Genomic DNA, 132,156 nt, shown 5'->3' with positions numbered 1-132,156 from the left:
TTAGATGTGGGAATGCACCTAACCCATAAGGATAATTTTGAATTGTGTAGAGACTTCATTTTAAGATGTTTTGAAATAGCATTAATAACACTTTTATGCACTGCTAAACAAATTCAAATCACATCATTACAAGGTACCTGTTCTTATGGGACTTCTACTATCATTCGGATCTTATTTCATGTGGACACTGTATTATAAATTATTGTTCAATGTTCTTAACGATATGACTCCGTGTGGTCATTTGAATCGTTGAATAATGCGCCCCTGGGGACATAAAGTAGCCCCTCGTACGCATACCACGTGGACTCTAAGTCGAGGACCAATGGGGAGCTAGTGTGGGAAAGCACCACTCCATGGAGAGGACAACCTTGGAAGAAAGGGGAGATGAAGACTACATTTAAACTAGGGTGTTCTAAAGAAACATTGACAATACTTTATTATACATGGCAATATGCAAGCAAACATTAGATCGTACTCTCTAATTCAGGGTTATAATGTAGGGTATTAGTTACATTAGTATTCACAGCATCATGGGTAACTACCATCATTATTTCATTTTCCTGGTTTCCATTGGAACAAGCTTTTGCACACTTCATAGCCGCTGGAACACATCTGATACATATGCCAATTATTAGGATGACCACCAACACTAGGATCAGGAGTTTCCCTATACTTGCAATCAGTCCTTGGACCCACTCTCCTAGACCCGAGAACCATTTCATAGGGTTCAACCAGGAGAACCACTCTTCGACCTGTTCCTCCACTTCAGCGATTGAAGTATTATGGTTCTTCCGAAATTCCCATTTCAACTGCAGAATTTCATCCATTTTCCGGTCTATCACCTCCTTGGGGTCACTAGTGCTATTGGTGCTATAAGTACAACATTTCATACCAAACTGGGTGGCTAGGGTTACGCAATATCCTCCAGTGACAGCAGTTAAAAAATTCAGCACTAAACGATGTTGGACCAGCTCTTTCTTGTACACTTGCAACTCCTTACCAGTGTACCTAAAGGTGTCATCATATAGCTCGGTGATATTATCTATTAGTTTTGCGAGATCTTGAATATACCTAAAATTTAGAGATCCCCGAGCAATCCTGGTGGGATCAAGTGCAACTAAAATCTGGAAGCCAGTCGTCTCACTTATCATTTGAGTGGCTTTATGCACATCACCAGGAATCATGTTTCTCTTATTTCTGTGTTCATAATGCGTATGAAGGTATGGAGAAGGTATGTTCCTATGGACATCAATCATTTCATTATGTGCAAGAGTCATGACTTCAGGGAGTACCTTTCCCAAATAGCATAGTCCACTGGAACTTGGAGAGAGCCATTTATACACTTTTCTACCACAAATATAATATACATCATCTGGGAGGATGAATGGGATGGAATGTTTCATGATACCGGTACACATCTTTTCTATGAATGATCCCATCCCTATCTCCTCCATTTGGCTAATACAAGTATCAGGTTGTATGATCTTCGCACAGTACCCGGGTGGTACTCTTCCAACCATCACTTTAACATTACTCCGCGTATACCTGTACCTATAGAATTTCCCACTTGTAACAATGTTGTATAAAAGTGCTGAGTCTATAGATACATTATCGGCTCTCAGTGAGAAGGTCATTGTCTGATTAATTCCTGTGACTTCCCAATTCCCAGGTTTGTTGGGATTGGTGAAGTTGAAACATAACAGGGATTTATCTACTTGATATTGGTGGAGCTTCAAATTAGGGGAATCGGATATGTTAAATTTTCTGTCCACCGGTTTGCCTCCCTGTAAGTCAATGACTTCAGAGACCTTTAAGGGGAATGGGACTAACCCTACACTATGCTGTCCTTGAGGAACCTGGGAGCATACCCAACATTCGGTTTGGTTCAAAACCTTGCCTACTAGGGAATGGTAGTCCTGTAACGGATGCTCGCCCAAGTATAAATTACTCTGGGTCTGACATCGTAGGATGCATTTATCATTGACTACAGGCCCACAATTTGCGCATATACAATACTCTTCAGACAATAAACCTTCACACTGCCGCCAAGATTCCAAGAGAGCAGATCTTTTAACCATTACAGTGCTAATATTGGTCAGGTACTGGCCTTGTTTTTGCAGCTCTTTCTCTCCCAGCTCCTCTCCACCGACACCACTACCAATCTCTCTCTCCATCCTCCGGCCACCAGCACAGAACCAGGACATCCCGAAACACAACAGTATGATATGAACTCTGGGAGGATACACAAAAGCAATTACAACCTGAAACCCCATCACCATACCAGGTCTTACCAGCCTTGTTCAAGTGCTACTGATACAATTAGTAGCTTTCACGGAACAGGCTTGCAATCGACAGGTCCAGGTTCTCTGTCTCTCCCCTGGTCTGGTTCTCCTCAGGATTTTTGACCTTCCGACAATGGCTGGAATGGACCCAGGTGTCTCTCTCAGCTACTTTCATGGATGTTGTACTTGTCAGTAGCACTTGGTATGGTCCTTCCCAACGGTCAGTCAAACAACCTGAACGTAAAAAGTTTTGGATCATAACATACTCTCCAGGTTCAACATCATGACAGTTCATTTGAGGCATATCAGGTGATAACAGTTTTAGTTTCTGCTGCTGCTGTTGGAGCTGCTTACTCATCCCTATAAGGTACCTCACAGTAACCTCGTTGTTACTTTTCAAATCTTCCTGAGGACTTATAATTAAATGAGGTTGCCTCCCGAACAGTATTTCGAATGGGGAAAGATTAAGAGGGGATCTAGGGGTGGTCCTGATACTATGGAGCACAAGAGGCAGAGCTTCTGGCCATCCCAAACCAGTTTCAGCCATGATTTTACTCAGCTTGTTTTTAATAGTACCATTTACCCTCTCCACCTTGGCACTGGCCTGCGGTCGATATGGGGTGTGAAGCTTACTATTAATACCCATCAACTTACACATACATTGAAAAACATCTTCGGTAAAATGGGTACCCTTATCACTTTCAATTACTCTAGGGATACCATACCTACATACAAACTCCTGAACTATTTTCTTTGCCGTGAATGCAGCAGTGTTGGTAGCAGCTGGGTATGCCTCTACCCAATTAGAGAATACGTCTATGCAAACCAAAACATACTTCAAGTTCCTGCAGGGTGGTAACTGGATGAAGTCAATTTGTATGACCTGGAAAGGGCCGTCTGCTGGAGGGATGTGAGATGGTTCGGTGGGTACAGTTTTTCCTATATTCTTGCTTAAGCAGGTCAAACAGGACATTGCCCTCTTCTCTGCTTGGGAAGAAAAGCCAGGTGCATACCAGTATGCCTTCACTAACTTACACATACCCTGCTTACCCAGATGGGTTAGACCATGTGCTGCTTCTGCTAAGCTTGGGTAGTATGCCTTAGGAGCTACTGGCTTCTCTTGTCCATTTCTCCAGAGCCCAGAGGACTCTTGCTCACATCCCTTGGATCTCCAGCTTGCCTTTTCCTGATGGGTACACACACATTGCATTTCAACCAGTTTCTGCATGTCAACCGTTTCAAATACCAACACTTTATCCATTTGATAAAGTCTTAAACCTGCTGCCCATTTGGCAGCTTCATCAGCCCTGTTGTTACCCAATGATACTGGATCATCTTCGCAGGTGTGGGCTTTACACTTAATGACAGCTACTGTCTTGGGTAGCTGTATTGCCGTCAACAGTCGTTTTATGTGATGTGCATGTGCGATTGGTGTGCCTGCTGCCGTTAGAAAATTTCTTAGATGCCATAGGGCCCCAAAATCATGCACCACCCCAAAAGCGTACCTGGAGTCTGTGTAAATATTGGCCGTTTTTCCTTCGGCCAACTCACATGCTCTCCTTAGTGCCACGAGTTCCGCCACCTGCGCTGAATGGGGTGGACCGAGTGGTTCGGCCACTATAACGTCCTTGTCATCAACCACAGCATAACCTGTACATAACTCACCTGTATCAGTCTGTCTATGGCAACTCCCATCCGTGTAAAACGTTAAGTCTGCATTTTCTAACGGTGTGTCATGAATGTCAGGCCTAGCTGTAAAATTTTGATTTAAATACTCCATACAGTCATGCCTATTAATTCCTGTACCAAACTCACCTTCTACCACTGGTAACGATTCACCTTTACCTTCCACCCTTTGTGCATCATGAGGCACACTTGGTAAATATGTAGCAGGGTTTAAAGTATTACACCTCTTTATAGTAATGTTGGTCGGTGCAATTAACGCTAGTTCCCATTTAGTGAACCTAGCGGAGGAAACGTGTCTGGTCTGGGCCGAATTTAACAGGGCAGAAGCAGCATGTGGTGTATGTACAGTCATGTCATGGCCTAACACTACATCCTCACTCTTTTCCACTAAGAGTGCGGTTGCAGCTACGCTCCTTAAACACGTTGGGAGTGCTCTTGCCACAGCGTCCAACTGGGCACTGTAGTATGCTACTGGTCTATTGGCATCACCATGTTTTTATGTGAGAACTCCAGCCGCACAACCAGCAGCCTCCGTACAAAATAAATCAAAGGGTTTCCCATAGTCTGGAATCCCCAATGCAGGTGCTCTTATCAGACTGTCCTTAAGATTAAGGAAGGCTTGCTCTGACTCTTCAGAGTGCAAGACACGGTCTGGTTTTGTGGAAGATACTAACTCCTGCAGTGGTAAAGCCAGAATGGAAAAACCGGGTATCCATGACCTGCAATACCCACACATTCCCAAGAAGGTACGGATCTGGTGCTGGTTCTGCGGTAGTGTCATGGTCTGTATGGCGTGGATTCTGTCCGCTGTCAGATGTCGGAGGCCTTCGGTAAGACAGTGTCCCAAGTATTTAACCCTGGTCTGTCACGGCTGTAACTTGTCCTTAGCAACCTTATGCCCTGTGTGCGAGAGGTGAAGCAACAAAAGTTTAGTATCATTTAAACATGACATAAACGAATCAGAGCATAACAACAAATCGTCTACATATTGGATTAGTACCGATCCATTGGCAGGTTGAAAAGACTGTAAACAATCATGTAAGGCCTGGGAGAAGATACTGAGGCTGTCAATGAAGCTCTGGGGTAGTCGTGTCCATGTATATTGTACGCCTTTGTATGTGAAGGCAAATAGGTATTGGCAATCAGGTTGAAGAGGGACGGAGAAGAAAGCGGAGCATAAATCTATTACCGTGAAATGGGTTGCGGTTGATGGGATTTGCATAAGGATGACAGCTGGGTTAGGCACTACGGGAAATTGGCTTTCTACCACCTTATTAACCCCTCTAAGGTCCTGTACCAGCCTGTACCCCCTCCCACCACTCTTTTTCACAGGGAAGATGGGACCGTTGGCTACACTGGCTGTATGGACTAAAATTCCCTGTTGTAGTAAACGCTCAATTATGGGGTGAACCCCTAACTCCACTTCTGGCTTTAATGGGTATTGGGGAATTTTAGGAGCGTGTCTACCGTTTTTCAAGTTTACCATGACGGGAGCTACATTTGCCATTAACCCAGTGTCCTGTCCATCCTTAGTCCAAAGGAAACTAGGTATTTGTTCTAACATTTCATCTACCTGAGCTGAACCCTTGTCTGATGTTATGGTGTGCAGCATTAACCTTTGGGGAGTGTCTAGCACATCCCTTACCTCGTGTGCAAACCTTCCTGGGACATCCATAAATATCCCGTCAGGGGCACAATAGATAATACATCCCATTTTGCACAATAAATCTCTTCCCAGGAGATTAGTAGGGGCTGTTGCTGCCAGGAGGAAAGAATGCCTGGCATGCAAAGGCCCAATGGTAACCTCCGTGGGTTTGGTTAAAGGGTAATGCTGTACGCTACCTGTTACACCCATTGCTGGTACTGTCTGGTTTGTTATCTGTAGATTTTCAAGAGATTTTAAAACAGACCTGGTCGCCCCTGTGTCTACTAGGAAGGAACGTTCAGTACCAGCTACATTAACCTTTATTACCGGCTCTTCCCTAGTACCTCCCGTTATCCTGACTGCCTGGAGACTACAGGTATGACCTAACCCCTATAGTTGGCTATCTTCCCCCAGCAAGGCATTTGCAGCAACTATGTGGGCAGGATTTATCTGGTAGTTCTTATGGTTACGAGATGCATCAATACGTTGCTGCATGTGGGGTTCCTGAATTATGACTCTACAGTCCTTCCTAAAGTGTCCTACTTGGTTACAGTTAAAACATTTCTTAGCTGATCTGTTGGGGAAATTTTTTTGAAGTCCGGGAGGAGGGGATTTTGAGTGTGGGTATGATGGTTTTAGGTGTGTGTGAAGAGTGTGTTGTGGTCTGGTGTGGTATGTGTGAGGGAATTGTATGGGTTGGGCCTGCGCAGGATGGTAGGTGTTTAAGACTTGTAACTGTGCAGGTGGATATGTGTCTGTTGGCTGTAAGTGTATATCTTTTAGAGCTCGAATGCTAACAGCCATCAATTTCTCGCTCTGAGCTTCACGTTTCCTGGTGATATTTTTGTCATGGTCTATTGCAGTTTCCCTGAGCGCGTCAACTGTTATCCCTCTCCAACCAGGGTGTGAGGTCTGAACTCTGTCTTTCAAACTGTCTTTTAGACCGTCCATTAGAACAGTGATGACCATTCCCCGGTAGTGCGTGCTATCCTTAATGTTTTCGATCCCAGTGTACTGAGTGATCGTCTGTAGCCCACGATTAAAGTAATCTTCTGCAGGTTCACTTTCCTTTTGTTTAATGGAGAAGATTTTACTCCAATTAACAACTAACGGGAAAAATATGGCTAGTTGGGCAACTATACGGGCAATGCAATCCTGATTACCTTGATCAGTTAAGGGGATATCTGCATCCAGAGTACATGCTGTGATAAACTTTTTCACATCTGTACCTTCTGGGAGACATGCTCTTAACACCACTCGCCAATCCTTGTTGGTTGGCTCATGGGCATTGCCTAGATCCTTTATGAAACGCTGACATTTTGCCAGATGTTTCTTGGGGTCAGGAAATTCAGACATAATGGAATGTAGTTCCGCCCCTGTCCAAGGACAGTGCATCGCTACTTCCCTTGTGGGTACGACACCATTCGCATCTGCGTTCCCATTAGGGACAATAATTGTCCTTACAGGGTGGATGCCTCCCACCTCTATACCTTTAAGCCTATTACTGCAGCGAACGGTATTAGTAACCTCCGCTATTGAAACAGTTGGTTCTAATACTTCCTGCACCCTTATTAAAGGAGCCTCCCCCACCATGGGTTCTACTAGGGCCTCACCCCTATAAGCTAAGGATCCCTCCCCCCCTCTTGATGCCATAGGGGCAGCTACTTGTACTTGCTGGGAAGGGACATTTAATAACTGCACAGCATGGGATACAGCAGACATTGCTACAGGATCACTTTCTGCATCATAGACATTTTCCAAATATTCACTCAGGACCGGGTACAACTTACTTGGTTCAGTTACAACATTTTTATAGTTTTTGTTATGTGGTAATGTATCATCACCGCCCACATAAGGTGGCGGGGGTGCGCAAGCGCGATTCACAATACCTTTGGCAACGCTACCGTGCTGCAAGTTTGCATTTCCCTGTGATGCGTACGCTACGCTGTGTAGCGTTGCGTGCGCATCACCCCTAGGCATGCACGTGGCTCCACGCGGTGCCCCATGCACGCCATCAACCCATGTGCGACTCTCATTCAGCCAGAGTTTCAAAGAATCATCATACTCCACTCTTTTCTTTAGGGATTTCACTCTACATATGTGATCCCTAAGGTTATTTAAAATCTCCATATTAAAGCTTCCAATCTTTGGGAAAGGTTTCTCACTCTTACTCGTCATCTTAACCCACACAGTACAGTGCGTCGTTGCGTATGCACCATATTTAGTGTACATTATATGAAGAGCCAACCCGGTCGGACCTTGCATACACAGCGCATCGTCTACCATCCCTGTTGACTGTTTTGCGCCCATTTTGCGAAAAAAACAACAACAATGATGAGACCGGTGGAAGAATTAACCGATAGGCTGCCTCCACGCACCTATTCTACAGTTAGCTAATATCTAAAAATAGGGAACACAGCAATACCTACTAAGGCAAGCACAGTACCACCTATAATAGGGAACACAGGAGTTATCTAGCTATAGATAAAACCACAGTAACCACCTATTGTCCTTTTGTCCCCGCAACCAGCCTCAGTCAGAGATGCCACACTCGTATGGTCCGGTCGCAACACTCAAAGGCCCTAACTGACCGATGAATATTACAACTACACTGGAAGCTATATTTTATCGTTAACTCTCTTTAACGATAGGAAACCAGGAGGATCCCCTCTGCCAGTATACCTGTTATGTATACCCTATATTTATTACCTAAAATAGGGACCACGAAGGCACAACCTATTTCACAATCTCAATCATACACCTTACACACTTCTATATTGTGGTCAAATAACAAAAATAAAAAAAAAATACCTTTCTTTTGACTAATAGCCTTTTGGAGATTACAGCCCTATCAATATGACGTATTTCAGTCTTGATGATTTATTTGAATTCTAACAGAAATGCTAGTCACATGCATCACTTGCTATTGTGCGCTCGGTTACAAACAATTAGATGTAATCACTACACATGGCAGGAAGTGGCCGTACATCCGGTTGCATGCACTATGCTGCGACTGTTTGCACGTGGTGTAGACTAAAGCCTTTGTGGCGTTATTGTGCGATCGGTTGCACATGCAATGCACGGCCGTTCTACAACAACGTGGGCAAGCACAAATCTCTCTCCACTATCCCAGATTCTAATCAGCCCTCTCTGAATTCGCAAACTGCGAGTCTCCGTCTCTGAACAAAAATAGGAACGCAGGAAAAAAATCTGCGGGTGCCTTTCCAGTCTTTTGTTCCAAGACGAGGGGAGCAGTTCAAAAACACAGTGATGGGTGATATCCATCCCGGACGAGCCCCCATTTATTGATACCGTTTGAACAGCATCGATATTAGAGAGATTTGATTGCACAGACCAGATTGCCCATACCTCCCATTTCAATATAAAATAACTTTGTCACACAGAAACAGTTTGCAGTTCCAACACACACAAAGGTACTATATTGTAAAAAGGGTATAATCAGCCTTAATCTATACAATGCAGCTATATACAGGATAAAGACAAAGATACAATTACCAATATTTCGCCATGCGGTCTGGATCCTAGACTAACAGCTGTCCATCAGGATTGCTGTGTGTTTCTTTAGGGTCAGGCAGGGAAAAAGGAAGCAAAGAAAAGGGGCTGGGATCCAGACTGCATGGCAATTTATAGGTGTACAATTACCTTTGAACATAAGCTGAATACTCAGAGGGGTTCCCTATTGGCCCTTTATACTGAGTCACAATGGTTGTTGCTATTCATTTGTTAGTAAATGGTTGACGTCACTTGAGGTTGAACTGTTAAAAAAATCCCTTTGTACTAACATTTGGCATGCAAATCTACAGGGGAGGTGTACAGTGATTTATACAGTATAGAGTATAATTCTTGGCAGGTCTTCATAACTCGATAGTGATCCCTTCCATATTCATTCTGTTGGTTTCATATTCCTGTTGAGACAGAGGGAAATCGGTAGATACTACTCATGACCCATTTATCTTATTCCTAATCCCAGATATCATATAACTGCTATTTAACATGTAACATTCACTGTATACCTTTAAAACACATAGCATTGTGCGTATCTCAGTCAGTTTAGGGTTAAATGGGATATAAGTTTATTGTAAGGAAAGGCTGCTGTCCGTCGGGGTAAGGTTTCCGACAATAATACTTAAAAGCTGGCTATGCGATTGAAACGCAAAACAGTATTTAAACAGTATTGCTGTACTAACTTTATGTGTTTATGTAATGTAAAAATGGCGCTTAACTGTTGTGAGCACAGAAGCATGGCTCGCCATTCACAATATGATGAGTTGCGGGGGCATGGGATGCGTGTGCATGTATAGCGAGCATGTGTAATTGCGCGTGCGCAAGTGCGTGCGCAAATGCGGCGGGAGCCTGTGTTCGCATAAAATGGCCGTGGACGATCAAATCGTCCAATGGATGTCGTGTTGCGATTCGTGTGCAATTAAGCGATCGCAACCAATTTATACGGTTTCGACACCTGATTTTAAACGGCATTTGCCCATTGATTACTGAGTGTTTCAAACAGACTGTAGTACCCATGGATCCTAAGGGGTACAGTGAGTGATCACGCATACACTCTGAGGTATATTGAAATCCCTATGCTGCCCAATATATGTAATGATAAGCTTTGGAATTAATTCTTATGATAGATACAGACTGTAGAGTCCCACTAGGAATCAGTATGTTTTACCACCGGACGTGAGCCCGACGTTTCAAATCCCGACGCCGGCAGCCCGATGGAGGAGATCCCGACAGCGGAGGTAAGTTTACTATTCCTATCCCTCTCCCCCTTAGTGCCTAACCCTAACCTCCCCCCGTTAGTGCCTAAACCTAACCCCCCTCCCCGTACCCTAACCCTCCCGGGGGAGTGTACCCGCGATATGTCGGTGAAAGTCGTCGTTCACCGACATATCGCACTGGCTGTTGTACAGCCGATGGACAGATATGTCTGCAGACATATCTGTCCATCGACAGGTGTGTACGGATGGTCAGCAAACCGCCCGTATACGCACAGCGGCAGCCGCGAGTAGGGGGGCGGGACATGTGCCCGACCTGGCCGCCAGGACCCGAGGGCACAAGCAGATGATGGCCGTTCCGTGTGTATGAATGGCCATCATATGCAGATATATCTGTCACACACCATCATATTGCAGTTAATGGCACTCGCCTCTCAGGTACAGAGATAACATCTAGATAACACACTACATTCAACTGTGCCAAATAATATATCCAGATCTAAAACCCCAAATAATACTTAGAAGCTGAATAAAGCAATACAATTACAATTATAATAAGTTCACATATCAAAATCCGTTCTACAAACCTGTTACGAAAACTCAATGTATATACTAGGTGTGAGCGGGTTCGGATTTCAGAGCCCCCCCGATCCGAGGCCGATCCAAGTCAGGCTCGACTTTTCCCGCCTGACTCGGATCTGAAATCGAGGCAAAACGTCATCATCCCGCCTTCCGGGTCTCGCGGGTTTTGGATCCTATATAAGGTACCTGCGTCGGCACCATTTTCTCACTCGGCTGTGGACAGTGAAGAGGGAGGGTGGGAGTTAAGGCTGGCTGGGCTGTGTAGTGTAGTGCAGAGTAGTGTTGTGCTGCGCTGTGCTGCTGTTGTCCATAGGGGCTGTGTCCACTCCTTCAAAGTCCATAGGGGCTGGCTGGACTGTGTTGTGCAGTCAGTTGTCCATAGGGGCTGTGTCCACTCCAAAGTCCTGTGCAGTGTCCCAGTCCTAAAGGGGTGCTGTAGTGTTGTCCATGGGGTGCTCTGTCCATCAGGGGTGCTCCCCCCAAGTGCAAAAAAAATATATATCTTTTCTGTGTTTGTGAATTGTGTGCACTGTGTCTGCACGTGTATCAACAAAGGAGCAGCGCCAAGCGTGCGCCTGTGTCCCATTAGTGAAGGGCCGGCTGGCTTGACCGTTAAAGGGTGCTGTAACCCCCAAAGTACACTCCAAACAAAATAAAAAAATATTTTCTGTGTTTGTGAATTGTGTGCGCAGTAGCAGCACGTGCATCAACAAAGTAGTGCCAAGCGTGCGCCTGTGTCCCATAAATAAAGGGCAGGCTGGCTTGTCCGTTAAAGGGTGCTGTAACCCCCAAAGGGCACTCCAAACAAATAAAAAAAAAATTTCTGTGTTTGTGAATTGTGTGCGCAGTAGCCGTACGTGCATCAACAAAGTAGTGCCAAGCGTGCGCCTGTGTCCCATAAATATAGGGCCGGTTGGATTGACCGCTAAAGGGTGCTGTAACCCCCAAAGGGCACTCCAAACAAAATAAAACATTTTTTTCTGTGTTTGTGAATTGTGTGCACTGTGGCTGCACGTGCATCAACAAAGGAGCAGCGCCAAGAGTGCGCCTTGTCCCATAAGTAAAAGGCCGGCTGGCTTGTCCGTTAAAGGGTGCTGTAACCCCCAAAGGGCATTCCAAACAAATAAAAAAATATTTTCTGTGTTTGTGAATTGTGTGGGCTGTAGCTGCACGTGCATCAACAAAGGAGCAGCGCCAAGCGTGCGCCTGTGTCCCACAAGTAAAGGGCCGGCTGGCTCATTTCTTAAAGGGTGGTGTAACCCACAAAGTGCACTAGTCTCCAACAAAAATAAAAAATTATTTTCTGTGTTTGTGTGCGCCTTAGCCGCACGTATATATCAATATAACATAAATGGAGGACCAAACTTTCTCCGATAAAAATAAAATAGGGAAAGATCAAGAACCACTTCCTCCTAGTGCTGAAGCTGCTGCCACTAGTCATGACATAGACGATAACATGCCATCAACGTCGTCTGCCAAGGCCGATGCCCAATGTCATAGTAGAGGGCACATACAATCCCAAATGACAAAGTTCAGGAAAATGACCTTGAAAAAAACATTTAAATCATCTGAAGAGAAATATAAACTTGCCAATATGCCATTTACGACACGGAGTGGCAAGGAACGGCTAAGGTCGATCCCTATGTTCATGACTAGTGGTTCAGCTTCACATGACGATGGAAGCCCTCCTCCCGCTAAAAAAATCAAACTAGTTAAGCTGGCAAAAGCACAGCGAAGAACTGTGCGTTCTAAGAAGATATCACAAATACCCAAGGAGAGTCCAAGTTTGGTGGCGGTTGCGATGCCTGACCTTCCCAGCACTGGACGGGAAGAGGTGGCTCTTTCCACCATTTGCACGCCCCCTGCAAGTGCTGAAAGGAGCACCCACAGTCCACTTGCTGATATGCAAATTGAAGATGTCACTGTTGAAGTACAACAGGATGAGGATACTGGTGTAGCTGGCGCTGAGGAGGAAGTTGGCGAGGAGGATTCTGATGGTGATGTGGTTTGTTTAAATCAGGCTCCGGGGGAGACAGTTGTTGTCCGTGGGATGAAAAAGCCCATCACGGTCATGCCTGGGCAGAAGACCAAACATTCCACCTCTTTGGTCTGGCAATATTTCTATCCAAATCCGGACAACAACTGTCTTGCCATATGTACCATATGTAAAGGTGAAATAAGTAGGGGTAGGGACGTTAACCACCTAGGAACATCCTCCCTTATACGGCACCTGCAACGTGTTCATAAAAAGTTACTGTCAAGTTCAGAAATTTTGGCTAAGACCGTAAGCAGTCCAGGGACACCTAAATCCCGTTGTCCTGTTGTATCCAAGCGCCTGCAAACCACACCGTCAACTCCCTCCTCATCAATTTCCTCCTTAGTCAGGATCGGAAGTAGTCCTGCAGGCCATGTCACTGGCATGACTGACTCTCCTATCCGGGATTCCTCCGGAGGATCCTGCATTGCTACGCCTACTGCTGCCGCTGCTGCTGTTGCTGCTGCTGGGAGTCGTTCATCATCCCAGAGAGGAAGTAGGAACACCACTACTTTTACTAAACAATTGACCCTCCAACAGTCCTTAGCGAGGAGGATGAAGTACGACAGCAGTCATCCTGAAGCAAAACGTATAACTGAGGCCTTGACTGCTATGTTGGTGTTAGACGTGCGTCCGGTATCCGCCATTAGTGCAGTGGGAATTAGACAATTGATGGTGGTAGTGTGTCCCCGGTTCCAAATCCCGTCTAGATTCCACTTTACTAGGCAGGCGATACCGAGACTGTACAGAAATGTCAGAAAAAGTGTCCTCAGTCTCCTGAAAAATGCGGTTGTACCCAATGTCCACTTAACCACGGACATGTGGACAAGTGGAACAGGGCAGACTAAGGACTATATGACTGTGACAGCCCACTGGGTAGATGTATCACCTTACGCAGCAACAGCAGCAGCGTCACCAGTAGCAGCATCTCAGAAACGCCAGCTCGTTCCAAGGCAGGCTACGCTGTGTATCACCGGTTTCAGTAAGAGGCACACCGCCGACAACCTCTTAGAGAAACTGAGGGAAATCATCGCCCAGTGGATTACCCCACTTAGACTCTCCTGGGGATTTGTGATATCTGACAACGCCACCAATATTGTGCGGGCATTACATCTGGGCAAATTCCAGCACGTCCCATGTTTTGCTCACACAATAAACTTGGTGGTGCAGAATTTTCTGAGAAGCAACAGGGGCGTGCAAGAGACGCTTTGGGTGGCCGAAAAAATTTCTGGCCACTTTCGCCATTCAGCGACTGCGTGCCGAAGACTGGAGCGCCGGCAAACACTCTTGAACCTTCCCCGCCATCACCTGAAGCAAGAGGTTGTGACGCGGTGGAACTCAACCCTCTATATGCTTCAGAGGATGGAGGAGCAGCAAAAGGCCATTCAAGCCTATACATCCACCTATGACATAGGCAAAGGAGGGGGTATGCACCTGATTCAAGCGCAGTGGAGAATGATTTCCGTGTTGTGCAAGGTTCTCCAGCCCTTCGAACGTGCCACACGTGAAGTGAGTTCAGACACTGCCAGCTTGAGTCAGCTCATTCCCCTCATCAGGCTTTTGCAGAAGCAGCTGGAGAAAGTGAAGGAGGAGCTAAGACGGAGCGATTCCGCTCGGCATGTGGGACTTGTGGATGAAGCCCTTCATTCGCTTTGCCAGGATTCCAGGGTGGTCAATCTGTTGAAATCAGACCACTACATTTTGGCCACCGTGCTCGATCCTAGGTTTAAAGCCTATGTGGTGTCTCTCTTTCCGGCCGACACAAGCCTGCAGAGGTGCAAAGACCTGCTGGTGAACACACTGTCAGCAGAAGCGGAATGTGACACGTCAGCAGCTCCTTCTTCATTTTCTCCCGCAACTGGGGCTGCCAGGAAAAAACGTAGGTATCCTAAGCAACCCGCTGGCGGTGATGCAGGGCAGGCAGGACCAAGTTTGGACATCTGGTCCGGACTGAAGGACCTGGCAACAATTTCTGACATGTCTACTGTCACTACATATGATACTGTCACCATTGACAGAATGGTGGAGGATTACATCGGTGACAGCATCCAAGTAGGCATGTCAGACAGTCCATACCTGTACTGGCAGGAAAAAGAGGCAATTTGGAGGCCCCTGTACAAACTGGCTCTATTTTACCTGAGTTGCCCCCCCTCCAGTGTGTACTCCGAAAGAGTGTTTAGTGCAGCCGGGAACCTTGTCAGCGAAAGGCGTAGGAGGTTGCTTCCACAAAATGTGGAGAAGATGATGTTCATAAAAATTAATTATCAACTCTTCCAGGGAGACCAGCCTCCAGAACGTACAGAGGGACCTGTGGTGGTGGAGTCCAGCGGGGACGAGTTAATACTCCTGTGAGGATGAGGATGTACACAACACTGAAGAGGGTGAGGAATCGGTGGATGAGGAGGATGAGGACGACATCTTGCCTCCGTAGAGCCAGTTTGTGCAGGGACAGATTAATTGCCAGCTTGTTTTGTGGGGGCCCGAACGAACCAATCATTTCAGCCACAGTTGTGTGGCAGACCCTGGCGCTGAAATTATTGGTTTGTTATAGTGTGCATGTCCTGTTTATACAACATAAGGGTGGGTGGGAGAGCCCAAGGACAATTCCATCTTGCACCTCTTTTTTTTCTTTGCATTATGTACAGTTTGGGGCCTAGTTTTTCAAACTGCCATCCTGTCTGCCACTGCAGTATCACGCCTAGATGGGTCACGTGTTTGTGCCGCCCACTCGTGTCGCTTAGCATAGTCATCCAGCTACCTCTGTGCAACCTTTTGGACATAAAAACACTATTGTGAGATGTGAGGTGTTCAGAATAGACTGGAAATGAGTGGAAATTAAGGTTATTGAGGTTAATAATAGCATAGGAGCAGAAAAACCAACACATTCTGTGATTTTAGCTGTTTTTATGCTTTTTTTAAAAAAATACAGATCCAAAACACAAAACCCAGAACCCAAAACACGGAAAGGTGGTTTTTGCAAAACCAATCCAGATCCAAAACACGAAGAAAGATCCAGATCCAAAACCAAAAGACAAAACACGAAAAGTGGCTGGTGCACCTCCCTAGTATATACCTACTCCAATATAACATTTTTAGCACCTTAAATCATCTACTATTAAAAGGCTGGCAGAACGGTCTGTCCTCTCTTAAATCAAATCTCTAGGTTCCAACTTTCAGCTCCTGGCCCAAAAACCTTAAGCTAAAGCCCTATTCTAGCTGCCCTTTTTTGCATCCCTGGTTATGACAACTTCCATCTGAACTCCAATTGTGCTACACATTCACTTGAGCAGTACAGAGCCAACATGGCTGCTAGTAAACATTTTACATTTGGTATGAGTGTAAGATATGATCTGATCATTAGGGGATGTCTAAATGTTCTAAATTATCATCAGTATAGAGGGTATATTTACTAAAGTGCGGGTTTTTAGAAGTGGAGTGTGGCCCATAGCAACCAATCATATTCTGCTTATTTATCTTGCACCTTTTAGAAAATAATAGCTAGAATCTGATTGGTTGCTATTGGCAACCACTCCACTTCTAAAAAGCCGCACTTTAGTAAATATTCCCTGAGTTGCTCCATGTGAATGTAAGGTGGCTGAGAAAGTCTTCAGACATGAAGAGGTAACTAGGGAACTGCCAGTGTTTAATAAAAGGTTGAGATACCTCTAGTTGGAGAACCATCAGGACAGGGGCATGGTCGGAAATAATGATATCCAGGATGCATGGGCCACTTTAGAAAAGAGGTGTTGGGAAACTAAGAAAGAATCAATGCTTGAGCGCTGTCACGATGCACGGTACTGAAGTCTCCTTTTTACCTCTCCGGTGCCTTTCCAGGTAGCCACGTGCCGCGCATGGTCGGTGTCAGGATATACACTTAGTGCTCCGTGGCCTTCTACTACAGGCAGGCTTCTCCAGGTTGTTGACTTATAGGCCGCACGTCGGGTCTTCCTACAGAACGGAGACATGGGCATGGCTATCTTGGCATCTGTCACATGACGCTAGGTTTCCAGTCCTTTCACTGACTTGCCCCTGTTGCCAGTACAACGTCGCTTCTTACTGAAGTAACAGCTCTAGTGCTAAGCTCCCTCAATTGCTGTTTCTGAACGGCACAGTTCATCCTATGTGATTGTCTTCATCTTCTATCAAGACTCCATCATTTGCTGCAGTCCAGACTTGCCATTGGGAATTTCTCTCATATCATCTGCCGCAGTCTGGATTTGCTATTGGGAATTATCTCTCAGTTATCATCTGCTGGAGTCTGGAAATTATCATTGGGAATTATCTCTCAAATCATCATCGGCTCCTACCAAGTGTAATCATTGGTTCCTACCGATGATCTCTAATATAGTAACACCATCGGTTCCTACCAATCATCTCATTCCTCAAACATCGAATCCTCATCAAATCACTTATTATTCTTCAAACTTCGAATCCTCATGAAGTCAATTATCATTCTTCAAACATCGGATCAACAACAAATCAAATATCAGTCTTCATTTATGGACATTAATTAACTCTTAACAAGTTTGTTCTATTACATTGGACTTTTTTCTATATCAAGTTATTTCCACCATCATTGATCTTCTGCCTACGCAATTCCTAAGTTCTCATATAATAGACTTTATCCTTCCAGTCATCGCCTTCGGGCATCACAGTCCTGACAGCATCCTCATACTCCTATTTGAGGAAGTCCTGGTTAAAGCCACCCACATTTGTGCACACTTCTTCAGCCTCACACGCCTTTTCCAGTCCAAATCAAACCTCAGGCTTGACAAGTGCGTACCATGGGGATGGGAGTAAAAGGAGCAATCCCAGTCCAGGGGAAGTAAGATATGCCATGAAACATTTATTAAACCTAAGTGTGCAGATAAGGAGGAGATGGTGGTATAAGCAACTGAATATTGAGGGGTACTAACCTGTAATCTGTCCATGGTGGATCACTAACAGTGTTGAAATGTTCGCCAAGTATAAGATTGGAAACTCCCCAAGCAACAAGAGTTTGAAGTATATCTTTAAAAAGGAGTGATTAGGGAGATTAGGAGCAAATTAAGCATAGTATAACAAAGAACATTGATAGAAATATCAATAAATATAAATCTGCCTTCAGGATCAATAGGCAAATTCTTAAATAAAATAGCCATACCACGTTTTTATTGATATAAGCTGCAGAGATACAATAAATTTTCTAAGGGTACCCAGCAAAACAACTACATGGCGATTAAGGCCCTCATTCAGAGCCGGACGCTCTGAGCAGAGCGCTCGCTCTGAATGAGGGCCGTCCTCCATAAAAATGGAGCGTCCTCCTGGACGCTCGTATAGCTGTGGGTCACCACCCACAGCTCATACGAGCGTGCAGGATGATGGTCGCGATGGTCTTGACCATCGCGACCATCGCCAGTGCGACCAGAAGCCTGTGGTCGGGGTTTTCGACCACAAGCCCTGGAGTGATTTTGGCTCTATCAGAGCCAATATCACTCCCACTGACATCACTAGTGATGTCAGTGGGGCCGGCTTCTGACGGTAGGCGTTCCCTTGGGAACGCCTCCATTTGGGAGGCACGCCTACCAAAGGGGGCATGCTGTCAATCACCATCGACAGCACGCCTCCTTTGATCAGACACAACGAGCGAAGGAAAGTCCTTCGCTCATCGCGTCTGGCACATGCGCACGACGGAGCTCCCTCCGTCGTGCGCATGCGCAGTGCACACCATCGACCCACTTGCGAGCGGACAGCCGCTTGCGAGTGGGTCTGAATCAGGCCCTAAGTCTCTTGAGATAGGAGTTCGTATTTTTCCTTTTAACAGCCTAACTCAGACCCTCTACATTCCAAGAGATGAGATTTCTAGAGATAAAATAAGTCAGGGGATAAATTAGCAGGGGGTTGAGGGGAAGGTGCCTATGCAATACTTGTTAGAGTGAGATTAAAGGGAATCTGAAAATGTAAATATCAGGACCATTCCTCATCCCTGCAAGCAAAGAAAGAGGAGCCCACATTGAGTTGGAACCAATTGCCTGGGTAATCAACAACATTAAAAACACAGAACTTTACAATATACAGTAAGACAAAATAAATAGAACAGCAGTGAGAGGGGTCCGTATCCATGGAGCCCACCCACCACTAACACCAAAGCCAGCATCTCTCTTGAGAAAAAGATGTACAGTATGTAGAGAGAGTTTTCAGTCAAAGGCAGCATCTGGTTCATTGAAAAATGTGGTTGTACTTGATTTTTTTCTCAATGAGTTGTTTACATACTGGAGTTAACTCCCTATGCTTTCTGGCAACAAGGTTAGAAAAGTCTTGAAAAATTAGTAGACATTCTCCATTATAGTGTAGGCTTGCGGTCCTTCTGTAATGGTCAAGTAGCTTAGCCTTGTCCATATAGTTTAAGATCCTCATTATAACATCTTTATAGAATAACATCTATTTGTCTTTCTGGACCTATTCTCTATGCCCTCATGAGGAACTCCTATGGTGTCCATCTCCAGTTGATGCGGTATACACTTAGAGAGAAGATCTAATAAATCATGCCCTTTAACACTTCAGAATTCCTACCACTTTCAAGTTGTTTTTCCTACTGTGGTTTTCTAAGTCATCTACTTTATCCATCAGGGAAGAAATGGTTTTCGTCTAATCAGTGATGACTTGTTTGGAAGAATGGAGTTCATCTTTCAGATATGGTATACATTTTTCAATCTTATCAATCATCTGTGTTGTTTAATTGAGTAAGGGCCGAGTCCAAAGCCTCCTTGATGCCTGCCAGTTTTTCATCGAGGAGCAGACAAAGGACTGCAGCAATACCTGAGCGTTTCATTGTGGAGGATGTGATTGAGAATTTGAACAGTCTGAGTAAGGTGGGGCAGGACGAGGTGTCATCCAGTAGTATAGTCAGGGTTGATATTATGGACTATACTACTGGACTGCTCGCTGATCAGGTAAGTGGCGCACACCCCCTGCACTGCCTGGCGCATCAGGGCAGACGGCCACGAATCCTATCAGCTAATTTTCTTGACATCTGACTGCAGTTATTGCGAATATATAATTGAGACTATCAAGGGTCACACATGTGTTCTTTATTTATAATTGGGTATATGTTGTATGTTAACAGCCATTATGTCACCAGATATTATGCATGATCTATGTGTTACACTAATTATTTATTGATTCTTTGGCTGGTTGCTTACATACTGATATCTGGGTTATATGAATAACAATATTGGATTGTCTTATTTATATTTTTGTGGCTAATTATCAGAGTGCATGCAGGCATTAGTACTATATTCATGAATATACAGATGAACTATATCATTTTACTAGGGGTGTGCACCGGCCACTTTTCGTGTTTTGTGTTTTGGATTTGGATCTGGATCTTTCTTCGTGTTTTGGATCTGGATTGGTTTTGCCCAAACCACCCTTCCGTGTTTTGGGTTCTGGGTTTTGTGTTTTGGATCTGTATTTTTTTGAAAAAAAGCATAAAAACAGCTAAAATCACAGAATTTGTAGGTTTTTCTGCTCCTATGCTATTATTAACCTCAATAACCTTAATTTCCACTCATTTCCAGTCTATTCTGAACACCTCACACCTCACAATAGTGTTTTTATGTCCAAAAGGTTGCACCGAGGTAGCTGGATGACTATGCTAAGCGACACGAGTGGGCGGCACAAACACGTGACCCATCTAGGCGTGATACTGCAGTGGCAGACAGGATGGCAGTTTGAAAAACTAGGCCCCAAACTGTACATAATGCAAAGAAAAAAAAGAGGTGCAAGATGGAATTGTCCTTGGGCCCTCCCACCCACCCTTATGTTGTATAAACAGGACATGCACACTTTAACAAAGCAATCATTTCAGCGCCAGGGTCTGCCACACAACTGTGGCTGAAATGATTGGTTCGTATGGGCCCCCACAAAACAAGCTGGTAATTAATCTGTCCCTGCACAAACTGGCTCTACGGAGGCAAAGATGTCATCCTCATCCTCCTCATCCACCGATTCCTCACCCTCTTCAGTGTGTACATCCTCATCCTCACAGAGTATTAACTCGTCCCCACTGGAATCCACCACCACAGGTCCCTCTGTACGTTCTGGTGGCTGGTCTCCCTGGAAGAGCTGATAATTCATTTTGATGAACATCATCTTCTCCACATTCTGTGGAAGCAACCTCCTACGCCTTTCGCTGACAAGGTTCCCGGCTGCACTAAACACTCTTTCGGAGTACACACTGGAGGGGGGGGGCAACTCAGGTAAAATAGAGCCAGTTTGTACAGGGGCCTCCAAATTGCCTCTTTTTCCTGCCAGTACAGGTATGGACTGTCTGACATGCTTACTTGGATGCTGTCACCGATGTAATCCTCCACCATTCTGTCAATGGTGACAGTATCATATGCAGTGACAGTAGACATGTCAGAAATTGTTGCCAGGTCCTTCAGTCCGGACCAGATGTCCAAACTTGGTCCTGCCTGCCCTGCATCACTGCCAGCGGGTTGCTTAGGATACCTAATTTTTTCCTCGCAACCCCAGTTGCGGGAGAAAATGAAGAAGGAGCTGTTGACGTGTCACGTTCCGCTTCAGCTGACAGTGTGTTCACCAGCAGGTCTTTGCACCTCTGCAGGCTTGTGTCGGCCAGAAAGAGAGACACCACATAGGCTTTAAACCTAGGATCGAGCACAGTGGCCAAAATGTAGTGGTCTGATTTCAACAGATTGACCACCCTGGAATCCTGGCAAAGCGAATGAAGGGCTTCATCCACAAGTCCCACATGCCAAGCGGAATCGCTCCATCTTAGCTCCTCCTTCACTTTCTCCAGCTGCTTCTGCAAAAGCCTGATGAGGGGAATGACCTGACTCAAGCTGGCTGTGTCTGAACTGACTTCACGTGTGGCAAGTTCGAAGGGCTGGAGAACCTTGCACAACACGGAAATCATTCTCCACTGCGCTTGAGTCAGGTGCATACCCCCTCCTTTGCCTATGTCATAAGTGGATGTATAGGCTTGTATGGCCTTTTGCTGCTCCTCCATCCTCTGAAGCATATAGAGGGTTGAGTTCCACCGCGTCACAACCTCTTGCTTCAGGTGACGGCGGGGAAGGTTCAAGAGTGTTTGCTGGTGCTCCAGTCTTCGGCACGCAGTCGCTGAATGGCGAAAGTGGGCAGAAATTTTTCGGGCCACCCAAAGCGTCTCCTGCACGCCCCTGTCGCTTTTCAGAAAATTCTGCACCACCAAGTTTATTGTGTGAGCAAAACATGCTGGAATTTGCCCAGATGTAATGCCCACACAATATTGGTGGCGTTGTCAGATATCACAAATCCCCAGGAGAGTCTAAGTGGGGTAAGCCACTGGGCGATGATTTCCCTCAGTTTGTGTAAGAGGTTGTCGGCAGTGTGCCTCTTACTGAAACCGGTGATACACAGCGTAGCCTGCCTTGGAACGAGCTGGCGTTTCTGAGATGCTGCGACTGGTGACGCTGCTGCTGTTGCTGCGTAAGGTGATACATCTACCCAGTGGGCTGTCACAGTCATATAGTCCTTAGTCTGCCCAGTTCCACTTGTCCACATGTCCGTGGTTAAGTGGACATTGTGTACAACGGCATTTTTCAGGACACTGAGGACACTTTTTCTGACGTTTCTGTACAGTCTCGGTATCGCCTGCCTAGTGAAGTGGAATCTAGACGGGATTTGGAACCGGGGACACACTACCTCCATCAATTGTCTAAATCCCACTGCACTAATGGCGGATACCGGACGCACGTCTAACACCAACATAGCAGTCAAGGCCTCAGTTATACGTTTTGCTTCAGGATGACTGCTGTCGTACTTCATCCTCCTCGCTAAGGACTGTTGGAGGGTCAATTGTTTAGTAAAAGTAGTGGTGTTCCTACTTCCTCTCTGGGATGATGAACGACTCCCAGCAGCAGCAACAGCAGCAGCGGCAGCAGTAGGCGTAGCAATGCAGGATCCTCCGGAGGAATCCCAGATAGGAGAGTCAGTCATGCCAGTGACATGGCCTGCAGGACTACTTCCGATCCTGACTAAGGAGGAAATTGACGAGGAGGGAGTTGACGGTGTGGTTTGCAGGCGCTTGGATACAACAGGACAACGGGATTTAGGTGTCCCTGGACTGCTTACGGTCAAAGTTTCTGAACTTGACAGTAACTTTTTATGAACGCGCTGCAGGTGCCGTATAAGGGAGGATGTTCCTAGGTGTTTGACGTCCCTACCCCTACTTATTTCACCTTTACATATGGTACATATGGCAAGACAGTTGTTGTCCGGATTTGGATAGAAATATTGCCAGACCAAAGAGGTGGAATGTTTGGTCTTCTGCCCAGGCATGACCGTGATGGGCTTTTTCATCCCACGGACAACAACTGTCTCCCCCGGAGCCTGATTTAAACAAACCACATCACCATCAGAATCCTCCTCGCCAACTTCCTCCTCAGCGCCAGCTACACCAGTATCCTCATCCTGTTGTACTTCAACAGTGACATCTTCAATTTGCATATCAGCAAGTGGACTGTGGGTGCTCCTTTCAGCACTTGCAGGGGGCGTGCAAATGGTGGAAAGAGCCACCTCTTCCCGTCCAGTGCTGGGATGGTCAGGCATCGCAACCGCCACCACATTTGGACTCTCCTTGGGGATTTGTGATATTTTCTTAGAAAGCACAGTTCTTCGCTGTGCTTTTGCCAGCTTAACTCTTTTGATTTTTTTAGTGGGAGGAGGGCTTCCATCGTCATGTGAAGCTGAACCACTAGTCATGAACATACTAGGGATCGACCTTAGCCGTTCCTTGCCACTTCGTGTCGTAAATGGCATATTGGCAAGTTTACGTTTCTCTTCAGATGATTTAAATGTTTTTTTCAAGGTCATTTTCCTGAACTTTGTCATTTGGGATTGTATGTGCCCTCTACTATGACATTGGGCATCGGCCTTGGCAGACGACGTTGATGGCATGTTATCGTCTATGTCATGACTAGTGGCAGCAGCTTCAGCACTAGGAGGAAGTGGTTCTTGATCTTTCTCTATTTTATTTTTATTGGAGAAAGTTTGGTCCTCCATTTATGTTATATCGATTTGATATATACGTGCGGCTAAACACAGAAAATATTTTTTTATTTTTGCTGGAGAGTAGTGCACTTTGTGGGTTACACCACCCTTTAAGAAATGAGCCAGCCGGCTCTTTACTTATGAGACACAGGCGCACGCTTGGCGCTGCTCCTTTGTTGATGCACGTGCGGCTACTGCGCACACAATTCACAAACACAGAAAATATATATTTTTTTGGTTCGGACTGGAGTGTACTTTGGGGGTTACAGCACCCTTTAATGGTCAAGCCAGCCGGCCCTTTACTTATGACACAGGCGTACGCTTGGCACTACTTTGTTGATGCACGTGCGGCTTCTGCGCACACAATTCACAAACACAGAAAATATTTTTTTTTTTGGTTTGGACTGGAGTGTACTTTGGGGGTTACAGCACCCTTTAACGGTCAAGCCAGCCGGCCCTTTACTTATGACACAGGCGCACGCTTGACACTACTTTGTTGATGCACGTGCGGCTACTACGCACACAATTCACAAACACAGAATATATTATTTTTTTTGGTTTGGACTGGAGTGTACTTTGGGGGTTACAGCACCCTTTAACGGTCAAGCCAGCCGGCCCTTTACTTATGACACAGGCGCATGCTTGGCACTACTTTGTTGATGCACGTGCGGCTACTGCGCACACAATTCACAAACACAGAAAAAATATTTTGTTATTTGGTTTGGAGTGTACTTTGGGGGTTACAGCACCCTTTGACGGTCAAGCCAGCCGGCCCTTTACTTATGACACAGGCGCACGCTTGGCACTACTTTGTTGATGCACGTGCGGCTACTGCGCACACAATTCACAAACACAGAAAATATTTTGTTGTTTGGACTGGAGTGTACTTTGGGGGTTACAGCACCCTTTAACGGTCAAGCCAGCCGGCCCTTTACTTATGACACAGGCGCACGCTTGGCACTACTTTGTTGATGCACGTGCGGCTACTGCGCACACAATTCACAAACACAGAAAAAATATTATTTTTTTAGCACTTGGGGGGAGCACCCCTGATGGACAGAGCACCCCCTGGACAACACTACAGCACCACTTTAGGACTGGGACACTGCACAGGACTTTGGAGTGGACACAGCCCCTATGGACAACTGACTGCACAGCACAGTCCAGCCAGCCCCTATGGACTTTGAAGTAGTGGACACAGCCCCTATTAACAACAGCAGCACAGCACAACACAGCCAGCCCCTATGGACTTTGAAGTAGTGGACAACAGCAGCACAGCGCAGCACAGCACAACACTTCTCTGCACTACACTACACTACACTACACAGCCCAGCCAGCCCTAACTCCCACCCTCCCTCTTCACTGTCCACAGCCGAGTGAGAAAATGTCGCCGACGCGGGTACCTTATATAGGATCCAAAACCCGCGAGACCCGGAAGGCGGGATGATGACGTTTTGCCTCGATTTCAGATCCGAGTCAGGCTGGAAAAGTCGAGCCTGACTCGGATCTGCCTCGGATAGGGGGGGCTCGGGGGGGTTCGGATTTCAGAAATCCGAACCCGCTCACCCCTACATTTTACATGCCTGGTCTGTGTTCAACTTGTGTTATATTATATTGCTGGTTCAGCATATTATACATTTCATTGACTATTTCAATTATCTCGCCTGGCTTCTTATCAACATCCAGGAGGAATATATCTTCACAGATTTTTGTACTGAGAGACAACAGTCTCCAGTATATTATATGTTTCATGTTGTATGTATATTAGTTTGTCTATACTGAGAGACAACAGTCTCCAGTTAATTACATGTTTCTTGTCGTATATGTATATCAGTTTGTCTATTTTTTGACAATTGCTCTTTTAAATACATTCATTAAAAGTTAATTTTTAACAGGCTATATTATCCACATCTCGGTACCTATCGTGTGCCCCCACAAAGAGTCCTTTACCTTTTTTCTTACCTACATGTTATATATTGACTCTGGGGAGCACCAGGGACTAACCAACATATAGATCTTTTTGATGGAGGTCTAATGATCATTCGTTGGGAATATTGATATTGATTGTGAAAAAAAAAATATATATATATTGTTCCTTTTATAGGTTATTTTGGAGATTTATCATAGTCATTAATATAATAGCCATCCTTTTCAGTGCGGTTTCCATTTTTCTGCTTTTGTGTCTCCAAATGCTACTAGCCAGAATCCGACAACTTGTTGCTTACTTATAAAATTAATGTAAAACTGTCAAGCAAGCACCTGGCATAATCCATAAAGAACCTTGTGATAATGATGTACTGAAATGATGATGTAATGATATATACTCATTTATTTTTACTTATATGTTATTGAAATGACAAAAGTATAATCATGTAATATGCCTACGTCAATAGGACTATATAATGGATGGAGATCATAAAAGAATTTCCTTATCAAGCACGTCATAGATGGTCATACATTGTCTCGTGGGCGGGTCCATTAGGCAGACAGGCAGTCCCTTACGATGTAACCCAGCAATTAGTGGGTGTTGGGCAGGGCACTCCATGGGGTCTAGAGCAGCAAGCGTGGGACCAGTCCATTGGTGAGAACTGCCTCCAATCTCCCTGGACAGGACTCCAAAAAGAAGCACCGGACACTCTGTAGGCCACTATCTCTGTAGCGTCCCTCTGACAGCTGACCACAGAGCAGAGATGAGCCACCAGACAGGGTCAGCAAAGCTCCAGGATGGTGTGCCCAGCCGTCTTGGCTGCTTTGTCACGCCCCCACTAACATAGCAGCTAAAGCTTTCTCAACAGAAGTTGATTTGAAGATTTATCCAATGACATTAGAGAACTATATTTTCCTGAAATAGTAATGGAATGTTGACCTCCTATGAAGTGTGATGAGAGCTCTTGCTGCATTGCTTAAAAACTAAAATAAAATGTTATATATGGAGATGTTAATTCTTGTTTGAGGAGTAAACAGAACCAGAAATATTCTGGTACCCTAGTATTCCTAATGAGCTTTTAATAACTTAAATTTAATTGTTAGGACTGGTCATTTCCACTAAATATGGATGGCGGCGCTTTCCACCTTGCTACATCTCCAACATAAAGTGGAGATGTTGCCTATAGCAAACAATCAGATTTTAGCTAGCATCTTCTAGAAAGTGCTAGATAAATAAGTAGAATCTGATTGGTTGCTATGGGCTCCACTTCTAAAAACCTGCACTTCAGTAAATATACCCCTCACACTAATACATTGATCAAGTTGTATTTTCAATACAAGAAACACCTGGATGAAAGTTTAAATCTTGAGAGTTTTTGAGTCTGAAAAACATGCAAGTTTGCCTGTCCTGTGACTTTATTACATTGGCTGAGTTTAAAAATGTAAGAGTTTTCTCTCACATTTTCTACACCCTCATCCTATTACATTTGGCTTTGGGTCAGAAAAATATAGAGTGCTGCCATTGCCTTGGGGGTAAATGTAATAGGCTGCAGCTTTGAAACATCGGCGAGTCCCATGCAAGACTGCCCGATGTTTTAAAGTAGCAGTCTTTTAATAGGCAAAACCAGTTTGATTTGGCAGAATGGATAACTTAAACACAGTGCTCTCATCTTGACAGCTCTTCTGTCTGTGTTGTGCACTGCACGACAGGAGAGGGGGAGAGCAGGGGAGGTATTAGGATGAATGGATAACACAGAACGAACACTGCTCTCATCTCCACAACTCTTCTGCCTGTGTTGTGCACTAGGGATGGACATCGGAAGACAATGGATAGCAACCATCAATGTTTCTGATTCGATGGAAGTATTTTTTCCATTGAATAATGGGAATTTGATGGTTGCCAGCCATAGGATGTAGCTTTCCGATGCCCATCAGACGGCTGGCTATGGAGGGGGAGCACACACCGCTGTGCGGCATAGTAAAGCAGTGGGTAAGCAGCAGGAGAATAGATGCTGTGCACATCTGTCCATGCTTGAGATTGTTGATAAATTCTGTGATAAATCCTAAATTTACAATGCAAATTTAAGTGAAATTATCACCCTACAATCCACATTTTAAATGTGGATCGTAGTAAATAGGGGCCAGTCTGTGGGCATGGGGGATTTCTGTTGAAATTGAAGAGAGGGATAACAGGAGATATCATTGGTTCTAGTTTAAAACTGGTGAACTGGCCTATTCTTCATTAATAATAAGTGGTGGTTAGAGATGGGAGCTCCTTCTGTCCCCTTTGAAGCTTGATGAATAGTGGAATTGTCAACACCAGAAAAGGCACTAGATACTACCTCATGAGGCCTAATCTTCCCCATGCTTTCCAGGTTGTGTAGACTGCAAGTTCAAGCATGTTGGACTGGGATATGAAGGGCCCACTGAGGGAATGCAATGTTAGTGGCCAGCTGCAAACTGCTAACCCACCACAGAACATATTTATTGTCCCCTCAAAAAGACCTCTGTCCCCTCAAAAGGACAAGCTGTGGAATGTAGTTAGTGCAGACACAGTATGGAACATAGACCGTACAGGCCGACCCAGCTTTAGGCAGCTGCATAAGGGAGCAGGGACCAGAGGGGACAGTCTGCTGAGGAGAAAAATTAAGAATTATCTTTTTTCTAGACCAGGGATCGGCAACCTATTTCAGGTGGCTCCTGATGACAGCAAGAATGGATCTCTGAGATCATTCTGTTCCGTCATTAACTACCGCAAACACAATAAGACAACAAGAGCACCCACCCCTCTTTCTTCAAATTGGCCAGATGGACATCTGTGGGACACACCGTGACCTGCCATCCTCCCCCGTTACCCGCCAGGGGCTCCTCCTCTTCTGCTTCGGGGACAGACTCTTCCACCAGGACGCCCTGCACGTTAAGTTGACGTGACTGTACAGATAAACTTGTGGCTGCACAGCTTCATACCGTGGTGGTCACCTGGCTCCTCCCACCCTGTAGTTCTCTGAGCAGTGCTGGCTACAGCAGGTGACCCGCGATTTGCAACAAGTCCCTGAGCAGTGCCATATGGACTCAGGTGAGTGTGACAGCATGCACATCCTCCCCGGTAGCTGGAGTCTGGCCTGGGGGGGGCACTGCTGAGGCTGTGCAATGCTGTCACCCCAGATCGCTGTGTGTGTGTGAGTGCCTGGTACAGAGGCCCTCATTCAGAGGTGCTCGCAAGAAGTGAGTGCTCGTTCTGAATGAGGGCGGCCGCTTCTATTTTTAAGTGCGGCCTCCTGGTCGCTAGCTAAGCTGTGGGTTACCACCCACAGCTTAGCGACCGACCAGGGTGATGGTCAAGACCATCGCGACCATCGGGGCTTGCGACGAGACCCTAAAGTTGGGTCTCGGCAGCCGCAAAGCCCCAGGGAGCTTCCTGCTCTGATCGAGCAGGAAGCTCCCCACTGACATCACTGCTGATGTCAGTGCGGCCGCCCACAAAACCGTAGGCGTTCCTTAAACCACCCCCCCGCCCCACCTACAAAACGGGCCGAGCTGTCGATCAACATCGACAGCCAGCCCTTTTGTAGTGAGCTCCGGAGCGAGAGAGTTTCTCTCTCGCTCCGGGGCTTGCGCACGCGCAGTGCGGCCGCTGTGCATGCACAGGGCACAGGGCATAACCATCGACCCGGTTGCGAGCGCTCAGCTGTCACACTGCCCTCACACACAGACCCCCCTTACAGATCACACTGCCTCCACACACAAACCCCCCCTCAGAGATCACACTGCCCCCCATCACAGATCACACTGCCCCCCTCACAGATCACACTGCCCCTCCCTCACAGATCACACAGCCCCCACACACAGGCCCCCTCAGAGATCACACTGCCCCCACACACATACCTCCCCCTCAGAGATCACTCTGCCCCTCCCTCAAAGATCACACTGCCCCCACACACAGGCCCCCTCACAGATCACACTGCCTCCACACACAGGCCCCCCTTTAGAGGTCACTCTGCCCCCCCTCACAGCTCACACTGCCACCTCACATATCACACTGCACCCCCCCTCACAGATCACACTGCCCCCACACACAGGCTCCCTAACAGATCACACTGCCTCCACACACAGGCCCCCCTCAGAGATTACACTGCCTCCACACACAGGCCCCATCACAGATCACACTGCCTCCATACACAGGCCCACCTCAGAGATCATACTGACCCCCCTCAAAGATCACCCAGTCCCCCTTATAGATCACACAGCCCCCTCCCTCACAAATCACACTCCCCCACACAAAGAACACCCTCAGAATTCACATTGCCCCCTTGTCGCAGATCAGACAGGCCCCCTCACAGATCGCACTCCCCTACCTCTCAGCCCCCCTCACAGATTGCACTTACCCACATTCACACCTCTTGCAGTGCACTTAACTGCTTACCTTGGAGAGACCTCATTTCATGCTAACATCCTGCTCTGTCCGCAACTGACACTGCATGCATGCTGGCTAGTGGCTCTACACTCTAGATGAATCTGATGATAGACTGGCTGGGAGGGAAGCCATACATGTTGGACACTGGGCAGCAACCCCCCCCCCCGGTCCCACCTCCCCCAATCGCAGTCTGCGAAGCCCCGCCCCTGACTGCACTCTGCGAAGCTCCCCCCCCATCACGGTCCACGAAGCCACGCATCAATCGTTCATGAAATTGTTCAAATCATTGTAAAAATCGTTCATCAAATCTGACGGTGTGTATGCACCATTACCTGCTGTAGGCAAGATCTGAAGATAATAAACAATAAAAAGGTAGCGCTATATAGAGTATTCTAAAATTCCTCTATTCCTGGATGCTGTAGCTGCTGCAAACAATAGCCAGGTAGTGTCCTGGTGATATATAGAATGTAGATCTCAAAGAAATAAGCAGCGCTTGTAGCATTCAATTAATAGAGAAAAAAATATATATTTATTTATATATAAATCAAAATATTGAATATAAAATATATATAATTTCAAGCAAACTAAAACAGGAGAAATGATTCCCCATATGTAATTAAAAAGTCACAGCCTTTGCATATAATAATTCACTGAAGGGTGAAACAATAAAAGGAGATGAAAAAACACCTGCATATATTCAGTTTCTAATATTCTTATGTTTAGAGTTTATATCGGAACAATTCCAAAGGTAATAATGTCTCTTCTGTTGAAAACAAGGATATTTTACTGAATAAAAAATAGAATTTTTGAGCTCCAAACAATGTCCCGGTAATTGGAGAGCAATGGGGGATAAATAAAGCCACTGTACAGCCCCCTATTAGTCCTTTATATAAGGGTAGGTGTCTCACATCCAGGTGGGGGGACAGTCACCTGGGATAAATACCTGTATTGTCCCTGGTGTAGTTATCAGATGGAGCTGGTAGTTGAGAGGCTCAGATTCCAGTGTAGTCGGCGGTGATTGTTTCTCACAGCATGGACTTATCTCTTATTGAGGGATAAGGGGCGTCCGTGGCAGCGGCAATGAGTTCATGTAACCCAAACGTAGTGACTCGCTGCGTGACCAAGCCGGGCAGGGTGAAATTCGGCAGCTGCAGTCTGCAAACACCCTCCCGGAGGGGAAGTCTGATGATAGCCGGTTAAGTGTGCTGCATCAAAAGACGGGCTCTTCCTATGGTGGTGATTTTCCCAAAGCTCCATATGTGCAATAGCCACTGTTGCCGCTCACTGTTTAAAAATCAACACAATGTCCCGTATAAACAAGAAGCTCCAAAGATGCAGGTGTTTAGCGTATAGCTATGAATCAATCACCCTCAGCAAGAGCCTAACGCGTTTCCCTGTGTATCACAGCTTCGTCAGAGGCAATGTGAGAGAGTGTTGTCTCTAGATATTCCTGATATAAATACCTGCTCTCATAATTGTCAATTGAAAAGTTCTGGAGACACTCTCATGAGTAGCATATTATTGTATTTATTTTTCTAAACTTTATTGTATTCTGCTGGGAGAACACAGTGTCCAAGCAGCCACCGGAGCCAGAGGAGTGACCAGAGCGACGGAGAAAGATGCCGCTGGACCTGTCCAGCTGGAAGCAGGTAAGTCTCACCTGCTATTCGCCACCTCACAGTGGCGTATAGTAACTCCATCAAATTCCGAAAATACATAATTTTCGGAATTTGATGAATGCCATAATTTCTACATCCCCGTACTAATGTACTAATGTATGGGGAGTGTGGAAATTAACACAGGGGGACTTAACCAGGAGATATCAGTGATATCTCCTGTGTTAAGTCTCTTCATGAATACTAAAATAAATGGTAATTAAGGAAAATGTCTTTAAAAACGTTATTTTAATGTTGATGAATAGGTCCCATAGAGTGAACCAGGCAATTTTTTAAACAGATTTAAGATTTGTGTTCATTCCCTTTGCAGTGTATCACAATATATTTATTATCATCTCCGCCAAAACTAAATAAAACAAAAACCAAATAAAAGAAAATGTGTTTCCCTTGATCTCCTATAGAAGTTGAAAGGCTATAAATAAAAAATAATAATAACAACTTGCTACTATTGATCATGCTGTCTTTTGTAATTACTCAGAATGCTGCCCATAGTGGACTATCTGCTGGACGCACTAAGTGTGGAGCCCACACCTTTCAGAATTTATACAGTCTCTGCTCTGCTTCTCTTCTTCGCTGTTCTCACTATTCGTACGTGCCTGAAGGTGTTTCTCTTACTAAGGGCATATGCAATCAATGCCAAAAGACTCGGCTGCTTCCCAGAACCTCCAAAGCGCAACTGGCTTCTAGGACACTTAGGAATGGTAAGCATATACCAGGAGACTTATAACTAGGGGTGTGCACCGGCCACTTTTCGTGTTTTGTGTTTTGGTTTTGGATCTGGATCTTTCTTCGTGTTTTGGATCTGGATTGGTTTTGCCAAAACCACCCTTCCGTGTTTTGGGTTCTGGGTTTTGTGTTTTGGATCTGTATTTTTTTGAAAAAAAGCATAAAAACAGCTAAAATCACAGAATTTGTAGGTTTTTCTGCTCCTATGCTATTATTAACCTCAATAACCTTAATTTCCACTCATTTCCAGTCTATTCTGAACACCTCACACCTCACAATAGTGTTTTTATGTCCAAAAGGTTGCACCGAGGTAGCTGGATGACTATGCTAAGCGACACGAGTGGGCGGCACAAACACGTGACCCATCTAGGAGTGACACTGCAGTGGCAGGCAGGATGGCAGTTAGAAAAACTAGGCCCCAAACTGTACATAATGCAAAGAAAAAAAGAGGTGCAAGATGGAATTGTCCTTGGGCCCTCCCACCCACCCTTATGTTGTATAAACAGGACATGCACACTTTAACAAATCAATCATTTCAGCGCCAGAGTCTGCCACACAACTGTGGCTGAAATGATTGGTTCGTTTGGGCCCCCACAAAACAAGCTGGCAATTAATGTGTCCCTGCACAAACTGGCTCTACGGAGGCAAGATGTCATCCTCATCCTCCTCATCCACCGATTCCTCACCCTCTTCAGTGTGTACATCCTCATCCTCACAAAGTATTAACTCGTCCCCACTTGAATCCACCACCACAGGTCCCTCTGTACCTTCTGGAGGCTGGTCTCCCTGGAAGAGCTGATAATTCATTTTGATGAACATCATCTTCTCCACATTCTGTGGAAGCAACCTCCTACGCCTTTCGCTGACAAGGTTCCCGGCTGCACTAAACACTCTTTCGGAGTACACACTGGAGGGGGGGCAACTCAGGTAAAATAGAGCCAGTTTGTACAGGGGCCTCCAAATTGCCTCTTTTTCCTGCCAGTACAGGTATGGACTGTCTGACATGCCTACTTGGATGCTGTCACCGATGTAATCCTCCACCATTCTGTCAATGGTGACAGTATCATATGCAGTGACAGTAGACATGTCAGAAATTGTTGCCAGGTCCTTCAGTCCGGACCAGATGTCCAAACTTGGTCCTGCCTGCCCTGCATCACCGCCAGCGGGTTGCTTAGGATACCTAAGTTTTTTCCTGGCAGCCCCAGTTGCGGGAGAAAATGAAGAAGGAGCCGTTGACGTGTCACGTTCCGCTTCAGCTGACAGTGTGTTCACCAGCAGGTCTTTGCACCTCTGCAGGCTTGTGTCGGCCGGAAAGAGAGACACCACATAGGCTTTAAACCTAGGATCGAGCACGGTGGCCAAAATGTAGTGGTCTGATTTCAACAGATTGACCACCCTGGAATCCTGGCAAAGCGAATGAAGGGCTTCATCCACAAGTCCCACATGCCGAGCGGAATCGCTCCGTCTTAGCTCCTCCTTCACTTTCTCCAGCTGCTTCTGCAAAAGCCTGATGAGGGGAATGACCTGACTCAAGCTGGCAGTGTCTGAACTGACTTCACGTGTGGCAAGTTCGAAGGGCTGAAGAACCTTGCACAACACGGAAATCATTCTCCACTGCGCTTGAGTCAGGTGCATACCCCCTCCTTTGCCTATGTCATAGGTGGATGTATAGGCTTGTATGGCCTTTTGCTGCTCCTCCATCCTCTGAAGCATATAGAGGGTTGAGTTCCACCGCGTCACAACCTCTTGCTTCAGGTGATGGCGGGGCAGGTTCAAGAGTGTTTGCTGGCGCTCCAGTCTTCGGCACGCAGTCGCTGAATGGCGAAAGTGGCCAGAAATTTTTCGGGCCACCCAAAGCGTCTCCTGCACGCCCCTGTCGCTTTTCAGAAAATTCTGCACCACCAAGTTTATTGTGTGAGCAAAACATGGGACGTGCTGGAATTTGCCCAGATGTAATGCCCGCACAATATTGGTGGCGTTGTCAGATATCACAAATCCCCAGGAGAGTCTAAGTGGGGTAAGCCACTGGGCGATGATTTCCCTCAGTTTCTCTAAGAGGTTGTCGGCGGTGTGCCTCTTACTGAAACCGGTGATACACAGCGTAGCCTGCCTTGTAACGAGCTGGCGTTTCTGAGATGCTGCTACTGGTGACGCTGCTGCTGTTGCTGCGTAAGGTGATACATCTACCCAGTGGGCTGTCACAGTCATATAGTCCTTAGTCTGCCCTGTTCCACTTGTCCACATGTCCGTGGTTAAGTGGACATTGTGTACAACGGCATTTTTCAGGACACTGAGGACACTTTTTCTGACGTTTCTGTACAGTCTCGGTATCGCCTGCCTAGTGAAGTGGAATCTAGACGGGATTTGGAACCGGGGACACACTACCTCCATCAGTTTTCTCTTTTTACCATTCCATACAGAAAAAAAAAAAGTTACAAAAAATTGTTGTTATTATAATGGCAAAAAAAAAAGTTTAAAAATATTCGGGACACCCCAAAAAATGATGTTTAATTTTGGGGGTAAAAAAAAATAATAGGGGAACAAAGTGCCAAACTATCTAAATGAATTCAGGTCGGGTCCCCATTTATGCGGCAGGTGTTTTCTTCAAGCGGCAGGTGCAATTTTGCAGATTTAAAAAAATAACTTTAGGGACTTAAAAAATGCTTACCCCCATTTTCATGTACCCCAAATTTGATAGGAATAGGTATTTTCCCCCCAAAAAAAATCTAAGTACTATTCTTTACCACTTCTTCATAGCTGCAAAATTGCACCATGCGCGGCAATTACAAACCCCGACTTCATAGTGATCCCCCATGTCTGGACATCTTTAGGGGGGTCCCAGGCATATTTCCCAAAAATTCCCGTTTTTTTTTTCGTAATTGGGGTGAAGGGTCATTTTAAAAAAACAGGGACAATTTTTCAATTACCTATAGCAGGTAAAAAAGATTTGGGGTTTAGAGGTGCAGGCTTAAAAAAAAATAGCCTGCACCCTTGGGAATGCTCCCCTTAAAACGAAATGTGTAAAAAAAAAAAAATCGGTACACGCCAAAAAATGTTTCCAAAATTTTGGGGTGAAAAATAATAAATAGGGAAACAAAATGCCAAACTTACAAAATTAATTCTGGTGGGGTCCCCAAGTATGTGCCAGGTGTTTTTTTCATTGCGCAGAGTAGCGGCAGCTGTATTTTTGAAGAATTTTTAAAATGACCTTTAGGGACTTAAAAATATGCTTACCTACATTTTCATTTACCCCAAATTTGATGGGACCACTTTTAAAAATAAAAAAAAACCTAAGTGCTCTTCTGCATCACTTCTTCAATGTGGGGAAAAATAACCACCTGCCACATCTATTTAAAAAGCCGACTTTCTTCTGCAGGCAAAAACGGGGGTACCCATAGTGATCCCCGAGGTCTGGACATCTTTAGGGGGGTCCTACAATTATTTACCGAAAATTCCCATATTTTTTCGCCGATCCAAGTTTCACCTGTTCCTGATTTTGCCTACTTTGGAATTGAATACGGGGAATAGCGGGCACGCGCGATACTTTTCCACCTGGAAAACAGGCGAAGGAGATGAAAAGTGCAGCAGGCGAAAAGTCTGGACTTTTCCCCTCTAATTGAATACAGGCCAAAGTCTTGCTTTTACTTGTGTACGTAAACAAATGAATGAATCTGCTCTGCACTTATTTATCCTTCCAATAAGAACATACCATAACTTTACACCATGTACACGCCGCCATTTTGATAAGCTAAGTCCATGAATTGTATAAAATCTAGTTGATATGTGCTAAAGTAGATGCAAATGTAATTTCTGCACTTTTGTAAATGACATTACTATTAGGAAACGTATTAATACACTTATTTTTGTAATTATGATAAAAGGTGTCGGTGCATAGTGTATACAACACCAGTATATGTAGCACATCTTGCCTTTTTGATGATGGTCAGGGTCGTATCTATAATGGTTACAGCGCCGGACCCCCCCCCCCCCGACGTGGGACTCCGGAGAGGTAAGTAATTCTGTGGGTGCTGGGTGTGCGGTGCGGGGCCCCCCTGGACCCAGGGGCCTGTGTTCCTTGCACCGCACACCCAGCACCCATAGAATTACTTACCTCTCCGGAGTCCCACGTCGGGGCAGGGGTCCGGCGCTGTAAATAACAACTGAAAAATGCGCATGCGCAGTACAGGTAAAATGCCCGCGTTGGCCATTTTCCCGGTGACCGGCGCATCCTCTATAGACTCTGGGCGCACTCTACTGCCCAGAGTCTATAACTCCGGCACTGGCCATGCACAGCTCAGTGCGCTGCCGGCCTGCGGACAGAGAGGAGGGGGCCCGTGTGCAGTCTCCTCTTTAGAAACGCCCCTGATGATGGTCATCAGCATTAATGAATGCTTGTGATTGGCTGATTGTGAATTGTTAGGTGCTTTCTTCATTGCTCAGAGTTATATAATAACATTTTACATGCGTTTTAGCAAAAAAAAAAAAATTTCGGACATAAGACACTTTAAAATTATTAAAAGTGTATGTGACATATGTCTGTCGTAAGATAGGCCTATATGTCTTGAGATATGTATGGCTCAGCATATGGGCTTTTGAGCAAATTGTGTCCATTTTACACTAACTGTGCATCAGCCCCAATATTTATACCTACTGCAGCGGCGGCTCGGGATACAGGATAAGGCTGGGCGTGGGGCTGTTGGGAGATGTGACAAGACTGTCCCTCCAGGCAGGCAGGGTCCAGAGAACATCTCTCTGCGGCGTGAGGTGAGCGCTTGGTGCATGGGAGGTAGCAGCTGCACCCCCTGCACCTACGGTAGCTACGCCTTTGCTACAAAAAAGTTCCCAAACACTTATCATATTTGTACTGTGTTGCGCAAGATGCATGGTCCTACTTGGACACTCCACCAAGGGTAGTGATTCACAGACTTTCGTACTTTGTACTAACTTTAGCATCTTATTTGCATTGCATCTGTGTACAAAATCGCTCATTTTGCCTTATTAGTGATGCGCATATTTTGTGATAATGTCTATGACAAGACTCATGGGGCCTGATTCAGACCCGCTTGCGAGCGCATAGAGCTTGCAAGCAGGTCGATGGTCGGGCAGTGCGCACGCGCGAGCCACGTAGCGAGAGAATTTTCACTGGCTGCGGGACTCAATACAAGTCGATTGTGATTGACAGCTCGCCCCGTTTTGTAGGCGGGGAGGGGGGGTGGCTGGACAAACGGAGGCTTTCCTGAAGGAACGCCTGCCGTTTGTGGGCGGCCCTACTGACATCACCCGTGATGTCAGTAGTGAGCTTCCTGCTCTATTAGAGCAGGAAGCTCACTGGGGCTTGCGGTGGACGAGACCCTACCACAAGGGTCTCGTCGCAAGCCCGATGGTCGCGACCATACCTGGCCGCCCGCTAAAGCTGTGGGTGGTCACCCACAGCTTAGCGAGCGGCCTGGAGGCTGGCCAAAAAAAAAAAAGCCCGCCCTGATTCAGAGCGAGCGCTCACAAAGCGCGTCCGGCTCTGAATCAGGGCCTTGGTGCGGCTTAGTTACAAAGTCCATGGCATGCCAAATGGTTCTGTTTGGAGCGAATGAGGATAGATGTATGTGGAGACATATGGTATCAATCTTACCACACTCCAAAGTACAGACAGAGGGCCTGATTCAGAGCCGCTCGCTATTTGCGGTCGTTCGTTTAATAAAAAGGGGTGGCTATTCAAATGAACAGTTCGCTCTTTGCGGTCTGTTCACGCCTATAAGTCTGAGCGAGCGAGCAAAACTTGCGGTCGAAATTTTGAAAAAACGCCCCCTGGCCACTCGCATCATACGTCATGTCCGCTATTTATTTGATTAATCGAGTACATCGAACAGCGTCTGAACTGCTCGCAGTGCTTGTGGTTGGTTTTTCCTACCACAGTTTTGCGAGCAGTTCTGACTATAAATCAACCAAGTGACGTGGTCAATGACGCTGCTGTTTTAATTATGCACACCCATAAAACGCCCACTTTGACCTTTAAGCACGCCTGCGTTCTGATCTCCACTCCCCGTTTTCAAGCACCTTCCCCTGTTACCACCCACATACGCCTCATTCTGGCACTCAAATTTGCAGGCCCTCGCTATATAGCGAACAAACGATTTTCGGCCGCACTGACTGGTTCGCGCATGCGTACTAAAAACCGTATGTATGCGCAGATGTGCGAACATCGCTCGGAACGAGCGTACTGCCGCTTACGAGCGGCTCTGAATCAGGCCCAGAGACAGTTTTTCATTTGCACTAATAACTACTGTATATTTCAGAAACTTAGAGTAATATACTTTACATGAATATGAAAGTGCTTCCATTTTATTTTTTTATTCATTAATTCATAATAAGAAGTTGGAGAAGAATATTCACATAATATTAAATTGTCTACATTTTAATTGTTGACATTTTGTACTTTTTAATATTTTGATTGTCAACATTTTGTACCTGTTGATCCTTTTTAATTATTGACATTTTGATTGTTGACATTTTGTGCCTGACCACATTCTGACTGTTGACATTATGGTGACAAGGTACAGGTCCCCAGCAGCACCTAAACGTGATGTGAGGCAGCATCAAACTGACCCCTTTATGGTGTTTCTGAACTGCAATAAGAGCATCAACTATGCTAATGCTGTCTTGCCTTCTAGGAATAAAGGCACCTGTATATGGCTCGCTGTATCCTATCTCTTATTTCCTATATTGATGTGAGGTCTTCCATGTCTTTGCCCAAAATGGGACACATACTAGTCATTGTTATAAAGCGGGAACACTACAAATGGAATATATTCTTTTATTGTAACTATATCACAAATCACATTGGTACAAGATATATTCCATTATATGGTCATAAAATATAATGACACATTAATAACCTATATCATATTTGCATACTTTTGAAAAAGCATTTCAGGTAGATTGTTAAAGTAAAGGTGCGTACACACTTGCCAATATTTTGAATGATAACGATATCGTCATCGTTCAGTCGTTCACTATATCGGCCAGTGTGTACGCTAAAAAGATGAACGATAATGACGATCAACCAACGATGTGCTCCTGCAGGTCGTTGGTCATTGTCGTTCATCACCCGAACATGCAGGCCAATCTGACGATATTGTCCGGTTGTTGCATGTTTGGGGATGAGGGAGGTGCCCGTCACTGAATGATATCGTTCATGATATCGTTCAGTGTGTGTGCTCAGTGTCGTCAACGACACTGAGCACACCCCTGCTGGGGACACACTAGACGATATCGCTCATGGAGTGAGTAGTCTAGTGTGTACGCACATTAACACCTATGAGCACACGTTAAAGTGGACATGCTAAATTTGAGAGACGTACCATAAAATTGACTTAAGGTGGGTACACACCTGACAGATATAATCTGCAGATCGAGTGATCTACAGATATATCTGCAGATGATGGTTGTTCATACACACTGAACGGCCATCATCTGCATGTGCCCCGGGGAGCGGGACCCGGCGACCGGTGGGCGTGTCGGGGGTGTGTCTCGCCACCGTCCTCGCGGCTGCCGCTGTGTGTGTATGGGCGGTCTGCCGACCGCCCTTGCACACCTGTCAAGGGACGGATATGTCTGCAGACATATCTGTCCATCGTCTGTGCAGCACAGCCAATGCGATATATCGGTGAATGACGACGTTCACCTACATATCGCGGGTAAACACTGGCCGACAGGAGGCAGACATATTGGCCAATCAATTGATCGGCCAATGTATCTGTCAGTGTGTACCCAGCTTTACATCCAAATGTAAATGAGCCCCAAAGCAGTTAGTAAGATATATTTGTCGATGAAAACATGCTGATATTTCTCAGAAAATGTATGTAGCCATATGGATCATTGTGCCACATATGTATATAATGAATGTATATATCTAGGTGTTTTTTTATAATATATAACAGCTTCATAATGGGTGTAAGATGCAGTCAGGGAGATCACTAGCCTCTTCAGGCAGTCAGGGAGATTGCTGCTATTTCATGGAGTCCCCCTGACAATGAGGGAGAGTTGGCAAGTATGATCTATATTATGTAGGTAGTGTTGCTGCTTTCAAGCTTTCACTGTTCTTAAACCCTAACCCGATCTGCTTCTTGCTGCAGCATAACCTTGCATTGTGCCTGTCATTGCATGTAGATTTTAAATGATGAAGAGGGATTAAAGGAAATCGACAAGCTAGTCACCAAATTCACCCACACTATAAAGTCTTGGATTGGACCTACAATCCCTGTGATATCACTGATTCATCCGGACAGCATGAAACCTGTGGTTACAGCTTCAGGTATAGTATCTGGGAGTTCCAGGGCATTATTATCTAAAGCTGGAACTACATGTATTAAAGGTTGTGTTATTAGTTAGATACATTTATGTGTTACTAGTGAACAGATATTATTATTCTGATTGCTTAAAATAACTGAAAAAGTCTGAGCACAAGTGTCAGAAACATCAAATACCATATTAGGTAAGTTACTTTTCCAAATAATTTATATATTAGGTGTAAAATGAAGCTCCACCCCATCTACTGTCCACACTTTGTACCTCATTCTGTAGCTGTAATAGTTCTATAGTTTCACCTCCTCGGGTAACCCGATGTTAGCTCATTTTCTTATACTCTCAATACATTTTTCTTTGTTGTTGTAAGGATTTGCTTATGTGCTGAGCAGGGAAAGAACATCCTCTCAGCCTCTGTTACCATTATAAAATCACTGAATATATGATATTCCATAGGGAATACTAATAATAAGGCTTCTAATATTTATACTCAAATTCAACTATATAAAGAGTTTTGCAAAAAGTAACCGGGATTGTTTAATAGAAATGTTCCTGCTAGCATACCTGATACATGTCTTTCTTTCAATACTTCTTATATCTTATCATTTTTCTCAAGTTAAAGTTTTGCAATACTCTCTCATTTTAAGGGCAACAAAACTTAAATTATGCGCGCCATACATCTACGGCCCAATTCCCTGCCAATCCGATTTATATACATTTTTGTAAAACGTAATATACAGTTTCAACTTCTAATGGGGCCATTACATCTGTGATTTATTGCCCTAATTCTCCATTCTGCTAAGTGGAATTAAAAAAAAATAAAAAATTACAGGTTAATTAAATATAGAGTTGTACCAGCACTAGATGAATGAAACTAAAATGATCATTGAGTGATTCTATAACTTTATTTAAAATATTCCCCATTAAAAATTGTATTAAATGTATCCCCATGTGATGGTTAAAGTTTACTAGTACCCGTTAATGGATGGTCTTTTTGCCAAGTTCCTCCTAATGTGTATTACTTTATTCAAAGTAATCCCTTATATAATTAAATTTATATCAAGCTGTAGGGTCAGTTGCATTTTCCCAGGTATCCCATAGTAAGGAAATGCTTCACAGTAAAATCTAGGGCAGGGCTGCAACTAAACATGTGCAAGTCCGGGGTGAGATCGGGCCGTGAGGGGTAGGCAAATTGTCATGCCGTTGCCAGCATTTCTATGCAGTTCCAATGGAAATTTGCCTTCTTTGCACCTAATTGGATTGACCCCATAGAATATGTTATACCATAAGTGTAACTAGTCTAAAAATTTTTTTTCAATTCTATCCCTTTATAGAAAAAAGCATATACTCACATAAAACCAATTGAATAGGGCAAGAATTTTGGATGCAGCTAACTACCTAAAATGCTAACTTTAAAGGGGATACTTTCAGGATCCCGACAGCCAGGATTCCGGCGTTCACAATGGTGACGTCGGAATCCCGATACTTATCGGAATAGCGCCGCCGCCATCATCCCAACCGCCAGGATCCCGAAGGTAAGTAACGGGGGTTAGGGGGAGGGTTAGGGGTTAGGGATAGGCAGTTGAGGGGGAGAGTTAGGTTTAGGCACCGGGGAGGTTAGGGTTAGGCACTAGGAGGGGAGGTTAGGATTAGGGACAGGGTTAGGTTACTATACTCGCCTCTCCTCATGAATGCCGGCATCTTGTACTCAACCCCTTTAAAGAACTGTACAGCGAGACCTATGTTTTTGTGTGGACCTTTAAAATTTTAAAGGACTACCAATCCAAAACAATTAAATTGCATATATGAATCGTCAAGTTAAAATACATTGTTCATTGATAAACTAACATTCCAGTACAGCACTGTTAAAAGTTATTTATTACCTCCCCACTCAATTATAGACCACATCTGTAAAAGACAGTGTCCTAATGAGACCTGATACCTGAGACTGCAGACATTTGAGAAGCTGTTCCTGTGTATGTGAAAATAATTTGCGTGTTTAATAAATAGACTCTTGTACACCATTACTAGCGATCACCGCGGACCCCCGTGTTTTGCTTTCTATTTTTTGCAAAACCACCCATAAATGCAGGAGGGATTGGGATGAAAAACCAGCCTGGGAAATTTCTAGAAGCAGCCCTAATGGTGGTGGGTCTGTTGAGTGGGCAGAATATGTGGAGGAGGGCAGGAAACTCTCTCCTCATAGATCCTGGAGGGGCTGTTGCAAGCCGCTGAGGAGAGCAGGGCAGGCAACAGAAATGTTGAGGGACAATACACTTTTTTTAGGACATCCCTCCACACTAGGTACAGGCTTTGGCTTGAAAGTCTTTTTTTACCTTTATGGTGGTCTCTCTACAATGGGGAACTTCTGAAGAATATGAGCCTCACTGGGCAGACAGCATCTTCAGCCGGTATTCACTATAAATGTAGGAGATTGCACTCTCTGGAAGATGCCTGTTTACATAGAAATATAACCAATGTCAACATTATATTTCATATAACTGAGGTTTAACCAGGTAATGGTGCATACACACGATCAGATTTTTCCTTCAGATATGAACGATAACGATTTAAAAATCGTTCAGTCGTTCATATCTGAAGGAAAATCGTTCATATCTGACATGCCTGAACGATGGACGATCAACGATGCGCGTTCCCGTTTGTCAGATAACGATATCTGACATCTGATGGGTTTGCAGTCAGACTTGGACGATTCCATTCATTTTAATGCAGTCAAAAATCGTTCAATCGTTCAAATCGTTCAAATCGTTCAAAACTTTAGTAAAATCGTTCAAATCGTTCAGATCGTTCAGATCGTTTAATCGTTCATCTGACAAATCTGACAAATCTGACAAATCTGACTGTGTGTACGCTCCATTAGACATAGTGACAGAAGTTTTTGTGCAGGGCAAAATGTGAATTTCCCTGTTCAAACAATTTTACAGCATATGTTACAACTATTTGCTAGTTTGATACCATTTGTATAAATAATGTTTCTATTTTGTTGTTGTTTTGAATTGATGTCTAAATGAATATTTCTGTACCCTAGCCTTAACCCTCCTCCTGTGCATTTGCAGCACAATTCCCCACTGTGCCTCTCCAACACTATCAATCTCCCCCTGTGCTTCTGTAGCCATATGCTTCCTGTATCTCTAACTACAGTTCACCTTTGTTTCTCCAGCCCTTTTGTGCCTCTCCAGGTCCAGACCACTTGTGTCTCTCCATCTCTAGGCCTCCCTGCATCGCTCCAGACCCCCTTCATCTCTTCATCTCCAGACCCCTGTGTCTCTCCATTTCCAGGCCTTTTTGTCTCTTCATCTCCATGCCCTGTGTCTCCTCATCTCCAGGCCCCATCGCCTCTCCATCTCCAGGCCCCCCTGTGTTTCTCTCCAGGTAACCCTGCATCTCGATCTCCAGGCCCCCCTGCATCTCTCCATCTCCAGTTCCCCTGTGTCTCTCTAGGCCTCCTGCATCTCCCTCCAGGCCTCCTTACATCTCTCCAGGCCCCGTTGCGTCTTTCCACCCCCAGGCCCACTTGCGTCTCTCCAAGACCCCTGCGTCTCTCTGGTCCCTGTGTCTCCAACTCCAGGCCCTCCAGTATCTCTCAAGGCCCCCTTTGTCTCCTCATCTCCAGGACCACCTGAGTCTCTCCATCTCCAAACCCCCCCTGTGTCTCTAGGCAACCCAGTGTCTCTCTCCATACCCCCCTGTGTTCTCTAGCCTCATTACATCTCTCCACCCCCAGGTCCCCTGCTTCTCTCCATCACAGATGGTTTAATGGTTAGCATTACTGCCACACAGCACTGAGGTCGTGGGTTTGATTCCCACCACGGCCCTACCTGTGTGGAGTTTGTATATTCTCTCTGTGCTTGCATGGGTTTCCTCCGGATATTCCTGTTTCCTCCCACACTCCAAAAATATACTGGTAGGTTAATTGGCTCCAAAAATAAATTAACCCTAGTGTGTGTATGTGAGCATGTGGTAGGGAACATAGATTGTAAGCTGCACTGGGGCAGGTACTGATGTGAATGGCCAAATATTCTCTGTAAAGCGCTGCAGAATATGTGTGCGCTATATAAATAACTGGTAATAAATAAAATAAATCTCTCCAGAGACCCCCTGCAGCTCTCTAGGCCCCCTTTGTTTCCCTCCAGGCCCCCCTGTGTCTCTTCATCTCCAGGCCCCCCGGTGTCTCTCTCCAGCCCCCCTCTTGTCTCTCCATCTCCAGTTGTGTCTCTCTCCAGGACCCCATGTCTTTCTCAAGGCCCCCTGATTCTCTCCATCTACAGCCCCACATGTGTCTCTCTCCAGGCCCTTCTTGTGTCTCTCTCCATGCCCACTTGTGTCTCTCTTCAGGCCCACTTGTGTCTCTCTCCAGGCTCTCTGTGTCTCTCCATGTCCAACCCACTGTCTCTCCATGCCCCACTGTGCCTCTCTCTATGCCCCCGTTCCTCTCCATGCCTTCTGTGTCTCTCTCTCTGCCTCCCTGTCTCTTTATTCATGCCCCTGTGTCTCTCTCCAGGCCCCCCTGGGTCTCCATCGCCAGGCCCTCTTGTGCCCCCCTGTATCTCTTCAATTTAGTGCCTCTCGTGTCTCTCCTGCCACCTTGTGTCACTAGCTCACACTTACCTTGTCTTTCTGCCTCTTCTGTGGCTGATCCACTTCTTCGCAGGGCACGGCTCCAGTTGCGGATAGTTCTCCCTTAGTAGATGTACCCTGACATGCGGCTCCTCTGGGAAATAGGTTGGTAGTGTCTAGATAGCCTTCACGTCATTCCCTACCATCCATGTGGACATAGAGGGGGAATATAAACCTATGGCTATCGAAGCGTGCCACCAAGCCCGAAGGGTGGCGAGCGAAGCGAGCCTGCAAGGGGACAAATTTCTTTGTTTGGTGGCCTTTATGGGCATGGAACCACACCCTCACTCCACGTCACTTCCAGGTCCTAACAATAAAGGGGAAATAAGCTGTACCGAAATAGGATCAACCCACTTCTCATCAACGCAGTGTGATGTCATGACGCTGCGCACCGGCACATGACTCGCTGCAAAGGCCCATGGGAGGAGCTGCAGCAGCCCTTCTGCGGCCATGGGACTGAGCACTGCTCGATTGAAGCTAAGCGGAGGGGAACATGTGACCGGCCCAACAAGAACTTTGCTGGTGGCCCAGAAAAACCAAACCGCACGTCTTTGTGTTTAACATTCTCAACAAGCACCATCAAATATTCACTTTTTTTTCTTTCTGGTCTCCTGGATTAGAGATCTCACACCAGCACATTTTTTCCTGGCTGCAAACTATCTGACTGTAACTTCCCAACTCTCTAGATCAGGAATACAGAAGAGGATTACTGGTTGTGAATGAATTGGTGAAGGATAACGTCTATGCCTGCTCCTGGTGGTTTAGCCTTTATTATCCTATTGTAAGGCTTTTACATCCCAGTAGCATTAAGCCTGTGCTTCAGGCCCCAGGTAGTCTATTCTTTGTAAAGTTTCTGCTTTCACCTTCTTAGTACGCATGTGCATTGTCTTTCTACTGTATGTGAAATAAGCAGTATATTCTCTGAGTTCTACAGTAAAAAAGAGAATAACCATATTGACTAGGAATGACGCACTCCTACATAGTCATATAAACATAAAGTTTTAGACATTTTAGACTTCTTGAGATGCATGATGCCGAGCATCCAATAGTGTTTTGTGTCTGTGACCCAGAATTGTATTTCTATAAAGTATTTGTGACACCTTCTTTCTATCACAGTTGAAATTAATTGACAATTAAGAATGTACTTTCACACTTCTATTTTTTTATAAAACTTTGACAACCTAGTTAACACTTATGTATTATTGAGCCTCATAAGCATAGTTGCTTCTAAATGTAATGTATTCATGTTTTCTTGCTACTCTCCCCGGCCTGGATATATGACACCTGTCCACAATCAATTTGTTATCAGAGTTAATTCAATTAGTAATAAATTGCCTTATTGGTTGCTGCTGAATCACCTGTTGAAATCAAACATCTGTTCTCCCAATCAAACCATGACCATGTAATCTCCATGGTGTACTTGTGGTGCCACATGCACAGTCCACTTTTCTTAATTTTTTGGCTTGGATTTGTATTAGTAAATTCATTCATGCCTAATATTCAATACTGCAAACCTTACTCCTTGTTCAGTTTCATGGCATCTGTAAATGTTGTGTGTCCATCTTAATATATAGTATTTCTATAACCGAGATGAGTCATAAATACTAATGCAACTAACCACTTATCTTGCATTTATGAAAGTCTAAGCTAGATGCAACAATCTTAGTGCCAAACAAGGCTTGATTTTTATGTTGTTGTTTTATTATTTATTATGTTGTAATATTTGATGCATTTCAATTATATCAATAATGTGTTCCCCAACATATTCCATCTGATGCCATCTACATTGCTATTACCTAGACAGTGCCTTGTCACCCTTCTATTTCTTACTCGTATCACACACATTTTCCTTTTTATTGTTCCCACATATCACCTATAGCACCTCCTAAATACCCTGCATTTTAGTCCTTCAACACGTTCTCACTTTTCAGACACTTAACTTACTGCTCCAAAATTCTCATACATTGCATCCATAAGATCACTTATTATCCCTGTGTTATACCCTATGCTATTCCTTCAACATATACTGGGCCTGATTTACTACCGATCACAACTGCAATTATGCACGCAATCGGACGATTGTTGCGTTCTGTGCATGCTTATGCATCGCAGCGCGCGTAGACTCCACTGCGATCGGGATTGCAGTGACTACGCAGATGCATCGCAGAGTGATTGACAGGAAATACCTTTTGGGGGAGGTGGCAGTGGGGGTAGTCCGCAAAACGCAGGCGTGGTTGTGCGTTTGAACGCCATTAAAGGGGCATGCATAAATTAGCCAATGTAGTGCCTTACGCATGAGGTTAGCAATTCCTGAGTAAGGTCAGACCTTGTGCAAGTGTGCGTGAGGCTGCGATTGTACTCGATGTTACCTATGATTTTGTAGTCTTGCTAAGTATTACGGATGTGTTTAATGTAAAGGGGACGTCCTTATGTTAGGCTGCGACGGCATTGCGATTGCAATCATTAACATATTTGCGCAGTGAGACTGCGAGCGTAATCACTATTGCGATCGCAATAGCTATTCTCACTGAATCAGGCCCACTGTACAGTACTTTTCATTGACAAATGTAGGACCTGTAATTGGAGTAGCATTATTCTACTTTATCCTAATTGTTTTACCAGATGAGAGTTGGATCCTAGCACTAGGTAGCGTACTGGATTTCCCAGCACCCAGTCGGATGGCTGGGTGGATAGATAATCCTGTCCTTCTCCACTTCAAGTGGCGAGCGAGTTGGGGTGATAGGGCCCCAGCATTAGGCAAAGGTGATAGGGCCCCAGCATTAGGCAAAGGTGATAGGGCCCCAGCATTAGGCAAAGGTGATAGGGCCCCAGCATTAGGCAAACGTGATAGGGGCCCAGCATTAGGCATAGGTCATAGGGCCCAAGCATTAGGCAAAGGTGATAGGGGCCCAGCATTGGAATGTATTAGTTCAGTTATCACTAACTCTAAACCACATCTGGGACCAGTAGACCAAGACACAAACACACAGACTATTGCCAACACCAGTAGGGTAATAGCTGGGTGTGTGAGGTAGGGCTGGAAAGCATTCCTGAGCTATAGTTTTAGTTAAACATTCTACAGTACATCACTATTATTTGTTAAACTGCTGATATACATATGAATGAGGTGGCATTCCACAGCGCTTTACAGAGATTATTTGGTCATTCACATCAGTCCCTATCCCAGTAGAGCTTACAGTCTATATTCCCTACCACATGTACATACGTACTTACGTACATACATACATACATACTAGGGTTTTTGTCAGGAGCCAAGTAACCTACCAGTATATTCACAGCCTCCACCTAATCAGGTGTTAGATCCCTTAGAGGAGATTATAGAGAGTGCTGGGATCAGTCCTAGTACTGCCTTAAGAAACAATCATACTGTATATAACAGGTTGTGGGTTTCATTCAGTAATAAAGATCTTTGGTAACCTAGCGATAGCATTATTGCTGGTCAGCAGCTTAGTAACAGGTCTTATTATGCTGATCGCATTTTGGAAGAGAAAAAAGAAAAAACTGCTCTATCATTACTGTTCATTATACACACTCACATAATGATATGATTGGAGCTGGATTCCACCTACAGTACACATGATGTTCCCCTATTTTAGTAGAAACCTAGGCTGTCCAATGCTGGTCCATTTATGGATCTGAATGGGGTGAGTCACACGACCCATTTTTTTAAACTAATATTTATTAAATGAATCTAAATTAATACATTTATGAAAGTGTTACATCAATGGCAGTGTGACATGCCATATATATATATATATATATATATATTAGGGGTGAGCGGGTTCGGATTTCTGAATCCGAACCCCCCCGAGCCCCCCCGATCCGAGGCAGATCCGAGACAGGCTCGACTTTTCCCGCCTGACTCGGATCTGAAATCGAGGCAAAACGTCATCATCCCGCCTTCCGAGTCTCGCGGGTTTTGGATCATATATAAGGTACCCGCGTCGGCGCCATTTTCTCACTCGGCTGTGGACAGTGAAGAGGGAGGGTGGGAGTTAGGGCTGTGTAGTGTAGTGTAGTGTAGTGCTGCTGTTGTCCACTACTTCAAAGTCCATAGGGGCTGGCTGTGTTGTGCTGTGCTGCTGTTGTTAATAGGGGCTGTGTCCACTACTTCAAAGTCCATAGGGGCTGGCTGGACTGTGTTGTGCAGTCAGTTCTCCATAGGGGCTGTGTCCACTCCAAAGTCCTGTGCAGTGTCCCAGTCCTAAAGGGGTGCTGTAGTTTTGTCCAGGGGGTGCTCTGTCCATCAGGGGTGCTCCCCCCAAGTGCTAAAAAAATAATATATTTTCTGTGTTTGTGAATTGTGTGCGCAGTAGCCGCACGTGCATCAACAAAGTAGTGCCAAGCGTGCGCCTGTGTCATAAGTAAAGGGCCGGCTGGCTTGACCGTTAAAGGGTGCTGTAACCCCCGAAAGTACACTCCAGTCCAAACCAAAAAAAAATGTATTTTCTGTGTTTGTGAATTGTGTGCGCAGTAGCCGCACGTGCATCAACAAAGTAGTGCCAAGCGTGCGCCTGTGTCATAAGTAAAGGGCCGGCTGGCTTGACCGTTAAGGGTGCTGTAACCCCCGAAAGTACACTCCAGTCCAAACCAAAAAAATAATTATTTTCTGTGTTTGTGAATTGTGTGCGCAGTAGCCGCACGTGCATCAACAAAGTAGTGCCAAGCGTGCGCCTGTGTCATAAGTAAAGGGCCGGCTGGCTTGACCGTTAAGGGTGCTGTAACCCCCGAAAGTACACTCCAGTCCAAACCAAAAAAAAAATTATTTTCTGTGTTTGTGAATTGTGTGCGCAGTAGCCGCACGTGCATCAACAAAGTAGTGCCAAGCGTGCGCCTGTGTCATAAGTAAAGGGCCGGCTGGCTTGACCGTTAAAGGGTGCTGTAACCCCTGAAAGTACACTCCAGTCCAAACCAAAAAAAAAATTATTTTCTGTGTTTGTGAATTGTGTGCGCAGTAGCCGCACGTGCATCAACAAAGTAGTGCCAAGCGTGCGCCTGTGTCATAAGTAAAGGGCCGGCTGGCTTGACCGTTAAGGGTGCTGTAACCCCCGAAAGTACACTCCAGTCCAAACCAAAAAAATATATATTTTCTGTGTTTGTGAATTGTGTGCGCAGTAGCCGCACGTGCATCAACAAAGTAGTGCCAAGCGTGCGCCTGTGTCATAAGTAAAGGGCCGGCTGGCTTGACCGTTAAGGGTGCTGTAACCCCCGAAAGTACACTCCAGTCCAAACCAAAAAAAAAATTATTTTCTGTGTTTAGCCGCACGTATATATCAAATCGATATAACATAAATGGAGGACCAAACTTTCTCCGATAAAAATAAAATAGAGAAAGATCAAGAACCACTTCCTCCTAGTGCTGAAGCTGCTGCCACTAGTCATGACATAGACGATAACATGCCATCAACGTCGTCTGCCAAGGCCGATGCCCAATGTCATAGTAGAGGGCACATACAATCCCAAATGGCAAAGTTCAGGAAAATGACCTTGAAAAAGACATTTAAATCAGCTGAAGAGAAACGTAAACTTGCCAATATGCCATTTACGACACGGAGTGGCAAGGAACGGCTAAGGTCGATCCCTAGTATGTTCATGACTAGTGGTTCAGCTTCACATGACGATGGAAGCCCTCCTCCCACTAAAAAAATCAAAAGAGTTAAGCTGGCAAAAGCACAGCGAAGAACTGTGCTTTCTAAGAAGATATCACAAATCCCCAAGGAGAGTCCAAGTGTGGTGGTGGTTGCGATGCCTGACCTTCCCAGCACTGGACGGGAAGAGGTGGCTCTTTCCACCATTTGCACGCCCCCTGCAAGTGCTGAAAGGAGCACCCACAGTCCTCTTGCTGATATGCAAATTGAAGATGTCACTGTTGAAGTACAACAGGATGAGGATACTGGTGTAGCTGGCGCTGAGGAGGAAGTTGGCGAGGAGGATTCTGATGGTGATGTGGTTTGTTTAAATCAGGCTCCGGGGGAGACAGTTGTTGTCCGTGGGATGAAAAAGCCCATCACGGTCATGTCTGGGCAGAAGACCAAACATTCCACCTCTTTGGTCTGGCAATATTTCTATCCAAATCCGGACAACAACTGTCTTGCCATATGTACCATATGTAAAGGTGAAATAAGTAGGGGTAGGGACGTCAACCACCTAGGAACATCCTCCCTTATACGGCACCTGCAGCGCGTTCATAAAAAGTTACTGTCAAGTTCAGAAACTTTGGCTAAGACCGTAAGCAGTCCAGGGACACCTAAATCCCGTTGTCCTGTTGTATCCAAGCGCCTGCAAACCACACCGTCAACTCCCTCCTCGTCAATTTCCTCCTTAGTCAGGATCGGAAGTAGTCCTGCAGGCCATGTCACTGGCATGACTGACTCTCCTATCCGGGATTCCTCTGGAGGATCCTGCATTGCTACGCCTACTGCTGCCGCTGCTGCTGTTGCTGCTGCTGGGAGTCGTTCATCATCCCAGAGAGGAAGTAGGAACACCACTACTTTTACTAAACAATTGACCCTCCAACAGTCCTTAGCGAGGAGGATGAAGTACGACAGCAGTCATCCTGAAGCAAAACGTATAACTGAGGCCTTGACTGCTATGTTGGTGTTAGACGTGTGTCCGGTATCCGCCATTAGTGCAGTGGGATTTAGACAATTGATGGAGGTAGTGTGTCCCCGGTTCCAAATCCCGTCTAGATTCCACTTCACTAGGCAGGCGATACCGAGACTGTACAGAAACGTCAGAAAAAGTGTCCTCAGTGTCCTGAAAAATGCCGTTGTACACAATGTCCACTTAACCACGGACATGTGGACAAGTGGAACAGGGCAGACTAAGGACTATATGACTGTGACAGCCCACTGGGTAGATGTATCACCTTACGCAGCAACAGCAGCAGCGTCACCAGTAGCAGCATCTCAGAAACGCCAGCTCGTTACAAGGCAGGCTACGCTGTGTATCACCGGTTTCAGTAAGAGGCACACCGCCGACAACCTCTTAGAGAAACTGAGGGAAATCATCGCCCAGTGGCTTACCCCACTTAGACTCTCCTGGGGATTTGTGATATCTGACAACGCCACCAATATTGTGCGGGCATTACATCTGGGCAAATTCCAGCACGTCCCATGTTTTGCTCACACAATAAACTTGGTGGTGCAGAATTTTCTGAAAAGCGACAGGGGCGTGCAGGAGACGCTTTGGGTGGCCTGAAAAATTTCTGGCCACTTTCGCCATTCAGCGACTGCGTGCCGAAGACTGGAGCGTCAGCAAACACTCTTGAACCTGCCCCGCCATCACCTGAAGCAAGAGGTTGTGACGCGGTGGAACTCAACCCTCTATATGCTTCAGAGGATGGAGGAGCAGCAAAAGGCCATACAAGCCTATACATCCACCTATGACATAGGCAAAGGAGGGGGTATGCACCTGACTCAAGCGCAGTGGAGAATGATTTCCGTGTTGTGCAAGGTTCTCCAGCCCTTCGAACTTGCCACACGTGAAGTCAGTTCAGACACAGCCAGCTTGAGTCAGGTCATTCCCCTCATCAGGCTTTTGCAGAAGCAGCTGGAGAAAGTGAAGGAGGAGCTAAGACGGAGCGATTCCGCTCGGCATGTGGGACTTGTGGATGAAGCCCTTCATTCGCTTTGCCAGGATTCCAGGGTGGTCAATCTGTTGAAATCAGACCACTACATTTTGGCCACCGTGCTTGATCCTAGGTTTAAAGCCTATGTGGTGTCTCTCTTTCCGGCCGACACAAGCCTGCAGAGGTGCAAAGACCTGCTGGTGAACACACTGTCAGCTGAAGCGGAACGTGACACGTCAACGGCTCCTTCTTCATTTTCTCCCGCAACTGGGGCTGCCAGGAAAAAACTTAGGTATCCTAAGCAACCCGCTGGCGGTGATGCAGGGCAGGCAGGACCAAGTTTGGACATCTGGTCCGGACTGAAGGACCTGGCAACAATTTCTGACATGTCTACTGTCACTGCATATGATACTGTCACCATTGACAGAATGGTGGAGGATTACATCGGTGACAGCATCCAAGTAGGCATGTCAGACAGTCCATACCTGTACTGGCAGGAAAAAGAGGCAATTTGGAGGCCCCTGTACAAGCTGGCTCTATTTTACCTGAGTTGCCCCCCCTCCAGTGTGTACTCCGAAAGAGTGTTTAGTGCAGCCGGGAACCTTGTCAGCGAAAGGCGTAGGAGGTTGCTTCCACAAAATGTGGAGAAGATGATGTTCATAAAATGAATTATCAACTCTTCCAGGAAGACCAGCCTCCAGAACGTACAGAGGGACCTGTGGTTGTGGATTCCAGCAGGGACGAATTAATACTCTGTGAGGATGAGGATGTACACAACACTGAAGAGGGTGAGGAATCGGTGGATGAGGAGGATGAGGATGACATCTTGCCTCCGTAGAGCCAGTTTGTGCAGGGACACATTAATTGCCAGCTTGTTTTGTGGGGGCCCAAACGAACCAATCATTTCAGCCACAGTTGTGTGGCAGACCCTGGCGCTGAAATGATTGATTTGTTAAAGTGTGCATGTCCTGTTTATACAACATAAGGGTGGGTGGGAGGGCCCAAGGACAATTCCATCTTGCATTTCTTTTTTTTCTTTGCATTATGTACAGTTTGGGGCCTAGTTTTTCTAACTGCCATCCTGTCTGCCACTGCAGTGTCACTCCTAGATGGGTCACGTGTTTGTGCCGCCCACTCGTGTCGCTTAGCATAGTCATCCAGCTACCTCGGTGCAACCTTTTGGACATAAAAACACTATTGTGAGGTGTGAGGTGTTCAGAATAGACTGGAAATTAGTGGAAATTAAGGTTATTGAGGTTAATAATAGCATAGGAGCAGAGAAACCAACAAATTCTGTGATTTTAGCTGTTTTTATGCTTTTTTTAAAAAAAATACAGATCCAAAACACAAAACCCAGAACCCAAAACACGGAAGGGTGGTTTTGGCAAAACCAATCCAGATCCAAAACACGAAGAAAGATCCAGATCCAAAACCAAAACACAAAACACGAAAAGTGGCCGGTGCACACCCCTAATATATATATATATATATATATATATATATATATATACGATACGGAATGGCACTCCAATACAGCGGGCAACAACTGAGGTGCACTGCATAAAAAGAGGTATGTCCAGAAACAAGCGGCACCCAAACGGACTTTTCACACAAAGATACTCAAGAGCTGAATAATGCCTTCACTATTTCGGAGTTTAATCCATCTTCTGTTGTGATATTTTCTTACTGAAGACGCGTAAAAAGTCTGTTTGGGTGGCGCTTGTTTCTGGACATATATATATATATATACCTCTCTCTCTCTCTCTCTCATATCTATCTATCTATCTATCTATCTATCTATCTATCTATCTATCTATCTATCTATCTATCTATCTATCTATCTATCTATCTATCTATCTCATATACGAGTACATCTATCCCATGTCTTTCAATCCACACAGAGTATATTACCATCCATCTGCAAATATTCATTGTGGAATTATTTTCAATATAGTTATGCAATGAACCTTTCCATAATTTTGGCCACTTTTTTCTTCCCCAGCTACCATTGCCGCTAAGGATGATTTATTCTATGGCTTTCTGAAACCCTGGTTAGGTAAGTTATTTTTCATATCCATATCCGCAATTCATGGTTTGTATTGGTCTGTACGAGTTCAAACAGTTAAACAAATGTATCATGCTGGGGAGATATTAAATCAAGGTGCAAGATACTGTAAATTTCCCTGCACCCTCCTAGAATATCATCTTGGGGACATGCTTCAAATACTATAAAATAAACCTGCGTCACCTGACATATATATAACCATCATCACTATTAGCACACATTGCACCAGCCCTATTCTGTGTGCATTGGATCTTTCACAATTCTCAGGATCTTTGCATACACCGGGAAGGCCACAATTCCATATATGAATCCACAGCAAACTTAAGCAAAGTGCCGGCCAGTCACACATACTGTATTTAGCTACAAGCAGAAATCTGGCTTAGTTTCAATAGCCTGCAGATCCACAGTAATATGTAAATGCATCTCAGGTGGCATTGTGAGCATGTGCAGTGCAAAAAATTGCAGAGACGTCCTCCTTCCTAACAATCCTGAATCAGACTCTGAGTATGGTTTAATGACGGGATGTAGTTAGTTTCCCGGCGGTTGGGATCCCGGATGTTGATATACCAATGCCAGAATCCCACCGCCCGCCATAATGCCTACGCCAATATCCTGAAAGACATCAGGATACCGACGTCGGCATCCCAATCATCCACAGCCGGGTAAGTATGTAGTTTGCCCAGGGATGGGGGAAATTAGGGTTAAGCACCCACCTGGGAGGGTTGGGCTACAGGGAGGAGGGGTTAGGCACCCCGGGGGGAGGTTAGAGTTAGGCACCCCCCAGGAGGGTTAGGTTTATGGTGCGGGAAGGGGGGTTTAGGCACCACCAGGGGAAGGTTAGGGTTAGGCACCACCAAAAGGAGGGTTAAGGGGGGGATTTAATCCAGCCCCAGTCAGGATTGTAGATCATCAGGCTTCCAGCGTCGGTATGAGAACCAGCGGCTATTCAGTCGTCGGTATTTCATACTGATTCCTTTAATGACATTGCTGTGAAAGCTTTACCTTTGGCACGGCTTATACCTTAATAACCTGAGGATTACTATTGTGCCTGACCAATAACAGTCAGTTCATCTTTTTCCAGATGAGACCTATGACTATGAGCAGTCATTGCAGTGAGTCCATTACAGTTTCTTAAAACCACTATAGTAATTGTACTTTTTGTACTGTAAAGTAGAATAATATTCCAAATGCTCTGTCATACACACAGCCCTACATTTCTAAAATGATATATACGTTAATATAGTCTTCATATGTTTGGTCAGCTTGGACTGAACACTTCTCCAAATGTTGCATTTTGGGTCACTGATTGACCTTCCTCTTCCCAGCATTGACTTGATAACAGTAAAGATGGTATATTGATATGTTATCTATGAATTTCCTTGGGTATGCATGTTTTATCTTTGTTTTTACTAGGGATGAGCGGGATCGGATTTCTGAAACCCGAACCCCCCCAAGTCCCCCCGATCCGAGTCAGGCTCGACTTTTCCCGCCTGACTCTGATCTGAAATCGAGGCAAAACGTCATCATCCCGCCTTACGGATCTCGCGGGTTTTGGATTCTATAAAAGGTCCCCGCGTTGGCGCCATTTCTCACTCCGGCTGTGGACAGTGAAGAGGGAGGGTGGGAGCTAGGGCTGACTGGGCTGTGTTGTGCTGCTGTTGTCCATAGGGGCTGGCTGGGCTGTGTTGTGCTGCTGTTGTCCATAGGGGCTGGTTGGGCTGTGTTGTGCAGTCAGTTGTCCATAGGGGCTGGCTGGACTGTGTTGTGCAGTGTCCCATAAAGGCTGTAGTCCTAGAGGGGTGCTGTAGTGTTGTCCAGGGGGTGATCTGTGCATCAGGGGTGCCCCCACCAAAGTGCACTCCAAAAAAAATATTTTTTTCTTCTGTGTTTGTGAATTGTGTGCGCAGTAGCCGCACGTTCATCAACAAAGTAACGCCAACCGTGCGCCTGTGTCATAAGTAAAGGGCCGGCTGGCTTGACCGTTAAAGGGTGCTGTAACCCCCAAGTGCACTCCACACAAAATAAAAAATGATTTTCTGTGTTTGTGAATTGTGTACACTGTGGCTGCACGTGCATCAACAAAGGAGCAGTGCCAAGAGTGCGCCTGTGTCCCATAAGTAAAGGGCCGCTTGGCTTGACCGTTAAAGGGTGGTGTAACCCCCAAAGTGCACTCCAAACAAAATAAAAAAATATTTTCTGTGTTTGTGAATTGTGTGCACTATGGCTGCACGTGCATCAACAAAGGAGCAGCACCAAGCGTGCGCCTGTGTCCCATAAGTCTGTTAAAGGGTGGTGTAACCCCCAAGGTGCACTCCACAAAAAATAAACAATTCTTTTTCTTCTGTGTTTGTGTGCGAAATGTATGCGCAGTAGCCGCACGTGCATCAACACAGCAGCAGCGCCAAGCGTGCGCCTGTGTTATAAGTCAAGGGCCGGTTTATACAACTGGTCCGGACTGAAGGACGTACCAACAACGTCAATTTCTGACATGTCTACTGTCACTGCATATGATACTGTCACCACTGACAGAATGGTGGAGGAATTATTTTCTGTGTTTGTGAATTGTGTGCACTGTGGCTGCACATGCATCAACAAAGGAGCAGCGCCAAGCGTGCGCCTGTGTCATAAGTAAAGGACCGGCTGGCTTGTCCGTTAAAGGGTGCTGTAGCCCCCAAAGTGCACTCCAAAAAAAATACAAAATTCTTCTTTTTTTTCTGTCTTTGTGAATTGTGTGGGCTGTAGCCGCACCTGCCCAAGGACAATTCCATTTTGCATCTCTTTTTTATCTTTGCATTATGTACTGTTTGGGTCCTAGTTTTTCAAACTGCCATCCTGTCTGCCACTGCAGTGTCACTCCTAGATGGGCCACGTGTTTGTGCCGCCCACTCGTGTCGCTTAGCATAGTCATCCAGCTACCTCGGTGCAACCTTTTGGACATAAAAACACTATTGTGAGGTGTGAGGTGTTCAGAATAGACTGGAAATGAGTGGAAATTAAGGTTATTGAGGTTAATAGCATAGGAGCAGAAAAACCCACAAATTCTGTGATTTTAGCTGTTTTTATGCTTTTTTTTAAAAAAAAATACAGATCCAAAACACAAAACCCAGAACCCAAAACACGGAAGGGTGGTTTTTGCAAAACCAATCCAGATCCAAAACACGAAGAAAGATCCAGATCCAAAACCAAAACACAAAACACAAAAAGTGGCCGGTGCACACTCCTAGTTTTTACCATTGTAAAATATATTGATACTTCTGGTATCTACACATTAGTATTTGTAATTCATTTTTAATGCACATTAAACCACATACACTGTGTTAAGGGTTCCATACATATAGCCGCTACTGTGGCAATTCCCAATTCTGCTGATGGCGGGGTCCGGGAATTGGGAATATTCAAAATGTTGAAAAATCTTGATTCTACAATCCCGACCCAAAAATGGTCGTTATCTGTGAGTCGTGGATTTTTTACATGTTAAATTTCCTTGATCCACCATGGTAGATTGGGACGGAAAACGGGGAATCGGGACCCTAGATGTATAGGCCCCTTAATTGTTTCATATGCAACTGATATGTGTTTTAAATTATGGAAAAGCTGGGTAGTAGCGAGGGTTATAGACAAGCTGGGCTAGCAGCAAAAGCTATGGAAGAGCTGGGTAGCAGCAGTGGCATAGCCAGTTTTTGATGTGAGAGGAGAAAAGATGGAAAAATAAGCTCTGCAGGCAAATGTGTTTATAAATTCAAATAATAACATGTAAATTAATTATTTGTAGCCAAATTACAGTACATCAATAATTACTCCTAGCATTACAGTATACCCCTACACACAGAATAAGCCACATAGTGCGTCAATATCACAGATTAATGACAATGTCCCCCCATTTCACAGAAAATTGCCATATAGTTCCCCCATGTCTCACAGTGCCCCCATTTATCACAGTGAACCCATTTAGCGCCCAGAATGTTTGATAGCCCTGAATAATGCTTGCCATGCTGGCTGCTGGCTCCTCACTGCATGCTCTCCATGTCTGCGACGTGGCACACTGGAGCAAGGGACAGTCTGCAAACTATTTGCCACTATACAAGTGTATTCAAACATTGTTGATTAAACAGGTATTGTAGCAAGTAGTTTGCAAACTGTCCCTTGCTCTCAGCTTGCCACCTCACAGACAGGGGAAGGAAAAAATGCAGAAAGGAGTCAAAGCAGTATCCCACCCCTGCCAGCGGCTACCCCAGATAGGTGCCAGTTTTTCAACAGGGAGAGTGGTCGCTCCCTTTGCACCCCTCCTGTCTCTGTCAGAGCAGGGTAGCAGCAAGAACTATGGAAGAGCAGGGTAGCAGCTAGAACTAAAATACAGCTGGGGTAGCAGCAAAGGCTGTGGGAAAGTACTGATCCTAAGTTTTATCATGTCTCCAACAGTCAGCACCAAAACATTTGAGGTACTTGAATTAGTAGTGCAGCAGTTTATCCAAACTATCATATTCATGTATTTCAGACACTGGCAATTGCTTGGACTTATTGACAAATAGTTTTTCATAACAACGTTGCTTGTTTTCCAAAAACCTGTTCTCCTAACTTATCCCAGATGTTTTTGCACAAATGCACCTGTTTGTAAAGGGCAGTACACAAATTAGTGAGGCGATATGGTGACCTACTTTATTCAGTTGTGCAAACTTTAGAATTTTCTGATTGGAGGAGTTGGGTGGTTCATGCCAACCCTTGCTGCGATCACAGCTTACCATAAGGATGCCCACTTCCCCTCACTCACATCCGTATACTTGGGCAAAATAGCAAAATAACTGGTAACATCGGACCCAAACGCACATATAAGGCAGGTCAGACCTCACTCAGGAATTGCTAACTTCAGTGTACGCTACGAGGCCTCAGGCTGCATATGGTATTGCAGTGGATAATTTATGCACGCCCCTGCAACGGCGTTGCAACTCACTGGCATTCCTGCGTTCGCCCGACCACCCTCCCGTCACCACCTATAAATGGCACTTCCTGTAAATCAATGTGCTCGGGGTCTGCTTAGTGATGCATGTGCAATGCAAATGAATCGTCTGATTGAGTGCGTCTTTGCTACTTGCTGAATCAGGCCCTCAATCCATACTTACCTATTCTCCCAGAGTGTCGGCGAGACTCCCCCCATTCCGCTCATTAAACAGATCTCCCAACTGTCGCGATTTTGTGGGGACAGTAACGCTTTTCTGGCATTGTCTCACCCACTGGCCGCAGTGTCTCACCCACTGGCCGCAGAGGCCCCCTCTCACCCACTGCTCTGCCCAGCAAAGCATGGGGTGAATAGATGCAGTGCGCATGAGTGAGGCATCTATTCATTGGAGAGAGGTAGTAGGATGCCCAGCAGCTCCCGGAACGCTGGGAATGGCCCCAGCATGATGAAAATGGGAGGTGTGAATTGTGGGTACAACTTTTCCCGTGAGGCCATGTTGGGAGGTGTGCATTACATGTTAAGGCTAACAGTAAAGTGCATTTGTACATAGAGAAATTTATTGCACACCCACATATTTTGTGGTTAGTAAGGAAGAGTGTGAATCATACATAAAATTATAAATACAAAAGGCTTCAAAAGTCTTGGTTTAAAAATTGCTAACATTATTTATTTTGGACGTTGTTTATATATATAAATTTTGTTAATAAAGAAAAGGAAAGTTCAATTTAGCGTCTGTTATACCATAATAAAGGCATAAAGTGCCACAGATTGTGACACTTAATTTCATGCTCACTTTTTAAAATACATCAGCAACTCCGCCATGATCAGCCACAGCTCTGACTCATCTACCAGTTCCTCTACATTACTAACCATTCACTTGTGATTCTCCGAATGCACCATTCCTAATAGTCTGCTGTGATTATCACAACAAAAATAAATGAAAAATAAGAATTCCAGTAATGATGATATCTTATTCCAGAAGTCAATATATGTTTTATATAAAGCTCAGTAATAACACCAAAGATCTTTTTACCAAAACCAGTTTCTAGGATGCTTATATCTTGTTAATCAGCCCTGAAGTCAGTAGGTACATATTTCAGACATATTCCACTGAAGATCCTCATACTAATCACCCAGACATACTGTAGTTCAGTCCTCATATTTGAAGAAAACAGTGGGTAGCTACATGGACAGGTGACCCTGCATATGCAGGTTTCGTAATAAGAAACTGCTCTGAATTTTTAGTACATACTAGTACACACATGCTCCTCTCAGAATGCCTCTTATGTTTGGTATCCTTAACTAACAACCCACAATTGCATTTTACATTTGAAGAATTTACTTGATGATAATATAAATAATTTTCATCCTTTAGGAGACGGACTTTTACTCAGCCGGGGGGAGAAATGGAACAAGCACCGTCGTCTCTTGACACCTGCATTTCATTTCGATATCTTAAAACATTATGTTAAGATCTTCAATCAGAGCACAGATCTAATGCATGTGGGTTCTGACCACTCTTATTATCTACTGTAACACAACTTCCTGTCATAAAACTCCCTGCCTCCTACGCTATGTGTACAAACTTGGACTTTGACATGATATTGGTATTTATGAGAAGTTAATGGCTTCTTCTGCCTTTCTTTCTCCTTTGAATTTTCTTAAGCCCCAGTATTATTAAGCCTCCTCTTACAGTTGCTTCTGTGGCAGATTATGAGATATAGGGAAGTAAAGTGCCTTCTAGAACGGACCCTGCATGAAAACAGAGTCTGTACATTTTGAGATATTTACTTTGTGAGAATATCGTCTAGTTGCCATTTGTGCACCTCTTAGAAGAATTTATCACTACTGTAGTGAAAACTAAACCCGAGTACATACTATCTAATAACATCGGGCGGATCATCTGAAAATTGGCTGATCGGCCTAATAATTGGATATTGTGTATGCAGGAGAATTAGCCGATAAACAACTTCAAACGCTCCTGACCGGGCTGCACACACTATCTCGTTACCGGCCTCCCTATCCCATTAAAGATATCAAAGGAAAGTACACCTTGAGGGCGGGATGTATCAAGCATCACATTTTGAGTGTGATACATTCAGCCACTTACCGCATGCATAGTGGCATTTATTAATGCCAAATGTATTTAGATTTGTGATTAAAAGCACAAATGACAGCTCTTTCAATAAGAGCTGTCCTCCAGGTTTATGACCCAGGAGTTCTTATGCGCAAGCCACAGGGAGACCCTGGGTGGGGATACTATTGGACCCCTCTTGGAGTATTATACCAAAAGAAGCCCATAGGCTTCTATGAGGCAACGCCTTTTATAGATGCGTTACCTATTGGATGCAAGCATCAAAAAAGTTTAGCTATCCGGAGCTGTATATACAGTATATGGGGAATGCGGTCAAACCTCCGAAAACGGTTTTCAGAGGTTTGATTTTTGTGTTAGTACATCCTGTATAGCAAGAAATTGCTCAGTGTGTGTACGGGTGCACACCGATCTGAAAATCATTTAGTCGGATCGAATGGTTTATTGGGTCGACCAGGGGTAGAAGTGGGGCGGAACAAGGTGAAACTGTGTTCCGTCACTTCTATTTGGAGCTGGAACCAGTTCTGCCTCCTCCAGCACACATCAGCTTGGCGTCGCAGGGAGGCTCCATTTGCCAGGTGCCCAGCTCCTTCCCCGCATCGCCAGCGACAGCCAGAGGCTGGACTTCACTCCTGAGCTCCGGCTTCTTCAGTGTGCAGTGAACTATGGGAGTCTTCATGACGTCTCTCCCACAGTTCCGAGGTGCAGCCAGGCGCACCTAACGGCAGTGGTAGCAGGAGCGCGGCTTTAGGTAAGTATTGTATTTTTTTTTCTTGTGTGTGTGTGTGCGGCACTATTACCAGGGGCATTACTTCTACAGGGGGTATTACTGTTGGGGGCATTACTACAGGGAGCATTATTTCTACAGGGGGCATTACTTCTAAGGGGACATTACTTCAGGGGGCATTACCACTGGGAGCACTACAACAGGGAGCATTACTGCAGGGGACATTTCTATTGGGGGCACTACTACAGGGGGCATTACTATTGGGGGCATTACAGCAGGGGACATTACCACTTTGGGCATTACCATTACAGTATACAGTAGTTTGATGTAGGGATGACTGGTGCAATTTATTCTCTCCTCTAACTACTGATTATTTCTACAGGCTAAATGGCGCAGATTGTCTGGAGGAGGCCCAGTTTCAATGGATATGTTTGAACACATCAGTTTAATGACCCTGGACACGCTTTTGAAATGCACATTCAGCTACGACAGTGATTGCCAAGAGTATGTAATTTTTCTTGCCTATTGTATTATACAACAGGAACTCTTAATAGTGATGTGAAGCACTCTAACACATATATTCCCTAGTTTCTCCTTACACCTTACAGAGGTGCGCAGGAAAGTGAGCGACAATTGCCTACTGTATTATATGGTAATGTGTGCAGTAGTACTTTGTGTTGAAGTCCATCTGCACATCACTAATTTGAATAATTTAACTATACCTAATCATGTATTTAATTTCTTTAAGGTTTAGTGTACAGTATAATAAGAGGTACTCACTGATAATAATGTAAATATATCTATCTAGCAATACAGTACCAAGATGTACATACAGTACATATTAAACAATGATATAGAAGTAAAATAATTAGGGATGTGCAGGCTCGGTTCTACTCGGTTCCGTTCGTTCTTTTTTACCGAATCTTATTGGCTATCCAAAACTCGTGACAGCTGAAACCCAATAAGATTCGGTAAAAAAAAACGAACGGGACCGAGTAGAACCGAGCCTGCACATCCCTAAAAATAATTCATTATAGTGGCTATTTTATGTCCATGCAAGGGATGCATTGTCACAGGGCCAAATACATGTGCCATATTGTCTCTGTAATCTTTCCTTTCTTATTACTCATTACAGAAAGCCAAGTGATTATATTGCTGCCATCTATGAGCTCAGCTCCTTGGTGGTACAACGTGAACACTTCCTTCCCCATCACTTTGATTTCATCTATCGACTTTCCTCCAATGGAAGAAAATTCCAACGGGCATGTAGAATTGTGCATGAGTTCACCTCAGGGGTAGTGCAACAGCGGAAGAAGGCCCTGCAGGAGAAGGGGACCGAGAACTGGATCAAGTCCAAGCAAGGGAAGTCACAGGATTTCATAGATATTCTATTGTTGTCAAAGGTGAGGAGGAACTTATGGTTATACTCTAGAAATATTGTTTCACATCTATATATTATTATATACAGTATATTTAATAATTACAAATTTCAATGCAGTAACATTATAGTTTAATATGCATAACTTCTTATCTATACTAATATAATAAGAACATTGTCTTTGTCTGTTTGTTCCAAGTTTTTTGCAAAAACTACTGAACCGACTGTTATGAAAACTGCATCAATTTCTGGTGGAAACTCCTAGAAATAACCTGCACTCTGTTTAATCTCAATTCGTCAAGTTAAAGCTGAGCAATAACAAATAAATGTATAGATATCATCAATGTAAGAGGTGTGGCACCATGTGCACGGCCGGTAAGGGGTGGGGGGAGAGGTGCTTTGGGCCAGCGTTCACTTGAATAGCATAGGCTACATAGCAGTCTGTGCACTTGGCACACAGTGACATTGGTGTGAGTGGTGGGTGAATAGGATAGGCTACATAGCAGTCTGTGCACTTGGCACACAGTGACATCGGTGTGAGTGGTGGGTGAATAGGATAGGCTACATAGCAGTCTGTGCACTTGGCACACAGTGACATCGGTGTGAGTGGTGGGTGAATAGGATAGGCTACATAGCAGTCTGTGCACTTGGCACACAGTGACATTGGTGTGAGTGGTGGGTGAATAGCATAGGCTACATAGCAGTCTGTGCACTTGGCACACAGTGACATCGGTGTGAGTGGTGGGTGAATAGGATAGGCTACATAGCAGTCTGTGCACTTGGCACACAGTGACATCGGTGTGAGTGGTGGGTGAATAGGATAGGCTACATAGCAGTCTGTGCACTTGGCACACAGTGACATCGGTGTGAGTGGTGGGTGAATAGGATAGGCTACATAGCAGTCTGTGCACTTGGCACACAGTGACATCGGTGTGAGTGGTGGGTGAATAGGATAGGCTACATAGCAGTCTGTGCACTTGGCACACAGTGACATCGGTGTGAGTGGTGGGTGAATAGGATAGGCTACATAGCAGTCTGTGCACTTGGCACACAGTGACATCGGTGTGAGTGGTGGGTGAATAGCATAGGCTACATAGCAGTCTGTGCACTTGGCACACAGTGACATCGGTGTGAGTGGTGGGTGAATAGCATAGGCTACATAGCAGTCTGTGCACTTGGCACACAGTGACATCGGTGTGAGTGGTGGGTGAATAGGATAGGCTACATAGCAGTCTGTGCACTTGGCACACAGTGACATCGGTGTGAGTGGTGGGTGAATAGGATAGGCTACATAGCAGTCTGTGCACTTGGCACACAGTGACATCGGTGTGAGTGGTGGGTGAATAGGATAGGCTACATAGCAGTCTGTGCACTTGGCACACAGTGACATCGGTGTGAGTGGTGGGTGAATAGCATAGGCTACATAGCAGTCTGTGCACTTGGCACACAGTGACATTGGTGTGAGTGGTGGGTGAATAGGATAGGCTACATAGCAGTCTGTGCACTTGGCACACAGTGACATCGGTGTGAGTGGTGGGTGAATAGGATAGGCTACATAGCAGTCTGTGCACTTGGCACACAGTGACATCGGTGTGAGTGGTGGGTGAATAGGATAGGCTACATAGCAGTCTGTGCACTTGGCACACAGTGACATCGGTGTGAGTGGTGGGTGAATAGGATAGGCTACATAGCAGTCTGTGCACTTGGCACACAGTGACATCGGTGTGAGTGGTGGGTGAATAGGATAGGCTACATAGCAGTCTGTGCACTTGGCACACAGTGACATCGGTGTGAGTGGTGGGTGAATAGGATAGGCTACATAGCAGTCTGTGCACTTGGCACACAGTGACATCGGTGTGAGTGGTGGGTGAATAGCATAGGCTACATAGCAGTCTGTGCACTTGGCACACAGTGACATCGGTGTGAGTGGTGGGTGAATAGGATAGGCTACATAGCAGTCTGTGCACTTGGCACACAGTGACATCGGTGTGAGTGGTGGGTGAATATGATAGGCTACATAGCAGTCTGTGCACTTGGCACACAGTGACATTGGTTTGAGTGGTGGGTGAATAGGATAGGCTACATAGCAGTCTGTGCACTTGGCACACAGTGACATTGGTGTGAGTGGTGGGTGAATAGGATAGGCTACATAGCAGTCTGTGCACTTGGCACACAGTGACATTGGTGTGAGTGGTGGGTGAATAGGATAGGCTACATAGCAGTCTGTGCACTTGGCACACAGTGACATTGGTGTGAGTGGTGGGTGAAGGCGCTGCTGCCTCCAGTCTGTATAGTGCTGCTGGTCACATGGGCCACTCCCACGACAGGGCTGCTATGCAAAGCAATACAACTAGATCATCTCAAATAAAGTAGCAGCAGCTCTTTAAACGTGGACAAGGCTGCTGCAACAGCTAGTGATTTAATAATATTACTACAAGGTATAGATCAGTGTAGTGTCTGCACACAATTTAACTTTATTTTTAAACACAGGATGAACATGGAAACCAATTGTCTGATGAAGAGCTGAGAGATGAAGTTGATACATTTATGTTTGAAGGTGTGTTTATTATCACATTTACCAGTATTTACTTTGATTCTACTTCCTGAATATTATTATTGACTATTAACTAATGGAAGTTCATGTTAGTGATGAATACATGTAGAGGGGTATTCAATATGAAACGTTAACTTCACTGTCGAAGTTAACGTTTCATATCGGAGTTTTTACCTGCATTAAAGTATCGGGCGCGCTCCCGCTTATCCCCGTATTCAATATGAAATTAACGAAAAGTTGGATTTGCCTAAAGTTACGAATTTTTCCTTAAAAAAATTGTAAGACCCCCCTAAAGTTGTAAAAACATGGGGTATCACTATGGGTACCCCCGTTTTAGCCTTTAAATGAAAGTCGGGGATTTAAATAGCCGCAGCAGGTGTTTTTTTCCCGACATTGAAGAAGTGTTGCAGAAGAGCACTTAGGTTATTTTTTTCGTTTTTTTTAGTGGTGCCATCAATTTTGGGGTACATGAAAATGGGTATTAGCATATTTTGATGTCCCTAAAGTAAGTTTTTAAAAATTCTGCATTTGTGCACCTGCCGCTATAAATCTATTCTAGAAAACATCTGCCGCATACTTGCAGAATAGCCCTGAACCTATTTCCCTATTGTTATACAATTTTTTACCATTTTTTTTTTTTTACCACAATTTTTAAATAAATTTTTCGGGGTGTCCCTATTTTTTTTTGTATTTTTTTTTTACACAGTTCTTTTTTAAATGTCATTCCCAGGGGTGCAGGCTATTTTTTTTAAGCCTGCACCCCTAAACCCCAATTCTGCACTTTTTTTCGACACCTATTCAATGGTGAAAAGTTATCCCCATTTTTTATCAAAGACTTTTCAAAACTGCGATAAGTCTTTGAAATTGAATACGGTGTCAAAGTAAAACCTCCGATAATGACGTCATAGCTCCGATATTAACGCAAAAACGATGTTTTCGCTCCCATATTGAATACCCCTCATAGACAGATAATTTGCAGCTTTGCACAAGGATGTAAATCTACAAATACTAGCCCTAGGAACAACATAATAATAATGTTTGGAAGGAATGGCAGTGGGTTACAGAGAATTGGCCAAGTCTGTCTGTAGCTATGGTCAGACAAGGGGACATGTAGCGCCTCACAATCAAAACCATTTTCCTATATTGGCCTCTTCCTATATGTTGGTGGCAAGGAAGTCTCTGGGACTACCCTGCTTTGATCATAAATTAAAAGACTAAAAAAAATCCATGTTAATGAGGGCAAAACACAATTAATAAGGCTGTGGAGTGCAATTCATGTGGATGGTCTAGTCATTGTAATGTCGTACCAACTCTTATTAACCACTTGCCTGGGGCGGCTGCTTTCACATAATCTTATAGCAGCCACCAAACTGAGAGGGACCTCCCGGCCCTAATGCCTCCGCGCTGGCCACAGTGATCGGGTATCCCAGCGGCACCCCCACCTGGCGGTTGCAGGCCATCTGAGACTGCACTGTAAACATAGCAGCCATGGCTCATGCAGCTTCTTTCTTGCAGTGTCCCAATCACTGTGGCCAGCAGTGATCGGGCAGCCACTCCTGCTGGTTTCAGTTTCATCTGACTCTGCATTAGAAGGACAGCAGCCATGTCTGTGCACCCCAGTGTGATCACACTACTGGCCACAGTGATCAGGCAGTGAAGTGTCACCTCACACAGCAACAGTGATTGGCAATCCTCAGGAATGCCCACTCATTGCTGCTGGCTTCCCCGCATGAAGTAGTTTTACAGTTAAGAAAGAGAAGCAGCAAACTTTATTATTTCGTTATCAGGATACTGATGATGAGATAATATATTCTCGAAACATTGATCTAAAGTACTGCCAGTGTCAAGTTGTTTGATTCCGAGTGCCGCCTCATGTATGCTGTATGTTGGATCCCTTACGGAAATACCTAGGTGGGCACCAGTGACGTTATTCATATGTATTTTGGAGTGCTGCCCCTACGTGGAATATGTATGTGTGTGTCTATATGACACTCCAATCCTAAACAACTTGCTCAGGTGCACGTTAAATTATTTCCATAGTTCCATAGTCAGGTCCGGCGACAGGGGCAGAGCCGACCCTAGGCATAGGCATTCTAAGCAAATACCTAGGGGCGACTGGAATGCTTTGGGGCATTCCGGGGCTCTGACACTGCCCCCGTCCCTCTGCGACGCTGCCCCCCTTCGCGCCACTGTCTCCCCCTCCCCTCCAGTTGCTGCCGCGATCGGAGCTCAGCTCAGCTTCTATTGGGCAGTACAGCAGTCAGCCGGCCAGATGACGCGCTGACTGCCTATGAGCCAGGTCAGAATGAGCTTTTGCATAGAAGCTCATTCTGCCTATTGGCTATAGCGGGAGACAAGATGGCCGCGGGAGGGAATTCTGCGCATGCCCAGCCGCGGCCACTCCTCCCTTGGGCCTTTGCGGAGCAGAGCCGTGAGTGACCTATATATATATATATATATATATATATATATATATATTTTTTATATATATATATGCCACTGTGATATTTTTGGCATTCATGTATAAACTAGGGGTGTGCACCGGCCACTTTTCGTGTTTTGGTTTTGGATCTGGATCTTTCTTCGTGTTTTGGATCTGGATTGGTTTTGCCAAAACCACCCTTCCGTGTTTTGGGTTCTGGGTTTTGTATTTTGGATCTGTATTTTTTTTTAAAAAAGCATAAAAACAGCTAAAATCACAGAATTTGTAGGTTTTTCTGCTCCTATGCTATTATTAACCTCAATAACCTTAATTTCCACTCATTTCCAGTCTATTCTGAATACCTCACACCTCACAATAGTGTTTTTATGTCCAAAAGGTTGCACCGAGGTAGCTGGATGACTATGCTAAGCGACACGAGTGGGCGGCACAAACACGTGACCCATCTAGGCGTGAAACTGCAGTGGCAGACAGGATGGCATTGAAAAACTAGGCCCCAAACTGTACATAATGCAAAGAAAAAAAAGAGGTGCAAGATGGAATTGTCCTTGGGCCCTCCCACCCACCCTTATGTTGTATAAACAGGACATGCACACTTTAACAAACCAATCATTTCAGCGCCAGGGTCTGCCACACAACTGTGGCTGAAATGATTGGTTCGTTTGGGCCCCCACAAAACAAGCTGGCAATTAATCTGTCCCTGCACAAACTGGCTCTACGGAGGCAAGATGTCATCCTCATCCTCCTCATCCACCGATTCCTCACCCTCTTCAGTGTGTACATCCTCATCCTCACAGAGTATTAATTCGTCCCTGCTGGAACCACAGGTCCCTCTGTACGTTCTGGAGGCTGGTCTCCCTGGAAGAGTTGATAATTAATTTTATGAACATCATCTTCTCCACATTTTGTGGAAGCAACCTCCTACGCCTTTCGCTGACAAGGTTCCCGGCTGCACTAAACACTCTTTCGGAGTACACACTGGAGGGGGGGCAACTCAGGTAAAATAGAGCCAGTTTGTACAGGGACCTCCAAATTGTTTCTTTTTCCTGCCAGTACAGGTACGGACTGTCTGACATGCCTACTTGGATGCTGTCACCGATGTAATCCTTTAACAGACAGACGCACGCTTGTCGCTGCTGCTTTGAGGATTCAAGTGCGGCTACAGCCCACACAATTCACAAAGACAGAAAAAAAAAAAGAATATTTTTATTGTTTGTGGAGCACACTTTGAGGGTTACACCACCCTTTAACAGACAGACGCACGCTTGTCGCTGCTGCTTTGAGGATGCAAGTGCGGCTACAGCCCACACAATTCACAAAGACAGAAAAAAGAAGAAGAATATTTTTATTGTTTGTGTAGCACACTTTGAGGGTGTCACCACCCTTTAACAGACAGACGCACGCTTGTCGCTGCTGCTTTAAGGATGCAGGTGCGGCTACAGCCCACACATTTCACAAAGACCGAAAAAAAAAGAACAATATTTTAATTGTTTGTGTAGCACACTTTGAGGGTGTCACCACCCTTTAACAGACAGACGCACGCTTGTCGCTGCTGCTTTAAGGATGCAGGTGCGGCTACAGCCCACACAATTCACAAAGACAGAAAAAAGAAGAATATTTTTATTGTTTGTGTAGCACACTTTGAGGGTTACACCACCCTTTAACAGACAGACGCACGCTTGTCGCTGCTGCTTTGAGGATGCAAGTGCGGCTACATCGCACACAAGTCACAAACACATTAAAAAAATAGTTTTTTATTTTTTGGAGCACTTTGAGAGTTACACCACCCTTTAACAGACAGACGCACGCTTGTCGCTGCTGCTTTAAGGATGCAGGTGCGGCTACAGCCCACACATTTCACAAAGACCGAAAAAAAAAGAACAATATTTTAATTGTTTGTGTAGCACACTTTGAGGGTGTCACCACCTTTAACAGACAGACGCACGCTTGTCGCTGCTGCTTTAAGGATGCAGGTGCGGCTACAGCCCACACATTTCACAAAGACAGAAAAAAAAGAACAATATTTTAATTGTTTGTGTAGCACACTTTGAGGGTGTCACCACCCTTTAACAGACAGACGCACGCTTGTCGCTGCTGCTTTGAGGATGCAGGTGGAATCTAGACGGGATTTGGAACCGAGGACACACTACCTCCATCAATTGTCTAAATCCCACTGCACTAATGTCGGATACCGGACGCACGTCTAACACCAACATAGCAGTCAAGGCCTCAGTTATATGTTTTGCTTCAGGATGACTGCTGTCGTACTTCATCCTCATCGCTAGGGACTGTTGGAGGGTCAATTGTTTAGTAAAAGTAGTGATGTTCCTACTTCCTCTCTGGGATGATGAACAACTCCCAGCAGCAGCAACAGCACTAGGAGGAAGTGGTTCTTGATCTTTCCCTATTTTATTTTTATCGGAGAAAGTTTGGTCCTCCATTTATGTTATATTGATATATATACGTGCAGCTAAAGCGCACACAAACACAGAAAATATTTTTTTATTTTTGCTGGAGAGTAGTGCACTTTGTGGGTTACACCACCCTTTAAGAAATGAGCCAGCCGGCTCTTTACTTATGGGACACAGGCGCACGCTTGGCGCTGCTCCTTTGTTGATGCACGTGCAACCACAGTGCACACAAGTCACAAACACAGAAAATATATATTTTTTTGGTTTGGAGTGTACTTTGGGGGTTACAGAACCCTTTAACGGTCAAGCCAGCCGGCCCTTTACTTATGACACAGGCGCACGCTTGGCACTACTTTGTTGATGCACGTGCGGCTACTGCGCACACAATTCACAAACACAGAAAATAATTTTTTTTTTGGCTTGGACTGGAGTGTACTTTGGGGGTTACAGCACCCTTTAACGGTCAAGCCAGCCGGCCCTTTACTTATGACACAGGCGCACGCTTGGCACTACTTTGTTGATGCACGTGCGGCTACTGCGCACACAATTCACAAACACAGAAAATTATTTTTTTTTTGGTTTGGACTGGAGTGTACTTTCGGGGGTTACAGCACCCTTTAACGGTCAAGCCAGCCGGCCCTTTACTTATGACACAGGCGCACGCTTGGCACTACTTTGTTGATGCACGTGCGGCTACTGCGCACACAATTCACAAACAAAAAAAATAATTTTTTTTTTTGGTTTGGACTGGAGTGTACTTTGGGGGTTACAGCACCCTTTAACGGTCAAGCCAGCCGGCCCTTTACTTATGACACAGGCGCACGCTTGGCACTACTTTGTTGATGCACATGCGGCTACTGCGCACACAATTCACAAACACAGAAAATAATTTTTTTTTTGGTTTGGACTGGAGTGTACTTTGGGGGTTACAGCACCCTTTAACGGTCAAGCCAGCCGGCCCTTTACTTATGACACAGGCGCACGCTTGGCACTATTTTTTGTTGATGCACCTGCGGCTACTGCGCACACAATTCACAAACACAGAAAATAATTTTTTTTTTGGTTTGGACTGGAGTGTACTTTCGGGGGTTACAGCACCCTTAACGGTCAAGCCAGCCGGCCCTTTACTTATGACACAGGCGCACGCTTGGCACTACTTTGTTGATGCACGTGCGGCTACTGCGCACACAATTCACAAACACAGAAAATAATTTTTTTTTTGGTTTGGACTGGAGTGTACTTTCGGGGGTTACAGCACCCTTAACGGTCAAGCCAGCCGGCCCTTTACTTATGACACAGGTGCACGCTTGGCACTACTTTGTTGATGCACGTGCGGCTACTGCGCACACAATTCACAAACACAGAAAATAATTTTTTTTTTGGTTTGGACTGGAGTGTACTTTCGGGGGTTACAGCACCCTTAACGGTCAAGCCAGCCGGCCCTTTACTTATGACACAGGCGCACGCTTGGCACTACTTTGTTGATGCACGTGCGGCTACTGCGCACACAATTCACAAACACAGAAAATAATTTTTTTTTGGGTTTGGACTGGAGTGTACTTTCGGGGGTTACAGCACCCTTAACGGTCAAGCCAGCCGGCCCTTTACTTATGACACAGGCGCACGCTTGGCACTACTTTGTTGATGCACGTGCGGCTACTGCGCACACAATTCACAAACACAGAAAATAATTTTTGTTTTGGTTTGGACTGGAGTGTACTTTCGGGGGTTACAGCACCCTTAACGGTCAAGCCAGCCGGCCCTTTACTTATGACACAGGCGCACGCTTGGCACTACTTTGTTGATGCACGTGCGGCTACTGCGCACACAATTCACAAACACAGAAAATAATTTTTTTTTTGGTTTGGACTGGAGTGTACTTTCGGGGGTTACAGCACCCTTTAACGGTCAAGCCAGCCGGCCCTTTACTTATGACACAGGCGCACGCTTGGCACTACTTTGTTGATGCACGTGCGGCTACTGCGCACACAATTCACAAACACAGAAAATATATTATTTTTTTAGCACTTGGGGGGAGCACCCCTGATGGACAGAGCATCCCCTGGACAACACTACAGCACCCCTTTAGGACTGGGACACTGCACAGGACTTTGGAGTGGACACAGCCCCTATGGAGAACTGACTGCACAACACAGTCCAGCCAGCCCCTATGGATTTTGAAGTAGTGGACACAGCCCCTATTAACAACAGCAGCACAGCACAACACAGCCAGCCCCTATGGACTTTGAAGTAGTGGACAACAGCAGCACTACACTACACTACACTACACAGCCCTAACTCCCACCCTCCCTCTTCACTGTCCACAGCCGAGTGAGAAAATGGCGCCGACGCGGGTACCTTATATAGGATCCAAAACCCGCGAGACTCGGAAGGCGGGATGATGACGTTTTGCCTCGATTTCAGATCCGAGTCAGGCGGGAAAAGTCGAGCCTGATTCGGATCGGACTCGGATCGGGGGGGCTCGGGGGGGTTCGGATTTCAGAAATCCGAACCCGCTCACCCCTAGTATAAACACGTAGGCCCCCATTTATCAACGATGGTAAACACCAGCCCAATTTTTCGTTTAGTATCACTGTGATAAAAACTAAAAATTTACTGGTATGTACCAATACTTAACCCTCCAGCGAGGTCCTGTGAAGTCCTCCTCCGCTGGGCTTCTGGCTGCCTAGCGTCAGGGCTCTGGTGTTATGCGCATGCGCAATGGTCCGTCTGTGTATGTGCATAACACGGGAACCCGGCAGTGCCCGAAAGGCTTCGCCGAAGCCGTAAAGGTACCACTGGGTCTCATTGCAGGCAATGGGGACCGCATTACACTCGCCATCTAAAAGATAGATCTAAAAGATAGCAAGAGCGATGCTTGACAAACAGCAATAATCTTTGATTACTGCTGTTTGTTAAATCCAGAAAAGAAGGCATAATTCCTTTAATGATCGCTAAAGGGGTTATGCTTCGTTGATAAATGGGGGCCTTAGATTGGTGGTGGGATTATCTGCTAGGGGGCACCACTCAAAATTTTGCCTAGGGCACCAAAATGGCTAGGGCCGGCTTTGGACAGGGGGGTACAAAGGGGACATTTGTACTGGGTCCCGAGACTCCGAGGGGCCCCATTCATGTGTCTCCCTGTCCATTGCCTCTGCCGCTGGCCAACTGCTGTAAGCGAGCATATAAGAAGCCGGGGACACCAGTCTGGTGCAGAGTGAGAAGCCAGGGCCGATGGGCGGGGCAGCACGCGTGACATCATAGCGTCACACCGCTGAAACAGAGAGGAGCCATAGCCGGGACTGAGCTGACCGCCCGGGAAGAAGAACAGAACAGCAGGGTAGGCAGCCGCAGCAGGTAAGCGTGGGCTGGGCTACAGAAACATGGGCGGGTGGTGGAGGCCTGCAGATGAAGGGGGAAGATGGAGCTGAGGGAATGAGGCTGAGACACACAGGGACTGGAGTGACACAGGGTGGGGAATGGGCCTGGGGAGACACACAGGGGCTGTTGGATGATTAAACTGAGAGACAGAGGGGATGGGGAATGATTAAACTGAGAGACAGGGATTAGGGGATGATTAGACTGAGAGACAAAGGAGATGGGGAATAATTAAACTGAGAGACGGGCTGGGGGATGATTAAACTGATACCTCTTTTATACCAAAGTTCCGGGTCTGACCCGGAGGTTGGAACAGGGTTCCAATCCAGATCAGATCCCTTTCAAACTGCGGCGCCGACCCAGGATACTCCCTAGTCGGTGCCGTGACCCGGCTCTTCTGGTGTTTCAGTGGACGTTTGGAGATGATGTAATCTCCAAGTGCCACTGAAGCCAGCCAATCGGGCTGCATGCTGCACGATCTGGGTCATGACCCGGATCGCACCGTTTACACTGCAGGGTGGCACGTGAACGACCCGTGGCCAACCCTGCAAAGTACCTGAGTTGGATCACTGGGTCCCTGGTAGATCCATTTACATCGACAAAAATCCCGGGTTGATGCTCATCAACCCGGGATTTTTAGGCCAGTGTAAAAGGGGTATGAGAGACAAAGGAGGCTAGGGGATGATTAAACTGTGAGACAGAGGGGGCTAGAGGATGATTAAACTGAGAGACGGAGGGGCTGAGAAATTATTAAACTGAGGGACAAGGGCTGGGGGTTGAATAAACTGAGAGCCAGGGGCTGGAGGATGATTAAACTGAGAGATAAAGGGGCTGATTAAACTGTTATACAGGCCATTACTGTGTGTTGCATAATGTGTTATAAAGGGCATTACTGCGTGTGGCATAATGTGTCATACAGGGCATTACTGCGTGTGGCATAATGTGTTATACAGATTATTACTGCATATGGCATAATGTGTTATACAGATTATTACTGCATATGGCATAATGTGTTATACAGGGCATTACTGCGTGTGGCATAATGTGTTATACAGGGCATTACTGCGTATGGCATATTGTGTTATAAAGGCCATTACTGCGTGTGTTATAAAGGCCATTATTGTGTGTTGCGTAATGTGTTATAAAGGCCATTACTGTGTGTTGCATAATGTGTTACAAAGGGCATTACTGCGTACGGCATAATGTGTTATAAAGGCCATAACTGCGTGTGTTTTAAAGGCCATTACTGTGTGTCGCATAATGTGTTATAAAGGGCATTACTGCGTGTGGCATAATGTATTATAAAGGGCATTACTGTGTAAGACATACTGTGTAGGGCGCTTTACTGTGCATGGCAATTATTCGCCATGAGGGGAGAGTTTCTGGGAAGCCCAGCACCTCCGTAAGTGCGCAAGGACATGCCCCCTCTCCGGAAGTGCGCGCACAAAGGAACGCCGTCTAAAAAAAGTTATTTCTTTTTTTTTGGGGGGGGGGGGTTTGAGAACGCAACTGGGAACTTTCGCCCTGAGCTCCACAATATCTAGAAGCGGCCCTGGGGAGATGAGTGGATAGCTGGAGGTGGAGAGACACGGGAATGCGGCTGGAGACAGGAATGGTGCTGTAGCGACACCAGCTAGGATGAGGCTGGTGCAACACAGATGAAGATAAGGCTGAGAGATACGGGATGAGCCAATGGCTGACCTGCATATACTTTCTGGGAGGGGATAGGGGTCCCCCAAAAACTGAGTGTGTTTGGCCGCAGGATTTCTGTTGCTGGCCCTGTCCATAGCTAAAGCAAAGTAATGGCCCTCAAAGGTCAATTGGTCAATATCAAACGTTTTGAGGGTAACAACCCAGTCAGGACCGCATAGGTATGATTATGTATGCGGTCCTGATGACGGGGTTGTCACCCTGAAAACATGCTGTCTCTGAGTGCCATTACTTTGCTGGAACAATATATACAATCGGCCTCTTTCTAAGTTTGTGTGCGTGTGTGTGCACCCTGGCCCCGCCGCCCTGTGCATGCTCATCCCGTTTGTCGCTCCATCCTGATCCATCCAGCTTCCCTCCGTCTGATACGTCAACCCCCCCCACACACACTTGTATGTGTGTGTAAATATATTAAAGTTAATTCAGTAATGTTTTCTTTTTAATTGTCCCCATAATTCTAATGTGTATATAATAGCTATTTAAACTTGATTTACATTTTCTGTTGAAAAAAAATTATATTGAATCAGGTCTAATAATAAAAACAAATTGACAATTTTGGGGACATTTTTGTAAAAAATATTAGCCAGTGAAGTGGTTAAAATAAATAGGTCATAGGGCCTGATTCACTACGGATCGCAACTGCGATTACGCACGCAGTCTGACTGCGATGATATGCTAACCCATTGCGATCGCTATGCCGTCGCAGCACTACACAGAGACATCCACCTTACCTTGCACACATCCGTAATGTTCAGCAAGACTGCAAAACCATCGGACACATCGAGTACAATCGGAGCCTCATGCACACTTACACAAGGTCTGATTTTACTCAGGAATTACTCGAGCTGCATATGGCATCGCAGTGGATAATTTATGCACGCCCCTGCAACAGCGTCCGACGCACTGGCACGCCTTCATTTTGCCGACCACCCCCCCGTCACCTCCTACAAAAAGCAATTCCTGTCAATTACTTATTAGGTAGTCTCTGTGTTCGCAGTCCCGATCGCAGTGGCTAATTCGTGCACACACACTGCGATGCATGCGCAGAATGCAACAATCAGCCGATTGCATGTGTAATCGCAGTTCCAATCAAAAGAACTGAAGAGATGCAAATGTGTATGACTGCATAGAGTAAAGTGGGTTTTATTTTAACGTGGTTACATGTTTTAAATTTGCCATGCAAATGGCACTTTAGACACATTATTTAATAGTTGAGTGTACAGGGCTGTAGAACTGAATTAATTAATTTATGTACAACTTTGGTTTTCTATAGCTGTTTTGTTACAATGACAACAGAACACAGAATCAATGAGACAGGGAGCTATTGGACAGGGCATGAGTTACTGCTGGTGTCCAACATTCGGCCTCTTGCTGAGTTATATAGGGAGTACACTGCTCAAGTGAGGCCTACACAGAAAAAATGTGTATATTTATAGATATACAGAGATGTATACATCTTGAGATGCACTCAGACCTGTGGGCCTGATTCAGACCCACTCGCAAGTGGCTGTCCGCTCGCAAGTGGGTCGATGTTGTGCACTGCGCATGCGCACGGCGGCGGGAGCTCCGTTGTGCGCATGCGCCAGACGCGACGAGCGAAGGACCTTCCTTCGCTCGTTGTGTCTGATCAAAGGGGGCGTGCTGTCGATGTTGATTGACAGCACGCCCCCTTTGGTGGGCGTGCCTCCCTGACGGGGGCGTTCCCAAGGGAACGCCTACCGTCAGAAGCCGGCCCACTGACATCACTAGTGATGTCAGTGGGAGTGATTTTGGCTCTGATAGAGCCAAAATCACTCCGGGCCTTGCGGTTGAAAACCTCAACCGCAGGCTCCGGCTCGCAGTGGCGATGGTCGCGATGGTCAAGACCATCGCGGCCATCAAACTGCACGCTCGTATAGGCTGTGGGTGGTGACCCACAGCTATACGAGCGTCCAGGAGGACGCTCCATTATTATGGAGGGCGGCCCTCATTCAGAGCGTGCGCTCTGCTCAGAGCGTACGGCTCTGAATGAGGGCCTGTGTCTTTAGTATATGCGCTTGCTTATTGACTAGTCATTATCATCAGCGAGCACTTACACCTGCCCTATACTAGGTAGGTACAAAAGATACACCTCCAAAAAGACATATTGTCGCTTACTTTCAGCTATGCATAGGATGCTTTTCCATGAATACGGCCTCTCTGATCTTTGCCCGATCCCATCATATCATGACAATGTGATCAAAATGTGCATGACTCTGCATAGTCCATACTTATGTATGACCATTTTTAGTGCATGTGTAGGGCAAAATTAAGCAGGGTATGATCCGCAAATGTGTATGTTCAGCTCTGCATCAGCCCTGCAATGTTTATTTGTAACAACGATAATGGCCTTTATAAACTACTACAAACATTGCTTCTCTGGAACTGGTCATTTTTAAGTTACAAAACCTGGATAAATATCAATATTACATTTGTAATCAGAGCCAGATTAAGAGGGAGGGAGACCCAGGGAGCAGATACTCCGGAACCTCACCCTCAGGGAGCCAACCGGATCACCTCACTGGCCACTCAAGATCAGTGCTGCATGGGCTGAGCATCCCCATCCGTGTGCACGGGTCACTGGTCACACACTTGCATTAAAAGTTCAAACACCGAAAAACCAGTCTGGGAAGCCCAGACACATACAGTAGGGATCTGGCCTGGCCTGTTGATGACCTACCATTAAGTCATCTGTTCCCTTGCTGGCCTCTTCCCGTACATGATGAGAGGATCAGCCAGCACTTTCCTTCTCCAGTTCTTCCCCGTTACTGAGCGACAGCTGGCATTGCAGGTCAGACTCAGGCCCTCATTCAGAGCCGCACGTTAACAACAGTACGCTCGTTGCGTTCCGATGTTGACTAACCGCGCATGCGTCGGTGTTACACTGCGCATGTGCGTACGGCAGATTGCGAGCTTTTTTTCTCTCGTTCCTAAAATAGCGTACAGGAAGTGACATGTCAAATGTGATTGACAGAACAGGGCGTTTTTGGGTGTTCACGGGGGTGGAGATGGAAAAACGCAGGCGTGGCGAGGCGTTTTTGGGGCGTACATACATTAGCAGATGCGAACGTCAAATGTGTTCGGACCGTCTCATACGTCACTGGAACATCCTCTTTCCCTTCAAAATGCTCGCACAGCTTAGGGTCTGGATTACTCGACCACATTGGCGATGGCCTTCTCCTCCGTCCCGGGACTCCACGATGTTGCAGCGATTAATCGCGGGTGGTCACAAAAGCAATTAGTGTTGTATTGAAAACCGGCTTGGAATGTGTTTGGAAAGCAGGTTATTGGGATAGCACAAAACCGTACGCAGGTGGAAATCATACCTGCTAATGTCAGGATTACACAATCAATTTGCGTACATTTTTTGGGTTTTATTTTGGCCTCAATTTGTTGTTTATGGCCTATTGTGACAATAATGTCATCATGTTTTAATTAGCTCCCCTTTTTTTTTTTACTGTGGAATTTGCATCGTTAGGTGAATTTTTAAACGTTCCTTCAAAAGGCCTTTTTTTTAAAAAAATTTAATTGTTTTTTTGGTCAGTTTTTGCCTTTAGGGCCAGGATTAAATGTAACCCATTTGTACAATAATGTCACAATACAATGTCAGATTTTTATCATAAATTTATTGTTTAAACACAAACCAATTGGCATAATATTTTGTTGCCTTTTTTTCTGGCAAAGATACTTTTTCACAAAAAAAAATAATCAATAACTGCTAACATAAACGTACAAAAATAAATTAAAAACATTTCACAAGAAAGGAGAGGGAAGTTTTGACCAGAAAGGAATATGAGCCAAGCACAGAAGGAGTGTGGGAAAAGTCGCCATTGCTGTCACCGTTTTTTCGCCCGTTTGGATGGGGGAGGGTGGGCGCCAGACCGGGTCCGGGATGCCATGGGGCTGGCCTGTCCAGAGGCAGATGTTGTGGCCTCTGGACTAGGCACAGGGCTAGGCACATTTGGAGGATTGGCTGATGTTGTGCCAGAGGTGGAGGATCCTGATGTTCCGGCAGGAAGGGAGGTCGGCTCCACCATGTGCTGGCGAACGAGCTGCTCCAGGGCATCTGCGATGCGGATGTTGGCCCTGGTATTTTCCGCCAGGGCCTGAGCAATGGTCACGTTGGCCGCAGCATTTTGCTCCAGGGCCTCAGCCACCCATATCAGACTGGCGTCCATCCTCTGCAGAATCTCCGTATGGAAATCTGATTTTAAATTGAGTTCTGTGAGGAGGCCCACTGCCTGCGAGGGGGCACGCCCTGGACTGGCTTCTGCAGGGTCCTCAGCCGGATGTACTGGTTCCTCCCCTGCAGAGCCAGCAGAAATTCTGCGGCCAAGGCTCCCCTCTGGAGCAGACTCATCCGCCTGTGTCTCTGTTGGAAAAATGAGAAAAGAGTCACATTAGAATCTACATATTGGCACAATAGCATTTCAGAGTTGGTGACATCACAAGACTTACCTGGGCCAACATGAGGAGCCGCAAAGTCTGGCATGTCCGTATCCATGTTGGACACGCCAAACACCTCCACAGGCTGCACACACCCCTGTGCCAGCTCTTCTAAGTCTGTCAACTCCAATGACACAGGGGTGGGACCCCCACCTGTCCCCCTTGCATGCCTAGCCCTGTCGGCAAGTTTTTGCTTGAGACGATATTTGAAGTCGCCCCATCTGTGGAATGAAATTGGAACCATTATCCTTTTGTTTAAAATGGGGCTTGTTTATAGGGTGGGAAAGTGTTTACTTACCGCCTTTTTACATCCCGGGCTAGACGGACATAATCACCCACCCTATTGACAGCAACGGCGACCTCCTCCCACATTCTCCCCTTCTGGCTTTGGCTCATATTCCTGTCTGCCTGGGGCAGGATGTCAACACACTTCTGGATCAAAACCTCCATCTCATTTCTTGTGAATTGTGGCTGCCTTTTTTTTTTGGCAGCTTCGGCGGGTTGACTGGGGCCAGCAGTCTCTTCCATGTCATCGTCCTCACCTATTTGGGTAAATATGCTGATTTAGCCACTTCACAACTTGCACAATATTATGTTTGAAAATAATCATTGAGACAAAATGCATGAAGGCCTTACCGCCGGAATTTTGCCCATTGTTTCCCTGGTTTGAAGCCATGTCTCTGCTTCCAGCATGAAATCATCCAGAATTTCTATGTGATTTCGTGACGTATTTATACATGCGTCCTTAGTTTGCGGCCGCATCATTGATTGTGCGTCCCTATGATTCATCCTTAATTTGTGCGGGAAAATAAACACTATTCATGGCTTGGTGTGTGTGGATTCGAGGTTGCGTTGTTGGATTATTGGCGGTTAAGTTGGTTGGAGTTTGTGGTTTACGGTTGGAGGATTTGGCGGATTTTGGCATTTTTGGGGTTTGCTACAGTTAATTTTTTTATCCGTTCGCATTTTTGTTGTTTTTTTTGGGCCTCGTTTCCTGATTTGGTAAGTTTGGTGAAGTCTAACTTGTGGCCAATTGGTGTCTACTTCTTGTTTTTAATTTAATATTTTCAGCTTAACACTAATTTCATCTCTTTTAGATTTTTTTGGCTTGCGGACCCAAAGACCTTTTTGAGAGAAATCTTTTATATTAGCTCTTGGTAAGTCCATTATTTTTCTTGCATTTGCGAACTAATTAGCGCATTTTTCACTGTTGGTCTAGTGACTTGCATTTGCGAACTAATTTGCGCATTTTGGGATGCTTATTCATCATGTAAACCAGTTTTTGTTTTCCCTTTTCCATTTTTGGCTTACATTTGACCCCTATTTGACGTACGGTGTGCAATGTCGTTTTGATCGATGCCCAAATGTGTGTTTCGCCTATTTTATGTTTTGGCTTGCACCAATTTGACAAACATAAATTCACCCTGTAAATTTTTGATGTATAATTTTGGGCTTGTTTACAGTTTTGACGTATCATGACAATACCCCGGCATGTAAGCAGCTATGGATGGTATCATAAAGCTAAGTTGTTTTATGTTACTTTTGGGGTGGCTCAAAAGCCTTACATTGTAAACTTTGAATTTCAGGTAGATCTGGGTCGAATTGTTCTGGCCCTGCTCCCGGAAGCCGACCAACCTCAATCTCGTCCCAGGCGTAGGCATCGTAGGCATGCAAGGCCCCAGATATTTCGAACACGTGTCACCCTTTTTGGAATGCCCGATGATGAGGTTTTAAGACGCTACCGTCTACCTCCCAAAATCATCATAGACACTCTCTCATTAATAGAAAGTGATCTTGAGCGGCAAATTGACAGTCCAACAGCAATACCACCACTGACGCAATTTATGGCGGTGTTACATTTCTGTGCCTCAGGATCGTTTCAAACAACGGTGGGAATAGTGGCGGGCATCTCCCAATCCTCCTTTTCCCGGATCCTGAGGGCAGTGATGGAGGCACTTTTCAAGCACCTCCATCATTTTATTAAAATGCCTTTGGATATGGGTGCCCTTAGTGTGGCCAAGGCCAATTTTTACCAAATAGCTGGCTTCCCAGACATCATAGGGGTTGTGGATGGTACTCACATACCACTTCAGCCTCCAGCACGGCTGGAGGCAATATTTAGAAACAGGAAACACTATCACTCCCTGAATGTAATGGTGGTAATGGTGGTATGTGATGCCTCCCTCCAGATCCTGTCCCTGAATGCTAAATTACCAGGAAGTGCACATGACTCCTTCGTCATCCGGCAATCAGGGATATGGCAGAAATTAACCAACCTACAAGCTGGTGATGTGTGGCTTCTGGGTAAGTGGAGACCTTTAGTACATAACAATGTTAAGCTTGATACACAGTGTTCCTGATGTTGTCTCTTATTTTTCACAGGAGACAGTGGATACCCTTGCATGTCCTGGCTGCTCACTCCTTATTTGGCTCCCACACCAGGCCCACAAAGTGAGTATAATTCCGCACTTACAGCCACCAGGCAAGTGGTGGAGCGCTGTATCGGCCTTTTAAAAGGCCGATTCAGATGCCTCCACCGCTCTGGTGGCGAGCTCATGTATTTGCCGGATATGGTGTCGAAAATTGTGGTCCTGTGTGGGATATTTCACAACATCGCCATAAGGAGTGGTGTCCCAATGCAGCCAGAGGATGCCTTACCTGAGGATGGCCCCCCCCGAGGTTGGTCGGAGGTCAGTATGTGGGGGGGCCATACGCGATGATGTGGTGGCCAGATTTTTTAGGTAAGTTTTACCAAAACTACAGTGTTTATACCTAATGTGTTTGTGTTTGTTTGCGAACATCTAATTTATTTTTATTTTTTTCACCATCTTCTGTTTGTTCACATAATCTTTGGCACTCCAACGCTCACTACTTCCTGCTACCCTTACCAAACCTGGATCTGGTGATTTTGGGCATATATTCTGGAACCCATATCGCAACGCCATGTTTGTGGAATCATGTTGGCATGGTCCTTCGTCAACCAGTTCTTGATTGTTTTTTTTATTTAAATATTTTATTTGTATGTGTTGTATTTGAGATTATCACTGTGTTTTTTTTTCGGGAGTGACCACTTTGATTTCTCATTAATGTTGTGAATAAATGTTTGGAGAGTGAAATGGTCTTCCTTTTTTTGGACGTTAACAGCAAGTGTAACCAGGTTAACACACCTTACATTTGACTAAGGGGTAATCCAGTACTGACACCAGTTGATGTAAACTGAAATATGTTTTCAGGTTCCCAACCCACACCAAAAGGAAGCCTGTCCAAACCTTTGGATTTGGAAGATTGGCCTAAGCAGCTTGCACACCAACTAGGAACCTGTAAAATGTAGAAATATCTAATTGACACTACACCCAAAAAGGGAAATGACATTGTTACTGTTATGTGTTTCTTGTGGCTGTTTAACATACAAATACAAAACACAATCTAACTTTTAAAAAAGGGAAATCCTTGCAGGAACAGTCTACTTATGTCAGGGAAAACTATTTTTGTTTTGGAAAAAAAGAATGAGCCAGAACGTATATTAGAACTAAAAAATTTATTTAGAAAACGAAAATAAACAAAAAAAACTACTGGCGAAGGATGCCAGACAGCCGGTCAAGGCCCACAAGAACGCCAATGACATGTTGGCGCATCTGGGCAACACATTCGTCCACCTCTTGCCGACGCCTCTGTTCCTCTGTGGGTGAGAAAAGTGTGTGGATTAATAAAACAATAGGGAATCCACATTAAAAAAACAAAAACACAACGAAATCACTCCTAAACCTAAAAAAAAGAAACCAAAACAAAAAGGGGGTGCTGTCAAAAATACAAGGCCTATGTACAAATTCCCACAGGTGTGATATGTGTATGTTGAAATCAGCAGGAAGAGGTAAAGGCAAACTGCTAAATCACCAAAAGTAAACCAAAAAAGCACGAATAAAGGCACGACACATGATTACATACAAACAGTTTGTGCTTAAAAAAAATGCGAAAGAAAAACATACCGGGAGCCAAAACGGGAGCTCCGGCAAAACCTCCATGATCCTCCTCGGAGGATCCGTCATTCCCCAAAGAATGGGGCGGAGTTATGCTGGACTCCGGGGAGGGGGTAATTGGAAGAGGGGTGGGTGGAGGAGAGGGGGAAGTGGGACGGAGGGGAAGGAGGCCCGACAGTTCCGGGAGAGGGTCTTGGAAGGCTGGGGAGGAGTGGGGTATAGGGGAAATATTTGGGGTGGAGTGTTGGCTGGGGGTTGGGGATAGTGGGCGGGAACGCCGTCTGGCCGGACGGTGACGGCGTAGTCTTGGCTGTCCACCTAAAATATGTTAAACAAATTGAGGTTAGTTTCTGGCCAAATCCGGGGCCCAAAAAAAAAAACCCACCAACAAAAAACAGGCAAATAGGAGTAGAATGAAAAAAACAGAAATAGAGGGAAAACATGGCCATGCAGATATGAGGACAAATAATAAATAGGACAGACAGGAAAACATGCACACGCAGATATGAGGACAAATAATAAATAGGACAGACAGGAAAACATGCACACGCAGATATGAGGACAAATAATAAATAGGACAGACAGGAAAACATGCACACGCAGATATGAGGACAAATAATAAATAGGACAGACAGGAAAACATGCACACGCAGATATGAGGACAAATAATAAATAGGACAGACAGGAAAACATGCACACGCAGATATGAGGACAAATAATAAATAGGACAGACAGGAAAACATGCACACGCAGTTTGCCCCACAAACACAAACATGAAAACCACAATACATAACACTTACTTTCCTGTATCTGCATGCGAAAGCATGCCAGCAAGCGGGGCGTTCGCCGTTGCAGGTCTGACCACCTGCGCTCCAGCTGCCCGATGTTGCGGCGTGGACCGAAGGACCGCAGGCGGGACCGTGCCTCCGCATACGCGGAGCACTTCTGCCGGTTGGTGATGGGTGGAGGCTGGCTGGTGATACGGCGATCCATCACCTCCGTAAGCACCAGCAGCTCGCGCCTGGTGAATGCGGAGGCTCTCATGATGGCAATGGTGTTTTTCATACAAATCATTTTTGATAAAGTGTGCAAAAAATTTCTGATTGGCTAATGTATTTTGGAAATTAACAGGAGCAATTTTATTGGTTAGTGTATGAGTCATGTGTTCAACAGGGCCAGAAATCTCTGGAGAGTTATGATAGGCTTGATGCAGTGACATGCGTAAGCAAATTTAAATAAAGAAATGAACCCCGGGAAATATGCGGGGATCCACAGCAATAGAACAATTGTTTAATTGTGGTTCACATGTTTTTGGAACAATAAAAGCGAATGTTCCATCCGTACGTATTCTGCGGGTAAACACAAACACGGACAAGAGTAAAGTTTCTTGCATTGTGTTGAAAAAAAAAAAACAATTAAGCTAATTGATACATTGATTGGCATGATACGATTGATGGAGGTAGGCAGAATAAAGGAGCAGGTAATCGACATCTGACAAGGCCACTTCCGGTTTATACTTGTGCGTGCGTTCCCTTCAAGCCATTTCGGGGATGTACGCTCGCTATTTCGCACGCTCGTTAGTTAGAGGAGGGGTCGCCTGAGTTTAGGGAGGAATTTTAGATGCTAACGAAAATACGAGCGAGCCATTGAATTTAAATAATTTTGTACGTACGCCTAACGTACGTGCGCCCGCTTGCGAGTGGGTCTGAATGAGGGCCTCAGTTTGTTAATATGTCAAACAGAGTGCTTATGTGTGTTTAATTACTTTAATATCAATAAAACATATAACCTTTAATATGAAAAATAAAAATGTTTAAAATAGGGGTGAGCGGGTTCGGATTTCTAAAATCCGAGCCCCCCCGATCTGAGGCCGATCCGAGTCAGGCTTGACTTTTCCCGCCTGACTCGGATCTGAAATCGAGGCAAAACGTCATCATCCCGCCTTCCGGGTCTCGCGGGTTTTGGATCCTATATAAGGTACCCGCGTCGGCGACATTTTCTCACTCGGCTGTGGACAGTGAAGAGGGAGGGTGGGAGTTAGGGCTGGCTGGGCTGTGTAGTGTTGTGCTGTGCTGTGCTGCTGTTGTCCATAGGGGCTGTGTCCACTACTTCAAAGTCCATAGGGGCTGGCTGTGTTGTGCTGTGCTGCTGTTGTCCATAGGGGCTGTTTCCACTACTTCAAAGACCATAGGGGCTGGCTGGACTGTGTTGTGCAGTCAGTTGTTCATAGGGGCATTTCAGCCACAGTCATGTGGCAGACCCTGGCGCTGAAATTATTGGTTTGTTAAAGTGTGCATGTCCTGTTTATACAACATAAGGGTGGGTGGGAGGGCCCAAGGACAATTCCATCTTGCACCTCTTTTTTTTCTTTGCAGTATGTACTGTTTGGGGCCTAGTTTTTCAAACTGCCATCCTGTCTGCCCCTGCAGTATCACTCCTAGATGGGCCACGTGTTTGTGCCGCCCACTCGTGTCGCTTAGCATAGTCATCCATCTACCTCGGTGCAACCTTTTAGCCATAAAAACAATATTGTGAGGTGTGAGGTGTTTAGAATAGACTGGAAATGAGTGGAAATGAAGGTTATTGAGGTTAATAATTGAATAGGAGCATAAAAACCCACAAATTCTGTGATTTTAGCTGTTTTTATGCTTTTTTAAAAAAAAATACAGATCCAAAACACAAAACCCAGAACCCAAAACACGGAAGGGTGGTTTTGGCAAAACCAATCCAGATCCAAAACACGAAGAAAGATCCAAAACCAAAACACAAAACACGAAAAGTGGCCGGTGCACACCCCTAGTTTAAAACAATGTTTATAGTCTTCATAGACTAATTGTGGTGACCGAATGTAATTAACCAAGGGTCTCCGTATGTTGCCGGGATTAGTAGCTCACATGAAGCCTGCTGTTGATACCCGATGGTACTGGGTTACTAATAGGCGTGCTAACTAACTTTCCCTATTTCTGCCTACCTTGTCTTTACCGTACATCTCCCGGTTGGTAGCTTCTTGGTGGGCAGTGTACGTCTGGCTGTGTGCACTATGTTCTGACTTTTTTAAAACAGGAAGTTCCTTCATGGAAGTTGGTTAAAAAGAGCGGTAAGCTCAAGTTACCTACATCAATTTTTATGTTTCATGGTATCGCATATATGGTATTTGTAATGTATTACTAATTGTAATATACTATCAGTGTGTTGGAACAGTATTTCTAGGTGAAATGATGGGTTATGTAAGTTTATAAGAAGGCATTTAGCTCTATATTGATGTTGAAGCCATTTGGCTTTATGGTTTTCAGTAAGTAGATCCACTATGTTTCGTTCTTTTAAATTCCGTAGTGTCTACTCCCCTCCAATGTAGTGAGCTTTTTTGTATCTCCATTAACTTTAATTTAGTGGGGTTCTTGTTGTGGCTCTCTAGGAAATGTTGGGGTACACTGGGTCAGGAGGCCTCTTTTTAGATTACAAATTTGTTCAGCAATTTGTGTCTTGATTTTGCGTTTAGTTTGCCTAACATATTGTTACCCACAGGGGCATTCGAGAAGGTATTTTGCCCCTTCTGTTTCACAGGTCATTTTTTCCCTTTAATAGTGTGATATTCAAACGAACAAAACAAAGAAAAAATACAGTTTCTTTTTTTTTCTTTTACACCAGTTGTTTTGTAGGAATCGGTATGACATACCGCCAGCTCTAAGCCCGGCGGATGAAATACCGATGCCAGAAGTCCGGCAGATGAAGATCACGACGGTGCCTGGTAAGTATCTTAACCCTCCCCTCTCCCCCGCCTAACCCTAATCCTCCCTTAGGGGTGCCTTACCCTAACCTCCCCCCCTAGTGCCTAACCCTAACCTCCCCCCAGGGGTGCCTAAACCTAATTCCTCCTCCCCGCTCCCTAAACCTCCCGGGGGGGTACCTAACCCTAACCTCCCCCCGGGGGTGCCTAACCCTAACCCCCCTTCCCCTAGCCTAATCCTAACCCTCCCAGGGGGGGGGGCTACCTAACCCTAAATCCCCCCGGGAGTCCCTAAACCTAAAATCCCCCCTCGGCTAACAGGTCCCGGCGCCCGGCTTACCTACCTTCGGTATGCCAGGCGTCGGTATTTAAACGCCTATCATTAGTCCCATGCCGGGATTTCAAAGTTGGGACTACATACCGTTTTGCAGTTTACACAATTTATGCAATAAAAGTGTTCTTTTCAAGTTTCTCGCTCTTTTATATATTATTTTTGGTTTGGCTGGTAGCACGGTTGTCAATTGCTCATCTAACTGGAGTATGTGCCAATGTTTTCTAAAGATGTCTTCAATAAGGTGATGATGGCTGTTATATTAAGTTAGGAAAGTAATTTGGAATTCATCTGTCATTGTTTTTCTTTTAGATTGAATCAGGTCTTTTCTTTCTAATTGATCTACCTTTTCAATTTGTTGCTGTAGAAATTTTTTCCTTGTAACCTTTTTCCATGAATTCTACCTTCATCTTTTGGCTCTGTCCCAGTAGGTTTCCTTTTCAGTGCAATTACTTTTCACCCTTCCAATTGGATATTCTCCAGCCATTTCTTATGGTGGTTACTAAATTGAAATAGGCCTATTTGATAAGTGTTAGTAAATTAAATAGTAAAGCCACTTAAATGCAATTGATGTAATATGTGTGAGGGTGGGGGGGGGGGGGACGGTATTGGCATAGTATATTTATTTCCATAGGAGATATAAGTTTATCTTCTGTGCAAGAAGCAACTATACTCTTAATTTCAGACCATAGAGTTACCATGTGCCCCGGCCCCCTGAAGACTTAATCCAGCTCTGTTTATAATGGTGAAACAAAATGATTTGTATATGTACATTATACTTCACCGCCACCGTATTCTACACTTATCATTCCTCAATCTCCACACGAAGGACATGACACCACAGCCAGTGGGATCTCCTGGCTCTTGTATAACTTGGCTCGTCACCCTGAATTCCAAGAGAAATGCAGAGAGGAGATTAGAGATATAATAAAGGGGGAAGATACAACACACTTGGAATGGTGAGTACAGTACATTGCATCACTTTGCAAACAACTTTAAGAAATATGTAAAAACAGCCCTGACATTATACCAGCCTTATTACTTCCATACAGTGAGGCTAATGCTGCAGTGTGTCATGCTTTTCATAATGTCAGTAGTTCTAGGTGACTAAAACTGTTTATACAAAAGTTACTGGCTGCAAACTCACATTACTTTGAAAATCTATCCCAGTTTTTTTTTATCTCATACCTTTTCATATATTCTACAACCTTTACATTATTATGTGATGTTCTTTGCTCTCAGTACAATACAGAACCATATCTTGCACTTAGCACTATGACAGCCTTCAATAAAACCTGATTAGAAGTCCATAAAAAGCATATGCTGTATATAACGATATGTTGCTAACGCAAATGATTACTGATAAGTTGATTGACTGGGTGATTGTTCCAGTTCCAGAAAGTATACATATACAGTCTAGAAGGTCAATTACTAAGAATGATTTTGTCTCTTTGACTGTAAATGGATACAGCACAAGGTTTTCTGCTAAAATATTTGTGTCACTTGATCTGTTCCCTAGGGATGACTTGTCTCAGCTCCCATTTACCACCATGTGTATTAAAGAGAGCCTGCGACTACATCCCCCTGTAACAGCAGTGGCTAGGTGCTGTTCTGCAGATATCACATTGCATGATGGGAAGGTCATCCCTAAAGGTATTATCTCACTTTATAATTGTATTAATCAGATAATCTCAACCTCTGAACAACAATTGAGACCCGTATTCAATTAGAAGCGAAAAGCTGAGAACCTCGAAAAAGTATCGTATATTGCGACTTTTCACCAGGCGAAAATTTATCTCCGTATTAAATTCCATCCGCTTTTCACGTACGCAGAAAGTCAATGCAATGTAATAGGCGAAAAAGATTCGCCCCTGAATAGCAGGAGAAAAAAAGTGCAAATGTTTTGTTTGGGGGTGCAAAGGTGGGTAAACCACTCAGAACCCTTGGAACAGCCCCCACACTGGACAACTGTGTCAAAAAATTCCTAAAAAAATTTAAGAACACCCCAGAAAAGTACTTTGACTTTTGGGATGAAAAAGCACAAAGTGGGGGTACAAGTTTGCAAACCAGCGAAATAACGTTCTGGGTGTGCACTAAGAAGGGGTCTAGTGTTTTTGGGATTGCAGGTGCTTTTATGAGGGTGGAAATTCGCAATTATTAAAACTGCACTTTAACATTAAAATATGCTTGTACCCATTTTCAGGTATCCCAAATTTGATAGGACTACTTATTTTCTCCACAAAATACTGCTTTATGCTATTCTTCACCTCTTGTGCAAAGATGGAATAAGTGGCAATTGTGCGAACTTAAGTACCCCAAACAGTAGTGTTAGGGCTAATTGGGCACTACTACATTGACCCCCAATGTTTCTGCATCTTTTTGGGGGGTTCAGGCTGATTTCCCCGATTCTGACACCACTTTTTGCATCTTTTGGAATTGAAAAAGGCGTATCGCAGGTACGCGCATGATAAGTTTCTGCGGCTAAAATACGCGATGTAGGCAAAAAGTCCAGGAGGCGAAACTTTATCGCATACGCATAACTATTTGAAAACGGGCCTTAAAAGGATTCCTGGATATTTTACTAAAAAAATTTAAAGTCAATGTATGCATTTTTGTAATAAACAAACTTTAATTTATAGTTAAGCCAAAATGTTGTAGAAGAACAATTGTGTAATGATATATTGTTTACAAGTAGAGATTTTACCATTAGTCAGTTTTCCATTCTTGTATTGAAAGTATTAAAATACTACTTACTGCAGTTATCTGTAAAGCAGTAATACAGCTTTATGGGGTCTATGCATCATAAATCGTTGTACTACTGCGATTTTTATTAGTCTACAGTATATCGAGGCATGTTTGTCTGTAGTTTACCCTTAATAACACTGTTATGTATGAAGGGGGATTTAGTAATGAGACCGGCGGCCATGATGCCACTGGTCTCAATACCAGCAAGGAAATCCCGACAAGGGACTGAAGATAGGCGTCGAAATACCAACGCCTATCTTAATCTTAATCCTGACGTGAGAATGCCGAAGGATGCCAGCCGGAACAAGGTAAGTCCAGGGCGCACTTAGCGTTAGCCGTGGGGGGAGAGAGTTTGGTTTAGGGAGCGTAGCGGGGTTAGGTTTTGGGGGGGAGGTTAGGGTTAGGCACCCCTAGGGGGAAGGGTTAGGGTTAGACACCCCCGGGGGGAGGTTAGGGCTAGGCACCCCCTCGGGAGGGTTAGGTTTAGGGTGCGGTAAGGGGGGTGCCCTATTCATACCCATCCCGTATAAAGGTTATGTTGCAGAGAAAATGGTTGTTAGAACACTTTCACTGCGAATTACAGCCCAGGTCAAATTGTGCACTCCTTTGCATTTGCAGAAGACTCTTTACTTTCCGACACTGCGCATACGTGGCAGTGTTATTTTGCGAAAAACATCAGAAGACATCCTCAGTTGTGAAAATGCTTCCACAGGCACGATGCGGTCAACGCTATCTGAAGATAGAATGCCTGGCGCGTCTGGGATGGCGTCCCAAATGGAAGCAGGTGGAGGGCAAGTGGACATCCTGACGGTGGCGCTGCGGTGGTCTCAGACAGCGGCACAGGATTGGGCAAGCGCGGGCAGGTGCCGTCTAATAAGACAGCGCCGTCATGGACACTGTGCCAGCGCCTCAGGCCGCAGCTCCCCGGGCAATAGCCCTGCTTGCCCGCCCCGAAAACCTCTACTGAATACGATTGCCTGTGACAGGAATAATCATACAGTAGCCGTACAATGCCAGTTTTAAATTGTTGGATAAAAAAAACAGCACATTTGACTATAAAAGTAATCATGATCAATTTATTAGATATTTGTAAATATCTTTCTTCTTCATTTTCCAAGGAAACACCTGTTTGTTAAGTATTTATGGCACCCACCGCAATCCTGTTGTTTGGCCAAATCCTGAGGTAAAAATGTTTATATACATTGTGGTATGTGCATGGCACCAGCTTTTATAATCATATACCAGTCCTTAGCCATGATGTCTGCTTTTCTAGGTCTATGATCCATATCGATTTGATCCAGACAACATACAGCAGAGGTCTCCCCATGCTTTTGTACCATTCTCAGCTGGGCCCAGGTAAGGATGTCACACGGTATTGACACAGTTAACTTTGCTGAAAATTTGAAAAGATGTCTGTAGCCTGTTTTCACATAACTCCTTTTTTTTATTGCCTCAATAATACGTTTTATTAAGTCAAAACGTCCATGGCTACTGTACTTCTATTCAAATTGGTATTATAATTTATAAAATGCATTACTGTTGATAATCTATTTAAAAACATGCACTATTACTACATAAACATTGCAAACATAGTAAGGCTTATATCATTGCCCAAATTCGGATTTCACAATCGTCTACTTGGAAATGTATCATTGGTGGCTGTGTGTCGTTGGTAACTATCTCTGCTTATTGCAATGATTTACCGCTGCAATTTACCAAATTACCATGTCATGGTCCCTCTGGCAGCCTTATGGTGCGTACACACGGTCAGATTATTACAGGACGATAAGAACGATAACGATATCGATTATATCATTATCGTCCATATCGTCCTGTTTTTGGGCCCTTCCAACCCCCAAACGGCGGTCGATGCGCGGGCACGGATGGTCGATATCGATCATCGCCCGTGCATGTAGGCCAACCTGGTCGATAGAGACCCGCGATCGTCGATCGCGGGTTGTTATAGTTATTTGGGGGTTGGTGCATGTCCTGGATGTTCGATATCGTTGTCTGATCGCTCCGTGTGTATGCAGCCTTACACTGCCAGCAGAAGTTAGTACTGATGATACAGTATGCGCAGTTAACAGCTGCACATGCACATACTTAGTAGGCCCAGCAGAGATCTATTAAGCCTCTCTGGCTTTTAGCGCTAGGGAACTCTTCTTTCGTGCTTTTACAGCATAAAGTGGGCAGCTCCTATAAAACAAGCAGTTTAATAATGTAAATGACAACTATAAGTCAGAACTCCATAATTGTAGGCAGAAGTTAGATTACATCCTACAATCTTGGGAAGGACTTTTTCATATATGACTTCAGATCAAATTTCTGGTCACCACGGTTGCTGCTGCCTCACTGCAGTATTCAGACAGAGATTTGTGGAAAACCATCCACTTTCAGTACATTTTTATTAGCTGATCTACTGAGTTCTCAATAACTTCAGGGTCCTGCTTATACTGTATGTCTCCATGTAAATGTGTGCATTCATATATTTTCATCAGGGCTCAAAGACTAAAAATTCTGGTTCTCTCTATTATTATTTCGTTCTATCTCACAGGAATTGCATTGGGCAAAACTTTGCTATGGCTGAGATAAAGGTGGTGCTGGCTCTCACTCTTCTCAAGTTTAAAGTGAGCTTGGATGAAAGCAAAACCGTACGCAGGAAGCCTGAGCTAATCCTACGAGCAGAGGGTGGTCTGTGGCTGCAGGTGGAGCCACTTCAGCTATAACATTACATGACAAGTTGGGACACCCTGCATTTAGTAGAATCTCACATTGTAACATAAAAGTTTGCATTATAATTGTATGTAAAATCATGTAACAACATTAAAGGGACTATAATCTCAAAACTGTCCATTGTTTAAAATTGACTTGTCAGCTAGATGAAGTGGAGGTGTCCATTTTGTGGCCTGAACTAATAAGACTGTAGCATATACATTCGATAGGAACCTGTATCTCATCAATAACAGGCTCTATGGCACAGGCAATGCCAAAGTGATGTCACTGGTTCCTTGAACAGTGGTAATGGATGCTACCGCTCTGTTAATTGTTAATTAAAATAACAAGTAAAAACGTAGTATCTTATTGTGCTGAAGTTACCATTTACCCCTCTATATATTGTGGTAAAGTAGCCTTTAAGTAGAAGTACACACACTGATTCTGGTCTTCTCCACTGTGTTTATTGTTTCGAGTATGACCGCAAAACAATGATTTACCCAACCCTGTCACTTTCTAACAGAGACCTAGGGCCTGATTCAGACCCGCTCGCGAGCGTAGGACGCTCGCAAGCGGGTCGATGGTGCCCTAATGCGCATGCGCACGACGGAGGGAGCTCGTCGTGCGCATGCGCGAGACCCGAATAACGACGGCAAAGCTGTCGTTATGGGTCTCGCAGCAAAGGGGGCGTGCTGTCGATGGTGACTGACAGCACGCCCCCTTTGGTGGGCGTGCCGGGGGCGGGGCTCCCAGACGGAGGCGTTCCCATGGGAACGCCTACCGTCTGAGTCCGGCCCCACTGACATCAGTAATGGTGTCAGTGGGAGTGATTTTGGCTCTGATAGAGCCAAAATCACTCCTGGGCTCCTGGGCTACCGTAGGGTCTCGTCGCAAGCCCAATGGTCGCGATGGTCAAGACCATCGCGACCATCATCATGGCCGCTCGCTATAGCTTTGGGTGATCACCCACAGCTATACGAGCGGCCAGGAGGCCGCTCCATTTTAAGGTAGGAGGGCCCTGATTCAGAGCGAGCGCTCTGGTCAGAGCGTCCGGCTCTGAATCAGGCCCCTAGTCACCAGCCACTATCTGGCATCGATAAAAATACACATGGTCTGCAAAGGCCTTAAATACCCCAGATTCCTCCTCTCCCTCCCAGATTAACAGGCTAACCACACCCCCTCCTTGTCTTTAAAAGAGAGGCCTTTACATGTGTTAAGATTTGCCCAGATATGCTGCCGTCCTGCAGAGAGAGTGAGAGACACAGCGTTTTTTTTTAACAAGCAGGTAAAACACCCATTTTATCTTAAATGCATACTTTACTGGGCTAGCTACTAAAGACCCCTGGCTCCTTATAGAGTACACTACCCCTTTTGCCACAATATACTGCGTCTGGAGCAAATATTGTGCATTTTATACTTGTTTAAAAATAGTGGGACTTCCCAGACTGTAATACCCGAACCCTAGATGACTGTGAATCTATTGTGGACACATTGTGGACTCTTATTGCTATCGAGCCGGCACTGCAGAGCAGCAAATATTACTGGGAAAATGGCGGCAGCTATTTTCCCAGTGACTCGCACAAGCACAGTACTGCTGTCCTCGGGAAACCAGTGCGGATGACATTTTCCCGGAGACCAGGTCATGTGCAGTAGATTCTGGCACTAAGCCAGAATCTACTGCACCCAGTGCACTGCGGACCCACCAGAGAGAGGACAGGGCCCGCACTGAGCCTGCACACGGGCCCCCTCCTCTCTTAAAATGCCCCCAGGCAGCTGCCTAATTTAATAAGCAACATCCAGGAATTGACTATTTTGACCCGTCTACCAACCATCTGTGACGTGCTTGATAAGGAAATACTTTTATGTCCACTCACAAGAATTCAGTGCACTGCAAGTTACCTTGTTTACATATGCTAACTTAATTACATACATGCATATTGGGCATCTTCAACAAAGAAATGCCTGCCCCCAAGTCCATCATCCAATGATCTCCATCCATTATATAGTCCTACTGATGTAGGCATAACACATGATTATACTTTTGTCATTTCAACACCATATAAGGGGTTGGGTACAGGATGCTGGCGCTGGAGATCTAGGGCGGTCAGAATGCTGATGCCGAGATCCCGAAAGGTTAGGATAGCAATACCTGTCAGTCAGTATCCTAACCCTTCCCCTAACCCTCCCTCAGTGTTCATTTTGTCAATGAAAACTTTAACTAAAAGGAATTGTCGACTACATTTTTTTTGAGGACTAAATCATAACGATAATGAAAATATAAACATTTTAATAACAAATTACAACAAATCTTTGGTCAATTTTAAGTAAGCAACAAAAGACTTAAACTTACACTGATACTACATACACTACTTTCTATTTTTAAAGTAGGGCTATTTTAACATTTTAAAGAACAAGGAAGTGTTCTGAATATTTGCTGAAAATAAGTATGATCTGTGTCAGCTTCTTTACAGCCGGATGACACCCCGCCCTGCCACACCTGACTCAGGGCCTGATTCAGAGCCGCTCTTAACCAGCCGCTCGTTCGCTCCGAGCGATGTTCGCACATCTGTGCATGCGTACGGGTTGTAAAATGCGCATGCGCCAACCAGTCAGTGCGGTCGGAAATCGTGTGCTCGCAAAATAGCGAATGCCTGCTAATTTGAGTGACAGAATGAGGCGTTTGTGGGTGGTAACAGGGGAAGGTGCTTGAAAACGGGGGAGTGGAGATCCGAACGCAGGCGTGCCAAACGGTCAAAACGGCTGTTTTAAGGGTGTGCATAATTAATAAAGCAGCGTCATTGACCACGTCACTTGGCTGTCTTTTAGTCTGAACTGCTCGCATGATTGCGGTAGGAAAATGCTACCACAAGAATAGCGAGCAGTTCATAAGCCGTTCGATGTACTCGATTAATCTAGTAAATAGCGGAGATGACGTATGATGCGAGCGGCCAGGGGGCGTTTTTTCAAAATAGCGAGCGCATGTTTCGTTCGCTCGTTCAGACATAGAGGCGTCAACAGACCGCAAAGAGCGAGCGCTTAATTTAAATATCCGGCCCCTTTTTCAGAACGACCGTCCGCAAATAGCGTCCGGCTCTGAATCAGGCCCTCAGACCGTTCCAATTCTCAATCACACTCTCAGCGCAAATGTGCTATGACACCTAAATCCTCCACAATTAAACATTCAGGTATTGCTGCAGTCCTACTCCTCGATGAAAAACTGTCAGGCATCAATGAGGCTTTGGACCCGGCCCTTAGCCAATTAACACAGAGGATTGATGAGGTGGAACTATGTAAACCAGATCTGGAAGATGAATTCCATTCTACCAAACAAGTCATCACTGATTAGAAGTAAACCATTTCTTACCTGATGGACAAACTAGATGACTTAGAAAACCACAGTAGGAAGAACAACTTGAAGAGTGGAAGTGGAAGAGTTGGCGGAATTTCGAAGAGTGTTAAAGGGCATGATTAATTAGATATTCTCTCTCAGTGGATACCGCAACAACTGGTACCATACGAGTTCCTCTAGCCTTGGATTGGTCCAGAAAGACAAATAGATGTTAGACCTCAGGAGCTCATTCAGAGCCGCTCGCGAGTGCTGTGCACTCGCAAGCGGCCCAATATTTATGCATGCGTCGCGACTGGCGTGCACGATCCCCGCTGAGTGACTGAAGTTCAGTTGCTACGGGGCTCGCAACAAAACGGGGCGGCTGTCTATGGTGAGTGACAGCTCGCCCTGTTTTGTGGGCGGGTAGGGGGGGTGGCTGGACAAGCGCAGGCGTTCCCTTAGGAACGCCTGGCGTTTGTTGGGTGGGCAAACTGACATCACTACTGATGTTAGTAGTGGACTTCCTGCTCTATTAGTGCAGGGTGCCCACTTGGCCTTGCGGCAGCCTAGACCCTACCAGAAGGTATCGTCGCAAGGCCGATGGTCGCGATAATTGCGATGGTCTCCTGGCCGCTGGCACAAGCTGTGGGTGGTCTCCCACAGCTTTGCGAGCGGCCGGAGAAAAAAAAAAAACGCCCACAGACCCAGCGAGCGGCTGCGAGCGTGTCTGAATCAGGGCCTCAGTGCGGTTATAATGAGGATATTAAACTATGGGTAAGCTAAGCTACTTGACCATTACAGAAGAACCGCCAGCCTATACTGTAATGGAAAATGTCTTTTTTTTTTCTGAAGACATTTCTAACCTTGTTGCCAGAAAGAGAAAAAAAAATCACATTTTCATTATAGTATCCTGCTTGCCTGCAGATTGTTAAAGATAGTAAAACTATATTTTATCCAGATGCTGCCGAAGTTCATCTTCTCACCCTTAGCACATGACCCTGTGACTGGAAACTCTCTCTACTTTTTCTCAACTTAGATGCTGGCTCTGGTGTTATGGTGCATACACACTGGGCGATAAAGTGGACGACTGAACGATAACGATATAGTTATCGTTCAGTCGTCCACTTTATCGTCCATTTTTAACCCCAAAAAGATGAACGATAACGACGACGCGCGTTCCCGCGGGGCGTTCGTCATTATCGTTCATCGGGCTGACATGCAGGCCAACCTGATGACCTCGTCAGGTTGCTGCATGTCAGGGAATGGGGGAGAGAGCACGGCGCAGAACGATATAGTTAATGATATCGTTCAGCGGGTGTGCTCAATGTCATGAACGACATTGAGCACCACCTGCCGGGGACAACACTACCCGATATCGCTCAGGGAGCATATCGTGTAGTGTGTACCCACCATTAGTGGTGGGTGGTCACCATGGCTACGGACTTCTCTCAATGCTGTTCTATTGCTTTTGTCTTAAGATGCGTATCCACTAGCCGACTGTGAAACAACTGTGCGATGACGACATTGTAATCGTGCAGTCGTTTCACATTCTGTGCTGTACCTACACTGAATGATCAGTCATTCAGTGTAGGCACCCTCCCTCATCCCAGAACATGGCCAATCTGTCGTTATCGGCAGATTGACCAGCATGTTCGGGTGATGATAGATGTCAAAAACGACCAGCGGGAGCGCGCATCGCTGGTAGTTTTTGACATAAAGCTGCCAGATTTGTGCCCGATTAACAAGCGATTGAACGATAAAGATGTCATTATCGTTCAATCGCTCCGTTTAATTGGGTAGTGGATACCCACCTTTACTGCTTATTGTTAAGTTCTGTTTTTTGTATTCTTGTTTATTTTTTGTGCGTTTTAAACTAGAAGAGGGAAGTACAGCCAACAGCTGTTTAAATCTCCCACACCAAGAGCCAGATTCTGAATTGGGAGTAACGCAAAAAAGAGCAAGTAACTTTGCACGCATTCGGTATGATTTACCCGGCAGCTGCAGCCCAACAGAGGAGGAAATCCTGATCGTCCTAAAGGTAAGTATAAACTAACCTAATTCTACCCCCAAACCCTAACCCTCCTTTAGGGTGCCTAACCCTAACCTCCCCCCACTGTGCCTAACCCGGGGTTAGGTTAGGGTTAGGCACCCCCCCAGGGGACTTAGGTTTAGGCGGCAGGGAAGGGGGGTTAGGTTAGGTTTAGGCACTTAGAGGGGGGACTCAGTGCCTAAACCTAACCTAACCCCCCCTTCCCTGCTGCCTAAACCTAAGTCCCCCGGGGGGGTGCCTAACCCTAACCCCCCCTTCCCCTAGCGTGACCCTAACCTCCCGGGGGGGTGCCTAACCCTAAGTCCCCCCCCGGGAGACCTACACCTAACCCTCCCCCCCTGCGCCCCTTCGATCGGGATGCCAGGCGCCGGTCTCCCGGAGTCGCTAAAATTACAGGCATCTAGATTTAACCCTCGCCGGGATTAAGCAGTCGGGAAGCCAGCGGTCGGCATTGCGTCCGCCGGCCTCCCTAACGCAGGGCCAAAACTAGGATATCTGCCGGTGCAAGGCAGCAATTTTGCGCCCCCTCCCTTCCCATACCTGGATTATGTTCTTGTTCCTCCATAATGCAGTGCACTAGTCAAACGTCCCTGGTATAGTGACTTACATTATTCCACACACCATAATGCCCATTACACATTATGCCACACACTGTAATGCCTATTACCAAAGTGCCACTTACATATTTGCCCGACACCATTTTATGCCCCACAGTAAGGCTTCTAATCACTTTAAAATTACCTGCTTGTTGTCAGGGGTTTTATGCTCATTACCAGTGGTTCCATGCTCGTTGCCAAAGGGTTTCATGCTCGTTGCCAGGGGGTTTCATGCTCGTTGCCATGGGGTTACATGCTCCTTGGCATTGGGTTACATGCTCGTTGCCAGGGGTTACATTCTCATTGCCAGGGGGTTTCATGCTCGTTGCTAGGAGGTTTCATGCTCGTTACCAGGGGGTTTCATGCTCATTGCCATGGAGTTTATGCTTGTTGCCATGGGTTTCATGCTCGTTGCCTGGGCTTTCATACTCGTTGCCATGGGATTTCATGCTCGTTGCCAGGGGGTTTCATTCTCGTTGCCAAGGGTTTCATGCTCATTGCCAGGGGGTTTTATGTTCGTTGCCAGGGGGTTTCATGGGAGAAGATGCAGCTTTCAGCATCTTCTCCCGGCACTTCCGGGAACACTGTGTGCATTGCGCTGGCCTAACAGACACTAGAAGTACAGTGGGACCTCTAGTGTCTGTCTCCTCCTTGGCGGCAGCCATTTTTGGATGGCCGTTTTCAGCAGAGTCCGGTTAGTCCGCATGGAATCTGCTAAAAATGGCCATCCAAAAATGGCCACCGCCAAGGAGGAGACAGACACTAGAGGTCCAGTAAGGACCTCCAGAACAAGAGCCATCTTCAGACGGCACTTGCTCTCAGATCTCCGCCCCTTCCTATGGGAAGGAGTTCCGTGGATGCGAAGAGGGATCCGAGCGGATCCCTCCGCTGCCTCCTCACTACCGCCCTGGCGTCTGTTCGCATGCATGACCCGAGGTCACTCATACGTAGCTAGAAAGAAGTAAGCTACGTCTGTAGCTGCGATACTAACCGAGGGGACAGCTGCTTTTCGGAGCAGCTGTCCCCTCACCGGAGCAATAATGAATTGCTCAAGTGTAATCTATCCCCTGCTGCGAGTTGGATACTTAAGTATCCCTCACAGTGAGTTCAATACTTCATCATCATATGGCCTTCGATGATGAATAGGCCCCTTTTTAACCTGTCTGCCAAGTATGCTGAAATGTAAACTTATGTGTCATCAAATAATTGGACAATATTGGTCCTTTTTGGAAGTGAGGTGGAGGATGGGTCCTCAGGGTTTGTGCGTGTGGGTCCTCACTGCTCCTTCCCCTCTTCCCCTTTCCACCCTGATGTAACTTTCTTGCAAGAGGCACATTGGGAGGCTGGTGGAATGTCCTCTCTCGAGCACCCTGGTTGGGGGATTGTGTTTTCTTCACATTTTATAAGAGAGCTACTTTTTCCTAATGATTTATATTCCATTATCAGCGCAATTACTGACTCCAATGGCTACTTTATTGTAAATGCTGACATGGGATGCTCAATAAGGACAAGGGCTATGATTTAACAACCATTGAACCTGCATCCCTCCATCCAAGCTAGCAGAGAGTCTGCCGCAAGTAAACTGCTCCAGAATGGCACAAGAAATTCCTGGGCTAGAGAGCAAGGTTGAAATACAAAACAGAAATAACAACACAAAGCTTCCTACACCATTTTCTACGGGATGTAGTTTGTTTACCGGTGTCCAGAATCCCGATGCTGGAAGCCCGACTCTGTACTAAAGATAGATGTCTAAATACCAATGCCTATCTTTAACCAGATGCCGGAATCCTGATGCCCGTCATCCTGAATGAATGTAAGCGGGGACTGTTAGCTGTTAGCCGCGGGGTGGTGGGAGGGTTAGTTTTAGGCACCCCCAGGAGCACTTAGGGTTAGGCACCTCCCAGGGAGGGTTAGGCTAGGGGAAGGGGGGGTTAGAGTTAGATGCCACTGGGTAGAGGTTAGGGCTAGGTATCCCCCCCCCCCGGGAGGGTTAGGTCTAGGTTGCAGGAAGGGGGGTCAGGGTTAGGCATCACCGAGGGGAGGTTATGGTTAGGCACCATTGGGGGGGAGGTTAGGGTTAAGCACCACTAAGGGAGGGTTATGGGGGAGAGGGGAGGGTTAGGGTGCTTACCAGCCCCAGTCGGGATCCTGACTGTTCGGGCTTCCAGCATCGGTATTTAGTCCGCTGGCATTACATCCGGCAGCATTACATACCGATTCCATTTTCTACATTTGCCTGTAACATAAGGCAAACATCATTAAAAAGGTGTACGTCTGAGAAACTAAAATAACAAATTTAAACAAATATAGTTAGAAGTACTCAAGGTAAGAATAGCTCCAGATATATATCTAACCAATAACCATAACAGATTTAATCCTGAATCCCACTGATTGATCAATGATTAGGGGCTATAATGTGAGTGTTGCCATTGTTTTGGACTTTGAGTTTGGATGGGCATATTGATGTGAATCTTTCATTATTGTTATGGAACAGATTGCAAATGTCAGTAAATCCCCTATCTTTCTGGGGAACAGTAGCTGAATAAATCTGGACTCTTCGAGGGTATGCAATCGGGAAGCCGACTGCCTAAATACCGGCAGCCGGCTTCCCGACTGTCATATCCCGGCAAGGGTGAAATGGCGGGCGTCTAGATGTAGATGCCCGCATTTGCCCGACGCCGGGAGCCCGGCGCCCGGCATCACGATCGTAGTGATGCCGGGCGCCGCGAGCGGACAACTGCGGGGGGGGTTAGGTTTAGGGCTCCCAGGGGGGACTTAGGATTAGGCACCCCCCCGGGAGGGTTAGGGTTAGGCTAGGGGGAGGGAGGGTTAGGGTTAGGCACCCCCGGGGGGGGACTTAGGGTTAGGCACCCCCCCCGGGGGACTTAGGTTTAGGCAGCGGGGAAGGGGGTGGTTAGGGTTAGGCACTTAGAGGGGGGATTAGGGTTAGGCACTTGGGGGGGAAGTTAGGGTTAGGCACCCCTAAGGAGGGTTAGGGTTAGGGGGGTTAGGTTAGTATATACTTACCTGAGGACGATCGGGATTTCCAGCGGTGTCGGGCTTCCGCTGCTCGGGACTCTGCTCTTGTCGGGCTGCAGCTGACGGGAATCGAACCATGCGGCCGGCGGTGTTTCATACCAATTCCCTCTTCGACACATAATTGAGGGAGCTTACGGTAAGCGCACAGAACCTGCTTTGTCATATGAAAAGCTAGAAACTTTGCAATGACGGTCATGGTCTATCAAGGTCCAATCTATGTTCCTGCTCAATGTGGGTGGGTGAGAGGCCATCTATGTAGCGTAGTGGTGATAAATTCCATTAACTGGGGTGCTTTGTCATTTCCAGGAATACCTATGAAACGAAGGTTGTTTCCTCTGCGGCGTTTTTCCAAATAGTCTATTTTAGCAAGTAAGAAGTTGAAGGAACTGGCTTGGGTGTCACACAAACTATCTTATCTATTAATGGTGGCATTTGGGTGTTTAGAAACTTCTGGGTCGTCCTACATATACACTGGTGGTAGGGGGGTTGTCCTACCAATACACTGGTGGTAGGTAGTTTTTTACACACTCGCATATATAATAGGGTGCGACTGTACAAAAATGTTCTTATTTCTAGCTTTACTATAACTCATGAAAAATAATCTCGCATCCAGATGTTTTCCCATTCACAAGATAGAACTCGGGCATTGTAATGGATTGCGAGTTTTAAACTCGCACTCGCAACCAAGAGACCAGGTTCAGAGAGACATTATACTGTGACATTATACTGTGATTTATATCACAGTTTACTGTGATATAAATGTCAAAGTCAAAATCAAATCCACTTTAACACAGCTGAATCCCATCATGAAAAATGCCACCACTATCCAAAACACACACACAGCCACTGCACCTGTGTGAGTGTAGCATTATTGAAGATTACACATATGATCCATTTTAACACAGGTGAACCCCATCATCACCAATTACAACCCTATATATACCACACCCACAGCCATTGTACCTGTGTGGGTGTAGCAATAGTGTTTTTGCAGTCGTCTTTGGAGCTGTATGTCTGTGATCAGACCACTTTGGAGGAGCTGCGCAGGAGGAGGGCACAAGAGCCGCACCAGATGCAGGTTCCTATTAGGCTACGTGCCAGAAGTACCTATATAGATGACGAACCCACAAGGTCCTTCACAAGACCAGTACAATAGCGCCCACACTGCCACCCGCGATGTCATCGAGCGGACCTTTGGTGTGCTGAAGAGCAGGTTCCGTTGTTTGTGTCGGTAGTCTGGAACCCTACTTTACAATGCAAGGAAAGTAACAGACATCATCCAGACGTGCTGCATGCTCCATAACATCGCCCTGGGTCAGGGATATGCTGACCTGCAGACATTGCAGCAGTGTGGAGCAGCCTGACCCAATAACACCAGGGGATATGGTCAATTCTCAGAGGGGGAATGATGTCCATCAGAGAATTAGACGCCAGTATTTTTAAGGTAAGTGTGTGTAAATTTCAGTTGAAGTTTAGGAGCAGTAAGGTTACATGTATTCATGTTTTGGTTTATAACTTTACAAAGTGTTTGACAGGATTATCTGCAAGTCACATGGAAATTACTGGCGTCAGTTCTCTGAAATTACTCTTGTGGCTACTGGTTATGCCACATTATTAAATGTACACAACCATGTTAAAGTTTCTAGATTTCCACTTTAAAAAGATAAAACCATACATTTAGTATGCTGACTATGTAATAGAATGAAAACACACAGAATATACTCTGACATAGAAATTAACTTTCAAATGGCTGTTTGTTGGCACAGATAAGACACAGCAATTGTATAAGTCAATATATACACACAGAACATACTCTGACATCTAAATGTGTTTGGCAATGGCTGATTTATGTATTAAACTTCTATCGTCAGATGATAGATGTGACCCATAAACTTAAACTAAACTTAACTAAAATAAACACAGGAGACCAAGTTATGCCGTTTAAATTAATTGGTCAGCTTTATTTGGTTACAAGGTAGACATGGTGGCAGGAGAAAGAACGGCAACTAACCAGCGTCCACTTGTCTTAGGCCGGAAGTAAATCACAACTTGTGAGGGCCAACTATCCCAGACAAGGGTAGGGTGATCTTAAAAACTTGCAAGGGCCAACTATCCCTTTCAGAGCAAGTGATGCGGCCCCAACACCCATGCCAATGCACCATTCATCCTGCTCGGTCGAGAGGTGCCGCTGACCCCAATAGGGTGAAATCAGCCTATCAGTGCATTGAAGGGGTGCGCACCGCTATTACTGCTGCAAGATGGACACTTCAATATTGCCTGTCTTTCCATGCCAATGAAATAAAGCCGACACAAGACACAAGAGGGTAGGGAGGGTGGGAGATCAATTCAAAGAGGCAGATTTACCACAGTAGATTCTCTACACCCTCTCACTAACTCCGCCCCTAACCTAAGGTCCTATCACATCTGCCTACTCCTGTCAACAAACATTTTTAACTTTATTAACCCCTCTATCCCTGACTAGAAGTTTATGTGCCGTCGGCTCTATTCCTAACCTCCGTTATATTAAACTTCTATCGTCAGATGATAGATGTGACCCATAAACTTAAACTAAACTTAACTAAAATAAACACAGGAGACCAAGTTATGCCGTTTAAATTAATTGGTCAGCTTTATTTGGTTACAAGGTAGACATGGTGGCAGGAGAAAGAACGGCAACTAACCAGCGTCCACTTGTCTTAGGCCGGAAGTAAATCACAACTTGTGAGGGCCAACTATCCCAGACAAGGGTAGGGTGATCTTAAAAACTTGCAAGGGCCAACTATCCCTTTCAGAGCAAGTGATGCGGCCCCAACACCCATGCCAATGCACCATTCATCCTGCTCGGTCGAGAGGTGCCGCTGACCCCAATAGGGTGAAATCAGCCTATCAGTGCATTGAAGGGGTGCGCACCACTATTACTGCTGCAAGATGGACACTTCAATATTGCCGGTCTTTCCCGCCACAGCGGCTCTCAGGAGAGAAGCAGCCCGCCACCATGCTAACCAACCAAACCCTTAAAAACTGCAAAAATATCTTCTAGAAACAAAAAATTACCCTCCTCAGTAAGATGAACTCCATCCCTGCGGAAAAGGTGGGCATCCTGAATCCGAATTAAAGGATGGTGCACCACTAGCCCTCCCAATTCCAGCACGTGCCTAGCCACCCATTTGTTAACCTTCCTCCTGGACCTGTCCAAAGCCACACTATTATAGCAATAGCGCCAGGAAAGCCTGGCGATGATAGGGGACCACACCAAAAGGCAGTTAGGCAATAACCGAACCACCTCTCTCAAGTCACGAACAATCGCATGGCGCAACTCTAAGGAAGTTTGCTGACCCAAATCATTGCCCCCGAGATGGATAATTAACACTAAAGGGGGACCAAATTCAGCTACTGACCTGTGCAAGTTGCGCAACAAAGCTTCCCAAAGCATGCCCCTCTGCTCCAACCACCTAACACTCTCCCAACGTGGGAACACGGAGGCATCTTCAGCAAAGCGCGACTGCCCGGCCCAAAAAATAAAAGAGTGACCAATAAACCAAATGGGCCTAGCGTCCTGGAAACCTGCAAATATACAGAAATAAAATAGATAAGTATATATGCAGCATGTAAATCACAAAGGAGGAGTGGAAGGGTGGGAGGGGGGGAGGAAGACTTGACCCGAGGTGAAAACCTACAAAAAACCTGCTGGATCTTTTTTTTATGCTTCTTTCATTCATATTAATATTATTTTAAGCTAATCGATCAATGTCCAAAGCAGGGCAAAAAACAGGGCAAAATCTCTCGGGACCCCCACCGGAAAGGCAGCGAGTTGGCCAAGGCACTCAAGTCCAAACGAATAAAAGTATAACAATTTATGATTCCAGACGAACATAACTTCTGTAGGCATTGGACTTCCATCTTCCGAGAGCCTGGATCTCCTGTGAAGAAAGACCCGATGAGGCCGCAAAAGTGGCGGCACCTATTCTAAAAGAATGGGTGCCGCAATCCGAAGGGGAAAGCCCGAGGTGCCGTATGCAGCGATGGAAGACCGATCTAAATTGGAATTTAGTCAGAGGAGATCCATCCGCATGCATAAGCCAAGCCCCCGGCAGCATTGGCCTGCAAAGAGTATATTGGGAGGCCAAGTGAACCGGACTAATCCCGTCATCAGGACAGGACTTCAGGGACACCAAGTGACCTCTACCCATCTGATACGCTTTTGTGCCGTATTCGGCGTTTCAAGACCTATCACGCAGCAAAATGTGACAATGAAGCAGAGGGGGTTGAGCGCGGCGCGAAGACGCTACCAGCTCGCTGATGCGAAAAGCCCCATGAAAGGCCATCGCAAAAGCGAGGCAGAATAACAGAACCTCGAATTGCGAAGAACAAATGCCCGTCAAACTTTCACCTAGACGCGCTAACAAATCAGGACCAATAGGACGACGCTGGTCATCCGTGGCAGGCCTGACGCGAGACCAACCCCTAAGGGCCCTTTGTATTAAAAAACCCTTAGTGATGTCTCTCTGCCCCGTTAGGCGCAAAAAGAATGAAATCCCAGCAAGCCTCTGGGCAACATAAGCCCGCGACCTGCCGGAATTGAACAAGAAACAAACAAAAGCAACCATATTAGTATAACAAGAGCTACCTGCCGAACTCCGTCCTTGCAAAAATTTCTCCCACTGTTGCCAAGATGTTTGGTAGGCCGTCAACGTCCGTGGGGCCACGGACCGACGTGCGAGATCTTCCATTCTGGTTTGATGATCTGCCAACAATGAAATGGACAAAGCTCACCTTTTAATGCCACGTACGGGGCCAATTCGCGGAACCTCCGCCAATCCTGTCTGGAGAGCGCATCTGCAATGGAATTATCAGTACCCGGCACATGACGAGCTGTGAATAATATGTTAAACTGCAAAGCGCGCAGAACCAGCCAAGCAAGAAGCCGCAACACTGGTAGCGACGACGATCTTTGGTTATTGATCGCATGTACTACCCCCAGGTTATCGCACCAAAAAACTATGGAACGGTCGCGCAAACCGCTGACACCATAGCTCTAATGCCACCACTATGGGAAACAGCTCCAGTAGGAGCAAGTTCTTGGTCAATCCTGCCTGCACCCATTCCGCCAGCCAAACTGAAAAACACCAATCTCCTCCCAAAAAAGATCCGAAACCTGATGATCCAGCAGCATCCGTGAAGAGCTGCAGGCAAGCATTAGGCTGAGGATCCGCAGGCCAGACGCGCACTCCATTAAAATCGCCCAAAAATGTCTCCCAAACCGCCAGGTCCAGCTTTAGTTCAGACGACAGCCGCAGAAAATGGTGTGGTTGACGTAGCCCTACCGAGGCCCTCTGTAGCTTCCGACAAAAAATCTTCCCCATCAGGATAACTCGACACGCGAAGTTAAACAGCCCGAGCAGGGATTGACCTTGACGAAGTGTTACCTTTCCTCCTGCCAACGCTAGGAGGATAGTATCCTGCAAATGACGAATCTTGTCCGGCGGCAGCCGGCAAAGACCCTCCAAGGTATCAATTTCAATACCCAAGAAAACCAGCTTAGTGGCTGGGCCCTCAGTTTTATCGTGCGCAATAGGTACTCCAAATTCCGAGAAGAGTGCTTGCAATGAAAAAAGGAGACGATTGCAGCGACGCGAACCGGCTGGACCCACGCACAAGAAGTCGTACAAGTAATGGGCTATGCTCGTCTCCCCAGGCCCCACCGCGACACACCAATGGAGAAAGGAACTGAAACGCTCGAAGAACGCGCAGGAAATCGAACAACCCATCGGAAGACATTTGTCCAGGTAATAGCCATCCGGCAACCGAAACACCATGAAGCAAAATGATTCTGGATGCAGGGGCAACAATCTGAAGGCGGACTCAATGTCCACTTTCGCCATGAAAGAACCCGGACCCGCTGCGCGAACTAACGTTAACGCAGATTCGAATGACTGGTACTGTACGCAGCAGACCTCAACATCTATGGCGTCATTAACTGACGTGCTTGACGGATGTGACAGGTGCTGAATTAAACGGTAACACCCGGGGGCCTTCTTGGGGACGACACCCACAGGGAAAAGGACCATATCGGGTATCGGAGGCTGCGGGAAAGGTCCAATCATGCGACCCAGCCCGACCTCCTTCATAACCTTGTCCTTAAGCACGTGAGGCAAATCGCAGGCCGAGCGTAAATTCCTAGGGGACCTGGAACCGACAGGCCGTATTATTGTAAGCGAAAACCCCTCTGCAAAACCCTTACTCAAAAAGGCGGCGGCGTCCCGCACAGGATACCAGTCTAACCATTTTGCCATGGCATCCAGACGGATGGGAGTTGTCGCTTTACTTCGAAGTCCCGGCCCCTGACCGTTTGGCAGAGGGTGTCGCAGCGGAGGCCTGAGCTCCTCCTGGACTACGGGAGCAGTCCTTACTGGGGTGTGTCGCGCCGCAGCGGAGGCACTGGTGTCGAAAGCGACACCTGTTACCAAGGGTACAATTCCCATTATTGTATGCTTAACACTTACGCTTGTTTTGCCCTCCACTGGCTGTCCTTGGTGCCGAGGGGGACGAGGGTTGAACTGGCCGCCCAGGGAACTGATCAGCAAGGACGCGTGTAGGCTGTGTCACCCATCCACACCTCAACATCTTTACAACCCAATTCCATGACCTTGACTCGATCTTGCTTTCGGCGAAACTCTTCATCGTATTGACGCCACGCCGTACTGCGTGAGGCCTTGAATAGGCCATGTATCAGGTGTAAGTATCGTATTACATTAAGGTACTCGGAAGGCCTGGTTTTAAGATAGCAAGTTGAGAACACGCAGAACCCAGATAGCCAATTCGTGTAGGACTTAAAGGCCTCCAGACCAATACCCCCTTTTGTCTTTGCGGTCGCAGCAGCTTTTTTCGCCGTAGCTGTAAGGGTGAACATATCTACGTAGCGCCCTTTTTTGATCCGCTGCTTAACCCTGGTACGCATACCTCGAGTGACAGCGGTATTAGCGCAGTGTACAACATCCTCCGGACCTGCTCCGCGATCTACACTGGTACTACTGCCGGAGGACCGTTCGCTAGAATGCCTATGACGACGTGAGCGACGTCTACGAGACCTCCTTGCCCTTTTACGCCTAGCCTTATGCGAACTATCTCTTGAAGAGGAGGAGGAAATGGAAGTAGACCCGCAGTCAGATGTACTGTCACACTCACCAGAAGCACTGGCAAAGGCATTGCTGCCTCCAATCCCTGCGCCAGCTGTGACTTCAGCCGCCGCACTTCTGGTCGGAGCTGCGACCACTGTTAACTCCTCCAGACTGTCGTCTGTAAAAGAAGAAACTGAAGCAGCATCGTGCGCATTTTCAGTGCCCGCAGCCTGATTAGGCTGAGGAAGGGAGATGGCAGAGGGAGAGAAAGAAACAGAAGGAGTTGCTGGCATGGGAGCGAGGGAGAGACCGCAAATCCTGCCTAACTGCTGCACCAGAGGGCCAAGCTGCGTCTGGACGGCGGACGCCGCTGACGCAGAAGGACCCCCGTGTCAGCGTTTCCGGGTTGCTGAGTCAAAAGGGGGGTCAATGCACCCACTATGGAGACCAGCAGTCCGGCAATGGCATCAGTGTCAAACGAGGGAACACTCCCTGTCGACGCAGGCCCTGCAGGCGTAGAGACCGCCTGTGCCGCTGTCACACCTGCAGGCCTGGAAGAACTGGCAGCTACAGACATGGGGGAACCCATGTCTGAGTCACCATTATTATTATACACAGAGGGGAGCAGAATAGGAGGAGGACCAACCTGCCTGTCACTGTGCAGGCGCTGGCTCCTCCCCCTTCATCTCCGCCCCCCGCCTGTGCCTATAGTATCGTGCGTGAAGGCCGGCGCCATGATAGGCACCCGGCCTGCACGCTTATGTCCTCTTTTCAGCCGCCCATCCGCCCGCACAGTGGCCGACTCAATCTGAGCGGCCACCGGGGGAGAAGAGACAGGCGGCATTACAGCCCGCTGCCGCCTGCGGGAAAGGCCAGAGCGCGCGCCCGCGACTCCCCCGGGCGCTGTAGCACGCTCGGTCTCTCCCGATCCCCGCCTGCCCCGGTCCCTGGCCGCGCTAGTACTGGCGACCAGAGAGGAACCAGAGGCAGGCGGAGGCAGAGCAGCCGCGTTCTCGCGGCACCGCCAACAACGTTTATTCCAACAGACAGATCTGCTAAGGAAGAACTGTACTTTCCTGGTCGCAGATCAATTCAAAGAGGCAGATTTACCTTAGTAGATTCTCTACACCCTCTCACTAACTCCGCCCCTAACCTAACGTCCTATCATATCTGCCTACTACTGTCAACAAACATTTTTAACTTTATTAACCCCTCTATCCCTGACTAGAAGTTTATGTGCCGTCGGCTCTATTCCTAACCTCCGTTATATTATGAGGTATTAATAGGCAAACGCATTTAGCCAGCAGAACTTTTCTGACAAATTCTCTGCTTTGGTATGTTTGAGAAAATGTAAACAATATCTTCTGCCGCTATTCTTGCTTACCAAGATATATGTTTTTAAATGTCACAAATAAAGACTCATGATTGTTATGTGACATTATGAATGTTTTATACTATCACAGTAATTCACATAAAAATTGCATTAAACATTTTCTCTTTGTAGGACTTACCAGTATCATCCTGATGACCACGTGGACGGGATTATTTTGAAGGGGCCTTCTGACTAATTGCTGTAGCTGAGTCTAAAAAAATTACAAACTTTTAGTGGGCTATGAACATTTAATGCAGAATACACAATGTAAAGCTAACGCTAAACAGCAAACATCCTTTATAAATGGATATTTGATAAATTGGGCATTGGGCCTGATTCAGAGCCGGACGCTCTGACCAGAGCGCTCACTCTGAATCAGGGCCCTCCTACCTCATTTTGGAGCGGCCTCATGGACGCTCGCATAGCTGTGGGTTACCACCCACAGCTATAGCGAGCGTCCATGATGATGGTCAAGACCATCGCGACCATCGGGCTTGGGACGAGACCCTGCGGTAGGGTCTCGCTGCCGCAAGTCCAGGAGTGATTTGGCTCTATCAGAGCCAAAATCACTCCCACTGACATCACTACTGATGTCAGTGGGCCCGGACTCAGACGGTAGGCGTTCCCATGGGAATGCCTCCGTCTGGCAGCCACGCCCCTGGCACGCCCACCAAAGGGGGCGTGCTGTCACTCACCATCGACAGCATGTCCTCTTTGGTGCGAGACCCCGAGCGACGGATTCCCCGTCGCTCGCCGGGTCTCGCGCATGCGCAAGACAGAGCTCCCTCCGTTGTGCGCACCATCGACCCGCTTGCAAGCGTTCAGCGCTTGCGAGCGGGTCAGAATCAGGCCCATAGTTTGGGGTTATTTAACATTAACAGTATACATATGTTCAATTAATATAGTCCTAGGGCAAAACCAAAAACTATAGAAGTGTTTAGTATCCTTAATTGTGTTTATTCATGGACTGTTTAATGTTCTTTCACGTGTAAAACAACAGAGGGCTGTCTGAAATGTAGCCCTCCATGTACTGTGGAACAACAGCTCCCAGAATGCCATTACAATAGCAAAAGTTTAGTCATTGTTGAAAGTGTTAGGGTATGCTGGAATGTGTTGTTCCACAACAGTAGGAGGACCATTTTTCATATAAAATGACAAAAATAGGCCTAAAGCATACATGCCTACCCTTCCGGTTTTCGCGGGAGGCTCCCGATTTTTCGGGTAACGCCCCGCACCCCCGGAAGGGTAGGCATTTCTCCCGCATTCTGCCCACTTCCTAGTGAAGTGGACAGAATGAGGAGAATTCCCGCAGCGGGTCTCCGCGTAGGGGGCGGGGCTTAAGACGTGATTCTACATGGATCACATGATTTGTAAATTCTAGCCAATTGCGACAATTTTAACATGAGGGGGTGGGGCTTAATTACGTGAATCGTCAGGCCACGCCCCCTTCACCACCCTCCTGCTTCTCTTACCCGGGCTTCTCCCGGGAAGAGATATTAAATGGTAGGCAAGTATGATCTAAAGTATTAGTTTGGTAAAGATTATGAAAGGGATGAAAAATGCTTGTTTACTCACCAGAGCTGGAGGTCTATCTGTATCCTCTATGTGGACTTCTAGCAATGCTTCTGGTGGAATCACTTGTTTTAACCCCTCTTCGTAAGAAGTATAATGCACAGGGATCCTACTGCCACCCCCTATCCTGTGAGCCCGCTGCAGTTCATCTGCCATTTTTTGCTTAAGCACTCTTTTGAGATCATTAAAGCGCTTTTTTATGTTTGCCACATTACGGCGACAGGAACGGCATTAACCGTATTGGTGATGCCCTGCCACATCTACTCCTTCCTATCCATAGAAGTGCGGTGTGCCCGGTCTCCTAAGAGACGATGGAAAACTGTCACCAAAGCTTTCACTAATGCACTATTCTCCTAATACATAAAACACACGTTTCTGCCAGTGCGAGTCTTCTCAGGCATAGGGCCAGTAGCCTCTTCATCCTCCTCCTCCACCTCCCCCTCAGAAACTACCTCAACCTCCTGCACCTCACGACCTCCCTCATCCCCCTAACTTACTGCCTCACCCACAACTACCTCCTCCTTTTTCTCCTCCTCCATTCTCTTCTCCTGCCCTTACATCTTGGTTGACATACTGCACTCTGGGCCTGATTCAGAGCCGCTCGTAAGCGGCCGCTCGTTCGCTCCGAACGATGTTCGCACATCTGCGCATGCGCATGGGTCATAATGCGCATGCGCCAACCAGTCAGTGCGGTCGGAAATCGTGTGCTCGCAAAATAGCGAATGCCTGCTAATTTGAGTGACAGGATGAGGCGTTTGTGGGTGGTAACAGGGGAAGGTGCTTGAAACCGGGGAGTGGAGATCCGAACGCAGGCGTGCCAAACGGTCAAAACAGGCGTTTAATGGGAGTGCATAATTAGTAAGGGAGTGTCATCGACCACGTCACTTGGTTGTCTCTTAGCCTGAACTGCTCGCATGATTGCGGTAGGAAAATGCTACCACAAGAATAGCGAGCAGTTCATACGCCTTTCGATGTACTCGATTAATCAAATAAATAGCGGAGATGACGTATGATGGGAGCGGCCAAGGGGCGTCTTTACAAAATAGCAAGTGCATGTTTCGGTCGCTCGTTCATACATAGAGGAGTCAACAGACCGCAAAGAGCGAGCGCTCAATTTAAATAGCAAGCCCCTTTAACGAGCGTCTGCAAATAGCGTCCGGCTCTGAATCAGGCCCTCTGTCTTTCTCTGTCTTCTCAGTAAAACACCTCACTACCTTTCAAAAACAAAATGGTGGCTCAGGGGTTTATATAGGGTGTGTGAGGTAATAGTCATTGGACATTTGGGTGCCAATGGGTATGGTTTTGTGAAACTGTTCAAATCGCATTTTAAAACCCGCATTCCGGTTGGTCACTACCGCACATGCTTCCTGGTCTCAATTCTCAGGTAACCTTGCACGCGGCTGCTTATTTTACTAAAAACTTACGCCCCATTACATTTGCGAGTTGCATCACCAGCTCGCACCTTCAAAAAACACATGAAGGTGCAAGTTGGTTTTTTACTGAAAACTCGCACTCCATTACATTTGGCCGATGTTTTGTGAAAATATTTCTCATTGATTTTTTCTCTCCACTATATGGAAAGATGAATACAAAATACATCCAGTAATTGTAAATAATATTATATTTCACATATTGAAAGAATTACAGCAAATATAATAATGTTATAGCTACACTTGGAATCAAAGACAGTTACATAGCTAAACAGTGAGCAATGATTTTTCAATGAGCATGGTCTATTGATATCTGTACAGTAGAAAGAACTCTACATCAGCCGTGTAAGAAAATAGACTGCGAATGACCTATCTGTAATAATAATAATAATAATAATTATTATTATTATTATTAATAATAATTAAATAAGCACTGTCAAACACTGACAAAGGAGTCAAAATGACTAATACAAATATTATGATGTGTGACCACTAGGTGGGGAAGTTATCCTACACCAAAAAAACCTAAAAATAAATGGTTACAAATAGAGATACAAAAGCTTTACAAAAATGATAAGCAATATAGTAAATCACATAAAATAGTTATCATACACAAAAATAACTAGGGAATACAAAAAATGTGGATTGAATATGTTACTGGAGTAAGCGCCCAAACCTCTGAAAACATAATTTTCTGAAGTTTTACCACATTATGGACCTCATTCAGAGTCGGTCGTTGCGGCCGCACGGACGTACGGGAAAAGGGTCCGGATATGCAAATGATTCCCTCGCAAGTTGCATCCCTAAGTTCGGATCGGTAGCTGGCCGACCAAGGGGAGGAAGCGGCCGGAAGACAAAAATATACGCCCCCTTCTCGTACGCATTACACGTCATCTCCGGGCATATAAGGATTAATCGAGACCATCGAGAACCATCGGAACTGGTCGTAGAGCTTAAGGTTGATCATACCCTCTCTTAAGCTCTACGATCATGTCAGTGTAAAAACCTCCCATGTCACATGTGCCATGACGCTACTTTGTTAATTATGCACTCCCAAAAAATGCTGTTCGCATAATTAGGCACGCCTGCGTTCGGATCTCCACTCCCCCGTTTTCAAGCACTTTCCCCTGTTACCACCCACAAACGCCTCAATCTGTCACTCAAACTACCGACCTGGCTGTGTTCAAGGAGAGAGAAATTTCTGATCATAGCAGCAAGTTTGCGCACGCGCATTGCGAACTTTACGCATGCGCAGTTCAGCGAACATCGGTGGCGTACGACCGTGCGGCCGCAACAACCGACTCTGAATGAGGTCCTATATGCTTTGATGCATCCCGCCCTCTATCATACCATGGGACTAAGCTTCAGCAAAACAATGCATTGTACTCACAATCTTTATTTTGTAACAAGAGCTCTTGCCAAAGTAAATGGAGAACTGGTTTTCAGTACTCCTCTGTCACCAAGATAACATTCCAGACAAGCACTAATCTGCTTCAAGATTATGCAACTATGGAATGATAACACCTATATGTTTGACCCCTCATTCACCTGATCGCTAGTTATTCTCATCCCCTCTGTGTCTCTCCACCTCCATTCTTAAAAGTTCTCGAGCCTCATGCTCCATCTGTGTGTCCACAGGCTCATTCTCCATCTGTGTCTCTTCAGCATCATGCTCCATTTGTATCTCTCCAGCCTCATTCCTCATTTGTATCTTTTCAGCCTCATACCTCCCCCAGTGTCTCTCCACAGCCTCATGCCTTCCCCAGTATCCTTCCACATCCTCACATGCCTCCCCCAGTATCTCTCCACTGCCTCAAGTCTCCATCGTTGGCATTCCACAGCCTCATGCCTCCCCTGTATTTTTCTACAGCCCCATGCCTCATGCATTCCCCTTGTGTCTCTCCAAAGCCTCATGACTCCCCCTGTGTCTCTTGATAGTCTCATGCCTCTCCCTGTAGCTCTCCACAGCCTCATGTTTGCTCTGTGCCTCTCTACCACCTCATGCCTCCCCCTGTGTCTCTCTACAGCCTCATGTCCCCCTGTATCTCTCTACAGCTGCATGCCCCCTTGTATCTCTCCACCCTCATGACCTCCCAATGTCTCTCCAGCCTCATGTCTCCCATGTCTTTCATCTCTCCTCCCTCCACCCATCTCCCTAATCTCTGCCCCCCTCCTCCCTGTCTTTCTCATCTCTGTCCTCCTCCTCACCTTCTCTCTCTTCTGTCCCTGTCTCCCTCTTTCTCTCTAACCTTTGTTGAGGGGGGCAGATTGTGGGTTCATAGAGGGGGGTGACACTGCCCGGGGGCTGTGGGGTGCGTGTGTGATTTTTCGCTAGAGGGGGTTGCCAGCTTCAAGCACTGAGATGCCTAACCCAACATTCCCATGTCTGTCTTTCTCTTTCACCTCTGTCACCCTCACCCCCTTTCTCTCTAGTTTGCCTTTTAGAGGGGAATGCGCTCCTGCACCGTCTCATCCTTGTATGCATGTGCCAACTCTGTTTGCGCCACTGTGTAGAGTGCCACAGTACTGCACATCCTTCCTGCTACCACTGCCATATTCATTATTGCTACTGCTATGAATCAGGTATTTTTGAGGACCTCTGCGCACTCCGGAGGCTACAGTAGAGGTAATCAATGGTGAGTCACCAACCACCAGATTTTTAAACAATAGCCACAAAATAGATGAAGACCTCTTTCTGTGGTTACCCCTATCAACATGAATCAAGAATTAAAACCCAGAAACAAAATTCACAAACAGGATTACAATCCTAATGTAATGAAAAGTTCTAGTACCATGAAAAGTTTATCGATGGTATTCATACAAGTCCAGAAATCTTCTCCCTAGAGGATATCCATGGGCACCGAGAGGGGGGGGACGGGTACAGTTTGCCCGGGTTTACTAGAGGGGCCCGGCGGGACCCGGGTCCGGCGCCGCCACCCCCTCCCTCACAGCAGCTCAGCATGCAGCTTGTGCTGGGCTGCAGTGTGAGACTGCTCGAGGCTGCTGCAGCAACCGCAGCAGTCTCCTATGGCTGTGGTCAGGAAAGATTACACTGATCGTGCCCCCCCTGCTTAGTGCCAGGCTGGGGGGCTTACAGCGCCCCCTTCCCAGCGCACAGCGCCGCTACAGTCAGTTATTCTTTTTTTTGTCAAGGGGGCGTGGCCACTACTCCCACAATTAGGCCACGCCCCCTCCGTTACCTGGGCCCGGCCGGTCTCTACACGGCCCAGAGGATATCCTGATGTTTTTCTGTTCCTCAGAAAAGGGTGAGAAGAAATGGAAGTATACCAATAGTGTAGTATGTTTTTAAGAGATATATCCCATAAGAAAATGTACAATGTTTTGAATAAAGTGATAGTACCATACTCACTCTGTGAACCAGAGGTATGCTCCAATAAAGGCATCTTTGATGATCATAGGGAGTATCCTCGTATATCCCCAGTCTTCTCCCAGAAGTGTATATATATATCAGATGACACTCAGAAGAAAGGGGCAAGAAGAAATGGAGGGGGGGGACCAATGGTGTAGTATGTATTTTTTATAACAAAGCAGTATCTAAGTATGAGGGTAAATGGTCATACCCTACTCACTCTCTAAACCAGAAGTAAACTCTCATAAAGGTATCTTTGTATGAAATGGTCATTATCACACCAACATGTATAGAAGAAAAAAAGGGGCCGTACCATACTCACAAAAATTCATAGCGGTTTCTTTTCATTTTTAAGGTACTTTTCCTCCTCCTAATTTATCCTTCTGTTACTTGCTCCCACAGATATTATGTAAATGAATAAGGGGTCTTGTCATCCACCAATAGCATATATACACAATTTATTTATAATAAACAACAAATAAAATCAAAGGTAAAAAGTATGGAGCAATGAAGAAATATGACCTGGTGTGGGAGGTAAAGTCCAGATTGTCCCACCGCTGGTCAAACGTTCCTGATCAGATCTCCCTGTGCTCCAACCCTATCCACCAATGTGTTTCGACATCTGTCTTTTTCAAGGTGTCACTAACAGGGTAATGGAGCTGACTTAAATACCCCCAGCCCAATGATTCCTCTAGTAAGGGGCGGGGTCATCAATTACAAACATGCTGGTACATCATCCGATCTCGGGGTATATGATAGCCCCTCTCTACATGGCTCCGGTGGACCTACCTTTCTGAAATAAGATAACAGCTACTGCTGTTAATCATGTGCTTGCTGTGTATACCGCTATCAATCACCATAATGATAAACCATGCAGTATGGTTAAGGACATCTGTGTGGACTAACCTCCATTTCACATTCCGTTGACACCTATTGTGACCAAACAGGTTACACCAATAGGGTATACCAATATTGTCCTCCCCTGCCCCCACCCAAATCTGTATCACTTCTTTACCCACCCCATCCATTGATTTTATGCCAGCCATAGAGACAGTCATCATTTACACCAGCCCCATGTTAAAGTGCAAGAGATCTGCCAGAAACAGGCTTCCCTTCTCTGTACACATGGAGCTTTAGATACACCCCCACAACTCTCCTATGACACTGCAAAAAGACAGAGCGGTTCCATGCGATCTCATTGTTGCCACATGGTTCCCACTGCAAACATCTGATTTCACGGAAAGATAGATCTGGCCAAGTTCTGTCTGACTCATAATAGGACAGACATACACAAAAATGGTTAACTTCGCATCTGCGTATGCACTACTGTATATGCAAACACTCGCTGTTTCCATCTGTGCACAGAGGGCCCGATTCAGACCTGCTCGCTAGGAAGCGTTCACACGCAGACTGCCGATGTTTGCATTGTGTGCATGCATACACATCACAGTGTGCGTGCGTGAACAAGTCCGTGCGATCGGGAAGCGTTCGCTCGCTGCGCATAGACAGCCCGGCTCAATGAGTGACAGGACAAGCCGTTTGTGGGTGGTGACAGGGGTTGGTCGATGAAAATGGGGGAGTGGTGGTGCGAAAGCAGGTGTGCCTGAGTGTCTTAACGCCGTTTCAGAGGCGTGCATAATTAAGATGCAGCGTCATAGTACATGTCACATGGCTGAATTTTACACTGAAGTGCTCGCAATGCTTGCGTTAGAGTAGCTTCCGATGTTACTCAATGTTACCGATGGTTTCATACACTTCCTGGAGATGACGTGCATTAGTGGGCGTCTTAAAACAGGCTAGTGGGTATCTGCATACGCAATGCGATCGCATGCTAAGACATAGTGGGCGTGCTAATGCCTTGCCATGCGATCACCTGCCTTGCTGTGGGTTGGCCTGTGTGCGAACTCATCTAGCGAGCGGGTCTGAATCGAGCCTAGAGATCTGTCTGACTTAAGTTGGCCATACACCTGTGTGACCAGCATCCAATCAGATTCACCATCCGATTCCCCCGAGCTCCCTGGCAGTCCCGGCAGCATATTTTCTTAGCACAGGATCTGTCGTTTGATCGATCCTGTGCCACACGCGCTCATCAGGGAAAAAGTCATTGAAATTACTTGAATGGATACACGATGCATCACATGCATAAAATACACAGTACGATCTGCACATGATAGGATGGAACATATGTGCTGCACATCTGATCATACGATCCGCTTTAGGAGCTGCAGGAGAGCACATCGGATCGTATTTTACTCCAAAATTACACGATTCACAGGACCCATCCTAAGGACTGGTCGAAAATCGGGCAATCGGCCCGAAATCGTGCAGGTGTATGGCCAGCTTTAGACTCAGGGCCTGATTCAGAGCCGGACGCTCTGACCAGAGCGCTCGCTCTGAATCAAGGCCCTCCTACCTAAACTTGGAGCGGCCTCTTGGACGCTCGCATAGCTGTGGGTTACCACCCACAGCTTATACGAGCGTCCATGATGATGGTCGCGATGGTCAAGACCATCGCGACCATCAGGCTTGCGACGAGACCCTGCGGTAGGGTCTCGCTGCCGCAAGCCCTGGAGTGATTTTGGCTCTATCTGAGCCAAAATCACTCCCACTGACATCACTAGTGATGTCAGTGGGGCCGGACCCAGAAGGTAGTCTGGCAGCCACGCCCCCGGCACGCCCACCAAAGGGGGCGTGCTGTCAGTCACCATCGACAGCACGCCCCCTTTGGTGCGAGACCTTGAGCGACGTATTCCTCGTCGCTCGCCGGGTCTTACGCATGCGCTCGACGGAGCTCCCTCCATCGTGCGCATGCGCATTTGGGTACCATCGACCCGCTTGCAAGCGTCCTGCGCTCGCGAGCGGGTCTGAATGAGACCCTCAGCCCCTATGTATCTAAGCCAGAGGTTCGCAAACATGGTTATAAAGGCACTGTAACAATCCAGGTTTTAAGGATATTCATGCTTCACCACAGGTGACTTAGGGCCTGATTCAGAGCCGGACGCTATTTGCGCTCGCTCGTCAAGAAAATAGGGGTGGCTATTCAAATGAACCGTTCGCTGTTTGCGGTCTGTTCACGCCTCTAGGTCTGAACGAGCGTTCAAAACTTGCGGTCGTTTTTTGGGAAACTACGCCCCCTGGCTGCTCGCATCCTACGTCATGTCCGCTATTTATTAGATTAATCGAGTACATCGAACAGGGTATGAACTGCTCGCTATTCTTGAGGTTGGTTTTTGCTACCACAATTTTGCGAGCAGTTCTGGCTTAAAAAAAACCCAGTGACGTGGTCAATGACGCTGCTGTTATAAATAAGCACACCCATAAAACGCCCGTTTCGACCTTTAAGCACGCCTGCGATCGGATCTCCACTCCCCGTTTTCAAGCACCTTCCCCTGTTACCACCCACATACGCCTCTTTCTGTCACTCAAATTATCAGGCATTCGCTATTTTGCGAGCACATGAATTTTCGGCCGCACTGACTGGTTCGCGCATGCGTATAACGATCCGTACGCATGCGCAGTTGGGCAAACATCGCTAAGAGCGAACGAGCTGCCGCTTACGAGTGGCTCTGTATCAGGCCCTTAGTACCTCAGTCAATTTAAATTAACCACCTGTGCTCAGGGGCTTAGCAGCATGCACAGGGGGCAGGGCTAAGCTCCATTCCTCTGATGCCAAGAGAGAAAAAAAGCATTGTAGGCTCTCTGCCATCAGGAGTATATTTGCTAGCAATTACAGTGGCCAGGCATGTTATGTGTCTAATATTATTGCCTCTTTTAATCCAGCGGCCAAACCACAGAAGATGTGTCCACTTTGAAATGCGCTGCTTAAATTTATCCCCAAGTGTGCTGGGAGAATTTAAATATCTAAAGTACAAGCTGTAAAGTTACAGTTTGTTCATCAATCTCAATTAAGAACTCTTAAATATTCATTGCCATTGTTAATAAGATATACACTTCTGTTTTCTATTTTTGGCATATTGGTTCTTTCACTTCTGTATTACTAAAAATTAGGGGTGTGCACCGGCCACTTTTCGTGTTTTGTGTTTTGGTTTTGGATCTGGATCTTTCTTCGTGTTTTGGATCTGGATTGGTTTTGCCAAAACCACCCTTCCGTGTTTTGGGTTCTGGGTTTTGTGTTTTGGATCTGTATTTTTTTTTAAAAAAGCATAAAAACAGCTAAAATCACAGAATTTGTAGGTTTTTCTGCTCCTATGCTATTATTAACCTCAATAACCTTAATTTCCACTCATTTCCAGTCTATTCTGAACACCTCACACCTCACAATAGTGTTTTTATGTCCAAAACGTTGCACCGAGGTAGCTGGATGACTATGCTAAGCGACACGAGTGGGCGGCACAAACACGTGACCCATCTAGGCGTGAAACTGCAGTGGCAGACAGGATGGCAGTTTGAAAAACTAGGCCCCAAACTGTACATAATGCAAAGAAAAAAAAGAGGTGCAAGATGGAATTGTCCTTGGGCCCTCCCACCCACCCTTATGTTGTATAAACAGGACATGCACACTTTAACAAACCAATCATTTCAGCGCCAGGGTCTGCCACACAACTGTGGCTGAAATGATTGGTTCGTTTGGGCCCCCACAAAACAAGCTGGCAATTAATGTGTCCCTGCACAAACTGGCTCTATGGAGGCAAGATGTCATCCTCATCCTCCTCATCCACCGATTCCTCACCCTCTTCAGTGTGTACATCCTCATCCTCACAAAGTATTAACTCGTCCCCACTTGAATCCACCACCACAGGTCCCTCTGTACCTTCTGGAGGCTGGTCTCCCTGGAAGAGCTGATAATTCATTTTGATGAACATCATCTTCTCCACATTCTGTGGAAGCAACCTCCTACGCCTTTCGCTGACAAGGTTCCCGGCTGCACTAAACACTCTTTCGGAGTACACACTGGAGGGGGGGCAACTCAGGTAAAATAGAGCCAGTTTGTACAGGGGCCTCCAAATTGCCTCTTTTTCCTGCCAGTACAGGTATGGACTGTCTGCCATGCCTACTTGGATGCTGTCACTGATGTAATCCTCCACCATTCTGTCAATGGTGACAGTATCATATGCAGTGACAGTAGACATGTCAGAAATTGTTGCCAGGTCCTTCAGTCCGGACCAGATGTCCAAACTTGGTCCTGCCTGCCCTGCATCACCGCCAGCGGGTTGCTTAGGATACCTAAGTTTTTTCCTGGCAGCCCCAGTTGCAGGAGAAAATGAAGGAGCCGTTGACGTGTCACGTTCCGCTTCAGCTGACAGTGTGTTCACCAGCAGGTCTTTGCACCTCTGCAGGTTTGTGTCGGCCGGAAAGAGAGACACCACATAGGCTTTAAACCTAGGATCGAGCACGGTGGCCAAAACGTGGTGGTCTGATTTCAACAGATTGACCACCCTGGAATCCTGGCAAAGCGAATGAAGGGCTTCATCCACAAGTCCCACATGCCGAGCGGAATCGCTCCGTCTTAGCTCCTCCTTCACTTTCTCCAGCTGCTTCTGCAAAAGCCTGATGAGGGGAATGACCTGACTCAAGCTGGCAGTGTCTGAACTGACTTCACGTGTGGCAAGTTCGAAGGGCTGGAGAACCTTGCACAACACGGAAATCATTCTCCACTGCGCTTGAGTCAGGTGCATACCCCCTCCTTTGCCTATGTCATAGGTGGATGTATAGGCTTGTATGGCCTTTTGCTGCTCCTCCATCCTCTGAAGCATATAGAGGGTTGAGTTCCACCGCGTCACAACCTCTTGCTTCAGGTGATGGCGGGGCAGGTTCAAGAGTGTTTGCTGGCGCTCCAGTCTTCGGCACGCAGTCGCTGAATGGCGAAAGTGGCCAGAAATTTTTCGGGCCACCCAAAGCGTCTCCTGCACGCCCCTGTCGCTTTTCAGAAAATTCTGCACCACCAAGTTTATTGTGTGAGCAAAACATGGGACGTGCTGGAATTTGCCCAGATGTAATGCCCGCACAATATTGGTGGCGTTGTCAGATATCACAAATCCCCAGGAGAGTCTAAGTGGGGTAAGCCACTGGGCGATTATTTCCCTCAGTTTCTCTAAGAGGTTGTCGGCGGTGTGCCTCTTACTGAAACCGGTGATACACAGCGTAGCCTGCCTTGTAACGAGCTGGCATTTCTGAGATGCTGCTACTGGTGACGCTGCTGCTGTTGCTGCGTAAGGTGATACATCTACCCAGTGGGCTGTCACAGTCATATAGTCCTTAGTCTGCCCTGTTCCACTTGTCCACATGTCCGTGGTTAAGTGGACATTGTGTACAACGGCATTTTTCAGGACACTGAGGACACTTTTTCTGACGTTTCTGTACAGTCTCGGTATCGCCTGCCTAGTGAAGTGGAATCTAGACGGGATTTGGAACCGGGGACACACTACCTCCATCAATTGTCTAAATCCCACTGCACTAATGGCGGATACCGGATGCACGTCTAACACCAACATAGCAGTCAAGGCCTCAGTTATACGTTTTGCTTCAGGATGACTGCTGTCGTACTTCATCCTCCTCGCTAAGGACTGTTGGAGGGTCAATTGTTTAGTAAAAGTAGTGGTGTTCCTACTTCCTCTCTGGGATGATGAACGACTCCCAGCAGCAGCAACAGCAGCAGCGGCAGCAGTAGGCGTAGCAATGCAGGATCCTCCGGAGGAATCCCGGATAGGAGAGTCAGTCATGCCAGTGACATGGCCTGCAGGACTACTTCCGATCCTAACTAAGGAGGAAATTGACGAGGAGGGAGTTGACGGTGTGGTTTGCAGGCGCTTGGATACAACAGGACAACGGGATTTAGGTGTCCCTGGACTGCTTACGGTCTTAGCCAAAGTTTCTGAACTTGACAGTAACTTTTTATGAACGCGCTGCAGGTGCCGTATAAGGGAGGATGTTCCTAGGTGGTTGACGTCCCTACCCCTACTTATTTCACCTTTACATATGGTACATATGGCAAGACAGTTGTTGTCCGGATTTGGATAGAAATATTGCCAGACCAAAGAGGTGGAATGTTTGGTCTTCTGCCCAGGCATGACCGTGATGGGCTTTTTCATCCCACGGACAACAACTGTCTCCCCCGGAGCCTGATTTAAACAAACCACATCACCATCAGAATCCTCCTCGCCAACTTCCTCCTCAGCGCCAGCTACACCAGTATCCTCATCCTGTTGTACTTCAACAGTGACATCTTCAATTTGCATATCAGCAAGTGGACTGTGGGTGCTCCTTTCAGCACTTGCAGGGGGCGTGCAAATGGTGGAAAGAGCCACCTCTTCCCGTCCAGTGCTGGGAAGGTCAGGCATCGCAACCACCACCACACTTGGACTCTCCTTGGGGATTTGTGATATCTTCTTAGAAAGCACAGTTCTTCGCTGTGCTTTTGCCAGCTTAACTCTTTTGATTTTTTTAGTGGGAGGAGGGCTTCCATCGTCATGTGAAGCTGAACCACTAGTCATGAACATACTAGGGATCGACCTTAGCCGTTCCTTGCCACTCCGTGTCGTAAATGGCATATTGGCAAGTTTACGTTTCTCTTCAGCTGATTTAAATGTCTTTTTCAAGGTCATTTTCCTGAACTTTGCCATTTGGGATTGTATGTGCCCTCTACTATGACATTGGGCATCGGCCTTGGCAGACGACGTTGATGGCATGTTATCGTCTATGTCATGACTAGTGGCAGCAGCTTCAGCACTAGGAGGAAGTGGTTCTTGATCTTTCTCTATTTTATTTTTATCGGAGAAAGTTTGGTCCTCCATTTATGTTATATCGATTTGATATATACGTGCGGCTAAACACAGAAAATAATTTTTTTTTTGGTTTGGACTGGAGTGTACTTTGTGGGTTACAGCACCCTTTAACGGTCAAGCCAGCCGGCCCTTTACTTATGACACAGGCGCACGCTTGGCACTACTTTGTTGATGCACGTGCGGCTACTGCGCACACAATTCACAAACACAGAAAATAATTTTTTTTTGGTTTGGACTGGAGTGTACTTTCGGGGGTTACAGCACCCTTTAACGGTCAAGCCAGCCGGCCCTTTACTTATGACACAGGCGCACGCTTGGCACTACTTTGTTGATGCACGTGTGGCTACTGCGCACACAATTCACAAACACAGAAAATAATTTTTTTTTTGGTTTGGACTGGAGTGTACTTTCGGGGGTTACAGCACCCTTAACGGTCAAGCCAGCCGGCCCTTTACTTATGACACAGGCGCACGCTTGGCACTACTTTGTTGATGCACGTGCGGCTACTGCGCACACAATTCACAAACACAGAAAATAATATTTTTTTGGTTTGGACTGGAGTGTACTTTCGGGGGTTACAGCACCCTTTAACGGTCAAGCCAGCCGGCCCTTTACTTATGACACAGGCGCACGCTTGGCACTACTTTGTTGATGCACGTGCGGCTACTGCGCACACAATTCACAAACACAGAAAATAATTTTTTTTTTGGTTTGGACTGGAGTGTACTTTGGGGGTTACAGCACCCTTTAACGGTCAAGCCAGCCGGCCCTTTACTTATGACACAGGCGCACGCTTGGCACTACTTTGTTGATGCACGTGCGGCTACTGCGCACACAATTCACAAACACAGAAAATAATTTTTTTTTGGTTTGGACTGGAGTGTACTTTCGGGGGTTACAGCACCCTTTAACGGTCAAGCCAGCCGGCCCTTTACTTATGACACAGGCGCACGCTTGGCACTACTTTGTTGATGCACGTGCGGCTACTGCGCACACAATTCACAAACACAGAAAATAATTTTTTTTTTGGTTTGGACTGGAGTGTACTTTGGGGGTTACAGCACCCTTTAACGGTCAAGCCAGCCGGCCCTTTACTTATGACACAGGCGCACGCTTGGCACTACTTTGTTGATGCACGTGCGGCTACTGCGCACACAATTCACAAACACAGAAAATAATTTTTTTTTTGGTTTGGACTGGAGTGTACTTTCGGGGGTTACAGCACCCTTAACGGTCAAGCCAGCCGGCCCTTTACTTATGACACAGGCGCACGCTTGGCACTACTTTGTTGATGCACGTGCGGCTACTGCGCACACAATTCACAAACACAGAAAATAATTTTTTTTTGGTTTGGACTGGAGTGTACTTTCGGGGGTTACAGCACCCTTTAACGGTCAAGCCAGCCGGCCCTTTACTTATGACACAGGCGCACGCTTGGCACTACTTTGTTGATGCACGTGCGGCTACTGCGCACACAATTCACAAACACAGAAAATAATTTTTTTTTTGGTTTGGACTGGAGTGTACTTTGGGGGTTACAGCACCCTTTAACGGTCAAGCCAGCCGGCCCTTTACTTATGACACAGGCGCACGCTTGGCACTACTTTGTTGATGCACGTGCGGCTACTGCGCACACAATTCACAAACACAGAAAATAATTTTTTTTTTGGTTTGGACTGGAGTGTACTTTCGGGGGTTACAGCACCCTTAACGGTCAAGCCAGCCGGCCCTTTACTTATGACACAGGTGCACGCTTGGCACTACTTTGTTGATGCACGTGCGGCTACTGCGCACACAATTCACAAACACAGAAAATAATTTTTTTTTTGGTTTGGACTGGAGTGTACTTTCGGGGGTTACAGCACCCTTAACGGTCAAGCCAGCCGGCCCTTTACTTATGACACAGGCGCACGCTTGGCACTACTTTGTTGATGCACGTGCGGCTACTGCGCACACAATTCACAAACACAGAAAATAATTTTTTTTTGGTTTGGACTGGAGTGTACTTTCGGGGGTTACAGCACCCTTAACGGTCAAGCCAGCCGGCCCTTTACTTATGACACAGGCGCACGCTTGGCACTACTTTGTTGATGCACGTGCGGCTACTGCGCACACAATTCACAAACACAGAAAATAATTTTTTTTTTGGTTTGGACTGGAGTGTACTTTGGGGGTTACAGCACCCTTTAACGGTCAAGCCAGCCGGCCCTTTACTTATGACACAGGCGCACGCTTGGCACTACTTTGTTGATGCACGTGCGGCTACTGCGCACACAATTCACAAACACAGAAAATAATTTTTTTTTTGGTTTGGACTGGAGTGTACTTTCGGGGGTTACAGCACCCTTAACGGTCAAGCCAGCCGGCCCTTTACTTATGACACAGGTGCACGCTTGGCACTACTTTGTTGATGCACGTGCGGCTACTGCGCACACAATTCACAAACACAGAAAATAATTTTTTTTTTGGTTTGGACTGGAGTGTACTTTCGGGGGTTACAGCACCCTTAACGGTCAAGCCAGCCGGCCCTTTACTTATGACACAGGCGCACGCTTGGCACTACTTTGTTGATGCACGTGCGGCTACTGCGCACACAATTCACAAACACAGAAAATAATTTTTTTTTTGGTTTGGACTGGAGTGTACTTTCGGGGGTTACAGCACCCTTAACGGTCAAGCCAGCCGGCCCTTTACTTATGACACAGGCGCACGCTTGGCACTACTTTGTTGATGCACGTGCGGCTACTGCGCACACAATTCACAAACACAGAAAATAATTTTTTTTCGGTTTGGACTGGAGTGTACTTTCGGGGGTTACAGCACCCTTTAACGGTCAAGCCAGCCGGCCCTTTACTTATGACACAGGCGCACGCTTGGCACTACTTTGTTGATGCACGTGCGGCTACTGCGCACACAATTCACAAACACAGAAAATATATTATTTTTTTAGCACTTGGGGGGAGCACCCCTGATGGACAGAGCACCCCCTGGACAACACTACAGCACTCCTTTAGGACTGGGACACTGCACAGGACTTTGGAGTGGACACAGCCCCTATGGAGAACTGACTGCACAACACAGTCCAGCCAGCCCCTATGGACTTTGAAGTAGTGGACACAGCCCCTATTAACAACAGCAGCACAGCACAACACAGCCAGCCCCTATGGACTTTGAAGTAGTGGACAACAGCAGCACTACACTACACTACACTACACTACACAGCCCTAACTCCCACCCTCCCTCTTCACTGTCCACAGCCGAGTGAGAAAATGGCGCCGACGCGGGTACCTTATATAGGATCCAAAACCCGCGAGACTCGGAAGGCGGGATGATGACGTTTTGCCTCGATTTCAGATCCGAGTCAGGCGGGAAAAGTCGAGCCTGACTCGGATCGGACTCGGATCGGGGGGGCTCGGGGGGGTTCGGATTTCAGAAATCCGAACCCGCTCACCCCTACTAAAAATATATTTTAATAGACAGAGTGGAATACAATTCTGGTAAAGAGACATGCAACTCAGGTACTGCCCCCAGTACTTCCAGCAGTCACACACATACTGTATTTGCTGAATGTCTGGAAACTTTTTTCCATGACACCTCTTCCTGTATTTCCACTTCAACCATTGGTCACAGTGTGAAAAATACCAAGTCTGAGATGGTTTAGATTCAATCGTTTGCTTCTTGTTTATGTCTCTGTGTCTAGGAAAGACGAGTGCGGTATAGACTCAGAGTAAGCACCTTAATAGTGGGTGATGGGATGTGACTGATGTGTCCAGTAAGTAATGTATGATTTCTGTCTGTGTGAGAGTAGAAAACACTTTGCTGTAGGAAGAGTATGTGTGTGTTTGAGTCATAGACGCTTGTACAAAAAAAAAAAAAAAAACCACCTACCTTAATCCCCGCTCCTGCATCCGCCGCCGTCCTGTCCACCCGGCTGCTCCTCTGAACTATGGGAGAGACGTCATGATGTCTCTCCCTTAGTGTGCATGGAGTGAGACAGAAACTGGAGTTTAGAAGAGAACTCCAGCCTCCGGCTAACGCGGCCCTGCAGGGAAGGAGCCGGGAGCCCGCTGGTAATAACATCTCAGCGGGCGTCCAGTTTAGAGCCTCCCTGCGGCATAGCCGGGCATGCATATGAATCATTCCATATTATAGAAGGATTCATATGCATGTCCGGCTGTCCGGCCATTACCCCCAGGAATTTCATTTTTACCCCATGTGGGGTAATTTACTCCTGTTCCCTGACCACTGTCATAGAGTTTCTGGGTATGTTTAATAAACCGCAACAATATGAAATGCAAAGCTCTGTGTGCTTTGCATTTAGTATGATTTCCTTTTTAAATACAGTGGCCTGACCAGAACCACATATAGTCAGAGCCCCCACTTAGTAAATATACCCCTTAGTCTGCAAAGTACTTCCCGCTTGTTGTGTTCTTTTATTATTATAGAGGTTATTATTAGTGACCTGTTCTGAGACTTATCTGCCATGCTGACTTGTTGGGAAGTTTCAGTAAGCTCCATAAGCAGTGGCCTCCTCCCTCCTGTTCTCATTACCTACTTCTCTTGCACACCAGCTACACTCTACACCTTGGGCACTATGCTCCTGTACTCAACTTCTGTTTTTGTTTCTTCAGACGACCTAGAACCAATATCTGTGTCCACGCTAATAGCTACAGGTATCAGCTTATGCTGAATATTTCCTTTGCACCCATAGGCGAAACTGGGGGGTGGTCCGAGGGTGCACAGGACCACCCATTAGCCCAGTTCGCTTAAAAAAATGGCCACTGGGGGAGCTGCTGCGAGGGCCCAGCAGCAGCTCCTCCCACAAGCAGCAAAACAACCCAGCAGCAGGTAAGTGCTGGCGGTGACTGCAGGGATGGGGGTGGCGGGGATTGGAGCTTTGCACAGTGCTGAGGGGGGAGAGGGGTTTGGAGCTTTGCACAGTGCTGAGAAGGGGATTGGAGCTGTGCACAGTGCTGAGGGGGTGATTGGGGCTGTGCACAGTTCTGAGGAGGGAGAGGGGTTTGGAGCTTTACACAGTGCTGAGAAGGGGATTGGAGCTGTGCACAGTGCTGAGGGGGTGATTGGAGCTGTGCACAGTTCTGAGGGGGGAGGGGGTATTGGAGCTGTGCACAGTTCTGAGGGGGGAGGGTGGATTGGAGCTGTGCACAGTGCTGAGGGGGTGATTGGAGCTGTGCACAGTTCTGAGGGGGGAGGGGGTATTGGAGCTGTGCACAGTTCTGAGGGGGGATTGGAGCTGTGCACAGTGCTGAGGGGAGATTTGAGCTGTGTACAGTGCTGAGGGGGTATTGGAGCTGACTGCACAGGGGGCTGGGGAGGAAGGTTGGAGCTATCTGCACAGGGCTGGGGGGATTGGAGCTGACTGCACAGGGCTGAGTGGGGAGGGAGGATTGGAGATTACTGCACAGTGGGCTGGGGGTATGGTTGGAGCTGGCTGCACAGGGCTGTGAGGGATTGGAGCTGACTGCACAGGGTGCTGGGGGGGAGGTTGGAGCTGACAGCAAAGGGCTGGGGGGGTTGGAGTTAACATAGGGCTGGGGTGACACGGGTTGGGGAATGACGCTGATGCACCATGTGGCTG

General features: G+C 46.2%; 1 protein-coding gene across 1 annotated transcript; it reads left to right on the top strand.

Annotated features, from left to right (window-relative positions):
• Window positions 1-32,477: 32,477 nt before the first annotated feature.
• On the top strand, window positions 32,478-95,051 carry LOC148542956 (ultra-long-chain fatty acid omega-hydroxylase-like). The gene is made up of 13 exons (XM_088460602.1): window positions 32,478-32,723; window positions 40,912-41,056; window positions 46,371-46,514; window positions 55,278-55,331; window positions 61,670-61,797; window positions 63,496-63,617; window positions 64,249-64,516; window positions 66,982-67,048; window positions 90,313-90,442; window positions 91,003-91,136; window positions 93,347-93,411; window positions 93,502-93,584; window positions 94,783-95,051. Exons 1-13 carry the CDS (start codon window positions 32,502-32,504, stop codon window positions 94,952-94,954), a joined length of 1,734 nt encoding a protein of 577 aa, XP_088316728.1. The 5' UTR covers window positions 32,478-32,501; the 3' UTR covers window positions 94,955-95,051.
• Window positions 95,052-132,156: the final 37,105 nt, after the last annotated feature.

Source organism: Taudactylus pleione, unplaced genomic scaffold, assembly GCF_031769625.1.
Source record: "Taudactylus pleione unplaced genomic scaffold, aTauple2 ptg000007l, whole genome shotgun sequence".
NCBI classification, from domain to species: Eukaryota; Metazoa; Chordata; class Amphibia; order Anura; family Myobatrachidae; genus Taudactylus; species Taudactylus pleione.
The sequence above is the reverse complement of the archived record's forward strand: the minus strand, read 5'-3'. Positions and strand labels throughout refer to the sequence as shown.

Bases quoted from the DNA above. Each gene is read 5' to 3' on its own strand.
- LOC148542956 (XM_088460602.1), top strand. From the start codon at position 32,502: ATGCTGCCCATAGTGGACTATCTGCTGGACGCACTAAGTGTGGAGCCC. The intron at 64,517-66,981 runs GTGAGGAGGAAC...TTTTAAACACAG, and splicing joins ATATTCTATTGTTGTCAAAG to GATGAACATGGAAACCAATT. The intron at 93,585-94,782 runs GTAAGGATGTCA...TCTATCTCACAG, and splicing joins CCATTCTCAGCTGGGCCCAG to GAATTGCATTGGGCAAAACT.